Source organism: Cajanus cajan, chromosome 1 (genome assembly GCF_000230855.2).
Source record: "Cajanus cajan strain Asha chromosome 1, NIPB_CcT2T_4, whole genome shotgun sequence".
Lineage (NCBI taxonomy): Eukaryota > Viridiplantae > Streptophyta > Magnoliopsida > Fabales > Fabaceae > Cajanus > Cajanus cajan.
The window spans coordinates 89,198,633-89,315,052 of NC_138517.1; the positions used below are offsets into that span (position 1 = coordinate 89,198,633).

Here is a 116,420-nt window from a genome sequence, read left to right on the forward strand (position 1 = left end):
ATAGCTGTCTAGTGTTGCTGACGTATATCTAGAACGTAATTCCAAAGGTGGATGTTAGAGCTTGTTCGAGTCAAGCTCCGAAACTCCGCAAGAGACAATTTTCTTAAGCCAAACCTAAATTCTTGCATAATAAACATATTTATAAGGCGCGTTGTACGTAACTATATATCCTATTCTAGTGCCGTAAGATAAAACAATAATTCAAATAACTAATTGATAATCCTAATATTAGGTTAACTAAAAATAAGATAACATAACCAACTAAAGATATGTTTGTTGCTTGTTAATTGTTAAAACAAAAATTGTTGCCCATAATAGTGCACCTTTAATCATTGACTCCATTGTCTTATCTTCTTGCATCGTAACAGCGGGTATCAATTATACAGCACCATAGCCCCCAAAATAACTAAAAGACAATAGACAACTTCTTCCACACATATTAATATAATATTTAATGTCAAAATATAATATTTGTATAAATATTCAAATAGATAATTGTTTTCATGTGACACAAATTTCTTATTGAATTCTGGTATTTTAAAAATTAGTATATAAAACATGTTTTAAAAAATAAATTTTTAATTAAAAAAGTAATATAAAAGTTTTTTGTTGAGATTAATTATATATATATATATATATGTATGTATATATATAATTAATAAAAAAAATTAAATTAAATACACACATACACACACACACACACACACACACATATATATATATATATATATATATATATATAGTTTTAAATTACTACAATAAATTCATTTTACATAATATGACATAAAAAAATATTATTATAAATACAATATATGTAAAGTATAAGTTTATTTGACATATACTTATCAAATTTTGTTAAAATTGAACAACAACTTGAAGGTAATTAAAGTGTTCATATTTTAGTATATTTTAAAATATATATATTACGTCAATTTTGTTTTATGAGAATGAAGCATCAAATCATCTTAGATTAATATAAAATTTGACATATATGATCTAAGAGATATGAACTTTCAATCTAACGGTTGAATTTTTAAAATTCACATTTAATATAAAATTATTGAGCGGTGTAACACTTAGTAAAAGTTATACTGGTGTCGTTTGAACCCTCCTATATATATATATATATAGTTTTAAATTACTACAATAAATTCATTTTACATAATATGACATAAAAAAATATTATTATAAATACAATATGTGTAAAGTATAAGTTTATTTGACATATGTTTATATATAATTTTAGTATTAATTTTGACTGAGATTCAACAACATATATTATGTATCACTATAATTTATATTTATACCTTTTAACAATTATGAGAATATAATTGTAACTAAAAGTAGATCTGAAAAAATATTTTAATAGAGTATTTGATGCTATTAATATATTATTTATATAAATTAAATTTTCAGATATAGTATGGCACAATTTTTTATTTAATTAATATTTTATTAAAATTAATTTATAAATTATATTTTAAAAATTTAAAGTCAAAAGGAAATAATAACTAATGCACATTTAAAGTTATGAATTTAATATTTGATTATATAAGCATAAAAATATTTTTTAACTATATTATGACACAAACTTCTTATTTGATTGAGTTTTAATTTTAAAAAATTTGATTATAAAACATGTTTTAAAAAAGTTAACACGGTGGCCAAAAATCTAAATATTTAAATATATGTATTGACATTATACATATACATATATATATATATATATAAGTAAATAATATATTATAATCGTATATATATATATATATAAGTAAATAAATATTAATATAATATTTATTGCTATTAATATATTATTTATAAAATATATATATATATATATATATATATATATATATATATAATCGTATATAGTATGACACAATATTTTTATTTATTGATATTTTATTAAACTTATTTTACAAAACATATTTCAAAAATAAAAATTCAAATGTACAAAATTTGATAAATATATAAGGAATTAAGCTTGAAAATAAGTATTAATTAATGCATATTTAAAACTATTAATGTAATATCTATATAAGTATACTAAAAAATAAAATTATACTTTTGATCCTTTATCTTATTTTTTAAATTTATTTTAGTTCTTTATCCATTAAAATGTTCATTTTGATCATTTATCTTTTATATTTGAATTAATTTGGTCTTTTTAAAACAACAATAAATTTTAATTTTGCACCACAGTTTTAAATTAATTTTTGACTAATTCGAGATATGAAACTTGTAATAATATATTAAACTATATAAAAAATTATAAAATTCAATTGACGTTGAAATTCATAAGAATTATAACATAATGAAAAATCTTGTGAAAAATATGTCTCATAAACAACTAAAAAATAGTATGAAATCATAGTTTTTTAATTTTTAATTATTTTTTGAACTTATTTTTATGAAAATTTCACCATGTCTATAATTTTTTTTGAATTCTAGTTGCATCAACAATTTTTATATAAATAAATCTAATGAGATGAATTTCAAATCTTAAATCAGTTAAAAGATAATAAAAAAAATCATGTCTTAAAATTAAAAACAATCATTGTTTCAAAAGAAATAAAAGATCATAATAAATATTTTAAGAGATAAAGGACCAAAATGAATATAATAAATAAGATAAAGGACAAAAATAGAATTTAGCAAAAAAAAAACAGCATGTATGACACAAATTTATTTTTTGATTGATTTTTTAATATTTCATTTATTACCGGGGAAAATTTTTTTAAAAAATGGTTTATAAAATTTACATATATATATATATATATATATATATTAACACAGAGACAAATTTGAAAATAAATACTACTAATATTAATATTAATATATATATACTTATATATAATGCTATTAATATGTTATATATACAAATATATCAATAAAAAAAATTCATGTATATAATGTAAAATTATTTACGTTAACCATGTATCAAAATTAAATTTATAAAATGTTATTTAATGACGACTTACTATTAATTTGATTTGAATTAGCACTTTGAAACGATTCTTAGTTAAATTTTATTTATTTTTTGATCGAGCCATACAACACCGGTGCAAATAAATATATATATTAAAAAAAATAGCGCTTGATTTTATTTATCTATAGTTGATGAGATCCGAATAACTATTGCAAACATTTTTCTCTAAACTTTGTAATTAATTTGTTGTAGTACTTAAGGGACTTGAATTTGATCGGTATGAGATAGATAGATAGATAGTCTCGATGATCGACGATCAATGATTGCAATAAAAAGTGGCAGGCATCCCTCGCCGGCGGCGGCGGCGGCGGAGGCGGCTTTCCCCTAACGCCGTGTAAGGAAAGGTAAGTTGAAAGAAAAACTTACAGCTAGAGCGTAGAAGTTGAAACCAACACATGCGCAATAATATTTGTTGCATCATCACGAACTTGTATTGTATCGTTCGTGTTTCACAGCCTTCAATCAAGGCGTGGAACGTGTTCCTGAATTAATAAACTAGAAAAACTGCCGACAACAAATTAGGTTTAGGTACAATGCAACGTTTCTTTGTATTTTCTATTGTATGGATGTGCATGTACATCATACATTAATTGGCTGTTCTATTCCACTATAATCCGGATATTTTCACTGCAAGAGACGTATTTTTCATGAGATTGAGTGATCTTCAATATTCCTTGATGCTTTCTACTAATTGGCCATTTGTTGCATGATTACGAATTGTTTTTTTTTTTTTGGTTAATTTACAAATTGTGTCTTTTTATTAGTAAAATGCTAAATAGAAAATGATATTGCTATTTGATTGGAGCTAATGAACTATTAAAAATCCTTAATTAGATCAAAAATTAATATTTATTTAGTAATTAGTTGAAACATAATAATTCTTAATTTAACTTAAAATTTTATTTGTCGAATTAAAGATAAGTAAGAATCAGCTATAAGAATTTCACATTTAACACTAAAGAATATCTTTGAATATGTATGTCCACAAAAATAAAATTTTAACAAAAGCAAAAGTGTTGGATGCAAGTTCAAAGAGGAATTTGAATAGTTTACAAATTAATTTCTTTAACTAGTCATAATAAGCAATATCTTTAAAATTAGAGTGATTATTAAACTGAGTCCAAATACTTATTTAAAATTTAATAATTTAATCATAATTAAATTATGATAGGATTGTCAATATTAATAAAATAATAAATGAATAATATATAAAATATAATAATAAAAGATATCTTAAGTTAATAATATTACAAATTAAAAACATGAATATAAATCATGGTATATCTTGAAAATTTTAAAATTATATAATTATTTATCCATTTAAAATAATGAAATGAATTCAAACTTGAGAATCAAAATTAAAAAAAAAAAAAAAAAAAAAAAAAAAAAAAGTGATACTTAAAGATCTAAAGTGCATGTAAGTCAATAATTCTTTTACACAGAAGATCTCAGAAAACTTAAATAGTAAAGAATTAATGAATTTATTAAACATTTCTTAATGATTCCCCTTTAAACTTTAGGAACCGAAAAGTAAAAAAAAAATAATTCTAGACTATTCTATCATTATTATAATTTTGATTTTGGTAAATAAAAATAATAATAAAAAAAAGAGTCAACCCCACCCAAAGTGGTGAGCTCAACATAAATAAGATGACAGACTTGTGGTATTCGTGTTATTTTACATATGTCCTGTTAATGAATACAGACAATGGTCAAAATATTTAATACATTTATTAAATATTTTTATCATGTTAAAAGAAGTATTAAATATTTCTTTTTTACTTTATAATTATAATAAATTTTTATGTTTATAGTAAATGCCTTTTTTACTGTTCATGATATCCTTATCGTTTGAGATTATTACATAATATCAATTTGTCTCTTTTTTTTAATGTACAACTCTCGACATTTAAATATAAGTAAAATTAATTAATTAATTAATACAATTTATCAAGAAAATAAGTTAATATTATCTAATTTTCTTAATGAGTAATTTAGGGAATAAATTTGGTATTAGAATATTAAACCATTCGAATTTATTCCTGTTTACAATGGTGAGCTGTCATTTGAAAGTTTGGAGTAACTTTCAATTGGAGGAGCAGCTGTTAATACTCTATGCATACAACCAATGTTTTATTACTATTATTCATTTATTTTAACGTTAAAATTAAATGCATCAATTTTCTGTCACTCTGTACTAAGTGATTAATTATCAAATACTCCCTCCGTGACATACACAAATATACCTCCTAGTTTTTTTTTTCCACACATAATAAATATATAAGATTATAAAATTAACTTTATTATTAATCTTATTAACTAAAAATGATATAGCATGTACGATAAGATGATCGTCGTTGACCTGAAATTTTTTCACATATAATTCAATGCGGAATTTTTGGTTAAATAAATGATCCCTAAGTATAAGTGATGGGTGGTGACCACTGCATCATCAAGATTGATTTGGATGAAGAATAATAATAAATTAATCCTAAAGAAATTTGTTGATTATGATAATGGAAAAATCATATTGTGAATATATATGAATATTACACGATGTGATTTGGCTTTAAGAGAGGAGACATGAGAATGAAATTAAGAAGCTAGTAGGGTCTTTGGCCAATATAGTTGCCAGGGGGAGAATAGTTACAAGTGACGAAAGTGCCTCCATTGTCACATTTAACTTTGGCACAACCAATGCGTGTGGAGTTTCTCCAAACAACCTGAGTGTAGTGTCCACACATCTGACCCTCAACACAAGAATTGGAATCGTAGTCATAATAGGGTTTCTCATCGACCCACAATTTCACTGCCTCTGCGCCACTTAGGTCACCAGTGCTCATAGCAAGATTCTCTCCGTATTTTCCACCGCCTCCCGAGTGGATCAGTTGGCAATCACCTTTGCGTTGATTAGCGTAGTTTTGAGCAAAAGCAGCGACGGTATCATCCCAACCCAAGTTTTCAACACCCACTTGTGCCCTTGCAGCGTTTTGTCCGTTCACGTAGTCTGCATGTGAGTCTTGAGCGTTGGCCATATGACCCACCATCACTATCCCCAACATGCAAAAGAGAGACAATGAAACCTTGCACAACCCCATTTTGATTAATATTGATTTCGACAATAATAGTAGAAGGGAGAGGGTGTTTGATGAAAAAGGTTGGAGATCTTGTGAGGTATTTATAGGGATCCTAGCATGCCTTCGTCAGAAACAATACCAGTACTCATGATGGGAAATTATAATTAACGGAAAGAATCCGATTTTTTTTTTCTTAAAAAAAATAAGTTATATTTATACTTATTATAAAAGAATCATCATTTTAATTTTCATTTTTTAGTGGACCATTATATCTCTTCTATATATAAAAAAAATTATATATTTTTTATTTGTATGTAACTATTAAAGATATGAAGTGTTTCAATTTTTTTAGTATGTTATAATTTGGATTTATATATTAAAAATAACATATATGTATTTACTGCAACTAAAAAAAATCGTATATTATTAATATTCATAATACTATTCATGAATTAATATATTATTATTGTTATATTTATAGATAAATTAATGATTATCAATAAGTTGTTAATCTCAATCTCAAATGTATTGAATTCGATCTTTTTAAATGAAGTTCGTCTGACTCTTATATATGAAAAATTGTGGTTAGAAAGTGAAATATCTCATGATAAATATTGTCTTAGATTATTTTACACAAATTAGTAAAAAATAATAAATATATAAATAATGTTTTTTAAAAAAATATACACTTATAATTAATTTTCTTTACCAATATAATACAACAATCATTTTTCACATGATATTATTACAAATGTAAATAAAAAAATTTAATACTATATTAAAAATTTAATATGATATTTATTTTGAAATAATTTTTTTCTTATCATACAATACTTAATCATTATGGGACGAAGAGAATAATTTATTAATTACTAATGAGTGTTCTAATAGTTATTAATTAATTATTTTGAAATAAAAATAAAGCTTTCAATATTTTGGATCTCAGATTACTTAAATGGTGAAAAAATTAGTGAATTTATTTAACATTTCTTAATGACACTCTTTTAAACTTTAGAAACCAAAAAACAAAAAAAAAAACCCTTAAATATGCGTTTTATAGTCTCTGTAAATAGTGTCTGGTCGTGTTTTAATTAATCCTTGTAGTTTTAATTGTAAATTTATTTTTAGATCCTTAACTTTTTATAATGTTATTTTTTTCAGTCTTAATCATTAATTCTAATTAATTTAGTGTTAAAATTGTTAGTAAAATAAAAAATATTAATTAAGATAATAAAGGTAACAAACTATAATTTTAATTAAGATAATTAAATTATTTTTATATACATAATTAAGTTATGTGATTTATTTATTATTTTATATAAATAAAATAATTATATATAATATTATTTTATAACTTATTTCTAATTTTATTTTTAATATATTATGAATAGTTTGTGTGTGTAATAAGTTTATATCTTTAAATGAATTAATTGATATTTTTTATATCTTTAATTTATTGTGAGTCTATTAATAAGTTTTTAATTTATCTTTTGAGAGTGAATATATTTATTGGACAATTATCACTATAAATCATACTTGTTATTTATAATTGTCATTTATATAATTTATTTCTATATATATTTTTAAAATAAAATTTAAAATTATGAGATTATTTTACTTGTCCTGTTAATGAATACAGACACCGGTCAGAATATTTAATACATTTATTAAATATTTTTACTATTTTAAAAGAAATATTGAATTTTTTTTTTTTACTTTTTGGTTATAATGAATATTTATCTTTATAGTAAATGCTTTTTAGTTTTTACTTTTCGTATCCTTATCGTTTGAGATTATTAAACAAAATCAATTTCTTTTATTTTATTTACTACTTGCTCCGAATTTAAATATTAAAAAAATTAATTAATTTATGTGTAATTAAAAATAATAATTAATATAATTTATTGTTGTTAATTTTAATTTAAATTAACTTTTTTTTATATCTTACTCTTCATTAGATTAATTGATATTAAGTAGTTGTTATATATATATATATATATATATATATATATATATATATATATATATATATATATATATATATATATATTAATTAACTGCTTCTGATTAAATAAGAGAAAATTACATTCTTCTTTTCCGAAATCAAAATATTATACTGCCTTCTCTCTCAGAAAAAATTACAGTCTATATCAAATTCTAACAAATAATATTTTACCTATTTTTAAATTTTTTTTTTGTTAAAATTATTTATACTTTCGTTACAAAAAAAAAAAGTTATTATCAAAAATTTCATTATAGTAACATCTCCCAAAGATTTAAATATTACAATATTCTCCCTCATCCCCCAAAGATTTAAATATTACAACTCTCTCTCTTCTTGCATTAAAATAAAAAGTTTTCTCCCTTAAATATGTTACACTGAATAATAATTTATCTTTTGATTTACATATTAAATTGTTATTTCAAAAATTATTAATTTTTCTAAAATTAATTATATATTTCAAAGAAATATTTTTCATTATTATTTTCACAAAACAGTTACCAAAATAAAAAATAATATATATATATATATATATATATAAAATAAAATCAAACACAAGTATTAAGAGTATTTAATCAACGTAATTAATGTAATATTTTTTAAAAAAGATTAAATAAAATAGCATTTCCATTATATAGGGTTAATAATATATTGAAGATAATATATAAGTATTGAAGTATTACTTAATTTATGTTATTATTAGTAAATATTTAAATAAAATTGTGTTTTATGATAAAGTATTATGTATTATATTTAATTAATATAATACTAAAATATGTATATTAAATATTTGTTTTTAAATAAATATGTTTATATTAAAAATCTATTACTAAATTGTAATGATCTGCTAATGGTTTCTATACTAAGCGACACAACTATTGGTAGTGAAAAATGATCATCTAATGACTTAGGATTGTAAGTATATTAATAGCTGAATATGTATCATAATATAAGACATATAATAGTACATTAACTACACAAGTATGTATACACAACATAGATATAGTAATTCAGGCATCTAGCCAAAAGTAAACTATACAACCTATGTTAATGGTCAAGTAACTTGTATACATCACTATACAATTTCTACTCAAAGGTAGCTTCAAATTGAACAACCAGCTCCAGCACCTCCTGGTGGTCTCGACTAACCTATCTTTACCTTACTTTTATATCAAATATGATAATCGCAGCCTAAAACACATGCATAAAAACACGTAATTAAGGGTAGGCTAAAATTAAAAAAAAACATGAATACAACGCAAAACATCAACAACATTAAGCATATCAACACATCTTTATTACATCTTCAACACTATCAACATATAGTATCATAATGCAACTAACACTATCAACACAAACAACTTACTATGTAGCAACCTAAGGTTAGCACAAGCAACACATATCATCTCATAATTCAACACCTCAACATGATTCATTTTAAATCAATATTTGATATAAACAATATAGTTTAAACAATGCATCATAAGCAAAACACAACAACTATATGCATCATCACATATTTCTACTAGGAAATATCTTATAAATTGGATATCAATCCACAATAACAAGCTAGATATCAATTCACAACGCAACAACTTGATTTCTTGGATATCGTCACTTAAATAATGGAGTGTAGTGATATTATTATGATAGAACAGTTGGGTATAGGCCTACCACAATATTAGCTAGCTTAACCAAGTTTTCTATGGGATTAGTTCACTAACTACTATCCAAATACTATGTCCTTTTGATAATTGATTAAGAACTAAGTTCTCGACTTCATATTTTACTCAATTTGGTCGTTTTATACACGTGTGTCTTAACTTTGCTACACGATATCAACTAAGTCCTAGGGAAGATTCAACATAGCAATATTGTTCAAGAGTCAACTTCCCAAGAAGAATTTTCAACAAAGTTGAACTCTTAGAATACCACAGCACAATATCCACATAAATAGAATAAATGCCTTTTAAAACAACTTATCCTCTATAGTCCTAGGTTGGTCATCACAACTCAACAACATCATACTTAAATGTCTAAAGCATTCATCATCTCAACAACACAAAAATGTCATGCATTTAGCAAATTCAACACAACCTACAACTCAACTCAACTTTCAACTAGCAACTCACAACATATTCCTCATCATACAACATATAAACTTTCAATATTGATTTCATTATCCTACAATGTTATCCACCCAATTCATTCATCATCATTAGTCATAAAACAACTCAAATAGAAAGTGTTGAACATACAACTCATTCATTAATTAGTAAGCAACCAACTCAATTAGAAAATAAAATATTTAATTAAGTGTTCACACTAAGCATGAAATTCCATACCAAGCATTAGACTTCTAAAGAGTCGTGTAAGAAAATTTTTAAGTTCCAACACTAATCGTAAAACCCACACTTAGTCTCAACCTTCTAGAGACACATTCAAATTCTCACGCTACTCATGAAACTCATGCTTACTCTCACAATATACTAGAAACTTCTACATACCTGAAGAACATCCCAACAACAATGAACCTATCCAATCTCCAAAATCCTTTCAACTTATGTAATAATACATAAATAAAAAATAATTATCATAAAATTTAGTACTTATATATATATATATATATGTGTGTGTTAATTACTCAATTTTAGTGTTTTTCAACACTAAATAACTTAACAACCACAACAACATTTAATTACAACCCATAGTGTTACATAAATAAAATATAATTATTATAAAATTTAATACTTATATATGTGTTAATTTATATTATATATATTATATAAGTATACATATATAATTTATTTATAATTTTTATTTTATTTATTATTTTAATAATTTAATTTAAATTTAATTATATATTTTACAAGTTTTTTTATCAAGTCAATGAATGACAACTAACTAGAAATATTTTAACATATATTTTACTTAAAAGTATATTTTAAAAACTTATAATGAATATTATTTAGTGATGATAAGTTAAATACTCTAAATTATATATTTTAATATAATAGAAGAGTAATAATATATTATTTATAGAAGTGTAATTAATTTATTTAATATTTTAGAATATAAATAAAGGATGATGTAATACTTTAATATTTTAAAAAGCGTACACTTACATATAACGTTATATTAAATTCACTAAATTATGTATTTTAATATAATATAAAAATGATAATATAATATTCTCATTACTCATGTTGAGAATAACGTAATTAATTACTCAATAATTAACTCTACTTTTAACATATACACAAGTTTAAAGTTAGATAGAATTTAGACGCTTCGATCTGTGACTATTCCCTGTTTGGAGCAGTTTCAAAATATGTAACTTTCAATCGGAGAAGCAGCCGTTAATGCTTGCATACAATCAATATTTTATTTATTATTATTCATTTATTTGAAGCATTGATTATTACTAATTTGTTTGAAACGTTAAAATTAAATGCATCAAATTTCTGCCACTTCTTTTTTACACATTGATAGTAATCTTTTGATAAAAAAAATATAATAATAACTACATATAAGAAAATAATAATTTTATTATCAATTTTTTAACTAAAATAGTGTAAGACTAACTTTCTTAAAAACAATGGAGAGTCGCATAATAAGTACCAATGGAGTGTAGCTTGATTGACTGATGCATATGAAGACGACAGTATATTTGAAAATTTTTGCATTTGATAAAGATGAAATACAAAATTCTTTACTAAATAGATGATTTCTATAATGTGTATAAGTGTTGATTGCTAATTACTATATCAATAAAGTTTTACCGAATTTGATTTTATGAATAAAAAATAATGAATTAACACTTAAGAAATTTCTTGAGAATTATAATGGAAATGCATATCATATATTCTATATATATGAATATTAGAGATTGCGATTTGCAATGAAAGAAGCTAGTAGGGTCTTTCACGTATATAGTTGCCAGGGGGAGAATAGTTGCAAGTGATGAAAGTGCCTCCATTATCACATCTTACTTTGGCACATCCAATGCGTACAGAGTTTCTCCAAACAACCTGAGTGTAATGCAGACACTGCTGACCGTAAACACAAGAGTTAGAATAGTAGTCATAGTAGGGTTTCTCATCGACCCACATTTTCACTGCCTCTACGCCACTTAGGTCACCAGTGCTCATAGCAATATTCTCTCCGTATTTTCCACCGCCACCCGAGTGGATCAGTTGGCAATCACCTTTGCGTTGCCGTTGATTAGCGTAGTTTTGTGCAAAAGCTGCGACGGTATCATCCCAACCCAAGTTTTCAACAACCACTTGTGCCCTTGCAACGTTGTGTGCATTCACGTAGTCTTCTTCTGAGTCTTGGGCGTAGGCCACATGACCAACCATCACTAACCCCAACACATAAAATAGAGACAATGAAACCTTGCACAACCCCATTTTGATTAATATTGATTTTCAAAATAATAGTAGAAGGGAGGTTTTTGATTAATAAGGTTGGAGATCTTGAGAGGTATTTATAGGGAACCTAATTAGCATGTTTTTTTTTTAGTATATGAAAGGTTCGTGCGAAAGAATAGTGGTGATGAAAAATTATATAATTCGTCACATACTTAACTTAATGCTACTTTCATTTCAATTCATAAAATCAAACTTAAAAAGACTCGATTTATATGATCTCATATATTAATTATTTCTAAACTAATATTTTTAATTGAAGTATATGTTCACTTAATTTAATAAAATATATTAATCACAAACTTTATAAAAAAGTATATATTCTAATTAATTAGGAGAAATATATGTATTAATTAAAAAAATTATGTACTCTAAATTAGTTAAATGATACACGATTATTAATTAAGAAAGAGATAAATTATATGAGTATTAATTAAGAAAGAAAAATAATATAAGTGTAATTTTAGAATATATATATATATATATATATATAATACAGATTTATTATTATCAATTAAATTAACTATTTTTTTTAATATTAGTGAATTAGATAATTATACCTTATATATAAGAAGGACTTTTTAATTTCATGTTGTGTTTATATACACAAACATTAATCTTTTAATTTTGAATTTGAATAAAAAAATTAAAATAAATTTTCTAAAGATTTTGAATGAAGAATTAAAATTAAATAAATATAGTTAAATAGTGAAAATTAAATTTAGAAGATATTAATATACTAATAATAGAAGATATTGTCTTTTCGATCTACATGTTTTATGAACTATTTTGTTTTTATAACTATACATGTAAGTTATTGTTTCTTTCTTTTATTTAGATTTTTTTTATAATAATGTTATTAATATAAACAGATTTCATTAATGACTAATCTTTTAATTATCTTTAATAGAGTCTTTCTTTTTAATTACATTTTTTTTTCATAAGATTCAAATGCGAAACTTTAATTAAGGGGTCATACCACTAAGGCAAACAATTTTTTGATTTTTTTTTCTCTCTCTCTTAATATTTCACAATATATTTATCACATTCTTTTAAATAATCTCTAACTATATTATTACTTTTTTATTTTATTTTTATTTTAAAAAAATAGAGAACCACATAGTGCTTCTTTTTTTTTTAATCTTATAGCATTAATAATATTATTGTATTAATTTTTCAATATATTATTAATTCTAATAATGTATAAATTTTCATTTAATAATAATAAATATATGTACAATTTTGATACTCATTAAATATATGTGTATTATAATTGTTATTTATATATTTAATAAAAATGTTAGATCGTTGATTTATGTATATTGTGTGATATTTTAAAATGTTAATTTAATTGTGAGATTATTTTGTTTTTAAATTTAATTTTAAACTATCTATGAAAATCATTGTTTAACTAATTATTGATTTTTAAAGTCTAATTAATTTTGATTTTAATGAGATATAATAAAAATTATTGTAGTTTTAATTACTTTTTATATATTAACATCTTAATTTTAAATTAATTGTTTTTAATAAATGTATTTAATAGATTGCTCCAATGATCACTCCTTGCATTGTATAACTGAGCACAAAAGGAGTTAGATATGTATTAAGCTGTGTTTTTTTCCTCTGCCTTCTCCTTTTGTTTTCTCTTTTTTAATTAAAAACTTGTCATATTTGCTTCGTCATACTTGCATGGAGTTTGAAGTTAAGTACTTTAAGACATTATATTGCATACTCAATTTTTTTTTTTCGTGTTCTCATCAACATATACATGAACAATATGTGTAGCACTTCACCCTAATATATAAGAGGTATATGTGGAAATGAGTTATTATTAGTGCGGCAGATTTGAAAATTTTCTTTAATGAGGACCAAGAAATAGTCTTTAGAAGAAAAATATTATAAGCCTTTACTTAATACACAATTTCAAGAAATACATTTGTATAATTGTCTAATTGTGTTACCAACTAAATCTTAATATTTATGTGTTCAGTATCGAGAATGAGAGAAAGTAATGGGATAAAGTGATTAAATAAATACCATTTTTTATACAATGTTTTACCTTTATTAAAAAAAGTGTCATGGGGTAACACATATTTTTATGGGAAAAAAGTTTTTTTGTGAACATATATAATAAAATAAAATAAATAAATCTTGTGGAGACAATTGTCCCCGTAGATGTTAACGCGTATTGCACCGGGTGTTACCTCCTTAGTAAAAAAATAAAGACAAAAAATTTCATTAACCTAATACTTGAGTGTTATTTTTGAGTTAAAGGTGGAAATTTACATCCAATCATTAAAATTTTGACCATTATTTATTATTTTTACATGTCATTTTATTATATTATATTATATTTATTCTAATTATAAGTAATAAATTTAATTTTTCTTCAATTATATTAACTTTTAAAGTTATCCAAAAATACTTTTTTTATACTCTTACTTAATTGTTAATCCTATTTCTTATATAATTACTTATAACTAGCATTAAATGCAACAATCATTTAAAATAAAGGGTATCTTTAAAATAAAAATTAAATTTATGCTATAATTAATTACAAACAATCAACTTAATTTTTTTTTATCTTGATTATTTATCCTATGTTATTTATAATTAGGATCAGAGGTAATATTTTTTTTTACTATATTATATCTTATTACTATATATCAACATTTGCATTATTTATCATTAGTGGATAAGACATTTTATGTCTCTATTTATTTTTTGTAAAAAAAGTAAAAATTTTGAAAATAATTGTATATCAACAATGTAAAAAAAGATGAAAGTCAATAAATAAAAAAAGATAAAAATATAAAGAGATAAAAGAGAGAGAGAGAATTATATGAATAGTAACCAATAGAAATGTAACAATGATAATTACTTACAAAAGTTAAAAGACTAAAATATAAAAACAAAAATTTAGATAAAATTTAATAAGCTTTTTTTTATGAAAACTTTGAAGGATTAAACAATTTCATTAAAAATAAAGATTAAAAGTGGTTGAAAGAAAAAAATATCTCTTTTATTTAATATTATAGATGTCAAGTGTCAATATTACATTAAAAAAATATTTAATTTTTAGTAAATAATTACTAAATAAACTAAAATCACAACTCAAATTACAATTATAAAATACACACGAGTAAAAGTTGAACTACAATTATAAAATTGTCATGCTTAAAAGATAAAAAAAAAGTGCATTAAAGTCAATAATTAATTATTAAGGAGTGTTTTAATAGTATTATTAATTATTTTGAAATAAAAATTATTGGATATGTTACATATGAGAGTAGTTAAAACGGTGAAAAAGAATTAATAAATATATTTAACATTATTCCATTTTTTTTATTTTTGGTTCGTCCCTGAAATATTCAGAGTCGATAAAATTTAACACAGCTACATTTACAAGATAAAATATGAACCCTTAACTTTACTTAAATATTGATGGATCCCCAATATGGAGTTTACATTATTCCCTTTAAACTTTAGAAACCGAAAAGTAAAATAACATCCTAGACTTTTACGTGCATGCATAAGAAAAGTCAAACGCACCCGACACTCCTGTAACAGATACCTTCAAAAGCAGACTAAATGGGATCCAATACTTAAAAATACTTTTTTTTGAATGCCCTTAAGTCTTGCACGTACCACAAATTAAGCAGTAAATTTTGCCTATTAACCTCAGTGGAGCCCACCGTTTTTCTTCGCGCGCGCAATAATCAGGTATTGGATTAATGATTAATGCACTTTTCTATCAGCTCTATTATACGGAGAAAAAATTGATTTTTGACGTATTAAAAAAATATTTATTTATATTAAATTTTTCTAATCTTATAATTTTTTTAACAATTATCTTATATGTAAAAAAATAGTATAACTAAATTTTAAACCTTAAACCCTAGAAAAAAAATAATACAATTGAAAAATTATATGTTAAATAAAGAATATCGTTAAATAAGATAAAAATTATTGAAATTTATTTATATTTAAGAATAAAAAAATATGAGTGTATTTTTTTTCTTACAATAAAAAAATAAAATATACAATTAGGATTGTTATTATTTATTTATTTTGTATGTGTAAAAAAAATTATGATAATGACATTGTGGAGTGACACAAATCATTTAAAATCTAATCTGAATTAGTATTCTTCATAATAGTAAAATCTTATATCAAATTAAACATTAGTGAATTTTAATTAATTATTAAATACATAATTATGTTTAATTTGAAAATCTTAAATATATCATTAACCTTTATCTGAATAATGTTGTGGATGTCATTCTCTATCCATCATTTTATAAATGTTGTGAGGCAATGTCATTCTCATTCATTTGTCAGCAGCCGGCAAAGAGAGCGAAAGCGAACATGTGTTGTTGCTTGCCACTAAACAACTGATCCGTGAACACATTTTGGCATCACTCTAAACTCCACCTGCTATGTGTCTACAACAACTTACAATACTATATTCATCTTACCATTTTTAAGGAATCAAATTCTATATTTTTAGACCTATATACTTTTTACCCATGATTGCATACTCCTCTGATTTCACAATTTCCCTTCATTAGCAACTTTTCTAACATACTCGTTCCTTTTAATTAAGATTATGGAGAATCCCTTATTATTAATCTGACATAAATAATTTGCATATGACAGATTTGATATCTTATTTTACATTTCCTGTTAATTAATACGCATTTATAAAATATTTTGATTATTTTAAAAGTAGTACTCAATGTTTTCTTTGCTTTCTTATAATAAATATTTATCTTTCTATTAAATACTTTTTTATTTTTTCTTGATCGCTGAATAACATTAATTTGTCTTATTTTTTTTATTTTTTTTATAACTATGGTATAGATACAAACTATCAATCATTTATTAATCTATGTTAAAAATTGTGAGTTCATGTATGACAGATATTTTCTTTCTAATATAATTTATTTTATACCTAAAGTTAGGATTACACCTTGAACATTTTATTTAAGAGATAGAAATTGTTACTATTCATGTCAATCAATATTGATTATCTCATTTTATTTACGACTCATTTCATAATTAAATATAAATAAAATTAGGTAATTAATTTATGCAATAATTTAAAATTAATTAATATCATTTAATTTTGTTAATCTGTTTTAAAAATTAACTTGTTTCCATTATTATTTTTATTGAAATTTGATATCAAGAATAAAAAGAACCGTTGAAATAAAATGAATCGCAAATAAATAAAAATATTTATAAATAATATTATTAATAAAATAAAATAAATTAAAATTAAATTATAATCGGAGAGAGGATTTATTTGGTTAAAAGTGGGTGGTTTTAGTTAACTAACTCTAATTTTGACTTTATCTATAGACATGCACTTACAATAGTTTGGTACTGTGGACTCTGTTAGTATTTGCATTTGGCTCAAATGTTACTAGCCGCACTTCACAGTTTCAACTTTCAACTGGGAAAGCAACCGTTAATGCTGTGTGCCTACAATCAATTTTTTATTTAATAAATATAATAATAATTTATTATCATTAATGTTTATAATTAGAAGTAATGGAAACATTAAGATTTAAAATAAAATAGAAAGTAACTCCAAGCGTGTAGTTCAGCGATAGGAGTTGATCCACGCTTAAACAAGGTCAGGAGTTTGAATCCTGTCTTGTGTATGCAGTTGCGTTAAATCTTGGGACCAGCTATCCCACCCTTTGAGGTGCCTCCAACGTAACGAGGAGATTAGTCACTGCTGTCGGCGGTTGATACTCCATGGACGAAAAAAAAAAAAAAAAAAAAAAAAAGTAACATTAATAGACACAGATGGTAGGAATCTAATAAGGTCGTTCCCCTTGGATGTTCCCGGGAGGCGAATAGCTGCAAATGAGAAAGACCCAGCCATTGTTACATTTGGCTTTAGCGCAGCCAAGATGAAGGGAATCGCGCCACACAATCTGAGTGTAGTGGAGGCACTCGTCGTGGACGCAAGCGTTGGAGTGGTAATCATAGTAAGGCTTCTCCGTCAGCCAGAACTTCACTGCGTCCGAACCCTTCATCTCGCCGTAGCCCTCAGCCAGGTTCTCTCCGAAGGGTCCCATGGAGTGTTCCAGGTTGCAGTCTGGGATTCTCTCGTTCGCGTACCTCTGAGCGTACGCTTCCAGGCTGTGGTTCCATGAGAGTGGGCCCACGCCAACCTCCGCACGGGCCTCGTTGTGGACCTTCAGAAACTCTTCCGCCCTGCTCTGGGCTACGGACACTCTTGCTCTTGTACACAGCAAGACCAAAGTGGAGAGGATCACATTCACATGCCATGGAGACATCATCTTTTCTCTTTTCTTTTTCTCAATCACTCACTCTGAGTCTGAACCACATCTACCTTAAGCTTTCTATTTATAGCCACATAATGTTTTTTAATCAATGCCTGCTGGTGGCAGCCACTCATCTTTCCCTCTTATCAAACTACAATTAAAATCATAAATACAACATCACACCTTCCTTATTATACTTATTATTAACTGTTTCAATATCTTTAAAGACTCGTATATGTTAGGAATCGAGATTAAAAATAATTTAATAATTTATTAAAACATATTTTCAAGAATAAAATTATGACGATTTAATAAATATTAAAATAGGATAATATTTTGAATGTGATAATCTTAATGATAAAAATAGATTTACAAATGTGACGATCCTAATGATCATAGATGATTTAAAGTTAGAAAAAAAAACTCAATGCAAAATATTAAAATTAGGAAAGTGATCCTTTTTGTTTTTAGTTTAATTTTTATATATAAAAATTATAATTTTCACCCATTAAAAATCACCTTAATATAACTCTAAAAATTAACTATTGCCAAATTCAACAATCTTATCATATTTGTACTTCACTATAAGCAATTATATTTTATCAAGTAGGACTAATATAAATAGGAATACTTTATCTTACTAATTAACATAATATTAACTCAACTTTAAAACTACTAGCTAGTTTTTTTTTGGATTAATTTACGTTTGATTAAATACATGACAATTTATGATGTTGAAAAAATTATTTATATTTTTTTATCAGTAGGAATATAATATCATATCACAATCACTAGTGCAAAAGAAATATTTTACGTTGGTTATTTTGAGATTTTTACGTCGCAAAAAAATTGACATTAATGCGAGAGACGTAAATTTACGTCGGTTGTGATGGTCGCCGTAAATTTACGTCGAACATTGCCAAGGTCTGACGTAAAATTGCAAAGGCACAAATTTAATGCATCTGGAACGGCCCGTTCTAATTGCAAAACGGGCCGTTCCAGATGTAGAAACGTGCTAAAAAAACTCTTTTACTCTCTTGTTTACAAATACACTGAGGCGTGCTATAGATCCTAGTTCGCTTACTAATCGCTTTCGAGGCCAGTCTTCAATGGCACAAAGCTTTAGTGGCATAGAATCGAATGCCTTAGTCGAATGATCGGACAGATGAAAGGAGAACTTTCTGGTGAGGCATCTGGATTTGATTCGGGTTTGGGTTGGTTAAAGCTTGAAAGGGAGTTGTGTTTTTTGAGGACTCAACTTTTCAAGCAAGAGTTGTCTTTGAAAGAATGAGAAGGAAGAGAGTGAATAGGGCACAGGAAATGAAGTCATCCAGGTTCGGAGCGGTAAGCATATATGCATTCTACTTTTTTACGTCGGATTTGGTAAGATCCGACGTAAAAAATAAAATCTGTCAAAAACTGGATACATCCGACGTAGATTTTAAATTTTACGTCGGATCCTACTAAGTCCGACATAAAAGAATTCAAAAAAATTACAAAAATATCACTGCATTTTTTTACGTCAGTTTTTTATATGTTCGACGATAAAGAGGTGACGTAAAAGACTAATTTTCCACTAGTGAATATTATAACCTCTAACTCACATCAAGCTAAAGTCCTTTGTTTAAAAAAAATATTTATATCGTTAATATATCCGAAATAATTTTTTTATTTAAAAAATTGGTATTTAAAATTGAGTTTAATTTTAATAATACTAGAGTAAGATTTTAACACTATCAATCAATTAATAACTACCTTACCATATGTTGATCAAAGTTGAATTGTGCTGAGATATCTTCTAATGGTGTCTTTTGTTTGTGTATTGTTAATAGAAAGAAAAAAAAATTGAAAGAAGAATTCGTTAAAATGGACCGGTTAAATTTTCTAACAACTATTAGTCATCGATAAAATTTATAAATATTTTATAAAATAATATAATGACTAAAAAATTAATAATCACCTTAAATATAATTATTAAATAATTATTTTAGATGATTACCACACATTTTATCCGTGATTAAATATCATCAATACATTACAACTATATATTCTTAAAAAGTAATTACTATTGGTCCTAAAATAAGTAATTAATATAGGACCCAATTAATTCAAGTCAAATATATTTACTTTAAGAAAAAAAATCCAATACATTTTTTCCAACTCAGGTAATTTTTTATTTTAGGAATGAAAAATCTTGAAAATATCTTAACTTTATTTTATTATTTTAAAAAAATTAAAGTAAGTAAATGTGGTGTAAATGTTACCTTAGATTAAAAATATACACTATCAAATCTGTTAATTCGTGTAAAATTAGATAATAAAAAAAAGTTATAAGAAAATATCTCAAATATATATATATAGTCATACAAATTTATTGACAAAGATTAACCATCAATAAAATTAATCATATTTCATAGTATGCATATGATTGTAAAAAAAATATATATATATAACCAGCAAAAGTTGGTCCGATAAAAACAAAGTTATATTCCATAAAAAATTGTGGCTAGTGGGAGAATCTCGTTAAAAGGTAATCTAACCGTGCTCTTTGAGTTTTGGAGATCTATATATCCTAACTCTGGTAAAACCCCCAAACCCAATTGACCAAAAACATTCCCTTACCAGAAGAAAAAAACATACCCATATGATCTTCTCAATACTTTAATTCGATGAAAGCGATAAAAGAAAAATAAATCAGCTGAAAAAGTAAAAGGATAAATTAAACACAGAACACAAACAAAATGCGCATGAGATTCTGTTATGGTGGCCATAAGTGAAAGTACAATTAAAAATGTTATATTTTAATGCTCACTAATACCCTAGTTATCCCCTTATCTGGATTCCACTGTTTCTGATTCTTTTACTAATAATTAATTATTTAGATAGCATTATTTATTGTATTAAGATTTAATTTTACGTAAAGTCTTCTTTGGGGGAAAGCAATATTATAAATTATAATTTCTCCTAATTATTTTTTTTATAATAATCTTATTTATTATTAATTTAAGAAAGATTTAAATGTGTAAATGCTCTTATGATATTGAATTTCTTAATGGAATATTAAAAGAATTATTTAAAAATGTGTTTTATAAATGTAAAATTATGATATAAAATGAGAAAAAGATATAAGAAAAAAGTATAATCGTAATATACTAATATTTTATTTTTAAAAATCATTTACTAAAAAAAAAAGAGCTTCTTGTGCATGCAAAATCTATATTTTGCAATTCTTCAATAATAATATATACTTTGCTTAGTTAATGAAATGAAAGAATAACAGTAAACATCATGTGACTAAGTCTCTCCGAATACTATTGAGTGTATGACTCAAACATATCTCTATCACGTATCACTACATGCAAGTAATTGCAATTGATATGTCACATGTTATGAATCTAACATTATGGGAAGAGGGACCCAATACTTCACATGTTTCTCCATCACTTGTGGCCATAAATTTCGGAAGCTTAAGATCATTTTGTATAGACGTGGAAATTTGGTGCCAATATGTGACAAGGTCGCGTGAACTTAGTTTCGATCCTATTTTCTTTTTTTGAGGCATTATGTTATTATGTTGTATTTCATTGATCGATTGGAGTGTATGCAAACAAGAACAAATAAGAAAATGATGTAGATTATCAATCATTGTCTCTTACAATTATTCTCGAACATTTTCTGACTGTTTTTATTAACTTCCTTATAATAACTACTTTTTATCAATTAATTATAAGGATGCAGGTATCAATATCACATATTTTATAGTTGTCATATATAGTATATTTACACAACAACTCTTAGAATAGTGGATTAAGCCTAACTCAATCCTACAAAACCGGCTTTGTAAGGTGAGGGTTGTTTTCCACTTATATACTATTCAATTGCCTAATCTCTAGTCGATGTGGGACTTGGGTTTTTCCCAATACACCCCCTCACGTCCAACACTATCAGGCTTGGTACGTGGATAAATGGTGGGTGGCCCTTTTTAATGATCTAGGATTGGCGGGACTTGGGTTTTTCCCAATACACCCCCTCACACCTATGAGGCATGCATCAATGGTGGGTGCCCCATTTTTAAAGTAGATCTAAATGACTCTGATACCATCTTAGAATAGTGGATTAAGCCTAACTCAACCCTACAAAACCGGCTTTGTAAGGTGAGGGTTGTTTTCCACTTATATACTATTCAATTGCCTAATCTCTAGTCGATGTGGGACTTGGGTTTTTCCCAATAACAACTCAATATATATTATATAATAAGAATAAGAATATAAAGCGTACAAGTTTTCTCAATTTTTTTAAAATAATAAGTTATTTAAAAGATTTAAAAATAATTTTTTAATAAAATTTTATTAGTGAAAGTGAAACTAAACTCAAATCTTTAAATAAAATCTTAATTTCAAATTGTTAACGTATAAATTATGATTAAGAAAGAAGATTTTACTAAAAGTGATAAATTAGATTCCCTATAAAAAATAGTTATCAACAAATATAATAATTTATAATTAAATAACAATATAATATTTTTTACCCACAACTACTGATGTATTTGTTTTATGCAAAACACGAATTCTAATGTTCCATACAATGAAAAAGATACCTTGCATAGTTTTTTTAATCAACAAAACTTGATGACATAGTCCAAGTTCCTACAAAGTGTGACATAAGCAAATTTTTATATTTTATGTAGTCCAAAGTTTGATTAGTTTTTAACTTTTTGTTAGAAAATATTGTTTAGAAAAATGTGAAAACTTTTACTATAAAATTGAAGCGACTAGGAAAAGTTTAACGAAGTTAACGGATTAAATTTCGCCGCAAAGATGGACCAGAGTCACAAGATGATGAGGGGAAAGGATCAAACACACAGAAGGAGCCATGAATAAAAGATCGGAAATTTTCATGCAAAAGCAAAGATTTAAGTAGTTTAACTATGCACTTAATATCTAATTTTTATAAGCTTTACTTTTATTTCACAAATTTTATTTAAATAAACAACAAATATTAAAAATAAAAAAGTATGATATATATATATATATATATTAAAAAAATATTTTTAATTATGGAGAATAAAAGTTTAAATTCATGGCACGATAAGGGCTAATTAAATATTTAAGTATTTATCAAGTTATTAGTTTAAATGAAATTAAACTAAATCACCATAAAGAGTATCTCCAATTTGAATATTGTGAATAAAAAAAAATTAAAGATGATCAATAAGAGAAATTAGTTCGTTGACAAAATTAGTAAATATTTTACACTAATAACAATATTATAAAATAATATTTTAATTATTTAACTGTCTTTTCTTTTTTATGTGAAAATCTATATTATTGTTGAATTTTAATTTAAATAAACTTACAATATAATATAAAAGTGTAATATCAAAAAAAGTTAAATTTAAGTTAAATATCACATGATTCAATGGTTGAATCAGTTAAATTTAAATTATCAAAAAAGTTATTAAAAATATAAGATTTGATATAAATGTTTAGACTTATACCTTGTGTCAACAGATGCTAACTATATATGTGTGTGTGTGAGAGAGAGAGAGAGAGAGAAATTCCCTTATTTTAAAAGTAAACTAAAATAAGTAAACTTACCTAAACTTAGTTCACTCAATATTTATGTTCTAAATCAAATTTTAATAATATAATCGTTGAATTAAAAGTTTTTAATACATATATCAAGTTTGTAAATTTTTTAAAAAAATTGAAAACTATTTAATACTCTATTTTATTAATTCAAATTGATGAATAAACATAAAAATATTTTATACATTGATTTAAATTAATTAAACAAAGTATTAAATAATTTTTAAAAATTTTAAAAATTTATAATCTTGATTTATACATTAAGAATTCAACAAAAGAATCATTAAAAATTGATTTAGAACATGAATAATGAGTGAAATAAGTTTAAATAAATTTATTTTTAAAATAAATAAATTTCTCCTCTTATTTATATATATATATATATCAAAATTATAATGACACTAAAGTTTAAACTTAAAAACCATATGCATATTACTCGGACTTCCTACTTCTAAGTCAACCCTAGTAATTATAATCATTTGTTTATATAACAAATTTATTAATTTTCATAACTATTTTAATTGACATTCGCGTGATTTATGATTGATTAATAGTGTAATTTTTTTACACTTATATATATATATATATATGCACAAAGTTGACAAACTAAATCCAAATTGTGAAAATTGTTTACATAGTGCGTAATTATACAAGAACAACTGCAGTACTGCACTCATTGCTCTATGTTCACAAGCGGAAAACGTTAGAAGACACTCTACAGTTGGCAATGGCGATTGGCATGACAATTGCCCAGAGTAGGAAATAACTTGATGAATGAAAAATATTATAGCAATAAAGTAAATGTAATTCTGAAAATTTTGTTGAAAAAAGGCTTCAACAAATACGGTTCTCCCGTCATATACCATACAAGAAAAAAAAAACAAAACTACTGCTTTAAAAAGCCATAAAATGTGTCAAATTTGTAAGTATTCTAAATGGTAAATACTTTACCAAAGAAACAAAGAGCAGTTGTGAAAGCAAAACATGTGGAACACTATCAAGACAAAAATAGTTTACAATATTGTCAATAAAATACATAATAGTTGAATCTAAAATATGTCATCACGATGGAACTATAATTTCAACAGTTTGTATGGAACTTTACCCTTCGGGTGCTCAAGATGCCTATCTCATCAGCAAGGCTTCTAACCATTAAATAATTTAAATGGAGTATGAAAACAAGACGGTGAAAGTTTCAAGGGTATGATTTGAGGTGAAAAACTTGGCATGCTGGCTTGTATGCCTTCTTGGCTGAAGCCTGTTCAAACTTCTTTCCAGCAGTTTCATTTTCTTCTAAACTTGTCTGAAGGAAAAACCTTATCCACCAAGATGAGCTGCGCAATTTGGCCTTCATAAAAATAACATCAAAAAGGAGAAGCTGAATTAATGACATTATTTTGGGTAATACCTAACACTATTCAATTATAACTTCCCCTTGTTACCATGACATGTGCAATGTGCTTAGTTCTTTGTCAATATTTTTTCCGAGTTTTGCTACACACATTATTATTTGTCAAAAAAGCATCAAATTCAATAAAAGAACAGTCACTTACTGGACGACCAAATTTGGCTACTTCTCCACCTCTAGCTCTCTGCTGACCTGGATAACCTATTCACGAAAATGAGAAATCAGGAGAAAGAAATCACAAGCGAATTAATACTTAATTTTCTATCACATCCAACATGAGTTGTGGTCTTGTGGATGATAAAAGTAGAAGAGCATGATTTCTAGACAGTCCAGAACTGATGAAGATCATCAGTTTATCTTGACTGGAATTGCCTAGGTCTCGGAGAATATAGCCCTAAGCAGCCAAATACATATGCCCAAGAGAAAGCCAGTTTTATACCAAGTTCCAACGTGCAAAATCATAAACTGAAAGTATAGAAGCTTCAATGTACCTGAGAAGATAACAACACCATCAGCAGATACCCTCACCAACTCTGGCAGGGTTTTATTCAAGTATCTTGGAGATAAGTAATCCAATGCATCTGACACAATGACCAGAGAAAATGACTTTGCCCGATAGGGTAGAGGAAACTTTAAATCAGCCACACGCACAATGCCCTTGCGCACAAGACTTTTACACTTTGCACCAACATCATCTAACTCATACGGTTCTATTCCCCAAGCCTCAGTATCCTCTTCATTAAACAAACTAGATACCACAGAACAAGAGTCAGGGCCAACATGCAAAACCTTGTGCATGCTGTCTCCATATGCTTTCTTCAAAATGGGCAATGCCTGAAGGACTTCCAATGAGCATGATGCACCAGCTGCATATACACTAGAGCTGTTTGAACTTTGAAAAGCTAAAATGCTAAGAATTGTTTAAAATTTGAATCAACAGTTCTATATTATGTAAGAATATGTACGGACTTACATTACAAAAAAGATGTTAATAGTGTCAAACATACAAAATATGATGCAGTATCACCCAGTTCTCAGTAAGAGTATATACAACAGCCATACACAAAGATACAATATCATCAAGTAGCCAATTCTTTATCTGCTCATATTTTAGGACAATAGTAAGCCCCTATTTGGTTTCTGCATTTTCTGTTTTCAAAGCTGTACAGATAATATAAGCACAATCAATATAACTATTATAGTCAATGAGATTTGAAAGCAGGAGTAGAAAAAATTATTAGTTTCACAACACAGATTTTAAATGAATACAAATTTAAGGAACTGATAATTGAACATGTTCTGCAAAACCAAACACACCATAAACCTGCATAGTTATTAATAAATTGAAGATTTGAAGGGAAAATAATATGCATAATCCTATCTATACATGTTTGTCAACAATGATAATCATGTGTTCAAAAAGAAAAATGTGCATGCCAGTGGGAGACTTACCAATGAATTAAAAAATAAAAGAAGACACACATAGCTATTAACCAAATTTAAAGGTAATAAAACATTTTATTGATATTTTACCAAAGTTTAATATAAACAATCTCTTAAGCTGTCTTGCATGGGAAATCTTCTTTAGGCGTAACATTTTTAAATAACAAAAAAAAAAAGATAGTTTTATTTACCTTCAAGTTTGCTTACATCCTTGATATCATTGCTAGCTCCACCTGCCATGTGACCAAACAAATCAAAGTCCATATCAGTATCAATGGAATTTTATAGCAAGTGCAAGTTCACAAACAGAATGTCTTCATTGATAGTTTATGCAGTGATGTATGCCACATTCCTTTGTATTTTACATAAATAAATATTTTCTGGCTAAAGTTGACAAATTGAGAATGATTAAATGATCAATGACAGGTTGACTATGATCTATGAGGCTAGGACAATATGTATTGATCAAGCTGCCGATGACTAGTATTTGTTTGGTTTACCGTGAAGAATAACTTACATTAAAGATCTTTACTGCATTTTACAAGGTGACAGAGGAATCAACACATTTCCTGAATGAATCTGGCTAATTTACCAAATGTGGTGGATATAAATTAAAGAGAGAAATTAGCCAAGCTCCAAAGAGGATTTGTGTTCACTCTTCTAAACTGGACTACTATGTGCCTTGCTTATGGGCAGTGTATAGTTAAAACAGAGGGACTTTAGCCACCTCAAAATGCTAAAGTTTACCAAGAATCTTTAAATCTTTTCTTTTAAAGTACGGCCTCCACAAAACTCTAGAATTTTCTGCCTCTAGCTCTGCTACTGCTTATGAGCATGTTATTTTATCACTCCTCATGGTATAGCCTGAGGCCACAGTTGCTATACATATACATACATTTGTATTCCTGATTTTTCTTCAGTTAAAATGTTACATTGACCATATTCATTTTGGGTACTCCACTGTGCTATTCGGCTGTTCCCTGCCCATAGGATTCTTCTCTTAATGAACAAAAGTCTGGATTCAAACTTTAAAAACTCATGGAAGTTGTAAAGTATTTAGCCATTTAGGTCTAAAAGATCGTATCCAAAGTCAAAAGTTCACTCTGGTTGGTATTTGAAACAACATTTGGAGGGTGACAAATTCAAAATCCTTTTTTGCTTTGATTGAAGATTCTTTCTTTATGAGGATTCCAGAATTCAAGTGAAGAGATTAGTTACAAAATACGAACCTGAACTGCTGTAACAATAACCAATGAGGAGGATTGCACCCTGAAAATTTGTAAATTTCAATTTATTAAACACAATATTAGCAGCAAGCAGTGACGTATATACTGGACAAAGTAAATTGAGAAAACTGTATATTGAGTTAGGAACAAGGGGAAAAACATGTTGAAAATATCACAACTGCAGGATCTGCTTGGTGCACACATGGTACATCAAACAGACAGTAAGAAATATTGCACACATTAAATCAAATGATATCAGACTATTTCCGTATTGATCTACATAATTCAAAGAAAACATACCACGATAACAAGCCCAATAGATAGTAGGGGAGAGTTTTGAGATTTAGACTGGATAGATGCCACAAACGGTAAACCTCCACCATCAGCTAACCGCCGTGCAGGATTTACTGGCCTCCTTGACATGATAATGGCAATGTATGAGCCTTCAGCCCTATCACAAGTTTCGGCAACATGCTAAGTTGTGGTGTTTCAAATAAATAAAATGATTTCTGGTGCCTAAGCTGTATGACTGTAATGTAAGTGTCTTCTGCCAAAGTTGTCTTTCAAGAGATAAATTTCTCTTAAAGGCAAGGCTGCCCATTTAACATTTGTTGAGAAGTAAATAAAAAGAACAGCTTAACAACTGCTGCACATAGCATGGTCGGTTGTTCATACAAGACACTACATTCTATACTTTGAAGTAGGAACCAGAATCCTGTGCTATTTATAAGAATATTCAAATTAAGTCAAAAACTGTTCTTTCAAGAGTTTCAAGTTCAACCAAGAGAATTAGCATAAGAAAAAAGTATATTTTTATTAATAAGAAGAAAACTAAGGAAAGAATAGTCTACAAGCTCAAGTACAAATACACAACATCTGCTTCAAAAGTCGGCATAAAAACAATGGATCCAAAGGAAATACACACCAAAAAAGGGGGCTAACCTATAATCGAGTAGAAAGAGGAAACAGATCGAATTGAATAAGTGATAATATAGCTCTGAAGTAAGTAAAGCAAGAATTAAATGCAATGGTTTAGTACATGAGAAGCAAATTGGGGAAAGCACGGAGAATAGGAGTTACCTTAGCTAAGAATGGTGATGAGAATGAAAGAAAGATCCCTTCAGTCACCACTCAGATCTGTGCAGTGTGCTCTTGCTCTGAGCTGTGACTGATGAGAGAGACGCGCATAGCGGTGGATTTCGATTTGGATTCATGCATTAATATATTCTCTCTCTTTCTCTTTCTTTCTTTCTTTCTTTCTTTTTTTTTTTCATTTTATTTTTCTTCTCATTATTTTTTCCACTATTATTAGTTATCACTGCGGGTGGGTATATGGACTTGAGTCCGTGGACCGGTCTGTAAGTTCGCGGACTTCACGGATAACGGACCCAATTCTTTTAATCCGTATAATCATACGAACTTTTTAGGTCCGACCCATTTAGTCCGCGGATTTTGCGGATTTAATCCGCGAGCCCGCGGATTACCCGTTTAAATGTGGACTCAAATTTTATTATTGAAGATGCTTGATTATATTTGATAGATGTAATTGGACTTACAAATATTTTATGTTTGTTTTTAAGATATTAATTAAGACTTTGATGTTTTAAGGTATTTAGAAATTTATAATGTGTAAACTTTGTTATTTAAGACTTTGATTTATTATTTACAATGTTTGATGTTATTATTAGAAGTATATTTATATCATTTTATATGTTTTTTTTCCTCATGTTTCCATAGTTAAATAAAGGAAAAGAAATTCAAAATCTGAGTCAATATTCATTTAAACAATTTAGATTTAATTGGACCCGCGGACTTATCCGTTTATCCGCGGGCTTCACGGGCCGGATACGGACTTGAAAATTTAAGTCCATTTATTTTGCGGACCGAATTTATCCGGCCCGTTAAAAATGTGGACTTCGCGGACCGGGCCTTAAACGGGCCGGACCGGTCCGCATACCCACCCCTAGTTATCACTACCGTGTTGGAGCGGTTACTTGTGCACTCGCTCACTGAGTTGGTTGACACGCACCGGCGTATGTTAGTTTCAGGGTAACCTATTCAAGCTATCATGCACCGCGGTATCGGTGGTACGAGGAATTCAGGAAAACATTTTACTTCTATTCAAGTTTTGTTACTCTGCTCGGAATTAATTTGTTGTTTTTACTTTTTAGGCAATGCTCATTCAGTTACTTTCATTAATTTTAAAAACGAGTAATTACTTTTTAAATTTAAGCTATCTCAAATTAATATTTATTATTATTTTCACTGAACGTGAATATTCACCACATGTTATACTCAAAAAATAAATTTTGATATATTCTTTGGGATATATTCACTCGCTAGTTATGTTTGATTAGAAACATTGGCATACATAATACATCTAAAAAGAAATTATATTATTACGACATCATTTTTAATGTTGGGATTATCTAGTATTTAGTGTATATATTGCTATTAACAACTTAACAATTTTTAGTGGTTTCTTCTTGATCATGTATTTTTTCTTGAAATATTATTTATGAAGATCAAGTTTAATTCTACTTATACAAATAATTTGTTGATTATTAAAATATTGGTTTGATAAAATATGTTTTGCTTTTATGAAATATCATATAAATATATAATTTTAATATTTTTGTTTTATTTTGTAATTTTGTTTTTGTAATTTTCAAATATGTCATATTTAATATAAGTTGTTGATCTTATTAACTTAGTGTTGATAAATTTAACGAGTTATATACGCCAGCAATGTATTATGTATATGTGAATATTTGAACAACGTGACAAGTATTGTAATTTGTATGTCATTTTAAGGATTTTTTTTTATCCTTGCAAAATTTTTAACATTTGATTTTAGATCTCTTAAAATTCAAAATAAAATTTAATCCTCATAAAATTCAGAGTTTGATTTTAGTATAATTGAAAAAATGATTCACCTCAACCTGCTTTTAACTTGTCTTAAGTGGGGTAAGGTAGATTAACTCAACAGTGAAAGTGGTTTGAAAACACACATTCCACTCATTAATTAGAAGTGACTTGAGAAGTTAACCCGCAAAAAATTTGCCAGAAAATAGAGAAATTCATGTTTCATCTATCTTTGTTTTAGAGGCATATAAGAAGAACTATAACTTTTTTTATTCTTAAATAAGAAATTCAAATAATTTAATAATATAGTTTAAATAAAAAAATATTAATTAATGGTTTAAATTTTATACAAATCAGTGGATATGATTATTTATTTGCTAGCTAGTGAGCACGTAAACTACTTGGGTTGAGATTGTTTGAGTTTAATCAATTTTTATTTTTATTTTATTTTTAAGTATATTTATATTAAATATTTAGAGATAGTTTTGTTACATACTGCAATTTTATCGGTTTGAGTAGAATTATCTTTCATGAAAGATATGTAATCATGTTAATATGCATGTGATTTGTAAAATAAGATTTTTTTTTCGGCTAAATATTTTTTTAGTCTTTACATTTTTTATTTACTTTATTTTTAGTTTCTATAATTTGAAATAAAATTTTTACTCATTATATTTATTTTTTTAATCTTTTTTTATCCTATAATAATTAAAATAGATTTTTTAATCTATATATTTGTAATTTTTTAGACATTTTACTCTTTATCGATATATTATTTTTGTAACATATATTTTTTTATGTTGATGTTATTGAGGTATTAATTCAATTTTATATATTTAATATCAAATTTATTTTGTTAAAGTTATTTTAAATTGTTTTTTAATATTTTTTATCTTTTTTATATTTTTACTTGTAACATTTATTATTGAGACACATTTTTTTATTATCACAAAATTAAAGATCTATATTATGTCAACACAAATCACATAACTTTACAAAAAAAACTTAATGATAAAAACTAAAATAATTAAAAAAATTACAAGCATAAGAATTAAAAATATTGAAAAAGATACTTATAAAGACTAAAATAATTTATTTTAAACTATAAAGACTAAAAAGTAATGAAAATGAAATATAAAGAAAAAAATATTTTAACCATTTTTCTATTAATAAATAGGGTTGACTAATTAACTAGGTCTATATAATAAAAATAAAAATAAAACTAAAAAGTTAGTTGAAAGCTGAAATTAATAGAAAGAGAGAGAAAAAAAAAACTAGTGTAAGACAATGTTGTATTAATTTGAAGAGCATTATGTTGAGAATGAATAAGAAAAGCAAGAAATTTAACGACGAAAAATAAAAATTAGTATTGCTCGTAGCAAGATGAACAATAAGAAGAGCGGGAGCTAATAAAGAATATATGTAATGTCGTATAGAAACCAAAAAAATTGGTCTTAAAAATCAATTAGTTTCTCATATATTAATGTACAATACATCATGAGTTATAACGGGTCAAGAATGCTTGAGCTTTAAACAATAAGTTTCTTACGTATATTTGTAAAATTCTCAATGAACTTTACCTACAAATAAAATAAATTACCAAATAAACAAATCACCTAAAAAGACAAGGATATTACAAAATAGTCAACAAGAGTAATGTAATTTCATGTCATCCTCTGAAAAAAAAAAATATTTTTGAATTTTTAATTAAACACAATCATAGAGTTCCGAATTCAAGTGGCTTTCGGATTTAAGACAGAATAGGTAAAGAAAGACATTAAAGTTAAACACACAGAGAACAAAAATAGAAGTCCTACCTTTGCGTCACTAAGGGAAAAAAATTGACTCTTCAAAATTGGAAGGGTCATCCAACAAAATACATTACTTAAAAGGGTTAAATAAGCTGCAGCAAATACTCTGTTTTGTTGTATTATACGTCATATGTGTGTATATAAAGAAAAATTAACTTATGTTATTATTAGTTATCCTAACTTTTACACTATTTAATATTTTTATTAAATAACTTTATTTCAAAATTTATTACTGGATTACACTTTTTCATCATACAAATTATACTTATCAAATCTTATATTAATCCAAAACTATTTAATACTCTATAAATATATTTTAAAGTTGAGATAATATATATTTTTAAAATTTATAAAAATAATAATCATTTGATTATGTTTTTATAATTGTTTAATTTTGGTAAAAAATTTGAAATTTTAATTACGATAAATATGGTTATAGTTCAATGATTAAATAAATAAAAACACATTTTATATGTTTAATATATATTTCAATTAAAGATTCAAATATAAAGGATAAAAAACTAAATAATATTTTAATAGATAAAAAACCAAAATAAATTATAAAATAAAATAAAATAACAAAAATATAATTTAACTTTTTTTTTAAAAAGAGGAAGTTAAGTTCTCGATAATGAAGTTCAATTACCGACGTTAATGGTTAAAATTGTAATAAGATACAACTATGTATAACAAAATTTAAAAGTTATTAAAAATAAAAATGAAATTCATTTAAATTTTATTTTTGTGTTAAAAAATTTGTATGATAAAAAACATAGCGACACTAGTAACCGCACAGAACATTTTGCTTGTCCGCAATGCTTACTAATTACTATGTGTGTATTTGCTATATATAGAAATACACATTTCAATTATTTAATTGAGTAAAAAAAAGTGAATATACTTGTTTGTTATAAAAAAATAAATTTAAATTAGTATGAATGATTAAAATTAATATATATATATATATATATATATATATATATATGTGTGTGTTATATGAAAATTTTGTTTAATAATTTCTTATCATAGAAAAATGAACATAATGATTATAAATTATCAAATTTTATTTGAATAAAGAATATTAAGAGGTAACTTATTTATTTTAAGTAACCATATAATCAGTAATAAACTTTTAATTTTTATTCTAAGAATTAAATCTACAATTTTCGTGTTGTTAATTGAATAACAAATGTTGTGATCATGTTTAAATGTCCCTATACATGTATGTATATGGACAAGATGGATAAATGGAACCTGGTTATGAACATTTCTTGTCCGGCCAAAGCAACCTTAATAGGTAAAATTATAGATTTATAGCGGATTTCATTTGTGAATTGTGACTTTAATTAACTTTATAATCCTTATATTTATAAATATATACGGTGATTCAAATGTAACTATAAATGTAACATAAGTTGTCAATTAAATAATTTTATTAAAGAAGTAGAATCGAGTTACATCATTTCTAACATAATTTTTACTCGTTAGACTCCTCTAACTTAACCATGTCTTACATCCATGTAAACATAATCATCGTAATCCAAACATAAAAAAATATGTAAGGGTAAACTAGTGAACAATAGAATAATTATACAAGTATAGAAGTAATACAACTATACAACAAACACCAACATGTAAATTGCACAACCTACACCTTATGGTCTACAACTTAACATCACAACCAAATACCTCAACAAGTCATTCAACACCTGAAAAGGTAATTAACAATATAAGATAATTTCATATTTCACCACATCAATGTCACTTCAACAATAAAATCAATAAAGCATATGAACAACACCACAACTAATACATAATATGCAAAGTGCCTCAACTACACGCATTGTTACGTATTTACTTACGAAGATCTTTTACAACAAAAATGAATAGTCTAAGTGACTTGATGTTATCAAGCCAATATAATCTTTTTACACTTGCTAGATCATAAAAACAAATAGGGATACCAATCCCAGACAATATAATTTCGTAGATGTCACCACTTAATCTATGAAATCTAATATTATTGTCAAGGTAGAAGTACTTAGGTATGATCTTACCATGACATTAACCTACAAAACTAAGCTCCTTATGAGATTAGTTCATCAACTACCCTCTAAATACTACACCCTTCCAGAACTTAGTTAGGGACTCATCAATCTTGTGTCTTACTCGATTAGTCACTTTATACATGTATGCTTCAACTTTACCTCCATACAAATCAACATTAGTCACTTATAGCCGATATGTCTCGACCTAGCCCACATACCACATCAATTAAGGTCCTAAAGGAAACTTAAATATCCATTTCAAGAGTTAACTACTTAATAAGGGGTTTCAATAATTAGACTCGTAGAGCATCGCACCAATATCCTCACAATGAAATATCCAACTTTCAGAAACACCCTCTCCTTTGGTCTTAAGTTGATCAACATAACATGCTTAAATGCCCAAAACATTCTCAACATTAATTAATGTCTCAATAGTTCAATAGTTAACCAACATATCATGCTTAAATGCCTAAAGCATTCTCAACATTAACATCTCACTAGTTTAACAGTCAAACATATCATGCCTAAATGCCTAAAACATTCTCAGCATTACACCTTAACAATTCCATAATTATTCATCTACATGCATCATCCTAAATCAATGAATATAGAAGTAACAACATCAAACAACACACAACATGCAATAAATTCATCTAATTTATTCATGTTCACCATTTCATCCACTAGACAACAAGTTTTTACAAGGTAATCCACACCCGATGCCATACATATTGCGTTCGACACCATTGAGACAAGAAGCTCTCTATCTCACTTACACACGACGCCATTCAACCCGAGCCCAATGTGGATGAGATTAAAGATTCCCGAGGAACATCATGCTTGGCATGGCTAAACCCACGCTCAACCCCATTTCAAGCAAAAACAATTCTCTCTCTTCATGTATAGTGTCACTCTATTGGCACTCAAGATCATTATGAAGAGCACTTTGTCTTGGGCACCTCATAACTTGGGATCTAGCATCACCAAGTCAGAGGTGATTCTTTCACTTCACGTTTGACATGATCAAGTTATAGACTTTTCTTTCTCCTCACACTTAGTATCACCAATCTTACACCTAACATGTGTGAGAAAGAAGACCCCCTAATTTGAGCCATGCCCAATGCTATGAAGGCATGCCTGATGCGATGATAAGTTTTACACTTAGCAGATTCTTAAATTGGCTTGAAACCACGTGAAACTCAGACAATACAAACATGCAACAATATCTTACGTGTATATATATATATATATATATATATATATTCACCATCAACAACTCAATCCACACCAATATAACAACATGCAATAATATACAAACAAGAATCATCAAGATCACCTCAACATACTTCACCTATCCAAAACTCACCAAAAACATGAATTTCATCACTCAATCCTCAACATAGCCGCAACATAGATGTAATTCAACAACATACAACAAAAAATTAACTAAGAATCCAATTCTAACTTCCCTTACCTCAAAATCTAAGAGAAATAGAAAAAAAGGAAGATGAATAACTTTGAGTTCCTTCGAGAAAATTTTGCATGACTTAACATTTTTTATTCACGATTCTAGTGGCCTAAATTGACAATCATAGCTAATTAATATATCTTGGAAAAGAACCACTCTCTTAAGAGTTTAGAAATGTAGAGAAAACTTACCGGTTCTAAAACGTTTTTCTCTAAATAAAAACACTCTAAAATATTACAATACACAATTATTGATAAAAAAAATAATTAATAAAAAATACGGTATTACCGGAACATATATCAAGAGGGATGATATAACAATAAAGTTGTCCTTCTTTTATTGAAAAAATTGTATAAAAAATTGAAACTCGTGCAATTAATGCAGATTAGTTAGGTTTTGAGCGTTTGGTTTGACGATTTAAAATATTTTAGTTTAATTTTGAACAATCCTATAAAGAATCACTTCAAACTTTATACGCATGATTCAAGCTCCGCTTTAATATTTACTTTAAAATAATCAAAAAATATAACTTTCAAAAAATAATCTTTAGAAGTTATTATTATAATATATACTTAACTATTTTTAGAAAAAAAAATTATAAGTTTGCCCATATAAAGTTTTTTATGCTGCAGAATATATATTATCCATCAATTAAAATTATTCTTAAATAGTTATTATAAAGTAAAATATTTTTTTTATCTGTTTATAAAAGTAATATATATATATTCGCATATCAGAGTTAGACAAGAGAATAAGTCAATCTATGATTGATTGAAGTATCTGACAATTATTGATCGATTGCAATGTAATAATAATAATAATAACGAGTCGTGAATTTTAGACACTTTAATCGTTAGATAGTTCAGTAATACTTATAAAATAAAATAAAATCAAACTGTTTCATCATCAAATATTGATTTAAAATTTCAATTAGCAAAGAAAAAATTTTAAAAAAAATATCACGAGAGCGTTTTTGTTTGTATCTCAGTTTCTAAATATCTTTTCAGTCTTATAATAATTTATATTTAGGAAAACTGTAAATATGTATTGGAGATTGTTTTCTGTAATTAAAGTCAACTTCCCCAGTACAAATTTGACCATTTTAGAATATCATCTGATTTTTTTTTTCTTTATTAAGAACCCTGATTGATAAAAACATTTGTGTTAAAATAAAAAAAAGATTGGTAAAACTATTTTTCTATTTTAATCCCCCTTGTATCCCGTCTGATTCAGGTAAGCAAGTCATGTTTCCTAATATTTGAGTTATTTAAAATTTATGTAATTATTATTATTATAAACAGTTTTTAAAGTTAATCATCTATATACTGTCAGCGTAAAATTTTTTAAACTAGCAATCAATCATATATTTTAAATTATTTTTATTTTATTAAATAAGTAACTGACATAATACCATTAAAAAATATGATTCATTGTCAGTAAAACTTTTACGATGACAATATATAAGTGCTTAACTCCAGTTTTTACAAGGCTACGATAAAATTGTACTGCAATGAAATTGAGACTGGTTATAGTTTCTAGAGTATAAGATAGCCGTTATACCGTAGGAGAACATTGATCTACTTATATCTACTTCCTTCCTGTTCTGTGGTTCTCTTTTATCTTTTCTCCAACAAGTAGTGGCACGAGGATGAGGAACATTTATTTACCAAAAGGGAACAGAATAAGAATCAGAATGAAGAACAGTTATCGTAGTTGCATGAGTAGTAAAGGGCATTATCCGACGCAAAAACACATGGCACCTTTACTAAAGGACCAAGTTGTGGTGGGTCCCTCCCTCTCTTCGCAAGCCCAAGCTATATTATCGATGACGATCATCTCTCACCGACCTAAACAAATAGAAACTTGTTATTGTTATACCATAGATTTGCCAACGTTGTCTTCATTCAGGAATAGCCACTCTTAAACAAACCGAACACTCCTCCTCCTTCTATCAAATTCCATTTATTAAATAAAAAAACATCTTTTCAACATATTTCGTATACCCTTTCTAGCAATGGATGTCTTGGACCTCCGGTGCCTCTAGCTATAGGATTGAAAAACAAGAACATTGATCAACCACAGCAACGTACGAGTGGAAGACATGGCGGTGGAGTATGAGTGTTGTGAAACTCAGTTTTTCATTCGTTTACTTATAATTTTGCTGCTTGTGTTGTTTGCTGGATTGATGTCAGGGCTCACTTTAGGACTCATGTCCTTGAGTCTTGTTGATCTTGAGGTTCTAGCTAAGTCTGGCACCCGTCAGGATCGCAAGCATGCTGGTAATTTCTCTTCATGTCTTGGTGAATCTATCATAATGTAACATAAGGTCCTCAGATTTTTGTTTAAGAAGTTTGAAACATCTACTAAGGTTAGAGTTAAGCATTCTGATTCTACCTTAGTTTTACCTGAGTTACTTTTTTCATGGGAAAAATATGCTAATTATTTATGTAGCAGTTTCTTTTTGAATTCTGAACTGAATTAAGGTCGCTTTAGTTAGCTTTCTTTTAGTTTCACCTACCTCAGTATTTAGTTTTTGACATCATGAATAAATCTCTACAAAGTACAAACCTATCACAGGCATATCTGGACCAGGTTCCCACGATCCGTACCATTGATTTTAGGACCACAAAACAGAAAAGGAAATAAGAATCTCAGTTCTTTCGGTGTCTTTTTTTTTAAACACTTGTTTTGGAAACAATTTTCAAAAAACTTTAATAGATTATAAATGAACAATTGATTATTTAGTAGTGTTTAATTCTTTTAAAGTAACAGTTTTGGAAAGTAAAAAGTGAGAAAGAAATCAAACAGCATAAATTAAGGGCACTCAATCATATTTTGTAAGAAAATAACCTGAATTAAATTTCTCCTACAAGTTAAAAAGCATTAGTTAAATCAGTTTTTAGAGAAGTTAAACAAGAAAGATTCTATAAATTGGCTTATACATAAATTACTTTTAATAACTTGATTCAAATAAGACTTAAGTTGTGAGCTGCTCTTATACAGTGTGTTATTCCTAATATGAGACTGAGAGAGCATTGTCACTGCAGAAATAGGAATAAAATTAAAATACATGTTATACAGTTATTGAATCTCAAGTTGTTTGAACTTATTTTTTGTCATTACAGCGAAGATATTGCCGGTTGTCAGAAATCAACATTTGTTGCTCTGCACCCTTCTAATTTGCAATGCTGCAGCCATGGAGGTACAACTAAAATTATTAGTGTGTATTTAATCAAATGATTATACTTTATACCAAATATTAGATATGATTATTGCTTATGTCAGGCACTTCCTATCTTTCTTGATAGTCTTGTTGTTGCGTGGGGTGCTGTCCTCATTTCAGTAACATTAATTCTTCTGTTTGGTGAGGTGAGTCACTTCTTTTTTTTCCTTGTACGTTGAATAAATACATGTATATCACAAGTTAAAAACAAATGAATATCTTTGCAATTGGTTACTCTGCTTGCACTTGCAGTGCAAAATTTTTCTGATATCTGTTTACTTTTTTTTGTGAAGATTATACCCCAATCAATTTGTTCTCGCTATGGTTTAGCAATTGGGGCAACAGTGGCTCCAGTTGTCCGTGTTCTTGTATGGATATGTTTTCCTGTTGCTTATCCAATTAGCAAGGTGACACAATAAACAGAAGTTTTGTTAATATAGTTTTTTAGTTTTATTTGAGTAAACATGGACCCAATTTAATTCATTAATACTCGTTTTCTTTTCCTTCTTGCTGTTTTTTTTTTTTTTTTTTTTTTGTTGCATTTATTGGTGTTCCAGTTATTGGACTATTTGCTGGGGCATCGACATGCAGCCCTTTTCCGCAGAGCTGAGTTGAAAACACTCGTAAATCTGCATGGCAATGAGGTTTGTATGAGATCTATATGATGTTTTGGATTGAAACAAAGGCATAGATCTAGACTTTTTAAATATGTTTATTCGTTGGGTTTAATGGTTATGTACTATAATATAAAAAATTAAAAAAAAATACGCTGTCAACTGATAAAAAGTCATCATTTTTATAATTTTTAAGGTAATTATTGAACTTATCATTTGCAGTAGTTTGTAACTGGATATCAGTATAAAATTACTTTATATCGATAACAAAAAGACTTGTTTTCTGATATGGTTATTTATTTAGATTCCTTCACTTGGACACTCTTGCTTCCTTACGTTGTTTCTGTTTCATGATGAATTGTGTTATATTAGGCTGGAAAAGGTGGAGAATTGACACATGATGAAACTACAATCATTGCTGGAGCACTTGAACTCACCGAGAAGACAGCAAGTGATGCCATGACTCCCATTACTGAAATATTTTCTATTGATGTTAATTCAAAGCTTGATAGGTAATTAAGGATTCAATGTAATTCAAAAAACTACATAACGCAAACTAGCTTTTGTACTTTGTACAACATTTTGTCATCAAATTGAGTGGTTATTATTAAGCAGGGAGTTGATGAATCTAATATTGGAGAAAGGGCATAGCAGAGTCCCTGTCTATTACGAGCAGCCTACAAATATTATTGGACTTATCCTGGTACGTCTACAATCTGTTATTTTTCTTTAATCCTTCAATATTAATATATTATATCCAACAGTTCATAATGGTTCTATCTGGTTAGGATTGTTTTAGGTGCAGAATATTTGTAATCTATACCAATATTAAACAGTCATTTTCCTTTATGTGAAAACTTGTAAAACCAGAGTTCTACACCAATTTCTTTGAGTGCCATATGTTACTTTCTTTCGTAGAAGATTATTACTGATGTTAATAATTTTGTTTGTTTGACCGAAACTATGTTGCTAGGTTTTGACATGTGACATTTTACCATTACTTGGGAGTCATACTAAGTTTTTAATTTTTATTTCCTTTTCCTTTGATCTACATATTTTTCTAGCGCTTACTCTATATCATTTGTTTTTCTGCATATGATTGTACATTACATGTGCTTTAACTTTAAGCATGCAAACTTCATGCTTTCAGGTCAAGAATTTATTGACAATTGACCCAGAAGAAGAAGTACCTGTGAAAACTGTGACCATACGCAGAATTCCAAGGTAATTTGCTTATTTTTGCGAGTTTTATGAAGGGTTTTTCATGAATTGGATTTTAAAAAATCTAAATCAAATCAAATCAAACCGATTTTGTTTAACCAAATCACTTTTATAAAGAGAATTGGTTCATTTTTTTTATAAAAAAACATGGATTGAATTTTTTTAAAAATTGAATGGATTGGATGTAATTTGATTATTCAATTTTTATTTATGTATAGATCGATTTTCATAAAATTGAACCCAACTGAAACACTATGTGAAAACACATTGATTAACCAAATCATTTTTACAAAGTAAATCACTTTTTTTTTATCTTTTCAAAATAGATGAAATTTAATAATTTGAATCGTATGGGCTTTTACCAATTCAGATCCATTTGATTTTTTTTCTTCACACTTCTAGTTTTATGTTATGGATGATATAGTATAATATAACCACTGAAATTAATGTCATTATATTAGCATAGATTCTTGTCTAAAAACTACATATATTAACAGGGTTCCAGAAACTATGCCACTTTATGATATTTTGAATGAGTTCCAGAAGGGCCACAGCCACATGGCTGTTGTTGTGAGACACTGTGACAAGACAGGGCAGCAATCTTCCAACGATAATGCCGATGGTAAGCATATGCTAAAATCAAATTAAGTGCTCCCTGTCTCTCTATTCTAATGCCTGTGAAATGGACCCAGTGAGAGATGTGAAGTTGGATATTGATGGGGAGAAGACTCCCCAAGAGAATAAGTTGAAAACTAAGAGGTCACTCCAAAAGTGGAAAAGCTTTCCAAACACAAATAATTCCAACAGGGGTAGTTCCAGGAGCAGAAAATGGTCAAGAAATATGGACTCAGATATTTTGGAAATAGATTTTAATTCACTTCCAATGCTGCCCGAAAAAGAAGAAGCTGTTGGAATAATTACGATGGAAGATGTTATCGAAGAGCTTCTACAGGTACTACAGATTAAGGTCATCATTATGAACAATGTTATTTGATTTTGAAATCTTGTATTCACATCAATATTTCTGTGCAGGAGGAGATCTTTGATGAGACGGATTATCATTTTGAACACTCATGATATATCATGCACCTCACCAATTAGTCTTCCACAAATTATCTTGGTGTTTAGATTGGTAGATACATAATTATATAGATAACTGTAGAGGGATTGGAACGTGACAAACCCACTATCCATGGGAGGATCTAATTTTGTTAATACGTTCCCATCAAATTTTATTTTTCTTTATTTTGCTTATGTTATGTACATCAACATCAGTATTTTGTTGTAATAAGGCAGTGGAGCACGCCATTGCCAACCATGCAGTATGGACCGACATTTACGTATATACATACATAGGGTGCTTGAATTGATTGCGTATGGATAAAACATATGGGCACATTCTCCATAATAATTGAAGATATAATTATGGTTATGTTGACTTTATTGCATTTGTTTTCTCCTTTTATTTTTGTTAGTAAGGGCCTCTTACATCACGGCATTTTGCGGAAAATGATGTTTTCAATTACTTGTAACTTGTTATTACATTAAATACCAAGATATTGACTGAATATAATATTTATATTATAATGTGTTTGTGAAAAATTATATTATATTAATTTGTATCGATCGAAAAATAAATTAACTTATTTATAATAAAAAGATTCATTTATTATTTTTGAGAAAGATAAAATAAAGTCATATACTCATATTGCGAAGGAACAAAGGTAGAAGGCCCATAAGCCCAACAACAGCAGGACACGGACAACATAGGCCCAGAATCAAGAAAGACGTAGAAAAAAACAAAACATGCCTCTTTCTTAGAAAAACACGTAGCGTCTTTGGAGTTTGAACAAGTATTGGTGCGCGCGATAACATTCATATATTTAACCGAAGGGAAACAGAATAAGAATCAAGAAATGCGATTCGAGAGAGCAATTGTTGTACTTGCATCAGCATTAACCAAAAAACACATGATATTGATAGGTTCCTTAGGTGGGTGTGGGTCCCTACACCCTACTCTTCCCTTCGATTTAGCTACATTATCGATGCACACATTTGGCAACAACAAACAACAATACTGAGGAGTGGTTTGAATGGCTGTGAAGTATGAATGTTGTAATGTGGAGTTTTGGAAACGCATACTGATAATTCAGGTGCTTGTTATGTTCGCTGGTTTCATGTCAGGACTCACTTTAGGACTCATGTCATTGAGTCTCGTTGATCTTGAGGTCCTCGCTAAGTCTGGCACTCCTAGAGATCGTCATCATGCTTGTAATTTTCATATCACTTCCTCTCTAACTTCTTTACAACTTTAAAAGTGTGTTTGAATAAATTTTCTCTGCAGAAAGTAGGAAGTAACTTATAAGCTAAAATTAGATTATGTATAAATTAGGTTATGATGAGTGGTAAATAAGTTTTTGAAAAAGTTTATATAAGAGAATTTTTATAAATTAGTTTATGTATAAGTTAATTTTGGTTTATGAAAAAACTTATTTTATTTTTTCCTACCTATTTTCCTCTTCTATATGAATGATTATGAAGAAATTTATCCAAAGAAACTATAAGTCATGCATTGAGCTTAGGTTTGAAAGCATTCAACGTTCTCTTTAGATAAGTTTCTCGATGAATACTTACAAATGAAGAAAATAAGAATATAAAATGAACTTCGCTATGGTTGTTTACAAATTAGAAGTTTAAGTCATGTATTGAACTTAGAGACTTAGAGTTGAGAGCATTCTAACCTATTTTGATTTTTACCATAGGAAACAAGGATTCCGTGCTGTCACTTTTCCATACATTCAGCAATTCTGAATCAGTATATAATGATCAAACGACTTGTATTTTATCTGAATAAATCGGACCTCAGACATATATTTGAGATATGAGTTATCTTATCTTTAATACAGTTATTGAATCTCCGGTTGTCTGAACTTGTTTTTTTTTTTTTTTTTGTCATTACAGCGAAGATATTGCCTGTTGTCAGAAATCAACATTTATTGCTTTGCACCCTCCTAATTTGCAATGCAATAGCCATGGAGGTACAACTGAAATCATGTATTAATGTGTACTTCATCACCGGATATACCGAAATATCCGGCTAAAATCGGATAATGCACTAATGGTGTGGTTTTTATCAGGCACTTCCAGTTTTCCTTGATAGTCTGGTCGTTTGGTGGGGTGCCATCCTAATATCGGTGACATTAATTCTTCTGTTTGGTGAGGTGAGAAAGTTGTTTTTCCTTTTTCTTATAAATATGTTATCAGATGCAATGCATACATATGTAACATATCACAGGTTAAAAACTGAGGACACCATGGCCATTTTGACACAATGTGATTGGGGAAGTCAGAAACCAATCTTCAACCATGATTCATTCATCAGTAAAAATAATTCAGATCGAGAGTAGTAGTTAATGTTAGTAAATCAGACTTGCTACTTGCTATTCTTTGTTTTCCAAACTTTGTAATGATACATTTAGTAGTGATGAAGGTCCTAACTCCCGAGTCCTAACCCTGTTGGATTGCTTTTGTATAGCACACGTTTACTTAATACTTCACAGCAATATCTTGGCATTCAGCTACTCGGCTTCTCTGACATCTGTTTACTTTTTTGTGAAGATTATACCCCAGTCAATTTGTTCTCGGCATGGTTTAGCAATTGGTGCAACAGTGGCTCCAGTTGTCCGTGTTCTTGTATGGATCTGTTTTCCTGTTGCTTATCCAATTAGTAAGGTGACATACATTAAGTCAAATATTTATTCATGCTTTTTTAGTTTTACTTGAGTAACCTGGACCAAATTTAATTTGTTATTCCTTGATTTTCTTTTCCTTCTTGACTTTTTATACCTTTATTTGGTATTCCAGCTGTTGGACTTTTTGCTAGGGCATCGACATGAAGCCCTTTTCCACCGAGCTGAGTTGAAAACACTTGTAAACCTGCATGGCCATGAGGTCTGTATCAGAGCTACATGATTCTTTGGATTGAAACAAAGGCATGAATCTATAATTCATGAGTTTGTCTGTTCATTTACTCTTGAAATTGAAGACTTGTTTTCAGTGCTTTTAATTTATTTCATCAGTATGCTTCAGTTCACGAGCTTTTCTTTTCCAATGTGAATAATGTCACCAACGGTTATTTTATTTAGACTTCCTTTGCACACTAATGCTTCCTTATGTCGTGCACTAAGGATTTAATCCAACGATAAGTGAGACCTAAAATAAATTTAGAGTTTTTTTTTCTTTAAATAAGAAAGATATATGTTAAATTTTCTTTACTAACATATGAGGCCATTTTGTTAATATATATATATATATATATATATATATATATATATAACCTTTCTAATTTATAAAACTAATAATAAATAATTTTTTGTTCGTGAGCCTAAAACCTAAGTTTTAGTAACCTTACCTTTGGGTTGACCCTGCTAATGAAGTATTGTGTTAGGCTGGAAAAGGTGGGGAACTGACACATCATGAAACAACAATCATTGCTGGAGCATTGGAACTTGCTGAGAAAATAGCCAGTGATGCCATGACTCACATAACCGAAACATTTTGTATTGATATTAATTCAAAGCTTGATAGGTAAGGACGTAAGGTGTCTCACAAAATTATTAATGTGAGCTAGCTTTTGTATTTTATACAATTTTCTGTCATCAAGGACTTCTACTTTCTGTTAAGCAGGGATCTGATGAACCTAATATTGAAGAATGGGCATAGCAGAGTCCCTGTCTATCATGATCAGTCTTCAAATATTATTGGACTTATCCTGGTATACAGTGTTATTTTTCTTTAATGCTTGAATCTTTAAAAGACATCTTCCATTGTGTGAAAACATAAAACCACATACAGTTTTACATCAATTTCTTTGATTGAGATCCAACTTGTCAACTTTCTTCCCAAGAGGATTATTAGTTTATTACAGATGTTAATTGTGTTTATCTGTTTGACCAAAACTATCGAGCTAGAACTTCACTTACCCTCTGGCATCATTTTTCACAAATTTAGTTAATATATCAGGAAACTTAAATTGAAATTCAGCCTTGACATATGGCATTGCCATTACTTGCAGTCATACCAAGTTCAACGAATACTTAAATACGTAATGTTACATAAAAAGATATCTATGAGCATCCACCTAAACTATTTTATCTTAAACTTTCGGAGGTTTGATGCTTGACATAAATCAAAGTCTTTATGACACACCCATTCTTGTGGAAGTTGAATTCCAATTCAATAAGCCCTTTCTTTGATGAATATAAAGAGAGCTCAAAAGCATCAGTGTTCTAATTAACTTTGCTGGCTAATAAGACTTAGTTTACCTAACTGTAATATTATTAATAGGTATCTTGTCAAAAGGATTGATTTTCAGTGAGGTTGGTTCTCTAGTTTTTCTATACGGTTCATCTGAAATTCTGCTGCTAATGTTAAACACATATATCAGTAAATTTTGTAGAGTGAGATTGGTAATTAAGCATTTACACTCCTTATTTTCAGGTCAAGAATTTATTGACAATTGACCTAGAGAATGAAGCACCCGTGAAAAGTGTGACCATACGCAGAATTCCAAGGTATTGTATGTTTCCCAAGTTTTATGTTATGGACGATACAGTATAATATAACCAGCGAAATTAATGGTATTGTATTAGCATACATTCATATCTAAAAATTACATATGTTAACACTTAACAGGGTACCAGAAACGATGCCACTGTACGATATTTTGAATGAGTTTCAGAAGGGCCATAGCCACATGGCTGTTGTTATCAGACATTGTGACAAGACAGGGCAGCAATCTTCCAACAATAATTCCTATGGTAAGCACATGCTATAATCAAGTTAAACTATGCTGACATTTTATTTAGATTCTCTTTAAAACTGAAAACTTCTTTCACATCAAAATACCGCTCCATGTCTCATATAATAATGCATGCGAAATAGAGTCAGCAAGAGATGTGAAGGTGGATATTGATGGTGAGAACACACCCCGACAGGAAAAATTGAAAACCAAGATGTCATTCCATTTATGGAAAAGTTTTCAAAACGCAAATAACTGTAAGAGGGGTGGTTCTCAGAGCAGAAAATGGTCAAAGAATATGTACTCTGATATTTTGGAAATAGATGAAAATTCAATTCCAAAGCTGCCCGAAAAAGAAGAAGCTGTTGGCATAATTACTATGGAAGATGTCATTGAAGAGCTTCTACAGGTACTAAATTAAGGTCACATTATGAACAATTTTATTTGCTCTAGAAATCTTGTGTTGACATCAATATTTCCGTGCAGGGGGAGATCTTTGATGAGACGGATCATCATTTTGAACACTCGTGACAATTATCTTTCATGTACTTGTGATGGTGTTTAGATTCATAGATGATTAGATTAGATAACCAGAGTAGCTGTTTGGGATCTTGAATGTGATAGGCTGCTTGTATGTATTGTGTATGCAACTCTATACACGACTCGTGTACATGTTTAAGAGAGTTTATATTATACAAAGAAACGTTAAGATAACTCATGATTTATGAAATTAAATATTTTATAGGTTATACACTAATTCAACAACTGAATACATGGATTAACTAGATTAACTAGTGGAGACTTAATCAATAGTCTTGAATTTAAATCCTAAATATATAAATATACAATTAGTAGTCTTAATCAACACGAAGAGAATTATTTCATCTGGTTTATGAAAAAATCACAAATGATAAGACAATAAATATTAGAGGACAATATAAAACTTTTTTATTCATAATGAAATTACCGATGCGTTGATTTTTGGTATGCACTCTGAATTAAACTAGCATGTTTGTATTATTATTATTATTATTATTATTCTTTTTCATTTTCTAAGCTTTCTTTTATTTGGAATCTTTGTTCCTTTAATTTGGACTGATTTTAATTTTTCCAACCTTTTGTTTGAGTCAATTAAGTAAAATTGGTCCAGATTATATACCAGAAGTCCAGATTATATTCCCTAAAGGCTAAAACAGAGACAATGTATATTGTTGCAAGCGATTGGAGTATAATCTCTGCATATGCGGCCCCTTAACTATGCTATTTACTACTATCATTTAAGTAATTAATATTAGCAAATAATCTATTGGTAAATTGGTATTGAAAGGCCTAATCAAACACCGGCTAAACCTCGATATGTCCATCAACAATGGAGGCCATTTTGTCAGGTCTCGGATAGCCTCGTAGGACTTTTGAATATAGTTGTGCGTTATCTACCGTTGCCACTACCAATACGGTTAAACAAATGTGCCAACATTGAATTTTTTACATGCTACATAGATTTTGGTTTGTCAATGTGGGAAAATCCCATGACTCGTGATGGAATGGAGATAAGATATGCCAAAGTTGAAGTGGATGGTGCTGTAATTATAAAGTGGGTGAAGAGGGGAAGATAATAAGATATGGGAGAAGAAAATCTCCTTGATATTGCTCAAAAGTCAAAACAAGTTAATGAGGGTAAAAACTCAAGGTAAGCAATTGATAGTAAAGATTAAGAAATCCAATCAAGTGCAAATGACTAAACCCTTAGCTGATGCTTCAAGTATTGGATAGTTGTTCAAGTAAATTTTAAGTGGGCAAATAATCAGCTTAAATATTGAGATGATAAGTTGGGCAAATATTAATATCAGGGGCTTCTACTGCCATAGGCATACCATACAGATGTTCTCCCAATGATACAAGTCAATTGAATATTAATATTTGTTTTTGCATCCAATGACCATAAGAACAGAAATTGATATCTCGCCTTTGATGTTACAGAAAATTATCTGTGCAGAGTACAAACATGAGTTTCATCCAATTTGCCTGTAACCACTGGTTATAACCTTCATCTGAGAATATCATGTTACAGAAAAGCCTCAGTGATGATGTTTACTTTTTTTCTCCTCCCTTTTCTTTTTCTTATGCTTGGATTTATCTTTCGACCTGCGCTTCTTAGAATTATCTTTGTCCGAGCTTCTAGAGTGAGACTTTTTACTCTTTTTCCGCCTTTCTTCATGAAGCTCCTCCTCAGAAGAAGAATCATTTGATCTCAATGACAGAGGCCTCTCTGGACCGTAAATAATATGACGTTCCCTTACAGGACTAGTACTAGGCTCTCCATCTGAATGAGGAAGGTAAGGTCCAGTCTCATCCATCCTTGGACCAACAGCACCTCTGCCTCGCTTGGTCCTGCACCAAAATTGATTTTCTTGTTTTAAAACAATTAGAGAGCTAGAGAGACACTATAAGAAGGTATGCATGCACATAAAACAACAAAGAGCGTAATGATAAGAGAGATATTATACCTTGAGTGTAGAAACTCCTCAAGCTCTTCATCCTTTAAACCTTCCACACCATGCTCATATTCTCTTTCACTCGAGCATGAAGTATAGGCACTGCTGCTTTTATCCACCACTACAGCATGCCTTCCCGGGCTTCTTGATGAGTTACCAGCCCTATGGCTTCTGTCACCATTGCTTTTATCCTTTGATGTGTCTTTAACCCGTTTATCCACCTCATATTCTCTTTTACTTGAGCACGAATCAGAGGTTCTAGTGCTACTACCAGCATGTCTTCCTGTGCCTCTTGATGGGTTTTCATTTCTATGGCTTCTGTCCCTACTGCTTTTATCTATTGACTTCTCTTTAACCCGTTTATCTAGTTCGAGTTCTTTTTGCCACAACCGCCACATCTCATTCACTTCCACAGCTCGATTTGCTGGTAGAAAATATCAAAAGATATTCAATATAATTAATATAGATAAACTATCAGCTAAACATATAGACATCATATTTGTTGGACAATATTCACGAACAGAGGCGGAGGAGAATGGGATATTTGCCTGTCACAAAACTCGGAAATGAAGTTAAATTTCAATATTCTACTTGGGTAAAGTAGTCATGAGCTTCATTTATATATAAAGGGTTTTTCTAATGTGTTCCTTTAGGATACATTAAGGAATTAGAATAGAAACTACTAAACTAAAAGTAAAAACATTTAATATCTTGGAAATTTACAAGGCATTCAATAGTTTCTTTAAGTAATAAGAATAGTTCAGCAAAAACAAAAAAAAAATGTTTCTTAATGTAATGTGACCTTTTCACACATTGACAAGGATTTAACTCTTCAAAGGGGATGTACTTTAGAGGAAAAAAATGCAAAGTATAGATGTGCATGTATTATATCAAAGTATAGAGTGGATTTTAACAACTTCATAGTTTGTAATTGTTATAGATGTGCATGTATTATATCAAAATGTCAATCAATGATTTTCTAATTGTTGAAATTATAGGACTTCAGGTATATAGGGAGGAAAAGGAAACAGAGACTAAATACTCTAGAATTGGTATTACGTGATATATTATAATGTGATATAAAACATCACTAACCTTCATACTAGATCACAATCTTAAGTTCCTAGTTACACTAGTGCCAAGAAAATGACCCTAAAACTGCTACAGTGGGATAACATATAGCAGGATGATTGCTATACTGAAGAGATAATTGCAGTTAAAAAGTTTATTTTACACATATATAAATATTTAATATTAATAAATTACCCACATGTGCAAACAACAGAAGTCAAGAATCACAAAAGAATAAATCACAACAGAGACTTCTTAAAACACAGAGACCTTAGCAAAACACAAAGACTTCTCAGGAAATATAAAACACAACAGGTGAGGCTATCTACCTTCATAACACAAAAACATTAAGAAAAGAAAAAACAGAGAAAACACAACAAAGCGATGCTTTTAAAAAGAAAAAAGTGACCTATGTGATCAGTGACTAGTAAGGATGTGAACAGAACAGGGACCAAAGGAGAGTTGTTATGTGATGCATTGTGTGAACTGAAGCATGGCCAGAAACAGTGTCACAAGGCTGTGGGTTGACCAAAGCACCACTGGAGAGTAGGGTCAGTGGCCGTAAAGCGATAAAACAAGACTTCATAGTATTTTAGAAAAATAAAGAATATTTATTATAAATAAAAAAATTTACTCCCTTCCTTTTTCCTTCCAAAACTCAACTTCCAGACAAACCCTAAAGATCTCTAAAATATCTGCATATCCAATTCCCAAATAAGCCATGAGTACCCACTAGCAACAGTAAGTTGTTTCCCTTGTTGCTACTTCCTAACCACCCCCACCGCTCAAATTAAAAGTTGAATAAGAATTGTTTCAAACACATTGGTACACGTAGCATTCACAAGAAAAGACCAATTCATAGACAGGACCATTAACACAATCAGGAAAAGATCAAACAGTGAAACAGTAATATAAACACTATTTCCTAACCCCAACACAAATGACAAAACTTTCTCAAAAGCAGTCACAAAACATAAGATAATATGGATCTATCTATAACAAGTGAATGAAAACTAACCTTGTTGTACTCCACGTACAGTAGCAGTGAGGAAGCGTGAATTCGGCCGATGCCGTACATTAGGCTTACGAAGATAAGCCAAAACACCTTCCCTTTCAGACTGCCGCCGTAATTCTGCTGCTTCCCTCATAAGCAGAGCAGCTAATCTGTTTTCGGTCTCCAAATCCATTTGAGTGGCTGACCAAATTACCCAAAAGAGAGAACAACAGGAATGAGATTTTAATAGAATGACTAGAATAACAAAAGCAATGAAACAACCCAAGATGCTGTGCAGTTTTGTATTGGGACTTGGGAAGGGGAAACACGAAAGCAACCAACTAAGCAAGCAAAAGGCCAAAAACAAGTATGATTTCACGTATTACAGACATTGCTAAGTTCCCAAGGCCAACTCAATGCAAAGCATTAATCAAATCAAACAGCCTAAAATCTTCTAGTTACATTGCAAGTTTACAACCGCAAGCACCTGAGTCTTTTTTATTCAACAGCTTGTTCTTGTTCAGTGAAAAACCCTGCAAACAAAAAAACCCTCTCCATTTCAAATTGAATTCGAAGTTCCTAATCCCAAAGCGGGTTTAGGGCAAAAAAAGTAGCACTCAAATTATCATTAACGTTGGATCCCTAAAACGCAGAAAGAAAAAAAAACAATTTTGTCTGTCTCGCCACATTGGGGAACCAAGATGATCGCACAAAACGTGAACTAAAGCAAAGCATCTACATAACAACGGATTTCAATACAAAATAAAGGTGTATGGTTGCAGCAGAAAGTACCAATTAATGGGTCAAAGAGGCTTGAATTGCACAGTCAATAAGATAGTTCCTTCTTAAGGGCTTCCGTTGAGGCGGTGGCGGTGGCGGATTCCGATAAGTGACGGTGGTGCCGCTGGTGCTGGTGCTGGCGAACCCTGTCTTTGCGTTCGCGATTGAGGGAGAAAGGCGATGTATAATTAAAATTTATAATAATACATATCTTAATATGTAAATTGTATTTTAAATTTACAATGAATAAATAAATTATGATTTAAGATTATTCTTAAGTATGATATCTTATTAAATGATTTAAATTTAATTTAGAAATAGAAAAAAAATATTTTTAAGGTTTTTCAAATTATTTTCAAAGAAAATGAAACTATAAATGTAATATATTCAGATTTAGTATAAACATTAAAAAAAATGAAAAAAATCTCAGACATTTTAAGAAAGTAACATAGTAAGAAATTCAGCTCAATTAATTCGGTAAGGTGTGTCAGTTTTGTTATATGTAAAATTTTGATTCTACTTGATAAAAATGGATATTCCTACGGCAAAGGTGGTAACCAATTAATAAGAGTGGATATTTATTTTTATATAAGAGAATAGTATTTCACAAAAATATGCACTATTAATCTTTTCATACATTTAAATCTCAACTTTAAATATTAAAGATTATTAATACAACTGGGTTAGTATTTTTATTTTATAAAAGATTGGAGTTTGATTTTCAATTTAAACATAAAATCATAATTAAAAATATTATTTTACTCTTGTAAAGACCAATTCAGTAAGTTCACTGTTATTTCTCCTTCTTAAAAAAACTCTGAAGTTTAAATTTATGTCATGATTTTGAATCTAAATATATGATTTAGACATTCATAATGTCATGCTTTGACTTAAATATATCATTTAAATATTTCCTAGAACAAACATAATACAAGTATACTATCTCAACCTGTTAATTTTGTACACATTTAAAGATCTAAACTCAATATCATTCAAATCTATAATTTGTTAATTTTGTACAACTTAATTTGTGGAAGAAAAAAATAAAGTATTAAATAGCATAAATATTTTTTACTTATAAGAATTACAATGATTATATCAAGATTTAAATTTAGAATCTTATGTATATTGTCTTAAGTCTCATCATTAAACCAATTCTATTAGTTCTCAAGTAGTATAACTATAACTGTTTCTTATTTGATAAAAAGAACATAGGACAGTCGAAAGGAAACGAAAATATGGATGAAACAAATGTAAATACATTGCATGTAATAAGTTATTATTCTATAACTTAAGTATTTGCTTTTTATTATTCTTCTTGTGCTGGAAGTATATCAAACGCACCTTAAACTCTGGTTAAGACTGGTATATTGTAGTTCACAAGTCTTCACTTTCTATTGCGTCTAAGTTGAGTATTACTTTCCCATGACTTGTTGTCCCATAACTTTTTCTCCACTTCAAATCACAAGTCCAGTTATTTCCTCCCTAACTTACTCAATACTCATATTTCCGGCTAAACGACTAATTTGGTGTAGTTTTACAAACTAATTACCAAAATGGGGTTGTTTTGAAACATATTACACCTTTGGGGTACTTTTAAGGGGTGTCGCTATGGGTCATAGCGCCACCCGTGACACGTGGACTTTTTGAGTTTGAATATAAGCCATGAAAGCCATATTATGTGAGTCGCTGTAGCTGCTGGAGACCTCTAAAGAGGCGCTATAGCCCATAGCGCCTCATCCTAGCTTAAATTACAACCGTTGTAGCCTATAACACAACCTTTATATAAATAATATATAATAAAAAAAATTATTATAAATATTAAAAAAAAAAATTTATAAAAATGTCTGATAAAAAACAGAAAAAGAATTTAAAATTTAAAAAATATAAACAGAAAAAATAAAGTATATAACATGAAATAAACTTAAAAACGAAAAAAAAATATAAAATATGAGGCGCTATGGCTTCCAGCGCCTCGTATTTAAGAAAAATACTTAGTATTTTATAAATATAAAAATTAAAAAATAATTTGTTTAAAAAAGTCTGATAAAAAAGAGAAAAAAGAACTGATATTTTAGAAAATATAAAGTTAAAAAAATACAGTAATATAAAATGAAATAAAATTTAAAAGGAAAAATAAATAAAAAAAAATGAGACGCTATGGCTGGCAGCGCCTCATAGGCGTTAGGACTCATAGCGCCTCAACTAGTATTTTTTTTTAACTTTATAATATTTTTTAAATTTATTTAATGATAAAAAAAAATTTTAAAAAATGTCTGATAAAAAACCAAAAAAGAATAAAGATTTATACAAATTTTAGTTTTTAAAAATAGGCATTAGAACGTGAATGAAAATTTAAAAGGGAAAAAAATATATATAACATGAGGCGCTATGGCTTGCAGCGCCTCTTTGGCGTTACAGCTCATAGCGCCTCAAATGGCGTTTTTTGTGTAAATGTTTAAAACATTTTATAAATTTATAATATGCAAAAAAAAAAAAAATTTAAATGTCTGATAGAAAAGAAAAAAAAATTGACATTTATACAAATTTTAGTTATTAAAAATAAGTAATAGAACGTGAATGAAAATTGAAAAGGAAAAAAAAATAAATATAAAATGAGGCGCTATGGCTTGCAGCGCCTCTTAGGCGTTACAGCTCATAGCGCCTCAAATGGCGTTTTTTGTGTAAATGTTTATAATATTTTATAAATTTATAATATGCAAAAAAAATTTTTTTAAAATGTCTGATAGAAAAGAAAAAAAAAATGACATTTATACAAATTTTAGTTATTAAAAATAAGTAATAGAACGTGAATGAAAATTTAAAAGGAAAAACAAATAAATATAAAATGAGGCGCTATGGCTTGCAGCGCCTCTTAGGCGTTACAGCTCATAGCGCCTCCTGTTACCGCAATTTTGACCAATGACGTAGTGACACGTGGCCATGGGCGCGTTTGAGGCGCTGTGGTTCAAAGCGCCTCAAATTTTCACCGCAGATTTGGCCAATGAGAGGCTGACACGTGGCGCTGCCGTTAAGATAATTAATTTTTTACCCTTATAAAATGCAGATGGTCCCCCCCCCCTCCCCCACTTTTACCTTCGTTTTGTCCTCCTTCTCCGGGTAAGTTTTTGTTTATTTTCTACTTCAGTTTTTTAAATTTTGTTTTATTAAAAATTTATTTTATTTATATTACGTTTTGATTAATAATAATTTATACTTTTTAATTAGATTATTGTTGATTTGGATTGCTGGATTGTTGGTGCTCGTGAGTTTCTGCATTTGAGGTAATTTTTTTTTAAGTTGTTTTTTTTATAAATATTTTAAAGTCGCTATAGAATATTTGAAGTTCAAAAATATTGACTTAATAATTGTTAATTAAAATTTAGTTTTTTATTTTGTTTCTGTGTTATTTATGCAATGTGTTCAATTTTTTGATTTATCTGTTAAGTTAATTAAAATAAATTTAATTATTAGTTATATTAATTAATTATCTGTTATGTGAATTGATTTATCTGTTATTTAATTAATTTATTTATGTGTTATGTTAATTGATTTAATTTATTGCAGTATAATTGATATTAATTAAAATAATTAATATATTTAATTTTTAAAATTATAAAATGATTTCTGTGTGATTTTTATTTATTTAAATAAATAAGTATTTTATTTATATTTGAAATTGCTTAAATTTATTTCTGTTTAATTTAAATTATTTTCGTAAATAAATATATTTAAAATATAAATTGGTATAATTTATTTCTGTGTAATTTATATTTATTAAAAAGTTAATTTTAATTTTTAAAATGATTTAATTTATTTGTGTGTGATTCATTTTTTATTCATAAGTTAATTTATTTAATTTAATTCTGTGTTAATTTTATTTAATTAGAAAATAAGTTTATTTAAATTTTAAATTAATTTAATTTAATTGTGTGTTGTATTTATTTATGGTAAAAAATAAAAATTATTTATATTTATATTTTAAATTGCTTTAAGAACCTTTTTGAAGATACTTTTTTATAACTGTTATGTTATTTATTTTTTTCAGATTATTGTTAGTTAATTTGAATTTATTGGTGGATTTCGTCATCTCAGATATTACCAGGTATTTATCATTTTTAGTTTGAATATTTATTTTTCTTTTAAAATTAAGTAGTCGGTATAGGTTTTATGAAATTATTAGTTTAATTGATTAATTATTGACATTTATTTGAAAATTATATATGATGTTAGTGTGTTATTATTTATTATTTTGGTTTAATAATGTCAATGAAATTTAAAAAATAAATGATATGTGTTAAAATTATTAGTTTGATTACATTTTGTTATAGATGGCATCATCATCATCATCTTCTACGGGCATGCGTGTGACATGTGGACCAGTCGACGATGATTTATTGTCGTTGCAACATATGCATGTGTCGCAACATGTTTGGAACAGAGATGAAGACAGGAGACTAGTAGCACGACGTGCTGCTCCATCTCGTACTGGAATTACAGGAATTCCACAACAAATAATTCCGTTGCTAGATCAAGCTGGTTTCGGCTGGATCGCGCGTTTGAGTTACATCAAAGTGAGTCCTGGTTTGCTAACAGCCTTGGTAGAGCGTTGGAGACCAGAGACACATACATTTCACATGCCATTCGGAGAGTGCACAATTACTCTTCAAGATGTGGGCATGCTTGTTGGTCTACCGGTTGATGGTGAACCGATAGTATCTCGAGGCGATCCAAATATATTGGAAATAGGTAATTATAAGTTGACTTTAAATTATTCGTAAATTTATAGTATATTCATATAATATTAATAATAGTTAATTCTTTTGTTTGATTTTATGCAGCTCAGGAGCTGTTAGGGGTTGTTCCACCACAGACTGAAATAAAAGGACATCGCGTTAGGCTATCTTGGTTGGCAGCAATGTTTGGGGACATTCCTGATGACATAGAGGATGTAGATGTCTTGGCTCGTTATGCTAGAGCCTGGATATTACGTTATCTAGGAGGACTGCTTTTTCCTGATAGATCTTCAGCGTATGTGTCCTTTCGATGGTTGCTATTTCTGCGCGATTTAGATATTATTAGGACTTATGCATGGGGTGCAGCTGTGCTTGGATATTTGTATCGGAATTTATGCACCTCAACCGATTACAAAACCCCAAGTTGTGGTGGATTTACCCTTTTGTTACAGCTATGGGCATGGGAACGATTCCCAACCATTATGTCTTCACCATTTCCACCTATTCCTCCAGCCAGTCCAATTGGTTTAAGGTACGAGCAAATTTGGAACTTTATATTTTGACAATTAATCAGTTTTTAAAATATTAATTAATTATTTACAATATGTTTTTTCAGGTGGTCAAACACAGGGACTAAAATAAGTATGAGCGATGATATCAAATATTATCGCAAATACTTTGAGCGTACTACTAGGAAATCGGTAAGTAATTAACGTTTTGTAGTTTTAAATATAACTTTATCAATATTAATTGTATTTTAATTTTCTAATTAAAAGGTTTATTTTACAGATAATTTGGCAGCCATATCCCCCTGCTGAACAGATGCCTGCTGACTGCACACAGGGGATGCAGATTTGGGGTTCTGTAGTTCCCTTACTCTGTTTGTGTATTTGTGAATGGCATCAGCCAGATAGGGTGATGAGACAATTTGGTTGCCAACAACCAATTCCACATCCTCCAATGACTCCTACAAATGTGCATGCGTTGACCCTACGCGGCAAGGTAGACGATGACTGGGCTACAATTTTAATGCCAGCATTACAGCATTGGGGTCATCGATATGCATATCACTTCACACCTACGCCTCCACAGGTCGGACTATTAGGTCCGAATTCAGAATATATGAGATGGTACCGAAGGAAAGGGAAGCCGCACGTTGATCCAGATGAAGTTAAAGAGTCAGTTCTGGTATGTGCCGTTTGGTAATTATATTTTAATACAGTATTTTGTCTAAATATAAAGTTCGAATGACATTTTTTGTATATGTAGGGAGATGTAGTTGAATGTCTGGCATACTTGACTTCCCCTGTTGGCAGTCATGACTTTTCATTGGAGGCAGTGACAGAGCAAACTAAACGATTTTTATCCGTATCTGATGACTATGTCGCCCGTGTCGTTGAGGCAGCTGAGGAAGCACCCCCCCCTTCGGAGTCATATGAGATGGGGACATTCAATGTTCCTCAATCGTCTAGGGAGGCAGCAGGATTAGGACGACGAAGAACGCCAATTGAGGCTGTGGACCACATATACCCTGCGATGCCAGACAGATCTGAAGGGATTTATTACGTTCCTTCACAGGATTCCACTTATCCTTCCGTCTCCCAGAACACATATTGGTACCATCCACCGCGCCCACCAGGATTTGAGACATCGGTTCCGATGACGACGACTGATATTTGTCAAACACTTGGTTTGGAGGAGTCGCCCACAGGATCACCTGAGCACAGGCCCGCACCATCACCCGAGCCTTTCATTTCGTCAGAAATGATGGCTATATTTGGGCAATCTCCATTTGCAACTCCACAACCAAGTGGGACACAGGATTACACGCAGCACAGTCAGCAAGCCCCTTATCATATTCCATATGATGATGCTTATATCAGTCATACTTATACATCAGGTAATATAAAATTAAATTCATTTGGTCTTTTATTTGATTGTTTTATTTATTATTAATAATGTTAATTTGTCTTTTAAATTTGATGTTACAGGGGTTGATTTGCGACCACAGTTTTCTGCCGAGGCTAGTCAACCACCATCGGAGCCACATGAAGTAAATGTTCGTAGAAATCCTCAAAGGGCAGCAAGGGAGAGACGACGACGGTGCATTCTCACTCCTGGTACTGTTAGAGGTGTAGGTCATCATCAAGACGAACATGAGCAGGATGAGGAGGATGATGAATAGACATTGTATATTTATGAACTATTTCATTAACTTTATAAAATTCTAATCATGCAAACAAAATTTCTACATTATTCATCACGGTTACATATTCTCGGACAATTGCGCCTGTTGTGACCTTCTTGTTTACATATACCACATTTTTGTCTTCGCGTTGAGCTTTCAACCCAGTCCATTTCGTTTCTAATTCTGGTTGATTTTGGTCGGCCTTTCCCACGCACAGATGTTGGATCTGGGACAAGTATCCAGTCGTCATCACTTGGAGGGATTAAGTCTTCATTTCCGATTGGTTCCCAAACACCAGAATAGGCTTTTAAAACATAATCAGTTGTATAAACTGGATCTATAAACTGGTAGTAATCAATGCTAACGACACCAGATGCAGCTATAACATGAGAACAAGGATAGTGAAATGCTGTAAACTTGCCGCATTGACAGTATCGTTCGTTTAGATTAACTACCCATTTCTTTCCCCCTGTTTGTCTTACTGGATCAAATGCCTCTTCAACCTCAAATTTTGAAGCTTGAATGTCATATCTACAAACTTGGTGGGAACAAGCCTCTTCTTGATTTTTTTGCAAAGCCTCAACCAATTTAGAAACAAAAACTTTCCCTGATGAAACTTCAGATAAAGCACGACTACCACGAGTACTGAAATACTCAGCGCACCTGGTATAAGTCGATCGCACTAATGCAGTGATAGGCAGATTTCTACAGTCCTTTAAAACTTTATTAACACATTCAGACAAATTTGTTGTCATGTGCCCGTATCTCCGACCATCTGCATCGTATGCCATGCTCCATTTTTCTTTTGATACTCCTGCTATCCACCTTTGAACATCAGGGCTAGATTGACAAAACTTTTCCAGATTACGATCAAAAATGTGTTTACATGGTGTATACCCTGCATACAAATTATGAATGGGGCACAATTAGAATAATCAAATTACGAATAATTTTAAATAATTTTCCTTACCTAACTTCACAAGTTGTTGTTTTAGCTTGCCATCCTTGAATCGAGTATTAAAATTACTTGCAATGTGCCTAATGCAGTACTTGTGGTATGCATTTGGCGGTCTCCAACCAAGTGCCTCGTTGTCAATGGCCGATTTAATGCTACGATGGCGATCAGAAATTAAGCATATTCCTTGTTTATTTGTAACATGTAGCCGCAAATGAGCCAAAAACCACGACCACGCAAGTAATGTTTCTCCTTCCACCACTGCAAATGCCAGAGGAAGAACATTGTTATTACCATCCTGTGTTGTGGCAATAAGCAGTGTGCCTCGATACTTCCCATACAGATGAGTGCCATCAACTTGTATCAGGGGTTTACAATAATCAAATGCATCACAACACGGCTTGAATGTCCAAAATAACCTGTGAAACTGACGATAACCACGGTGACAACGATTACCAACGAAAAACTCATCATGACACAGATCATAAAAGGATCCAGGTGCAATTTCCTTCATGTATTTAAGCCACCGGGGTAAAAAAGCATAAGATTCTTCCCAATCACCAAATATTTTAACAATTGCTTTTTGTTTAGCCATCCAAGCCTTCCTATATGATATCTTAAACCCAGTTTGAGATGTTATTCTTTCTTGGATAAGGCTAATCTTGATTGCTGGATCTTGGTTAACCATTCCTACATATTAAATATTCAAAATCAATGATATAAATTATTATTAATATAATATTATAAGTTGCAGTTGAGAACTTACCTTGTATAAATGATGCAATTAGCTCAGAATCTAACTTATTATGATCTTGTGACAAAGACATGTTCAAACATGTATGACGTCCACCCCATTGAGTCACTTTCCACTTGTCAGATTTCTTTGACTCAATAGCTCTCATGTACCATGGACATCCATCATGCGCATTTGGACATCTAACAACCCACTTTGTCGTTTTCGATTCAACAACATAAAAACTCTGATGCATTCTCATTGCATTTTGCTTTACTGCATTTTTTACTGCATCTTTATTCTCAAACTCTAATCCAACATATAAATCTTCGCCAATAGACCAATTATTAGCCACATCCATCCCTGGGATTTCTTCTTCATCGGGATGACTCCAATTGATATTAGTGTAGTGAGGTAAATTACCCCAAAATTGACTTCCAACTAATTTAATCATAGTAAATATTTTAAATTCAATAATGTAAATTTAAACAATATTTTTTAAACAAATAACACAAATTGTTAACAAATTTAATTTTTAAATGTTACCTTCAGTAGATGGATACATTGAAATAGGTTCAACCATTGGACTTTCAATAATAGCATCTGACTCCACGTCACTATCAGATACTTCACAATTATCGATTTCATCTTCATTTGATTCATCATTGCTTTCATATGACAATGAAACATGATAGTCTTCATCATCTTCGTCATCTTCATCTTCGTCTCTTGTCATCACCGGTGATCGTTCAATTGACAAATTTTCTAACGAAATTGTTGAAGATTCTAAGTTACCTATTTCAGCATGTAATTCCATTATTGCCATTACATTCTGACTCATAAAAGCTTCTATCATGCATTGTACATCATCATCGTCACTCAATTCCAATGAAGAATATCTGTTCTCATCATGCTGTGAAACAACAAATCTGTAAGTTACAGATAATATAACTTGATTTGACTTAAGATTAAATTTGTTGTGAATCCTTCTCTTTAATATATCCAAAGTTAAACCTCGTTTAATATACATCCCTTTTTTTGGTCCCTCAAATGTTACACCTTCTGCACTTTCATACATCCTTCCAGTGTAAATATAAGCTATAATTTGATCCATGATATCTGCAGAAAAAATCAATTATTAGTACAACACATACAATTTAAATAACAAAAAATTTCAATCATAAATAACAATTTAAAACTTAACTTCACGGGAGTAAAGAACCAACCTGACTGATTTACTGAAAAAATAACAAATACCGTAACAAAATACTATGGCAGAGATAGAGTTGAGATATTGACGTGATTTTTCAGAATGGGGGTATATATAGTGTACAAGTCGCTGTGGGTCACAGCGCCTGTAATAAAAATATATGTAATATTTTTTAATTATAATATTTGCTTAAAAATTTATAAAAAAATATTAGATAAAAGAAAAAAAAAGGTTTCAAAGAAGAAAAAATGTACATTTAAAAAAATAAGTATTATAATGTAAAAAATAATTGAAAAAAAAAAAAATGGGGCGCTGTGAGTCACAGCGCCACTACATGGGGCGCTGTGAGTCACAGTGCCACTTGCCCCCTCTGCATCAGATCATGTAAAAAAAAATTTTAACCGAAAAAAATAAAAAACGTGGGGCGCTGTTAGCCACAGCGCCACTTAGGTGCTGGGCGACAGCCCCTGCAAAACAAATAATGTTAAAAAATTATTTACAAAACGAAAAAAAAAAAAAAAAAATGGGGCGCTGTGAGCCACAGCGCCACTCAGGCGTGCTGGGCCACAGCGCCTCTTGAGCAAATAATGTAAAAAATAATTTAATAAAGAAAAAAAATATATATAAAAAGGGGGTGCTGTGAGCCACAGCGCCACTCAGGCGTGCTGAGCCACAGCGCCTCTTGAGCAAAATAATTTAATAAAGAAAAAAAAATATATAAAAAGGGGGCGCTGTGAGCCACAGCGCCACTCAGGCGTGCTGGGCCACAGCGCCTCTTGAGCAAATAATGTAAAAAATAATTTAATAAAGAAATAAAAAATATATAAAAAGGGGGCGCTGTGAGCCACAGCGCCACTTTTGCGTGATGGGCAAGCCTACAGCGACACTGGTCCAGCCCAATCGAGCCTAAAAAAAAAAATTGCCACGTGTCATTGGTGTCGCTATGGCCCATAGCGACACCGTACAAAACAGCCCCAAAGGTGTAATATGTTTCAAAACAACCCCATTTTAGTAATTAGTTTGTAAAACTACACCAAATTAGTCGTTTAGCCCATATTTCCGGCCACTAACTTTTTCTAGTTCATTTTTTAACTAAAAATTCTGTTTTATTTAATGAAAAAATATTCATAATGAAATTTTTCATTGTGTTTAGAATATTATTTTAATAAAAAGGATATGAAAAAAAAAATGTGACCATTGCATTTATCACACTATTCATTCTACTCAGTGCCATCTTAAATTTTACATTATTTTATTTGCCGTTTCAAGTGATAAGGCATACATCAATGATATACTAATCTGAAATTATTAGGTAGTTGAAGCATGATACTGTATGTTACGTTAAACATGGATCACGTACGATACAACTTTTTCCCAAATACACTAAAATTCATTTTTGTTGGATTAATCACTGTTACAAAGAAACATATTCATGCCTTTTCCTTCCAAGATGTGTATTTAGTATGCGAATTGGTAGGAGGTGTTCTGTAATTTGCTGGCATATTTACCGGGAAGAACATCTGTCTAAATATTAATTCCTTCAGCCTTGATGATAATGGGAAAAATGATAGCAGAAGCAACCTGAAATGTTAAGAACAAAATTGATTCAAAATCATAATTAAATTTAATTGCACCATTAGCTAATATCTGGGAGTAACTCTTGTATGACCACAATATTTACGTACTCAATTAATCAAAACTTGAAGGTACATTAAAACAATAAAACAAAAAGTCCTTACTACAAGTATTTTTATATTATAGTAAGCTTTAATTGTCTTTCAAAACTCTACTCAGGCAGATAACGTTGCAGCAAAGATAGTGAAACACTCATGGAAATCAATCTTGCACCAATCCACATGCATTTTGGAGAAGGAAGCTTAATGGATGAGGATTTAGACCAGAGGTCCAATATCTCATGTGAAAACACCTCCAGAGACTTAAATAATCAAAACATGCTTGCCACATTTCCTCACTAACTGGGTCATGGAGATGCACAAAACACCTGGTATAATGCCCCAGCTAATGTGTTTATATTGTAGATATATGCCACTGGATGCATACACAAACAATTAATATGACATAGGCTAAAACAAATGTTTAAAAGAGCTTAAGCAATTACGTCATTTCTTCGTAAGTAGTGTTGATACGAGAGAACAATTTTAACTTGCGGAAAAACTTCTATTTATTTTTTCTTCTTACTTATATGAAGGAATTTATCTGAACAGATATTAGTTGTTTTGGGTTTTTTATGTTAAACCTTGCGCAGGGTGTAGAATGATTCAAGATGTACCTGTCTGAAGGGCACACTAGGGATCTTCTCGTATTTTGAAGGCCGAACGAGAATTCCGATGGAATATTCCGGTGAGGGGAAGGGCACCTGCAAAAGGTACTCCGACGCTCAAGTCAGGACAAACACAGATATCGATAGTAATTAATGAACAGTGATGTTACCTCGTAATGTGAGTTATTTATACTGGCATTTATGGGCCCTGACTGCCCTGGACCCTGTGACAGGATTATCATATTAGGTAATACGTCTCTAATCGATTTATTGGTGTGATTAACACTTAACTCTTGATTAGGGGTAATCTTTAACTCTTGATTAATGATCTGAGTTTAGTCTTCAGTGGCCGATTAGCCGTCGGCTACCTGGTTCGGCCATTTAGGTGCCGATTGGATATCGGCCACCTGGTTCGACCGTTCAGGTGCCGATTGGGCCTCGGTCACATGGTGGCCGAATGGCCTTACTAGTACACAAGATATTTGCAAAAGGCATGTTTCGATTAAAGATTGCTATCTATGTTGCATGGATACATGTAGGGATGGCAAATATACCCGTACCCGCGGGTAATAACTGAACCCGTCCCGACTTTGACGGGGAATACCCGGTTTGACCGGGTACGGGTACGGGTAAAACTCGATATATTAAATCGGGTACGGGTACGAGTACATGTATGTACTTACCCGCCCCGTATCCGTACTCATACCCGTCCCCGTTCTCATTTTTAATTTAATATTCATTTTTAATTTAATTATATTAAAAAAATTTAATATTTTTTTATGTGTAATTATTTATTATAATATGAGATAAAGAAATAACTTAATTATAATTATAATATAATAAAAAAATAATTTAAAAATATCATTCTTTTTACAAAAAAAAAATAAAATTGGCGGGTACGGGTACGAGTACGGGTATACCCGATACTCAACGGGGACGGGAATGGGAATGAAAATCTATACCCGACGGGTATGGAGACGGGGATGGAGATGAGTTTAACTTGCGGGGACGGGGATGGGTATCATGAAACCCGTACCCGCCCTGCCTCATTGCCATTCCTAGATACATGTAGGACTACGAGATACACGACTTGTTAAAATCTACCCTACAGCTACGTTAATATAATATATATATATATATATATATATATATATAATATTATTATATAAACATAAATAAATTGTATAAAAAATGTATAAATAAATATAATTTGAAATATAAAAGAGATTAAATTATTTAATATGATAAAAGAATGTAAAATGTTCAACAATAAAAATTATAACACCTAAGCATGATTATAATATTATACTTTAACTATTTTAATCTCATCATTTCATTGTCCTTTATTAGTGAAAAAAATTGTTTTTAACTTTCATTTATCAAGAGAAAGAATAACAACTTTAAGAATGTGAGATTATTCAAATAATTTATATACATTTTTATGAATATTTCACATTTTTTTTTTCACCTTCTTTATAATTTTTACTTTTTCGTGAGATGAGACAAAGATTTATATGTATAAAAACTAAATTTATAGTCATGTGTATGACTTGTGGATAAGTATTGAGTTTTGGAAGTAAATATGATTAATAAAAAATTTAATTACTTTATTGAAAAATATAATTTTTATTTATTGAATTGGGATATGAACTAGATAGGTACTTCTAGACTCTTTATCTTAGTCAAGGTGGGTATGGATGATGTTGCATCAGGTGTGGACAAGATAAAGAGCTCTTTATCTTAATGATGTTAAGCGTTCAGTGAGTGACGCGAGCATGAGTTACATGATCTAAAGTTGTTGTTCAAATTGTTTTAATAGTTGAATGTTGATGAATGACTTGTATGGATGATGCATGATAGAAAACCTATGTGAGGTAAGTTGTGAGTTAATAGAATATAGAGTTGTAAAGCAGCACGTGTTGAGTTGTTTAAAGTTGTCACATTTTTAAGATGTTAGGCATGTGGTTGAGATACATGTCCTATTTAAGATACATAAAAATTAGAAAAAAATAAGTGATGACTTTGAAAATTAAATACCCCATCATACAAATATAAGATGCGGTGCTCCGAGAGTTCAAGTGTTGAAAAACCTTCAGTATGTGAATTGACTGTTGAATGGTAAGTTGTACGTTGTCTCCTCTAAGTTTTATGTGGTATTTGTGTGTGGGCAAGTCAAGGTACACATGTATACAACAACCAGTTGAGTAAAGTACTAAATTAGGGACTTAGTCCCTTACCTAGTATTAGAAGAGCATAATACTAGAAGGGTAGTTAGTAGGCTAATCTCATAGGTGGCTAAGTGATGCAAACTAATGTCATTGTCATGGTAGACTTATATCCAAACTGTTCTATCCTAATAGTAATACTAAACTTTATAATTTAAGTGGCAAACCTGAGAAATCAAATTGAGTTGTTAGCTGACCTAGTTGAAATAGGTCACACGTTGTGATTCAGTAGGGTCTAGTCACTTAAATTGCTCACCTTATGTTATAGGAGATCTTCATAATTGATATACGTAACGATGTATTAGATGTATTAAATGTGTTGTTGTGTTGAATGTACTGAAGTTGATTATGTTATTATTCTAAGATTGTTACCATGTTGTGAGTTGTTGTATTTTAATGTGGTGGTGTGGTTTATGTGTTAATTGTGTTGTACTGCTAAAAGATACTTAATTTTGATTATATGTTGAATTTTTTCACAAGCTTACCTTGTATTTTTCTTGTGGTGAAAATTATAATGATTATACTTAGCATAAGAGTAGGACATGATTAACAAAATGACTAATGCAATTGGTGGTGAGTCATGCTGAAGATGGCTAGTTTTTGTTGATGGCTACTTTGATGTAGTTAGGTCTTAAATAAACATTGATCGTTGTTGAGGTTTATTTTGCACTTAATACTATATTTTGTATATAACATGTATCTACATGATATTAGTTACCAATAAACCTTAAGTCTAATGTATGTAATTTAGTTTTTGGCTATGCAGTAAGTATAGTTGAAGAGTGTAAGTAACACTCTCTGTAATGCTCTTCCGAACACTCCATTTTATTGGTTAAGATTTGTCGGAAATCACATATTTTGTGTATCCCACATTTTATTTAATGAGTATCTCTTGATTTAGTAGTAGAACTTAATAACCTTTATGATTTTCAATCAATAATTAATATTTTGGTAGTAAAGTGTGTTAGAGTAAATGTCACAAGCATTTCTCTTGTGCAATTATTAGAGATTCTATGTAATTATTATAGGTAAAATAAGAAAGATAAAAGGTTTAAATATGTTTTTAATATCTTAAATTTAGAGTAAATTTGTTTTTAGTCTTTCAAATTTAAAACAATTATTTTTAGTTCCTATATTTTTCAAAAATATTGTTTGTCTCTTGAGACATCAATAACATATCTAAAAGTGACAAATAAAATGACAGAATGAGTTAGTTATATAATATCAGTTGAGTTTAATATAATATATTCATTAATAAAAACAATAATAAATAAATTTTATGCAACAATATTTGACAAATTTTTTAACAAAATTTGAGTATGAGAACTACAATAAAATTTTTTGAAATTACAAAAACTAAAAATAACAATTTTGAATTTAAGGAATCAAAATAATTTTTTCTAAAATTAAAGTATTAAAAATATATTTAAATTGAGATTAAAATAGACACAAAGTGTGATTATTTCCTTATAAATTATTAGCATAGATGAAGTGTATGTATGATTTCATATTAAACATCCACGTTCAACAGCAAAATCACATCATTGATGGAGAAACTATCTCAAGTAGTTTCATTTTGGAGAGGAGAACCAAATCAAAGATGCAGTAAATAATCAACATTGAAGGTGCATAAGACTCAAACAAATGGGCTACAAGTGGGCTTTTGGGCCATAGAGGGTTCAGATCGAATCCAATCCAATGACGGAAAGAAAAAAGCGCAATGACGAAAACACCCCTTCCATGCCGTTTCCCTCTTACCAGGCTGTCGGAATCGTAACGGCTAGTTACTACCGAAGATTTCGTTTTAAAAATGTCTTCTTACGTTATCACAATACGACATCGCCTGCGCGACCAAAGCAAAAAACAAAAACAAAAGCAACACGCTCCGCTCCTAAGAAAAGAGGTTATGGCGGAAACTCGGTGTTTGCCAATAATCGAAGAAGAAGAAATAGAAGTAGACGATGACTTCTACGAGAACATGGAAGCGCCCAAGTTCGTGGACCTCACCGCACCCGATTCTCGCCGCCCCGACGATGACCGACACTGGTTCTGCTTCCGCGTTGGTATTTTTCCCTTCGTAGTTCACACATTTCACATCTTCTTTCAAGTCTTCGCTCTTTTTCAGCTTCGTTATATGAATTATGTGACATTTTCCAATAGGATGTGACCAAAAGCACGAGCAAGAATTGGACTCGGAGGCTATTTACAACAACTTTGTTCTTCGGGTGCGCTTTACTTTTTTTCTTCAACTCGGTTTCACTCTCTCCCCTTATGGACATGAATATGATGACACGTGGATGTTGGATTTCAGGTTATGGCTGCTAGAAGTCCCAATGTACGACTCAGAAAAGCTTTGAATAGAAGAGAAGCAAGGTAACTAGTATTAGCACTCACTTTAGATTAATGATGTTTATTTTTTAATTGTGGTACCATGTAAGACCTTTTTATGGCAAGAAGTGAATGTTTTAAATTGTAGTTACACTCTTTCCTTTTCATCCTTGATATTGTAGGAAATTGAGAACAAATATGATTAATGCGGTTGCAATTACAGTTGTGAACCGTTTTTTAGAACCTTCAAGAACAATTTCTGTGATCATTGTTGAAGGTTATTTTAAAACTTTCGCGAACACTGAGCTATTTAAGTTTGACCCTGTTTGTTGTTTGCATAAACTTCATCTTAAGCACTTAAGAAAAAAACATAAGAAGAAAAATGAAATATACTATTTTATAAGCTTACGCATATACTAAAATTGGCTTTTTGGGAAGTTAAGTGAGACAAATTTCTCCAAAAGTTTGTATTTGATGTTAAACGAGTAGTTTTATTCATTTATTTTATTTTATTTTTTATTGAGTGCACTTTTGTTGTTTCTCAGTGCAAATTTGAAGTGTCCCCAAACAGCTCCTGCAAAGTCAAGGGTGTCAAGGATGAACTATATTTCCTCGCTGTCACACAAGATGACCGACAACAATGTGAGAAAGAAACCCCTTCCCAAGGTTGCAGCAACCCCGAATGCTAGGGTGAAACAACCACCTTCGGTGACCAAGGCCTTGACTACTCCGAGGAATCATCAGAAGAAGATTTCCAACGTGGAACAATTTAGAAGTGTTCAGAGCAAGAAAGCCTTGACTGTCGGTGTGCCTAAGAGCAAAGTGGTGGCTAAGGCTCTTGTTTTTCACTCACCTAAGAAGGTGGTGAAGATCAAGAGTTCTATAGAATTGAAAACACCAATGAGAGCACTGTGTTCAGCAATGAAGAAGCTTGAACTCAATGGAGTGAAGAAGAATGGAGAAGGAAGTAGCAACTTGTCAGTGACTAACTCCAAAAAGCAATTGAAGGGGCGAGAGGTTAAAAGCCGTGTGTTTGATTCCTTGTATTCTAATAATCGCAAGGAACCGGAAACTAACACTGCGACAAGTTTGAAAGAGAAGAAAGTGAAAAAAGAAGGCATGCAGAAACGCCAGGTTACTGTGAATAGTGAGAATGACTCTAGTGATATGGAGATGGATGAGAAATCAAGGTGTGCCTCACTAGAAAGATGCCATGAATCAACTTCAGGAAATGGGAGTGAACTTTCTCTTGGAGATGAAAAATCCCAAGAAGCAACAAGAGGAGAGAGTTCAGTTCTAGTTTTGAAAGAAGCTTCTAGAGATGACATTACCTTACTGTCTAGTTGCAAAAATGAAGAGAACAAGAGTACAGAAAGGAGTGAAAATGAAGAGAGTGGGAAATCAGTTTCAGATAAGGGAAAAGTTTCGTCAGTCAGGAAGAGAAAGGCTGAAGAAAATTCATTGGCTTCTGATGACAAAGAAAATGAGACGCAATTCATTGAGAATGTTGACAGGGAAAATGCTTCAGCCCCTCATGAAAACATGTAAGGAATTTGATTTCTCTCAAAATGTCTGTCTGTCCTGTGTTCGTTAAACCTCATGAAATCAATAATTTGTTGGTGGCTGCAGAGTGACGAATACTAATAATGATAACCGGCAAAAGGCTATGCTTGGGAGCAACCATGAGGATTCAAGAAAAACACATAAGGTTTGGTCTACTTTAGATTAATGTTACATTCAGTCCCACCTGCTTCAATGATTTCACTATAATATTTATTCTTTTTTTCCTCTTGAAACAGAAATCTACATCGACCTCAACTGTTTCTCAAGTAATAAAGTACAGAAAATTAAAGACCACAAATCCTAAGCCGTTTAAGTTGAGAACTGATGTAAGTAAGGGATCAAGGATCCTGTTTTAGATGGTTTATTTGCTTTAGAAACAAGTTGTTTTAATTAAGTGTAAGATTCTTGTTATTTCTTTTTATGCTGCAGGAAAGGGGAATTCTTAAAGAAGCTAACCTGGATAGAAAAATTCCCTCGCCTTTGAAAGAAACCACAGTTAAAGGTAGTGGCAAGGCTATGAGGAAACATCACAATGCAAACCGAGTGAGTTCAGTTCCATTGTGAACCTCAATTTTTACTTCTATTTATTGGCATCGAATATCTAACATTTTGCTATTTTACTTTCAGAAAAGTGAAACTTGTTCCACAAAAAGTGAACAAGACACTGATAATTATAGCAGCTGTGATGAGAAAACAAACCAAACAACACAAGAAAACCAATCTGTAAGTTCACTATCACCTATAAATATTGCTCCTTAAAGTGCATTTTAGAGACAGTGGCTAAAACTTCCCAAAACGTTATGTAGGGGAGCATTCAAAGTGACAACTCCAACTGCAAGGTGCAACGCAAATTATCTGCTACAACACCTCATAGAAATCCTCCTTGTTCTAAACTTCAGAAACCGGTTGATGAGAAAGACACTCTAAAAAGAAAATCCCAAATGATGCAGCCTAAAATTATAAGGCCTCGAAGGTAAGTAATAATCAGATTGTCACAAACATATTGTCTTTGCATTGAGTATCTTTGATTATAATGGAAATGTCTATTTTGCAGTGCCTTGGCAAGGAAGAAGGAAAAAGTTGTCATTGCAACAAAACTTAGTGTTATTATTGAAAAGCCAAAAGAAGCAGCAAAGACAGGTTCATCACCACTTACAAGTAAAACTACGGGTTCCACTCATAATAGGCCTTGCTCACGGGGAAGGAGGGCCTTAACTGTTCCCAAGGAACCAAAATTTCAGAGTCTACATGTGCCAAAGGGATGCACCACAAGGAAACTCACTTAGGAGCTCTATTGTTTAATTTCATTTTTATTTTTTATTATTTTTTTAAGGGGGCCGGGAGGACGGTTGTTCAATATCATCATTGAATTTTTAGCGGCTTTGGTAAAATCGATCATGTATAATAAGGTGTGTTGTTGTATGTAACTTGCTAGTTTTGTCTAGACTGTATTGGCTTCTGTTTGATTTGATTATTTTTTTATTTGTAAATGTATAATTTGGTTAACGTGGCATTTTTACTATGACAATGAAGAGAACTTTTTGATTTGTATTTGTATGCATGAAATTTGGTTATTGTAGCGTGTTTTTTTTATTAAGAGAACTTTGTAAGTGCTTGTTTGAACCATTTTAGTAATGTGGATCAGATACTTTCTCATCACATCTCTAAAATACACAAACACTTTCATTAAAACAATCATGAAGAGTTTACCCAAAAAAAAAAACGTTTACAAAAAAATAATCATGAAGAGAACTTTTTAAGCACATGTTTGAAATCAATTTAGTAAGGTGGATCAAATACTCACCACACATAATTATGACAATCATGAATAAAACTTTTTAAGCGCATCTTTGAAACCAATTTAGTGGATCAAATTCTCTCACCACATCTAAAATATGCAACAATAGCTTCCATTAGATGTATATCTGTTTCAATTGAATGCAAAAGCAAACATGCCGCGAATCATTTGTACTACTAGACTTTATCGGCTTAAGTTTTAATTTGTGTAATAAGATGATTGCTTTTTGGTGTACAACATTATTTGGTACTAAATTTATTTATTGGATAATCATGCGAGTTAAGAGATTAAGAAAAATTAGAAAAACTGAGCAAAACTTATTGCAAGCAATAAATATGGTTTAACCTGGTGTTTTTATTATGACAATGAAGAAGACAAGCTTTGAGTTTACATGGGTATATATAGTCAGTCTATTGAAATGCATGACCACTTGCAATATTTTGCTTGTAAGACAACAAACTGGTCATAGATAAATGTTGGACCATTTGATTTTAGTCTGTCGCCCAAGTGCAGCCGTTTTTCTTCTTTGCTGGTCCACTCACTTCAGTCCCCTTTGTTCTTGATTATGTTTTTTAATTTCTCGTTTGCAGCCACAAGTTCAGCAGTTATGCCTGGTTCATTGGCTGAATGTCCTGCATCTGGAACAACCTGTTTCAACGTATGATTCAGTAACTTGACCAAGTTTTGGCCTAGATCATCCGGAAAAACTTTTTTTTGTTTAACTGCTTGTATGAATTTCTTGATAAGAAGAACCAAAATTGTAGAAAATGAGACTTTAAAGATTATCATAGATAATTATCATATCATGCAGAAAAAAACAAGCGTAAGCAAGACAAATGATCAAAAGCAATATTCTAGTCTCACCTTAAAATCTGCCTCTGGCCAAGCTTTATGAAGATCCCAGGCTGACATCATAGGACAGCAAACATCATATCTTCCCTACAAAGTTAAGATTGAAGAACATTAGAGTTTATATTGCAAAGGATGCACTACAAAGTTATTTACCTGCACGATTGTGGTGTTGATATGCCTTATTTTATCAATTCTGTCCAACAGGAATGAATCAGAGGGGAAGAATCCCTTATTCACAAAATAGTGGTTTTCAATCCTTGCAAATGCCTGATGGAAAAATATAAGTATTTGTCATCACTCATCAATGCAACTTAAAGAATCTCAATCATATACAATCATAAAATCAATGCAACTTTAAAGATAAAATCATAAATCAAATCCTAAATTAAGGGAAAATATTATATACTTGTTTTATGTATGCATTCTTTTCTTTATTTAAGTAAACTGTACTTGACTTGGGATTGTCTAACTTTACAAATTTTAATATGACAGACTACAAGTTCAAAATGGCTAAAAAAAGATGGTACTTGAAGGGCTCTGAACAAATAAGCATTAAGATATAGAAGCACGGTGCTCAGGCTCAGGATACAAAACAACCCGTTTGGCCACTTCTTTTCCTCATTTTAGAGATCAAAGATTTAACTATTTCTCTATAAGGGAGAAAAGATTTTCCACAAACAATAACAGAATTCAAGAACACCCCCCAAAAAATACCAATATCTAAATGCAACGGAGATTTGTACAGTCTGTGCACTTCAAATTTTAGAAAACACAAAAGTAACCATATAACTGTCATATATTATCTTATAACAATTCCATTTGAATCAAAGTTTTGCACAAGCAATGCCATATCATTCTCAACCATACAGCAAAATTGACAGATTTTGGGAATTTAAGCATTACAAATTCTGGAACTTACACAATATATTGTTATAGAATTTCAAAAGTGATTATCAAACATTTTCCGGCCAAAATTCATGTTAGTCTTCACTTGTTGAGCTTACCAATGAAAAGTAATCATCATCCCCTTTTTTGATATTATCTTCATTTGGAAGAAGATGAGCAGTCATCATTTCCCATTTGGTCCATGCTCTAGCAGCTGCATACTAAGAACAAAGACATTGGTAAGTGAACAACAGAAATTCTGAACTCATTCATAAATCATATTTAAAAAAGTGCTCTTTTAGAAAAGGGTTGATCTCTTTTGCAAGGATAACAACCAAAGTAAAAAATATCTTGGCAGGATATAGACAAAGGGAAATGAAAAGAAAAATTCAGGACTTCCACTTTTTTTACAATTAATAAAGAGACTAATCCCTCAACCCCCTTAGTTAAATAGAAAACCCCATGTGTAAAATGGCACTCAACTTCTCAATATACACAAGAAAATATTATAGATAACCCAGTCAGGCAACAAACTCATAGATAAGCTCGTTCTTCCTGATTTCAGAAAGGAGGCTTAGTTGGTATGGTTGATGATAGACTTCTATACTGGTTCAACTATCTTCAACTCTGTGTACTAAATTCTAAGAATCGGGACAAAAAGATGGAACAGTAGCTCTGAAACCAAACTAATATTTGTTATGATTATGGGTGGAAAAGGTAAAAGGAAAGCTGAGAAAACCAGACAGACACTAACCTGAGTGTTGATATCATCAGAATTTAATCTCTTCTTATAGGCATCAATGAAGCATCCTCTCTCACTTTCTGGAATGAGATCTCTAAAGGGCTCCCAAGCTGACATGAGACAAAACACACAAATATTAACCACTTAAAAGTCAGAATTTTAATGAGCAGAAAGTCAGATATCACAATCAAATCAAATATGAGATTATGTAAAGCTACAATGAAAAACACCTAATTAAAAAAATATAAAATAAAATCAAGCGATCATAAATATTGCTTCTCATTTCATTCCCATTGGAAACAATTTTAGTTCCCACATGCAAAAAAACATCCATAACCAAAAGCTGAGATAAAATTCCATGTATCAAATAAGCCAAAACCTCTTCAAGTCATCAAAAGGAAACCTGATTATGTATGTATGGAAAATGTTCAAACTGAATTCACCAGAAAAACAGATAAAAGGACAGTTTTATACCATCAGGAAATATAGCAGCAGCGCCACCCTCATAAAACCAATCAATCTCTTTCTTCCTTAAGAGGAAAATTCCCCTAAGGATCATGCCAGTAACCTTGTAACAAAATGATCGAATATTTTAAAAAGTGAACAACAACATATCATGGAAAAAAGAGAGTAAGAGACATTATTTTGATATAGTAAAAAATAAACTAATCAAATAAGAAACAAAGTTATACACCTTGTCTGGATGAGATTGGCTGTATGCAAGGGCAAGTGTGCTTCCCCATGATCCACCAAATACCTGCATATTATATGGAGCAAAAGCTCATATCCTATCATATAAGAATCAGAATACGTATAATGGTAAACACAATCAGTGGTGAAAAATGACCTGCCATTCTGGAATCTCCAAGTGTTCTCTTAGCTTTTCAATGTCATCAATGAGGTCCCACGTGGTGTTTTGCTCTAAGCAAGCATGGGGTGTGCTTTTCCCTGCACCTCGCTGATAAAGAGAATAATTATCATTTCACAAAAGCTAGGGAGACCATTATTGAATTCCAGTTCAGAAACTAACCTGATCGAATAGAATGATTCGGTAAAAGTCGGGATCAAAAAATCTCCGGTTGCTTGGGGAAGTTCCCCCTCCAGGGCCCCCATGAATGAAGACAACCGGCTGCCAGAAAAATGCTTAGGAAATGATGAATCATTTTTTTTCTTTATTTAAATTTTCCCCTCTTAAAAAAGTTAAATAAATTCAAATAACCAAAGCTTCTATGCATAGAATCTAGATTACATAAAGGAAGAAAAATGCTTAGATCCAACCACACATGCATGTATAACTACAACAGGCAAAACCTACCGTCAGACCACAATGACTTCCAATTTTCCTTTTCCTCTTTTTGACTTTCTATTCTATATTACATGGTAATGGAATTGGATATATTTTACCAAGCTCTTAGGATTATTAAGGAACCCACAAATATCTCACAAATTCCCAATAACACAAAGGTTAATGTGAACATGAACTACAGAGAGTGGAAGTTGATTACATGAGGCTAAAAGGATCAATTTAACATTACAGTTCATTCAGTTGCATCAATAAACAATCTACATAGAACCACTAAAAAATAACCCGTTGCCTCCCATTCCAGTCTTGATCAACCAACATACAAATATAAAGCCTATTGCATAGCTTAAAAACTTAGAAAAGTAAAAGAGATATAAAAACCAAAAATTGAAGCCATTGTGGGGGGTGATTGACAATTGGTACTCACATGGCCACTGGGGTTTCCCGATTGCTCCCAGTAGATTGTGTGAAGATCTGAAACCTTCAAAAAACCAGTACCATAGGGTTCTATTTGCGGGTAAAGATTTGTGTTCAGTTCCGGGAATTCCTTTTGTGAAGCCATCAAATAACTATTATCAATGCTTTGCACACGAAAAACTAAACTCCTTGTTCCTGCGCGTCACACCAAGAACACAAATTTTAGAAGACCCTTGTTAGATGAATGAAACAAGTGAGGCACTAATTCATAAACTAAATAAAGAAAGACAAAAAAGTGTAGAGAGAGAGAGAGAGAGAGAACCTGAAGAAATGGTTTGGGTTTGGTGATGAGAGAATGAAAGTGAGATGGGAAGTTTGATAAATAGGGAAGGCAAAGGCAAGGAATAGAGGGTGTTTGGAATAAAACGCAACTTCATTCTTGTGTTGTGTGGGTTATCATTATCAAACTTCTCTGTGACAGTTATTATCACTTTCCAATCGCCACTTGGCATCTCACTCAAATTCTGTCATCCAATACTTGTTCTGTTGTTCATCTCCTCCTGTCTTTTCTTTCTTACAAATTAGTTTCGATTCGATGCAAACAAGGCAATTATGCTTTTCATAATGCCTCTTTATTATTTGTCAATCACTCTTCCTTTTTTGAGATGCTCGTAATCAAGTATTTAAGGCCTACATATTTTTTTTAATCTTAAATTTATATTAAATTATCTCTCATCTCTCAAATTTAATAATGATTGTTTTAATTGTGTAATATAAAAGTAGTTCATTTATAGTATTTAATTTGCCATCTTTTAGTGCACGATAAGGATTAATAAGTTGATTATTTTTTTAATAAAGAAGAATAAAAAAAATTGTTTTATAGTTGAGGCACTAACTTAGAATATACTATAATCAAAGTCATGTAATTGGTTTCACTAGGAGACAAACTAATTGTATTAAGTTTTTAGTCACCATATTTTTTATTTGATTCTTACTTGTATTGAGAGTCTTATTCTCAATAAAATAGTATGTCTTTTTCTCTCTATCTCATTATTTATTGTATTTTAATTTTGTCTTTCTCTATCTTGGTTTGTAGAATTATTGTATACATATCATTATTTTTCGGAATTATACAAATTAATAGAGCAAATTAGTCTGCTAACACAAAATAATTCACAATGAATTACTATTATATTCAAACAAAAATACCAAATAAATAAATAATATTCACACCCTAATTAAACAGCATGATGCAAAATGGGAAGAAACGAGAAATGAAAAGGTGAAGGTGAGCTTGAGGTTTTTTTTTTGAGTGGACCGGGCAAAACACCCTAGACCAACAAACTAATTATAAATAAATTGAGAGGTTATTACAATGCCATCCTCCATAAGGAGGTTCAAAGCAAAAATAGGAATAGATAAAAATAAAAAAAAACCAAAAACCAAAAACAAAAAACAACAACAACATTCTGATTGTAAGTATAACGCATGTTTTAACATGATTAAAAAAAAAAAAATCTCAAACTCTTGGCTGAGGAAGGTAATCTCTGACACTAACTCATGAAATTGAATATCCTTTGAACAATCATTTGTGACCATTATCATCCCATGAACGATGGTCATAACTTTGCCTCCAAACTAGAACAGAAAGCTATTGTTCTACTATAGAATTGAACAAATTCATCCTTATAATCACGAACAACTTCAACACATGTAGTTACAGTTGTTGTATGAAACACAATCCCATCACTATTTAGTTTACCAAAATTTGTTGGTGGAGGGCGCCAATAAACGGATCACGGTGAGGTAGTAACCATATTATATATAGATCATTTAGATTTAAATTCATCGATATTAATTGGTTTGAGTTGATTCAAGTTTTTTTTTAAGAAAAAAAATATGATAATTTGAACGGAAATGATTTAATTATATTTGAATAGATTTAGAGGTTGACAAATCTATCAATAAAATAATAAAAATTGACAATAAAAGATAAACAAAATAGAAATAATAATAAAATGAAATAAAACTAATGAATAATCTTTAAAGTAATAATTACAGAAGTACATGATATTAAAAAAAAACTAAAATACTTCTAAAATAATACTACTTCCATTCTTATTTATAAAATTCAACTTTAAATAATTATTTATTTATTTTTATATAAGATTCAATTCATGTTATCTTATATATTTATTATTTTTAAACTAGAATACTCATAATTAAAATATGTTATCTTATTTTTTATAAAATGAATTAATTACAAAAAATTTTAAAGAACATATATTTTATTTGGCCAGAAGAAAAATGAATATTAATTAAAAATAATAATAGAAGACATGCACTCTTATTAGTTAAAGATACATGAATATTAATTAAGAAAGAAAAGTAATATAAAAATAATTTTAAAAACATATATATATGTATATATAATTTATTATTATCAAATAAATTAACCACTTTTCTTAATTACGATGAATTAGGTAATTCAATTCTATATATATAAGTTTCGATTTGTTTAGGCTTTCGTATGCCTGGATTGATTTGATACCTGAATCAATATAATCGGGTTTGTAATTTTAAAAGGTTTAATATATTGTTTAATTTTGAATTTTTTTATAATTTTTAGTTATATTTTTAAATTAAAAAATTTATAATCAAATCAATCATATTTTTATATTTTTGTAATTTAACCTTTAAAGTTAGAAATTCATTTATTATTTGTAAAATCTCATAAGACATTTCTTACATTTTTATATTAGGATAACTATGCGGTAATTTAGTCCTTAAGTATGATATGTGTTTTTTTTTTTTTGAAAATTTTATTCGAGTCAGCTAAAATTAGTTTCATATTAATATTTTACTTTAACGTTAATCCAGTTATGGGCTTTTCTGTTTTTGGAGTCCATCAGCTCCTGCATTTGAATAGAACATTGTAAATGGGCTCCCACTGTCAAATTTGAAGCCCTCACACTTGACTATTGTTTTGATTTCTGCTGATGATAATGGCAGCAGCTCTCAACAATTGTTACACAGCTTCGCTTTATTTTCAACCAACATGGATTCAGAAAACTAGTAAAGGAGGGAACAAAATTGAACAAATTATAACATTCATGATCATATTAATAAATTGGTTAGCATTTTGTTTATTACACTACAATTATTTGATTTAAGTAAAATTTAAAAATATAAATTAATATATATATATATATATATATAATATAAAATAAACTATATATGTAATTTTTTTTCTATCCTACTAATGTCTTAAGACTTTATCTTAAACTAATCTGATTAGATCTAAAAATTAGTAAAATCTGATCAAAAATTATTTTTTTAATAATTGAATTCAAGAATTCAAATACTGTCCAAGGATTCTATACATATAAATTAATTTAACATGAAAAAGTTTTAAAAGTAGTTATTAATACAGTTTAACATTTTTAATAAAATATAAGAATAAGTGCTAAATATTTAATGATAAAATTAATAATCATAGATTATTATATTGTAACGCCGGTGATCATTGATTTGGGTACTCATGGTACAAAGCAACAAGCTAATCAACAGAGAAAATATAATTCGATTTGAAAGAGAAATTCATTACCATTACACATATACTACAAAGCTAAACCTCTTTTGGTTTATCTCTAGCAGATGGTTCATATCATACATGAGCATTTTTATTTTTTAACAAAATTTCAGGGGATGAGTGGTAATCCCATTCCAACTGCAAGACATAGAAGCATTGATATGTACTAATGACTAATATTCATCACTCTTTCTGTGAGGCTTAGCAAAGAGAAACACTCAAATGTTTGCTGTTGAGAGAAAAATTGTCCATTCTTTGGAGCAACTTACTCTTAAGCATCAATGGTCACAATGATTTTGGGTGTGGAACAAGGGTCTGCTTCTTCCAGCATTTGAACCAACATTCTCATTGACGGTCTTGAAGCTGGAATTTTGGCCGTGCATAATGTTGCAATTCTCAACACCTTCATGGCATCCTCTTTGAAATGTTTTGCAATGGTTGGATCCACCAATTCAAGAGCATCTTCTCTGTTCCTAATTTTGCTGCACACCCAATACACAATGTCATGGTTCTCTCCAAATTCTGGCTCCATTGGCCTCTTCCCAGTTACCAACTCCATCAGCACTACCCCAAAGCTGTAAACATCACTCTTCTCTGTCACCTTACAAGTGTAGGCATACTCTGTCATAACAAAAATCAACATCATCAATCTTCTAGCACAATATGCCAACAAATGAAAATCCTATAAACATGTATAACAGACTAATTATTTTAACAATACTTATACTAAGCTCAATCACCAAAGTACTTGTACATGATCTTATTTTTAAGTGTACATTTTTGTTTCATTAAAAACATTAACCTAGGAAGTTTAGCACAAGTGCATGGAGTCGAAACTGGAGTCGCATATTTGATATGGGTAGGATCACTATAGACATCAAAGCTCTTCTTCGGAGTATTTAGCATTAAAGCTCTTCTTCCGAGTATTTAGCATAGTAGCATATTTAAAACTCGAACTAAAAATCACTAATTAAGTTAGAACAATGTCTTACCAATCGATTCATGTGCTCATTGGTACTGGACTTTACCCCTAAAATGAGTCTGGAAAAAAAGCATTAAACTAAGGTGATTTAAAGCTTACCAGGAGGTATGTATCCAAGTGTTCCAGCAATGACATTGGTCCAATTGCCTGCTCCTCCATGCAGAATCTTGGCAAGGCCAAAATCAGCAATTCTTGGCTTCCATTCCTCATCCAGCAATATGTTACTTGATTTGACATCCCTATGTATAACAGGTCTATCACACCCATGGTGAAGGTACTCCAATCCTCTAGCAGCACCCAATGCAATGTCATACCTAACCACCCACCCCATCTCAGACTTCTTCTTGCAGGTGTGCAACCTGTCCCACAAGCTCCCATTTGGCATGAACTCATACACAAGCAAACTGCTATCTTCACTTGTGATGCTACAATACAGCTTCACCACGTTCACATGCCTTATAGAGCTAAGAGTGGCCACTTCTGCATCATACTCAGGTGACCTTGAACTCCTCCTTAGTATAGCTGAGGTGCTCCTACAACTTTCCCTCTCACTTGGATTTGAAGTCCATATGTGTTTCACTGCAAATTCTACCCCATTTTTAAGCACAACCCTATAGACATTCCCGGATCCTCCTTTTCCAATCAAATTCTCACCCTTGATCCCATCAACGATTTCATTCTCATTGAAGTTTAGCACATGGTACTGCTTCACTTCCCAGGAAGTAGTCTTGAGTGGCTTCTCAAACTTGTTCTGCCTCAGTTTTGTGAAGACAAAACATGCTCCAAGCAGAACCATTACAACAGCAATGAAACAGACTACTATGTTTCTGAGACTCCTGGAGCTTCTAGATTCCACTGAACATGATCTGAAACCTTTCAAAGTCTGGCTGCATAAGCCAGGGTTTCCCATAAATCCATCTTTGAAGGCTGAAATAGCTAGTGATTCTGGTATGGAACCAAGCAACTGGTTGTTTGATAAATCAAGAAGGCTAAGTTTCAGAGATGATAAACTAGTTGGAATTTCACCAGAAAACCTGTTTGAGGACAAGTTCAATGAATTGAGGGTTGGAAGAGAACCAATACTAGATGGTATAGTCCCAGAAAGAGAGTTACCAGCAAGGTTTATCTCATTAAGAGAAGTACAAGAACCAATGGAATCTGGTACAATACCAGAGAGTTTGTTCCCATTCAAATTAAGACTAGTTAGTTTCTTCAAGTTGCCAATGTTTTCTGGGAGGTTCCCAGAAATTTGATTTGAACTTAGCTGAATTGACACCAGTGAAGATGCTTCTGAGATTTCCAATGGTAACACACCTGAGAACTTATTGTTAGATAACAATAATTGATCCAGAGATTTTGCTTTGACAATATCAGATGTCACTGGACCTTCTAGCTGGTTCATTGCAAGATCAAGTAGTTTCAGATTTGGCATGCCCCATATGCCTGAAGGAACTACACCCGAAAGTGAATTCCTACTGAGGCGAAAACGAGCCAAAGATGTGCAATTTGCATATGTTTCTGGTATAGTTCCAGTAAAGGTGTTGTTCAAGAGCGCTAGTTCATCAATTTGGTTGTTCTTGCACAAGTGAGGTGGTATAGGACCAGAAAGAGAATTGTCTGAAACATCAAGGTATGTCATGCCTAGCCATGATCCTAGCTTCTGAGGGAGAGGACCGGAGAGATTGTTACCATAAAGAGAAAGTTCTGTGAGATTTTTGAAATCTCCAAGCTCCTTTGGAATTTCACCTGAGAACTTGTTCCAAAAAAGCTGAAGGGATGCAAGGTTTGTCAAGGACCTCACCTCAGAAAGATCACCTTCAAGCTGATTACTAGAAGCATCAAAGTTAACAAGACTAGTAAGGTTGCCAAATCCAACAGGGAGTTTCCCACTCAAATAGTTATCATACAACTCAAGCTGCCACAGCTTTTGAAGCTTTCCGATATCAGCTGGAATCTCGCCAGACAAATGGTTGTCAGAAAGCTCGAGATTCTGAAGCTGAGTGAGATTCCCTATCCCCAAAGGAATATTCCCAGTGATGCTGCAGTTTGTGAGGTAAAGCCAATACAACTTTTCAAGCCTTAAGACCTCCAAAGGGAAAGGAGATTCCTCCAACAGGTTATCTCCAAGACTCAGGAACTCAAGACTTGTTAAATTCCCCAATGATTTCCATGGAAATGCACCAGAAACTCCACTAGAGTTTAAATTCAAGGACTCCAGCTTGTGCAAAGGTGACAAATCAGGCACTGCACCAGTGAAGAAATTCATGCCCAAATCCAAGTGCTTCAAGTTGGTGCACTTCCTCAACCCCTCACTGATGCTGCCATGCAAGTGGTTGGACCCCAAAGATATCTTCTCCAGCGATTGAAGCTCGCAGAGCGAATCAAAAGGAACAGTGCCCTCAAGTTGTTGCTGCGCAAGGTTGATTTCTGAGACAAAACCTTTGGAATTGCATGAAATCCCGGTGAATTGGCAGGGAGAGTTTGCTTGAGTCCATGAAGTGAAAACGTTTGCATTGGAACTTTGGATAGAGGACTTGAACTTCATGAGTGGTTGAAGCTCATCTGAGAGGGAGGGAGCAACGAGGCAGAGGAATAACAGAGTGGTGAGAATAATGGGCGGTGAGCCGTGCCGGAAAATATCTCCGGCGAACATGCCGGCGGTGATGGGGGTTGTTAGAGTTGGGTGAGTGGGTGGGAATGGAATGGAGGGTCGGTTGTAATGTTGAAATTTGGGTTTGGTTTCACACAGAAAATGATCCACGTGCATGCAACAACAGAATCATGGGCATGTATGGACAAACAAGGTTTCAACATTGACGGTGCTTGCTTATTAGTTGTGTCTCGCTTGGAACTTGGAACACTTCACTTTGTCACATTTTAGTTACGCCTCAATTTGCATCATTTCTCCTACACTTGTTAATACATATGCCCCCACCTCAAATACAAATTTCTACCAACGTAATGTGGGACAAAATTTATATTTGTTTTGAGAAAAAAAAAAAAAAATTGAGCACATTTTATTATATTAAACAGATAAGTGATTGATCAAAATGTTTACCAAAATGAGGAAAAGACATGTACCATAATAAAAGAGACCGTTTGTAGAGAAGAAAAAGTTGTTACATTTTAGTTAGGCAATTGTAGTGTCAAGTAAGTAAAATGCATTATATATAAAGTATTTTAAGGTAGCAAAGTCCTTTGTAGAAAAATTGGGTTGGCGCAATAGGGTAAACTTTACTAGAGTGTGAAAAATTGAACTGGGTCAAGGTGACCCAGAACAATTGTTCCAACTCTCAAATCATTGTTACTTGGAAGAAATAACACTGGTTTAAGCATTACAAAATCAATATAACCCACACTAGCTTATAGCAGTGAAATAGTATTTCAATTTAATATTTTTCTTTTCATTTTAAGCTTACAAATTTTCTCATTTAACGTATATTTTTAATGTCACAATGTTAATTTTTATGATAGTTTTTTTTTAATATTATACTGTTTATTTAAAAAAGTTTTAACAAAATATTTAATTGTTAAAAATAAAGAAAATATGTAAAGCAGAAATGGAAGTGTAGCCGCCGAAGTTGACCATCCTTTGGGTCCATTTCATTTCATATTAGATCGGTCAATTCCATTGCAACCATCACATCATAAAAAGGAACATCATTTCGGGGAAGGTTCAATATTTTTGTTTAATTACTCATGTAATTTTATAATTATAAGAAATTTATTTTTTTATTATCTACTTTTTTTTCTTTTAGTCTTTACATAAACATTTCTAGCTTTCATTTAATTCTTTCGTTAAAATTTTTTTTAACACCATTAATGATAAATACATGATATTGACACATTGTTAATAAGAGTGACATACATTGTATATTATATTTTAGTTTTTATTTTAAACATTTTTATATTTTAGTCCTTATATTTGAATAATTTTTATCTTTTTAATTTTTATATTTAGAAATTATTATTTTTTCTTATACAAACACTTATTTTTATTTATTTAAGTTCCTATCAATATTTCTTATTTCTCCCTCCTCTTTCTAATCTTTTCTTCATGTTTCCTTTTCTCTTTTTACCGATCAACACCAATTTTGTTATTTTACATTGTAAATTTTGTTCATTCTAAATCATCTTACATGAATTAATTTTTATTAATCCTAAACTAAATTAGTCTTAAGGTTGTAAAATTCACATGTGTTACTTGATCAAGATAAAGTAGTCGACAAGTAACAACTTATTATTCCTTAAAGTGAGAGGACTTACTACATCATTTTAATCTTCTTGTATACAATATTTAGAAACATGAAAATTTGCATTTAAATCATTTTCTATATCACATAACTACCATGTATGAGAGCCTAATCGTGTCTGAGGTAGTAATGTGTAACAAAAGCATTTTCATTTTCAAGTTACTAACATTTTAACAACCATCGATTTGTTTTTTTTTTTTTTTTTTTTTGCAATTTTACACTTTTAGTTTTAATTTCAATTTTGTAGTAGTGCTAGAGAACCTAGAGATAATAGAATTGCATTACAAAATAAAAAGAAAAGAAAAAATAGGAGAGAGACTAAAACATTCTTTTATTCTCATATAAATACTAAAATGAGTAGTTTGCAAGTGAAGAAACTAAAAATAGAGGTCGCAAAGCATAAAAATGTAAAAATAATAAAAGTATAAAAACTAAAACATAAAATGTAACACATATCAATATCATGTCAATAACACTTTAATATCACGTTATCTACAGTTAACAATGTTAAATTCTTTTTTTTTATATAATGGAATGAATCAAAAGAGAAGTTCAAGTGTTTGTATAAAAAATATTAAAAAAAATTATGGTTTTTAATTTTATGTATTGGAACTAAAATATATTTTTAAAAACTAATTAAATCTAATTTTTTTAAAACTTTATTTACAGCTGTTTGAAAACTTTTGAGCTATAAACTATATTTTATGTATTATATATATATATAAAGGTTATTTTTATAATTAAATTTGCTTAAATACTTTCGCAAAACACTTGTGACATAAAATAATTTCAAATAAACTCTTTCAAACTAGATGAAGTGGCTAGATCATATATAAACAGTATTTTGGTAGAAAATCAAAATTCAACTGCTTTGCCACCGTAATTTAGAAAGAAAGAAGAAAAAAAAAACACTTTTTCTAAAATATCTAGTTAGAAAAAGTAATTATTGAAGAAGAAAGTGGAAAGCAATGAAAGATACGTTTATCTAATTTAAACTATTCATTGACTAACTATATAATTTTGCATATAAGGACAATAGCAAGCAACAATTTACCCATGATATAGTAACTTTCAGATATTAGGTTAAATACTTAAATATATATCTTTTTCATATATGGTGGAGTGTGGAGAAGTAGATATGCGTATGCCTATTGCCTACCATCTTTGAAGTTTGAATTATATGCCCATCGTCGATTATTAGTTTAAACTCGTGTTCTCATCCTACCATTTTGTCTACGCTCATGTTAACATCACATTTTCAGACTTTATCCATCCAAATAAGTTTTTTAATTTTACACAATTTTTACACAAGTTCCACATTTTACTTGTTATAAATTATTAAAATGACCAGTCTGTTAGAATAATAGCAATGCCAAGTGAATTATTCATGTTCTTTTTAACTCCTAAAACCCTATGTTAAATAAAAAATTTAACAGCTCTTTAATTATATATATATATATATATATATATATATATATATATATATATATATATAATTGATTAGAAGAACATGTAAACAAGTTTTATACATAAAAACAAATTAATCCCTTCAAATAATATAATCGATTCATATGAATTCAACCAAATAACATGTCGAGTATAATTTCATGTCCATGTTTATTTAATTGTTTCTTTCAAGCACTGTTCGCGGATTTGCTTGATTTGAGTTTAAGTAAATCTGTTAACGGGTTGAGTATATTTTTTTTTTCTTAATCTGAACCAAATCAATATGATATTTATTGGGTTTGATTCAATTCAAGTCATATCTAATGAATTTTTTTATAAGTAATAATTTAAAAAAATAAATAGATTTTTAATATTAATTAAATTGATAGATTTATAATAGAATTTCTCTTAATTTATTTAATATACTTAAGAATCTTAAATACATGTGTAAAAATTATATATTCAATATATTGTAATATTGATCTTTTAAGAATTAAAAAAAATGAAAATATTTATGTATTATAACACAAAAGAAATTCAAATTTATAAAAATGATACATACGTATTAATTATTAACCAAATAAAAATAACAATATATTATATATAAATTAATTGATCTTATTTAAATTTTAAATGTGTAAATTTAATATTCGAACCAATCAACATCAAATTTAATTGATTTAAGTCAAGTTGAATCTAAATAAAAATAAATAAATAATTTAATTAATTCAGTTTAAATTAATAAATTTATTGGATTGATTCACCCCTATTTCTTCCATTGATGTAATGTTCAGGCGTCAACGGCAACAGGAGAAAAATATATTAATTAGAAAGAAGTTATACACTTACATATTTAATTTATTTGTGTACGTAAGACAATCATGAGTAAATATATAAACTAAGTTACATTGACATAAATGGTAAAAGATGGAAGAGTTAACTCATCCTCTTTAAGGAATGCATGTTTGATTCTCCTTCACATTATTAAAATTTTGTTTGATGGACAATTTTTTTTACGAGATTTTTTTTGACACAAAAGAGTTAGTTGAATAATTATGTTTTATGATTGATTAAATTACTTACACTTCAAATCTGTACAATAATTCTCTATGTGTGACAGTCTCAATGTGTCTCATTAGTGTTTTGCAAGAAATATTAAAGTGCTTCCTATTCTACCACTTTTGGTTCTGAAAAAACAAAATATACAAAAATTAATAAATTCAACTACAATTGTAATTGAATGATAAAAAATTATATAAATGTAAAAAAAAAAAATATATATATATATATATATATGCGTAAAGTAGGTCTGTAATTATGGTTAAAAGTACAAATCAAGTTAATTTAATATTTAAAAAATAATACTAATATGCGTAAAGTATGGCAGTAATTACGATTAAAAGTGCCAATTAAATTTTTTCAGGCTAAATTGTTTGTTGGCCAACAAAACTTGAGTTGAATTAATTTAATTATGAGCTGAAAATTCATTAACCCAGTTGAATTCATTGTAGTATATATGTAGACTGCAAGCTAAAACAGGCATCTCATTAGTACTTTTTTTTTTTAAATTTATTTATCCAAAACAATATTTCAGAACTACCTATACTTTAATAATTAACATGTATATAATATTTATATAAAATTATATATTTATTATCATATTGTATTCTTTCATTAACATATTATATATCAATAATATATTAAATTTGACGAAATTCACTGCATTACAAGTTTCTTGGATTCAATTAAATCTTCATTTTTTATTTTTTAAATGAACATCTAACAATATAATTAATATATATATATATAATCAACAAATAATGGTCTAAAATAATAAATAATAATAATAATAATAATAATAATAATAATAATAATAATAATAATCTAGCTTGCCCATAATAATATTTCATTAAGCTGAACTAAACAAACTTAAGGTCGAAACTCCAATTGGCGAATTCAATTCAACCGACACCCCATGCAATGTATTATTGATTGGGTCAACTCTAATTCGTCAATTTCCACACCCCTCATAATGATGTTTGCATGCATGAAAAAAAGAGGAAACTACCAATTTAATTTTTCAGCTATATATTTTTCTATTTTTCAAGTGATCCTTGAGAAATATTTAATATCATGCAAAATAATTTTTAAAATATTAAAAAACTATAAATTGGTCGCTAAATTTTATTAAAATGTATTAAGTTAGGACTAAAATGATTGATACTCAATAATTGGAGAATTGTTAAAATAATTTTGTCATCTTAAAAATTAGTCAATATAGAAAAAAAATGATGAAAAGTCTGGATATTGAGACCGTAGTCAAACTCCACTGAGGTTGTAGGACCATTTGTCCAATAAAGCCTCTGCCTGAGTGCCAATCTAAAATCTCGATTTTCTTTTATTTAGTTGTCTTTTATGAAAAAAATAATAATAATAAATACATTCACAATTTTTGGGTGTATTTATTTCACTTTTTTAAAATGGCTCTAGAAAATAAAATTTCTGTTTATTTTGATGAACTACCTTTAACAGCTTTAAAAAATAACTCGAGTTATAATAACTTTTTAAATAAAGTATTTTTAATTTAAAACTCTAAAATAACGAGTAACTCTCTTATGCAATCTTAAAATCACTTAAAAGAAATTAAACTAAGGTCACACTTAAGAGCCTCCAATAACACCTGAATAAAAGTTCAAACTAAATGTCAGGGACTCCTATTTAGAAGAGTCACCTTCCAAAAATAAATGTATGTCACTTGAGCTGTGAGCACACGGTATTCTTTAGTAAAAGGCGAAAGAATAGTTCGCTTTGTGCTCAAAGCATGACTCCATGAGGTACACAATTACTTGGTATACTGATATAGGTTGTACGAAGGTTTAGAGTTTCTTACTTTTATCCATGTGGGACTTGGGTGCTTGACTCACCTGCATTTATGTGAACTATGAACTAATAAATAATAAGACTTAATGGTGCAGCATTTAACTCCCTTTTCTTTGTTTTTATATTATCGCAGCAAATGATTATAACTAAAAATGTATTAATAAGATTTATATTTTATACGCTAGCTCCAACTCTTTGGTATTTGATTTTGTCCCTTAAATATATAACTTAAGTACGTTTCATTAGGGATACTGACAAGTTCATATACTACTCAAGTACATTTAGAATTTAAATTAAATTAAAAAAAAAACTAAAGAGAATAATATATGTTTTATCATTCTATTTTATTCCCTTAAAAAAATCATTCTATTTTATTAAATATGAATAAATTTAAAAAGATAAGAATAAGGCTTTTAACAATGAGATAGAAATTACAAAAATAAGTTAAGTCCGTTATCTTTTATTGATCTATGGTATGCCAAAAATTAAAATTTAACGATCAAATTTAAATTAAGATCAATGAAGATTAGAACAATCTTAGAATATAATTTATCTAAAAACAAAAATATCCTCATTTAAACTTGAACTAATTAAAATTAAGAGTGCTTAAAATGATTAAAAAAAATTATAGATAATTTTAAATACTCATGTTAGAAAAGTCATATGACTAAGGCAAATTTTAAAAATACTATTAAATTTGTAATGTGAGAATATAAGTGCTCAAATTATGAATTGTGTTTGGTTTATGTGTATGCAGGCTTCCAGGGGCACTCATAGCTTTGAGAATGCAGTCCCTTGCATGGAATGACTAGGAATTAGGGACTCGTGATTAAAAAATAAGTGTCGCAAGTTGTAACCCTGGAATGTTGCAAGGGAAAACACTCCATATCCAACCAGATGAATAAAAAATCAATGCCTAATGTACAACAATCATTTAGATAACAAAACAAAAGCATTTCAGAAAGCAATCAAATAAAGGTAAACAACTACAGAACAGATGGGTTTCAAGTAACACCGAAAAGTGTACCTGAGGCCTTAGCAAATTCTTGGTCCACACAATGAAAGATACAAAATTAACCATCACTCAACAGGAAAATATATCTCAAACTGGAAGAGACTTTATGTAGGACTTTAAAATCCAATTTTTTTTGAACTAAAAAGTCACTATTGGCATTAAAGTCCAAGAAAGTTAATAAATTAAAAACATGTAGCCATAATAAAAGTATAAAACTACCTTTCAAATCCAAAACAAACTAACTCATCCAAAATATCACATCCCATAAAATTGTGGGATAGAAAGTAAAATTGTGTGATAGAAAGAAAAATTGGAGTGCAATGGTAATTTTCCACCCGGGTCACTGTTGATTCATTTTATGTTTGAAAATTAGAATTAGAATTTGACAAATATTTGAACAGTGGAGGAAGGACAGTCGTGACCACAAACCAGAAAAGTTAAGAAGCTCTGTTAAAACGATTTACAAGAACAGCGTATCAAAATTGCAAACTTGAAATTAGGGACCTTCTATTAGAAAGTCACCTTCCAAAAACATGAGTATGTCATTCGAACTATGAGCACACGGTATTCTTTAGTAAAAGGCGAAAGAATAATTCGCTTGTGCTCACAGCATGACTCTATGTATCAAATGTATCCCAGTCTATTGAAATATGTTATAGGAAAATTTGAAGCTTCTGTTTTTGATCAGTGTGGGACTAATTGTGCTTGACTCACGTGCAAGTATATGAATCATGAACTAATACCAAAGCAGTGGTAATTTTTCTTAGGTCATTGCAGCAATTGAGTCCCTTTTCTATGTTTTTTACATTACCGATGCAAATGATCATCAACTAAAACTGCATAGTAAAATTTATATGTTAACTCCAACTCTTTGGTATTGATTTCCCCCCTCTAATATAGGGTCACTATTTTAAGTATTTAGGTTTCGGTTTATATTTCAATTTGATACTAGAACTTGAACTACGTTTCAGTAGGAGCACCAGCAAGCTCTTAGTGAGAAAGGTAAGCCCCTTAAAATAAATTAGTACTACGAAAATATCCTGGTTCACCCCAAAAAGGAAAAAGAAACATGTTTAGATGTACTTATTTGGGGAATTCTCTAGTCTTTTTTGGTGCATCTGAAATTCTGAATATTCTAGAGAAGAAATAACTTCTAATAAGGGCAAAGTTCATGGCATTTACAAGACACTGTGAATAACATCAGCTGGCACCAAGGGAGTTCAAATGATCATAAAGATGAACAGAATAGAAACATGTTGTTCAGGAAAGTAAGAGGTTGTCCAATTCTCCCAGGCCCACCAACACCCAAGATAGCAACCTTGGATTCAGAGGAGTAACCTTCTGCTCGCATAGGAAAAAGATTCTTTAAAAGTGAAGGAAATACAACGCAATGTTGTAAATCCTATGTGGAGAAACTAACTGCAAAATAGCATTATGTAGAAGATGCTACCTTTTCCCGCCAAGCAATAAATGATGTCACCAGTGACTGTTGATGTTATATATTAGAGAAAGCAAAGGAAGCAGCCTTCCTCATCATGGGTAGACCTAGCAATTCATTTACGGGTTTTAACCTTGGATACAAATTCTAAAACAATATTAATATTAATTATGGGGATGGATGGCAAGCTAAATTTATTACGAGAAAAACGTTTAAAAAAATTGCTTTCGTATCAATTGGTTTATTGATTGAACTGGTAGGCAGGTGATTGAAAACTAGTATGTTTCTGCTTGAATACCAAATTGAACATGTGAATTGCCGCATACAACACCACAAAATCCAAGCTTGTAACAGGGCACACAGAAACAAAGGCAAAAAGAGACCAAAAAGAACTTATTCAGCGTGTTTGTATAAAATGTATTAAATGTTTTTTCTAATTGAAATAAAAGAACAAAAAAAGTGAGGAAAAAAAATGAAACTTTAAACAAAGAAAGATTAAAAGAGGAACAGAGCCTAAAATGGAATGAGGGAGAGAATCACCAACCAGATGTTTTTGCTATATGAAAAGAATATGACGAAATCATACAAAAATTGGATCTGAATAGCATCGGTACAGAATATATTTAATAATTCAATGTCTATTAATTCTGAAAATCCTGCTAAATTTGACTGTAGGAGAACTTATGATGACAATTTGCAAAGGAATTGCCCAGGTGACACCCCAATGCAATTGCCAATTACCAACTTTATTAGCAATCCAGTGAATTCCACTCAAACACTTTTATATTCAAACTGCCTTTAGTTCAAAATACATAAAATTAAAAAAAATTGCAATAAGTCCAACACTCTCTCTAAGATTTTTTTTTTTTTGTTAGAGTGGTTAATTTGTATAGGGTAAGAAGCAAATCCATGATGGAAAAATAAAACAAATTCCTCATTACTTACAATTTTACATCTGTTGTGTATATACCAAAATGAAAAACAAGATTGTTCCCTCTTCACTGTGCTATAATTGCATATCTTCCTGTAAAGCATACAAAATGAACCAATCCCCTTCCCTTTCCACACATTATAAGTAGAAGGGGTTAGGCGGAGGGTGAACCACGGGTGTCTTCGACATGGACACATTCCCAGAGAGCATTTCCGGCGCCACATTATCCACCGCGATAACAGGCTGCACCGGCATCACCTTCTCCGGTATAACCTTATCCCCATCAACCTTTGCCAGCACCTCAAAGTGCGTGGTCACCGTCTCAGGCTTAGTCCTCCACACAGGGAAGTAACCATCCAATTCCCCTTCCTTAATCCTCTTCTCCGCCTGAAAACCAATCTTCACGTACGTCTGAGCAGAAACATCAGCCTTCAGCAACCTGAACGAACCCTTCTTATCAGCCTTAGCCCCCAACACAGTATGCAAAAGCTTCTCAAACCCTAACAAGTTCGCATTCGACCCATTAAGCGAAGCCAGAGGCCACAATGTAGTAAACTGAGTCGGCGTGAGAACCGTGGGAGCTTCACTTTCTATATCAACGCTAGGAATCTCCTCAACCGCTTTGGTTTTAGAAGGCGACGACAATTCCACGAGCCCAGGCGCGAGACGTTTGAGCTTTAAAGAGGTTGAAGTGGAGGAAGGTGCTGCTGTGAGCGATGTGGGACCAACGATTCGCAGGGAGAGGATCGGAGAAGCCTGGGTTCTAGAAGCATGGCGAAGATGCTCGGCAAGGGTTAAGAGACCGTTAGCGAAACCGTTCTGTGTTCGGTTCAACGGAAGAGGGAAATCAAGCGGTTGACGGAGACTAACGGACCTCGCTCCTTTCACCGTGACCGCCGCTCCCTCCGCCAAAACCACTTTCTTCAACACACCAGCTTCCACGTCATGCTGGAAACAGAATCACACCAACGTTAATAACGGCCTCAAACAAATTAGGAAATTATAATCACTAATCAGCAATGTGCAATGGGCAATGGTTTATGGTTTAGGGCTTACAGGGAGAGAGAGTCTCATGTCGTTGGCATCATGGATCCAGAGTTCCATGGGCCCGGCGAGCATGAAGGGAGCCAAAACGGGAAGGCGGTTTTCCGAAGGCTGCTTCTTGACCAAGCCGGTTTGGGCCTGGGCCCGGAAAATTGGAAGGTCGACGTAGTCCCAGCGTTTGACGTCTTCGAGGAGCTTGAAGGGAATAACCTGGTGATCGATCTCGAGGTCGAATTGGTACTCCACGGAATGTCCTACTTCAGCATCTCGAGGATCGAACCCCGTAATCTTGACTTCATCCTCTGTGTTGAACCCTAATCCTTTCACAATCGCGTCCTTCAGGTCCTGCAAGCAAAACGTCAAATTAGGAACCTAGGCAATGGTTTTTTAAATAATAATAAAAAGAAAATTGAAAAAAGACGTACGGAGATGGCCTTGGGGTAGGGGGTGTCGGAAGCGAGACAGGAGTGGAGGAGAAGGAACGCGATTCCGAGGCGGAGCATGGTGTGAGGCGAAGAGAAGGAGAAAGACGGAATTGGCTTCACAATGATGATGATGAAGATGATGATAGAGTTGGAATGTGTTTGGAGGAGAAAATATAGTGGTTTGGTTTTGGGGATGGAAGGTTCTGGGGTGATGACGTGGACCAATAAGGATGGAGAAAGTTATTTCGGGAGAATGTGATTGGGTGGCGGTTCGTGGACCTCCAATGCTTCCTTTTCCCACTTTTTCCAATTTTATCTGTGGCTTCTAAGCTTCTTCATATTACACGCCTTGGATCTAGGCAACGAAATTGCACCCCCAACGACGTCGTTTTCTCTTGCTAATCTCTTTTCGCAAAAACAAAAAATTTTAAAGTTGGCGTCGCCCGGACTCGAACCGGAGACCTTCAGTGTGTTAGACTGACGTGATAACCAACTACACCACGACACCTTGTTGCTAATGATGTTGAATAAAATAATAAAGATAATGAAATTTTAATCTTTATCTTCTTCCCAAAAAAATGTTGTTTTTTAGTTTATCTATGAGCTAATCATCCTTACACTGTTAGTGTAAAACTTTTTACACTAGCAACCAATCATATCTTTTAAAATTATTTATTTTATTATTATTTCATTAAATAAATAATTAAAAAATATGATTAGTTGTCAGTGTAAAAAAATTTTACACTGACGATATATAAATGATTAACTATTTATCTATACTATTAATATCTATAATAATAGATAAAGTTAATATCAAACTTTGGTGTACACATTTTATTTTTCTTTTTTACCCTGTGTTTATTATAAGAAAAATACATTATTTTAAAACAAAAAATAGGTAAACGAGAATTAATCAAAATCAGAAGTTGTGAGTGGTTGAAACAAAGCACAATAGAACTAGCGTGGACAAGTAAAAACACAAATCTATCATCTTTAACAATCTTATAATTGTCAAATTACTATGTTACCATGGTTTACATTCATTATAGGTGTTATAAATGCTAAACACATAATTCGTCTTTTGTCATTGTTGTTTCACGATCATTGAATCCTTTAAATACGCATAAACATTAGCTAAAGGTATTATAAACTATTTTGGTTGTCATAAACACCGGTTGGTATGTGAAACATACATAACACTTTTCACTTTCTTAAGGGTGATGGTTCAGTATTTGGAGTTATTCGAGAAACTGTGGTGCTATAATATGAAACTTCCATAGCATTTTCCACTTTCTTAAGGGTAGTGGTTCAACATTTGAAGTTACTCAATATATTATTGTGCTATAATTAATTGGTAACTTTTCATTCTTTTTGTTGTTTTTTTTTTGCTCTGCTTTTATTTGAGATTTTTGTTTTGTATAAGGTTTGTATTATCTAAATATATAAAAACAAGATATAATAACTCATTTATAACGTTAATCAATTAACATTTTCAACACCAAAAAAAAAAAAAACAACACCAAAAAAAATCAATTAACATTTTAATTACTGTAGTTTGTTTAAGTGTTACATTTTGTTATGCATGATAAGAGAAGGCTGTTTTTTTTTTGTTGAAAATGTTTCTATCGAAAAAAAAATAACTAAAAGCATTTTCTTTTGTTAATGGTCGTTATTTTTTTTTTGTTTGACATAATTGTTTAAATTTTTATGTAGAAGATTTATTAATCTACGCAATTTTTTTTCCTTTTGAAAAAGTGATTTTCTATCATATAATAACATTTTTTTAATAATTATGAATATTTTCAAAGTTAAATAAAATATATAAAAAAATTAATTTATAAAAAAAAACGCATAATTAATGTAAGTAAAATATATAATCTACTAAATATAAATTAAAATACATAAATATACATTTTTGTTTTAAAGAATTCATATATTTTAATTTTTAATTCGTGATTGGATGAGAAGATGCAGAGTCAATATTATGATATAAAAAAATTGTTATTAATAAAATTAATAAATATTTTGTATTTAAAATATATTTACAAAATAAATAATACTAAAATGTATAATGCTGTAGTGGGAGTAAATTAAGAGAATTAGTTTTTTTATCAGTTTGAAAGTAATTATTATCTTATCTCGATATATTTAAAAAAAATAAAAATAAAAAAAAATATTATTATAATGACTAATGAGTTAGTCTACAATCTCATATTCACTTTAGTCAATTTTTTTTTAAATCAAATCTCATAAGATGTGTCTTTTTTATTCATAGATAATCATTAAAAGAAATTGTTATTTCACATTCATTCAAGTGTTGCTTCTTTTCATTTTATAGTATTTATGGATTTAACTTATTATTTGATGACAATATACAAAAGTTAAAATTTATTTTATATATCTTTTATTTATTATTAAATTAAAATTAAAGAAGATCTTTCAATCATATGAAGAGATTAAGAGAAAATATTTAAACATGTATTTTGAGAAACATGTAAGTGATAAAATATTTATTTATTATTATAAAACTTTATTATCATTATTTTTACATTATTTTGTTATATTTTAATTATATTTATACCTAGAAATTGTATACTACGAGAATATTGCTTTTATGTGAGAATAAAAATGTGTAATCTCACCCCTTAATTTGAAATAACAACTTTGTTTAAAAGATTACACATAAAACTATCACGCATTTTTGTTATCATATTATCTTTATTATTATTATTATTATTATTATTAATATTATTATAATTATTGAAATTATCATTATTGTTATTGCTATCACCTTCATTGTCATCACTATTACAAATAAAATGATAATAACAACAATAATAATAATAATAATAATAATAATGATAACAATAGTAATATTGTCAATAATAATAATAGTGGCAGTGACAACAATAGTAGTAATCATAATGGTTCCATAGTAATTAGATTGTATCAAAACAAGTTAATTTTGTTATTTTTTATAACATCAAGTTAATTTTATTATACATTTAATTGATGATAAAATTAAGGTTATATTAGTCAGATATGATTGTATATTTATACCTATATATAAAGGGATAAGAGATTATAACCACTTTTTTGTCTTTATATTTTTTAAATGATTTGACTCTTAAATTTTTAAATAATAAAAAAAAATATTAAAAATTAATTATTCTTATCAAATTTGAGACTTTAAAATTTAAGGATCAATTTTACAACATAAATTGATTTAACGAATGTTGATAATTCTTAATTATTTTTAGTAAGTAAAATATAAAAGTCCAAAGTATCTGGAAATCATTAATAATTGTTATAAAATAAAAGTGATTTTACGTTTCCTTGCGACAATCGCCAACACTTTTTGATTACTTACAATAAGCCCATTTACAAGTGATTTTATTTATGAACCAGGCCGGTAGTGTCGTTTTACTGTGTGCCGCTTTAGGAAATACATGAATTCTAATTACTGCTCTTCGAAACATGAACCCTCTTCCTTTGGCACGATAAAAAAAAATGTTAATCATCTATATACTTTCAATATATTTTTTTTTTACATTAACAATTATTCATATTTTTTAATAATGTCATATCAGTTACTTATTTAATAAAATAAAAATAAAAAAAATTATTTTAAAAATATAATTAATTATCAATATAAAAAAATTTACACTAACAGGTGATTAATTAAAAAAAATGGTCACAATTGATAATAAAATATTTTTAGTCAAATAACTATACCATAATAAGGCTGCAATCTTTTGTGGGGACTAAGATTATAAAGAAATCCCGACAACGATTGAACGTAAATTATTAAAACAAAAGATATAGATACATATCTAATGAAGACAAAAAACTTTAGCAATATTTTAACTTGGCATTGCAAGTTTTCTGGGTTGTCTATATCAAGTTGTTAATTGTATATCCTCTTGACCAGGTTATCTGACATTGTCGAATGCCAACTCCTCTTCATTTCATCCATTTTATTTAAACAAACATTATATATAAGCCAATAAATATTATCCATGTGATATTATATATTATATATAATAAACATGATTCCTTCTCTTTGAAGCCATTGATAAATTAATAACTTATTTTATATTCACGCCAAAAAATAAAATTATGTATTATTTCTATCTGTATCTCTCTCATGACTTACAAATAATAGAGCCACCCGAATGGGAAAAAAAAAAAACAAAAGTAATGGCGAACAATCCAAATTGCTAATTCAGATGTAAAGCACTAATTAAAATTCAAATTAAGAAGGATCAGTTTGTATTTTTCGAAAGCAGCATCTTAATTAAAATTCCTAGTCAACGATATTAGTGCATTTTTTTTTCTGGTTACACGTTGGGTGGATTAAGTAAGCGCGGATTCTACATTTAAAGATATCCTTCGATATCCAATGGTGGTTGAAATGGAAGCCATCATTAAGAAAACATTTTGATTAGGGGTTTAAGGTAAAGCATATTCAAAATCAGGTAGAAAAAAAAATTATACTTTTGGTCTCACTATTCATTTTTAATTATTTAATTTGGTCTATTATTTTTAAACAATTTAATTTTATCCTCTATTTTTTTTAAAAATATTTAACGTTATCATTATATTCAAATTAAAATTAACAAGATTAATGAAATCTTATGAAAGAATAACATTAAACATCATTTAGAAATTAGATGATTAAATTAAATTATTTAAAATATTTATTTTGATCCCACTATTTTTAAGATGTTCAATTTAGTTCTCTAATTTTTTTTAAAAAATGTCAAATTTGTTCTTTCACTTAATTTCATTAATATCAATTTAGATGGAAAAATAACATTGAACATTTTTTTAAAATTAAGGTATCAAATTGAACATTTTAAAAATAATAGAACTAAATTAAATCTTACAAATATATAAAAAGATTAAAAATATAATTTAGAAAATAATAAAACTTCTGTATGATCAAGCATAAGGATAATATAAACACATTAAATAAAAAATTCCAAGTCATTTAAATTTTATTGTGGAAATATCTTACGAAAGGTTTTAAATTTTGTAAACACTGTGCAAGTATCAAAATGACAATTGGAAAAAAAGGAAAGAGAAAGAGAGAATATTATAGTATTTGAACTAAATCATAATTCAAGTTAAGGACCTTGAAAACTCAATATCCGTGTTTTATTTGAATCAAACATGTATGTTTTGTGGGATTTTACTTTTGTGTCAAACCTTCCCAGATAGCTGTAGACACGAACGTCTATTAAAGTCTCATAGTAGTAGTGCATAAGTACGATCGAGAATATTTTTTTGTGTAAATAGATTCACTTCTTTCTGGTACAAACATGTGAATGAACTCGTAGTAGATGCTGGAAATTTTCCATAATCTATATATAACTCGTTGGAATTAACTGAAAGTTGAGGCCATGCAATATGCGTTATAAGACATGTACATATACGATGTAAAAAGATATAGTTATTCCATCACTACCAAACTTTTACATTAAAAGCATATAATGCTTCAAATAACAAGTAACTCAAGAACACTTGAACAAAAAATTAACAAGTCCCTCAACAAAGGCCAGTTTGTCAGGATTTAGGTATGAAATAGATGGAAAACAGGTGCAGTTGAAGTTTTCAACTTCCTGCCAAAAAATGCCTAACAAACTCTTGAAACAGGAGGGTGACAATATAACACTGTCAACAAGTTGACCATGCAAAAAAGAAAATATCACTAGAAAAACCCTCCTGCAAAATGAACCATGGAGCAAACAAGGTTGGTGTAAATGGTTTAATTAAGATGGAAGACATGGCTGGCCTTGGAAACAGAAATATTATTGAAGAACTTAAACTTGATAATATGAACTGCTATATATATATATATATATTGATTGCACTCCTATTCTTCATGAACCTTTCATAGTGAAGTAAACATTAGACTTCTTCACACGAAATATGAAAAAGCTGAGCGTAAACTTCTCACAAGATCCTTCACTGTCATGCAAAATTCCGTATCCATCTGCAAATTGCAGAAATAATTCCCTTATTGAAAGAAAACCATATTTTAATGGAACAAAATGATGAAAAGCAAAACTTGATGCATATCATATCAATTGAGCATTTTGTGTCATACGCGAACACTTTTTTTTCCTTAATTATTTGATCGAACCACTTTAGATGTTACCGCTGTATTGGAACTTAGTTCTAAATAGAGATTTGAACAGATAGAGTTTTAAATGCAGAAATTACCTGAGCAATAATGGTTATATCAAGGATGAAACTTCCAAATGTCATGGCACTGCTATTGATGACTTTCAGATGCTGTTTCTCAATTTCGCTGATTGTTTTATCTATGACGCCTTTGTTCTTCTCACAGTGTATTCTTATGAGGACATTTCTTTCACAAAATCGTGCTTCAATTTCAGGTAGTGCCTCATCAACTGTACCTCCAGTGTCTGAAGAAGAAGAATCTTCAGCTTCACTAGATAGCAGAGATTTCTTCACAATTACCACAGATTCCACAGTTCTCTTCCTGTTCTGTTCCTCCTCAAGAGCACTCACTTTCTCTTGCATTTGCTTCAAGTACTTGATAGCTTCTCCAAGAACAGAAGCTTTGTCCATCTGTTAGAAGGGAATTAAGAGAGAGAGAGAGAGAGAGAGACTTTAAAGATGGTTTCAGGTTGAAAGAATCATAACCTAATCAAGCAAGTAGCAACAGGATTGACAAAAATTAATGACAACTACAAGAGCAACAAAAACTATTACTATTATACTAGCATGTTAATATTATATTTAATTCAAAAACTTAATGCTGTCTTTCATTCAAAAGGTTTCTGATACTTTTGAGTTTTGATGAAATACCAAACCAAGATATATATTACAATCTTCTATAGTTTCTTATGAGGCTAGGATGAAAGATGTTTAGACAAGATGAAGCACGAAGAAATCAATATTATACACCTAATTAATTGGATGTCTTCATAAACTAATGTTCAGTCCAATGAGCACAGATTAGTCTTTATTTGTTAATTTTTGAATAACACACCAACCATGTCTAGCTATAAAACAAAAACTTATGTTTAGCTAGTTTTTTGTCTAGAAACTCCAACATATGTTTAACACATAGCTTTATGATAGACAGAAGGTATAAACTCAATATCATCATGACAAAAAGGGCACTAACAACATTTTTTGGTACCTTCTTTAGGCCAGGAACAAGAGCAGATAGAGCAATGAACCGTTGGCTGAGTTTCTCTCTCCGCTTCCTCTCAGCAATTATGTGATCTTGAGGTTGAGAAAGTTTAGGACGTGTCTCAATATTTTTGGCCTCTTGGGAAGCCTTGAAGACATAGTTTTGATTCCCCAAGGTTCCTTGAGAGATCAACATGTCAGCAAGAGTGCTGTTATTGATTTTAGGACACACCATCTCCACCTTAGGCTTCACTACTCCCAATTCACTTGTGTAATTCGAGTTAACAAACGAAAGAAGATTTGAGCATGAAGCAAATTGTGTGTCCGAGATCTGTTGACTTTTGTTGTGATTCCAGTTGTTGTTTCTGAGCTGTTTTGCAGGTCTTTCATTTCCAGTTGGTGATGTTTCCATGGATGTTTTGGGGTTGAAGTTTGAGTTATCAGATAACGAGTGCTTTTGCAAAATATCTTCAAAAGCAGCACATGTATCAATAGAGTTTAACTGCCACTGATGGAGAAAGTTAGGATCCTCTATTACCCCCTGCAAAATCAGAAAAACATTATACCCTTTAGTCAGGAAGAATAAAGTATATATCCATGTTTCACTCATTTTTATTACATATTGGCCTTGTTTCCCAACCAAATGTATAATCAGTCACTGTCAAAGTAATTAATGATCCACATCAACTTTCATAGTATAAATTTATTATTATTAGTTCCAAGAATAACGTATTTACAAGAGATATGTATCTTACCAGTTCAGGTAACCCTCTGATCGATGAAATGTCCATATGAAAGCTCCTCATGCAAGAAAAAACAGCTGAAGATAATATCCTGGAAGAGAAGTCAGAAGTTGATTAGTTTTGGTACTTTAATTTCATGTAGCTAATAGTAATGTTTAGAATGCTACGCACTCAAACTACAACATCCCATATGTACATGCACTAAAATCAAATTATATCTCAACTGAAGTGTGAGAATAATTCTTCAAAACTTGCATTCATATACTATAAAGATCTTAAAAATAGTGTTCTAAGATGGAAAAGAATTAACTTACGTACAAATCAATACATGTGACAGGTTTGAATCATGCTGGTGTAATTCCTTATTTTGTATATTGTACCTCACTGTATTCCAACACAGAAAACAGTTGCACTGTGATGTTCACGGGTTGTTGATGTGAATTGGCTGATACAGAAGAATAGAAGGCTATTTTCAACCGAGGACAGTAGACACATCCCATTTTATATTATAGAGCCTCCTTCATGCTGACAAATAAATACCTCCACCGCTTGTTGTTTTGTGGACTTTGGCGGTGTTCTTCACCAACTAGACATTGAAATTTTGATTATATGGGTTTGCAAATCAAATTAAGGATAGTTAGTTCCTCAACTTGTGGTCCCTCGCCACGTCTCAAACCTCAAAAGGTTATTTCCCTAACTCATTTTTACCCTTCATTTTTTTCCAAGTTACTTTCTTAGATCCTTCCTACTCATGATCTCTCGTTCTCTGGGTCAAAGATCATTTCAAAAGCAAAACAAATAAGCAAGATCTTCTGAGACAACCCATTAGCATTTAAGTCGATGCTTGCAATCAATTACTAGTTGGTAAGTTGTCATTTTCCAAATATGAATGAAAAGGTGGGTTATAAAGAACAGTTTTAAACATATTTTATTTATTTTTATTTTGGTAAAATACAAGAGAGTTTCCATTGACTAGAGAAATTCTTAGCCAATTGGGAGAGGGCTTGTGTGGAAGGAGAAAAAGGTTAAGGTTGAGTGATAGTGTGGGGCCTTGGAACCGGCTTATTAAAGAGTCCACACAATAATTTAAAGGATATTCAAAAAATGTAGAGATTATAGTTTTGTCTTTTGCTAAGGACTAAGGAGTGTGAACGAAGTTAACCAATAATTAGAGAAATAAATAGTAGTGGTTTTGTGATGAAAGGGTATAAAATAATTGTGGTAGTGAGAATTAATTTTGAAATAATTCTCTAATTGAGTTGACGCCAATCCTAGAAACTCGGAGCCAGAGTGGTTACAGTGGGAATGGTTGAGTCCAGTTTAGGACATGGTGGCTTAGAAATAATAGTGCAGGAAGTTGAAGTTGAATTATTAACGCCACAGTACTTTTTCTAGAAACCCTGCAACGCATTACGTGGACTTATTACTCTCGCTTTCGCATCCGGCGGTTCCCACCTCTTGCAAGCCAAAAGCAATTGAAAATGATACCTTCTTAATTAATTTCAAAGTCATAATTAAAAAAAGGCATTCCAAGTCTATACCAAAAAAATTTGTTAAATTAGAATAATTTTTATTATTCATCATTTTTCATAGAAATTATTTTTAATTATTTTTCTTAAAAGATTTTTGCCTTTAATATATTTTTAATACTTATAAAATATATGATCATGTTTTTATTTTGGTTTTCGTAATTTTTTTATATTTTTTATTCTTTTAAAATTTATAATTATTATTTTTAGTTTTTATGATTAAATTTGACTACTTATATTTTATTAAAAAATTAAGTGATCTTGAATGCTATCCACAATGGTTAGTGATATCATATTAATATGTAACACTTTTAAAATAGTTCATAAATTCTTGAAATAATTATTATTTATATATCTTAAAAATATTAGAGATTAAAAATAGTGATTTTAGATTTTTATTTTATTTTACAAGAATCAAAAATATTTTATTATGATAAAAAAAAATTAAAAATTTTAGAAGATGAAAAATAAAGAAAAAAATTTCCATGCACCAAAATCAAAAAGACTAAAAGTATATTTAAATCAAGGTTATTTTAGAATCTCTTATCTTCAATAATATATCATTTTCAATTTTTAAATTAAATTAAATATTTAAAAAAAATTATCAATAATAATCTTCTAGGTTAAAATGTTTATTATAAAATAAAAATGAATTCTATGGTTAAAAACAATTATTTATTTCAAATTTAATATAAAGAGAAGAATGATCAAATTACTCTGGAAGTAACTTTTAAAAAAATTAGTCTACTTGATAACTCATTGTTTATCTTGAACAATTTAACTGTTTAATTAAAAAATTTAAATGTATAGATCAAATTTATAAATTTTAAAAATAATTTAAAATTATTTAATACTTCATTTTATTAATTTAAATTAAAAGATAATCATAAAAATATTTTATACGTTGATTTGAATCTATATAATAAAGCATTATATGATTTTCAATTTTTTAAAATTTTGTTGACTTGATTTACATATTTAGAATTTTTAATTTAACAATTAAATTGTTAAAATTCAACATATATCATGAATTATTGAGTATGTTTATATATATATATATATATACTAAAAGCTTATGAATTTTTAAATTTATTTAATCATAATAACTAGTATTTTAACATGTGCAATACACATGTTAAATGTTTATTATATATAATTAAAATTTATAGTAGATTATATATATATATATATATATATATATATATATATATATATTATGTTTAAATATATAAATAATATTTAAAATTTGTGAGATAGATATTTTTAAATATATAAATTATATTTTAGTTTTATGATGAATAATTCATACTTTATCTTTTGTCAAAAAAGTTCATATCTTATCACAATTTTTTTATTAATAATTATTTTAAAATATTAATATTTAATTTATAAATAATTATAATAAATAAAAATTGAATTAAAAAAGTTAAAAGAACTCCTAGAAACTTTCATCGAAAGAGAGAAATATGTGAGAAATAGAAGAAAAATAATATTATAAAGTTGTTTGATTTGAATGAATGGAGAGAAAAAAAAATTGTTACAAAAATACAGTTTTTATCCTTTTAAATTACCTACATATTATCCAGAAGTTTTTTTTCTTCTTTTTTATTCGATTAAATTCATTTTTTTTTATTTGAATAAACCAAACTATAATTCAATATTTCAACCAAATAAATGATTTGGTGGAATGTTGTTAATCAATGTGTGGCTATATTTGAATAAAGCATATCATATATATTTGAATACAAGATACATGATGACATTCAAATCTTTATCCGAATGAATGTGTGATTGTATTCAAATAAACACACATATTTAAATAAAACATATCACATATTTGAATACAAGACATGTCATTCGAATAAAATCATGCTGCAATCAAATAAATAGCATGGTCATTCGAATACAAGACCCACACATTTGAATACAACGTTCAAGCCTCATGCATACACATTCAAATAAAAACACTGCAGAACTTGCAAGCTCATATATTCGAATAAAATAACTTACTTTGTTTCATATTCAGACGAGATAGAAGTATTGACTGGGGATAAAAGTGTAACAAATTAAACCTTTATTTCGACTATTTTCACTCAATTTTGAGAATAAATTTTACAAATAACTCACATCTAAATTTTTCATCTAACAAAAATCATATTAACCAAACGAGTTTTATTGTGTTATTGACTTATTTCCTCTCTCTTATCTATATTTGTTCATTATTTAATATGCAATTTAGATAAAAATAAATGAATCTTCTTTTTATATTACTTAATCATGTGTGAATTTTGTTTCCCTTTTCATCTCTTTTTATATATTGAATATGGACTCATCAAAATTAAATAGTCTAATTGTTTTTTTTTTGTTGTCTTTATTTGTTTACATTACCCAAAAAAAAAATACAACAAGGTACAATTTACACACTCTTGAATCTTTTTGAGCTAGTTTGTGTAGAATAGAATAAAAATATATAATCTAATCAAAGTGGAGGTTGAAGACAACTTTAAATCTTCTGGATCCAGAAATCAGGGATAATTAATAACTAATGCCATCGAATCAAATCCCGTGCAAATTCCACCACACGCAAATCGCCAAAAACATGCCTACCATTATAAGATAAAATTGATTTTGAATGAAAATTAATTTTGATTAAAATTGATTTAAAATTTTTGTATATTTGATTTTTTATTTTAAAAACAAGTTAATTATAAAATTTATCATTTTTATCTAACTTATAATTTATCTAAAATTCTTTAATTCAAAATTAATTTAAGATCCAAAATTAATTATTCAACGAAAAATTAAATGTGTAAATATTTACTTGAAATCATGTTAGTGGTATTCTAATATAATTATAAGAAATTTAATCTAAAGTTTGAATCCTAAATATGTGTACTAGTAAGGCCATTCGGCCACCTGGTTCGGCCACTCGGCCACCTGATAGCCGACACCCAATCGGCACCTGAATGACCGAACCAGGTGGCCGAATGCCGTTCGGCTACCAGGTGATCTATGAACTCAGATTCCTACTAATAGAGGTAAAAATGTACCTGTCTAAAAGATACACCAATAATCCTTTCGTATTCTGAGGGCCGAACGAGCGCTCCGAACCAATATTCTGGTGTGGGGGAGGTACCTGCAAAAGGCACTCCGACGCTCAAGTCAGGACAAAGCGCAGATATCGATAGCAATTAATGAACAGTGACCTTACCTCGTGACAAGAGCTATTTATACTGACATTTATGGGCCCGGACTTCCATGGGAAGGATTATTGGTATATCCTTTAGACGGGTACAATATGAAATTGTGTTAAATACATAAAGAAATTTTTGTGTCATAATCATTTTATTAAACTCAATCATGATTATTTCTAGTGAAAGATGTATATAGTCCAGGAAAAAATAAAAAATGCCGAATATTGGTTACTAGTTTTATTTCATTCAACTCATTGCTACCAAATTTCATCTAATGGCTTCCGAGTTTCTATGATATCCAAGTACCGATCTTAAGTTTAAACTCTAGTGTTATTTAATGGTGTGTTTGGATGAGGAATTTTACAAATTTAAAGAATTTTAAATTCTTAGTATTTGAATTACTTTGATTTCAATTTCTATCATTCTTAAAATATTTTGTTTGGATAAGTCAATTCAAATTTTTCAAATTTTAAATTGTTGGGTTGGATATGATAATTTGATTCTACCATAATAAAATTGATTTTAAAAATATATTTATATGTTGAGATTTTTAAATTAAATTTTATAAAAATAAATATTAGCTAATTTTTAAATATTTAATAATTTTAAAAATTAATATTAGAATAATATTTAATAACTTTAAAAATATTTTTGAATATTCAATAATTAAAACTTGAAGAGATAAGAGATAAGATAAAATATATAAGTGAAATAAGAAGAAAAAAAATTATGAGAAATTTCAAATTCTTGCTTTTTTGGGAGAATTTGAAATTTTACTATTTTAAAGAATATCACAAATGCATGAATTTCAAATTCCTTATAAATTCTCCATCCAAACAAGATATTTCACCTCAAAAAATTTGAAATTCTTCAAATAAATGAATTACTTCATTTAAATTCTTCAAATAAAGGTGTTTGAATTGGATCAATTTGATGAATTTGACAATTTGAAACTAAACAAATTAAATTGATTTGATTTTTTTTATTTGGGCCAACCCGAATCAAAATCAATTAAACTTGATGTTAATTGACTTGAATATTAAATTTATACATTTAAAATTTAAATTAATTTGATTCAAACCAATTAATTCATATATTATTAATTTTTATTTGATTAACAATTAATATATATGTATCATTTTGATTATTTTGAAGATATTTTTGTGTTATAATATGTAAAAAAAATTATTCATTTTTTAAATACTTAAAAGAAATAAAGAAAAACTATTGTAATATATTAAATGTTATTTTCCCACACTATATTTGAAACTTCAATAGGTTAAGGAAAAAAAATTAATAGCAACTATATTGTGTAACACCCAGTTTTTAAAAAGATGGCATTTTCGTAATTATTGATGGCATTTTCGTAATTTTAATAAAGGAATAAGGGTATTTCTGGGTGTCGGAACGGGCCGTTCCAAATGCAGAACGGGCCGTTCTAAAAGAAGGAATATGCTTGTTTTTAAAGACCCGGAACGGGCCGTTCTGGTATGGAGAACGGGCGTTCTGGAAGCAGTACGGGGCGTTCTGCTGAGATTGAGAACGGGCCGTTCTGGTTTCAGAACGGGCCGTTCTGCTTTTTGGGAACGGGCGTTCCGATTTGGAACGGGCCGTTCCAGTTGAAAAATTTTCCCATGTTTGAAGAATCCGGAACGGGCCGTTCCGAAATCAGTACGGGCCGTTCCGGGTGCGTCAAATTGCCTATAAATAGGGCTAAGGGAGGGTGAAAATTTTATACTGAGCAAGAAGTGAAAATCTTAGAGAGAGAAAGAGGAGAGAGAGAAAGAGGAGAGAGAGAGAGAAAGAAAGAAAGAAAGAAAGAGAGGGAAGAAAGAGAGAATCCAGAGGAGGAGGCCCTGCCCAAGTTCCAGCTCCTGCTTATCCAGGTAAGGGGGGGAGTGAGAACCTCGCTCAGGGGTGTGGGGATAATTGTTGGATAGTTTATTTGTCGGATTGGCCCCCAATCCCTTGCCGTTGTGCTGTCTTATTTTCTATTTGCTCTACTTTATTCCTTGTTGGAAATAATAAATAATTATGTAATCTCAATCCCTTGCCGTTGTTCTGTTTGATTTTCTATTTACTTTACTTTGTTCTTTGTTGAAGGTGTCGTTGTTCTGTTTGATTTTCTATTTACTCTACTTTGTTTTTGTTGAAGGTGCCGTTGTTCTGTCCGATTTTCTATTTATTTTACTTTGTTCTTTGTTGAAGTAATAAATGAATATGGAATTAATGTTAATAATAAATGAGTTTTAATATGAAAAAGAATGCTCTCTGTGAATACCTATGCGGACCTTATGAGGAGTATTGATGACATGACCATGTGAAATATGGACAAATGACATGAGACCTAAGAATGAACTATTGAGACAAACTATGATTATGAGACTATGACAAATGAGGACATGATGTATTAAATGAAATTCTGTAATAAGTTAAATGTTGAGTCCATGAGATTATGAATGTATGACATGCATCATATGCATATATTACTCCAAGTGTGCCGCTGAGGCCGCATACCCACGATGTAACATGCTAATAAGGTGTACCGTATGGTCACCCACGATGTAATATGCTAATAAGGTGTACCGTATGGTCACCCACGATGTAATAAGGTGTACCTTATGGTCACCCACGATGTAAGATGCTAACAAGGTGTACCTTAGGGTCACCAACGATGTAACATGCTAACAAGGTGTACCTTAGGGTCACCAGTGATGTAACCAGGTGTACCTTAGGGTCACCAACGATGAATTGTGAAACTTCCTTATGGCGCCACATGCATGCATTTATGAGTCGAGTCCATGATATCATTGCATGATAAATGAGTATATATGTGATATTGATGATGTATGTGTATTGTTTATATGTGACTTATATTTGTTGTGTGTGTGTGGGTGCTATCTAACCTTTATTTCTGCACCTGAAACTGAGTGAGATGTTTCTCACTCCCTTGTTGTTTTTGTATATGTTTAAATTATGTTGCAGGTAATCAGCATCATGAGGATGTTGGTAATGAGGCTTAAGGCTTCAGTTGGGCGTGCTCTGATAGGATGTGACATCGGGCATAGCTAGGCTTGTTTTTTTTGGGATGTTATTATTTTAAAAGTTTTAATTTTCTCTTCCTTTGTAATTTTGAACGTTCTTGAGAAAAGACCAAAATGTATATCTTTGTCATACTATTTTATTACATGATTTGAAAGTGATATATTAATTCCTAACTAGGAGGCACTGCCACCTTTACTGGAGTTAATATATATTCTCCTTTGTATGATTTCTTGAGCTTAATACTTATCTTTGATTTTTTTTTATGATTGATGAGTTGAGAATGTGAATCTTCTACCTTATGAGATTTGAAGCAGTTGTTTTATACATGAAAGATGTTATTAAACTATGAAAGATTTTATTTACTCAAAAAGAAAAAGAAATTATTGTTTACATTTATTGTGTATTAACGTTGGGGTAGAGGGTGTCACATTTAGTGGTATCAGAGCAGGTCGATCTAATCGACCGTGAGTTATGTACTTATCATGATTTTGTTGTGTACTCTGACAGTGTTTTGTTTGTTGTATACTTTGATTATGCTTTTCTTTGATAATGATGAAGATAATGTTCTCCTTGTGCTGATATTGTAGAGTTTGATATTGTGAAGTTATTTTGTAATTAGAGGAATGATAGTCATGATAGTGTTAGCTAATACCATTATGACTGCTCTTCTTCATTCTTATGATTGCTTATTTGTTTGATACTTCTTGCTTACGTAAGAAGTAGTGGTAGACGAAATATCGTGCTGATATTATAAAAACTATTGAGGCCTTAGATTTGGGTAAGACATTGATTTACTTTAAGTGTATTAAGAATTTACGATTGGTGAAATTTTTGAAAGCTATAGTTGTAGCAATTGAATCCAAAGATGATGTATGAATTGGAATTTTGGTATTCTTAAGGAGAGATTAAAGTGTTGATAATTTTTAGAGTTTGATGATTGCATGTGAATTTATTTTCTAAGCCTGAATATGTGAGTTATCTGGTTTAGAATTGTAGTGGGAAACTTTGATATGAATTTCAGGTGGAAAGAAGTAAGTTTGGAAGGATTGAGGTATTTTTGTGGTTTTAGATGTTGATACACTATTGTTGTCTGGAGTAGGAGATATTTTGTTGTGACAGTACAAGTGCTATACTGACAAAATTAGAATTTTTGTTAGTCTTCAGGAAAGTGGTAGCCTTGGATGTTATCTTTCTAATGGAATTGGAATCAGGTAAAACGGAGGTCTAGAACTCCAGTATAGCTGCTTTGGTGATCAAAGGTCTAGTTGTAAGCACTGAATATATTTGTTGTGATTTTTGAAGTTTTCTTTAGCTAAGAAGATGATTTTTTTTAAAAAAATCTCATGTCTCACTAAGAGTTGTAGCTTATTCACTTAGTGATAGGTTGAGATCACGTGGATGAGTAGATCTCTCTATCTGTCGTTTTCTTTGATAGTTGTTGAAAAGAGAAGTTAGGCTGTATAATAATGTTTTCGGGTTAGTAGGCAATGCAAGGATAAGAATTGACTTTGTTAAAATGTTTTGAGGTGTTTTCGTGTAAATTAAGAGGTTGTTTAAGGTTATATGATGCTATGTGGTAAAGATTGTTCATGTACATGCTTATGGATGATATATATGAAGGTTTAAAGTAGGTATTCTAATATGATTTAATATGCATGTACGTTGATATGTGGATAAATGACCTTAGGGATCAAATGGGGAATGTTGTATGGTTAGTGAGATTGATCTTAGGGTGTGATATGATCATATTGTAGTTGAAGGTGAAGATATATCCAAGACGGTTGTATGTTAAGTTATTTAAGTATTACTATTTTATTTTATTTTATTTTATTATATGAGATAAGTTTTCTAGTTCCTGTAAATTTTAGTTGAGGTAAACATGGATCTGTCTTAGGTAGAAGTTGTGTTTAAGCGGAAAGATATCTAAGCAAGTTAGAGAGGATAAAGGTTTTAGGAGGTTATCTTATTATTATTATTGGAGATTTGTTGAAGGAATTGTTAAGATAGCATTGTCCTTAACTACATTTATTAGGAGGAGTATTGCCTTTATGTGTGATAGTAAGTATGAGAGTAGTTTCAACTCTTAAAGGCAAGAATGAATAGTGTTAATATTATTGGATTTTAGTAAACTTTTTGTGTATATAGTAATACTTATAAGATGAATTTGGATGCATTGTAGATGTAAGAGGATTGGTAGTGGCTTATGGTTCTAGGCAATTAAAAATTTATGAGAGGAATTACCTTACCCATGACCTTGAGTTAGCGGTTTTAATATTTATACTAAGATTTGGAGACATTACCTATATGATTCTAAGCTTAAGGTATTTAGTGATCTAAAGAGCTTTAAATATCTATTGACCAAAAGAGATAGTTGGAATTCCTTAAGAAATAAGATTTTGATCTTATTGGTTATTTGGCCAAAGCCATTATGGTAACCAATGTTTTTGAGTAGGAAACCTTTATATTTATCTTCCTTTATGATTAGAGAAATGGATCTTTGGACTCAAATTAGGAATTTAAGTTTGACTTATGAGAATACTCATAGTAGTGTGAAACTAGGTATGACTTGAGTAACAATTGGATCCTTGAAAGAAATTGGAAAAGCACAATTAGTTGATTCATTTTTGGTGATAAGATATGAGACTACAGGATAAGGTGATGGATAAGAGTTTGACTTGGAGGTAGATGGAATGGTGAAATTAGAGATCTGGTATGTGTACCTAGTGAACTTATGCTTAAGTGTTTGATCTTTGGAAAGGTTATGGAAAGGCTCACAAAAGTTAAACTAATATGGTGACAAATGTCCTGAGTAGGATGAGCATTTATCTATCATTTTGATGATGTAAGGGTCGAGTTTGATTAAGGAGATTAGAAACTTAAGCGTGATGTGTGAGCTCACCCTTAGGAACATTGAATTGAATATGTTGAAAGGATTAATAATGAGATTAGAAGCTCAGGGGTTAGAGCCTTTCCTAGTAAACCAAGTGGAAAAGATTAGTAGGAGTATGAGTAACATTTTCTAAATAGAAATTGATGTTGTTTTGAGAATAAATTTGGATGCTTAGTAATCTTGAATTAAGAAAGATGATTTTAGAGAAAGGACATAAGAATACTCTTTTATTTAGGAGCTACTAAGACATATCAGAGTAGCGCAGCGGAAGTGTAGTGACCTAAGGTGAAGAGAAAAGAAATCATATACTCGTGTTTGGTATGCAAGAAGTCTTTAGAAATTTTGTAGCAATTAGACTTCTCATTTTGGAAGTGAGATGGTGAATGGATAGACTTTAATTGTAGGTTTGTCTGAGACGTTTAAGAGATTGATTATAATTGTGTTTTAGTGGATAGGCTTACCAGATTTGCTTGTCTTATCCTTAGAAATCCTTGGATGAAATTGATAGAGTTGTATATCGATAAGATAGTGAAGTTGCATAAGAATTAGAAGTTAAGAAGCGAAGAGTCTTCCATTACAAAAATTTCGGGGACGAAATTTCTAAAAGGAGGGGAGAATTGTAACACCCAGTTTTTAAAAAGATGGCATTTTCGTAATTATTGATGGCATTTTCGTAATTTTAATAAAGGAATAAGGGTATTTCTAGGTGTCGGAACGGGCCGTTCCAAATGCAGAACAGGCCGTTCCAAAAGAAGGAATATGCTTGTTTTTAAAGACCCAGAACGGGCCTGGAACGGGCCGTTCTGGTATGGAGAACGGGCCGTTCTGGAAGCAGTACGGGGCGTTCTGCTGAGATTGAGAACGGGCCGTTCTGGTTTCAGAACGGGCCGTTCTGCTTTTTGGGAACGGGCGTTCCGATTTGGAACGGGCCGTTCCAGTTGAAAAATTTGCCCATGTTTGAAGAATCCGGAACGGGCCGTTCCGAAATCAGTACGGGCCGTTCCGGGTGCGTCAGATTGCCTATAAATAGGGCCAACGGGGGGTGAAAATTTTATACTGAGCAAGAAGTGATAATCTTAGAGAGAGAAAGAGGAGAGAGAGAAAGAGGAGAGAGAGAAAGAGGAGAGAGAGAGAGAGAAAGAAAGAAAGAAAGAAAGAGAGGGAAGAAAGAGAGAATCCAGAGGAGGAGGCCCTGCCCAAGTTCCAGCTCCTGCTTATCCAGGTAAGGGGGGGAGTGAGAACCTCGCTCAGGGGTGTGGGGATAATTGTTGGATAGTTTATTTGTCGGATTGGCCCCCAATCCCTTGCCGTTGTGCTGTCTTATTTTCTATTTGCTCTACTTTATTCCTTGTTGGAAATAATAAATAATTATGTAATCTCAATCCCTTGCCGTTGTTCTGTTTGATTTTCTATTTACTTTACTTTGTTCTTTGTTGAAGGTGTCGTTGTTCTGTCCGATTTTCTATTTATTCTACTTTGTTCTTTGTTGAAGTAATAAATGAATATGGAATTAATGTTAATAATAAATGAGTTTTAATATGAAAAAGAATGCTCTCTGTGAATACCTATGCGGACCTTATGAGGAGTATTGATGACATGACCATGTGAAATATGGACAAATGACATGAGACCTAAGAATGAACTATTGAGACAAACTATGATTATGAGACTATGACAAATGAGGACATGATGTATTAAATGAAATTCTGTAATAAGTTAAATGTTGAGTCCATGAGATTATGAATGTATGACATGCATCATATGCATATATTACTCCAGGTGTGCCGCTGAGGCCGCATACCCACGATGTAACATGCTAATAAGGTGTACCGTATGGTCACCCACGATGTAATATGCTAATAAGGTGTACCGTATGGTCACCCACGATGTAATAAGGTGTACCTTATGGTCACCCACGATGTAAGATGCTAACAAGGTGTACCTTAGGGTCACCAACGATGTAACATGCTAACAAGGTGTACCTTAGGGTCACCAGTGATGTAACCAGGTGTACCTTAGGGTCACCAACGATGAATTGTGAAACTTCCTTATGGCGCCACATGCATGCATTTATGAGTCGAGTCCATGATATCATTGCATGATAAATGAGTATATATGTGATATTGATGATGTATGTGTATTGTTTATATGTGACTTATATTTGTTGTGTGTGTGTGGGTGCTATTTAACCTTTATTTCTGCACCTGAAACTGAGTGAGATGTTTCTCACTCCCTTGTTGTTTTTGTATATGTTTAAATTATGTTGCAGGTAATCAGCATCATGAGGATGTTGGTAATGAGGCTTAAGGCTTCAGTTGGGCGTGCTCTGATAGGATGTGACATCGGGCATAGCTAGGCTTGTTTTTTTTGGGATGTTATTATTTTAAAAGTTTTAATTTTCTCTTCCTTTGTAATTTTGAACGTTCTTGAGAAAAGACCAAAATGTATATCTTTGTCATACTATTTTATTACATGATTTGAAAGTGATATATTAATTCCTAACTAGGAGGCACTGTCACCTTTACTGGAATTAATATATATTCTCCTTTGTATGATTTCTTGAGCTTAATACTTATCTTTGATTTTTTTTATGATTGATGAGTTGAGAATGTGAATCTTCTACCTTATGAGATTTGAAGCAGTTGTTTTATACATGAAAGATGTTATTAAACTATGAAAGATTTTATTTACTCAAAAAGAAAAAGAAATTATTGTTTACATTTATTGTGTATTAACGTTGGGATAGATGGTGTCACATATTGCAAATTT

At 30.1% G+C, this 116,420-nt stretch overlaps 15 protein-coding genes and 3 non-coding genes across 22 annotated transcripts in view; 4 read left to right on the top strand and 14 right to left on the bottom strand.

Annotated features, from left to right (window-relative positions):
• LOC109814102 (pathogenesis-related protein 1) overlaps nucleotides 1-12 on the bottom strand; it is an 881-nt gene extending 869 nt beyond the window's left edge. The window contains exon 1 of the mRNA XM_020378450.3: nucleotides 1-12. This exon is cut by the window's left edge and continues 869 nt beyond it. The gene's annotated coding sequence lies outside the window, so the exon portion shown is untranslated.
• Nucleotides 13-5,470: 5,458 nt separating this feature from the next.
• On the bottom strand, nucleotides 5,471-6,180 carry LOC109814092 (pathogenesis-related protein 1-like). The gene has a single exon (XM_020378439.3). The coding sequence runs from the start codon at nucleotides 6,085-6,087 to the stop codon at nucleotides 5,593-5,595; it is 495 nt and encodes a 164-aa protein (XP_020234028.1). The 5' UTR covers nucleotides 6,088-6,180; the 3' UTR covers nucleotides 5,471-5,592.
• Nucleotides 6,181-11,729: 5,549 nt separating this feature from the next.
• Nucleotides 11,730-12,812, bottom strand: LOC109814106 (pathogenesis-related protein 1-like). The gene has a single exon (XM_020378453.2). It carries the CDS (start codon nucleotides 12,478-12,480, stop codon nucleotides 11,980-11,982), a length of 501 nt encoding a protein of 166 aa, XP_020234042.1. The 5' UTR covers nucleotides 12,481-12,812; the 3' UTR covers nucleotides 11,730-11,979.
• A 5,173-nt stretch (nucleotides 12,813-17,985) lies between these two features.
• LOC109814107 (basic form of pathogenesis-related protein 1) lies at nucleotides 17,986-18,877 on the bottom strand. Its single transcript, XM_020378454.3, has one exon. The coding sequence runs from the start codon at nucleotides 18,816-18,818 to the stop codon at nucleotides 18,330-18,332; it is 489 nt and encodes a 162-aa protein (XP_020234043.2). The 5' UTR covers nucleotides 18,819-18,877; the 3' UTR covers nucleotides 17,986-18,329.
• A 6,483-nt stretch (nucleotides 18,878-25,360) lies between these two features.
• LOC109814069 (putative pectin methylesterase CGR3) lies at nucleotides 25,361-29,708 on the bottom strand. The gene is made up of 7 exons (XM_083067236.1): nucleotides 29,549-29,708; nucleotides 28,769-28,919; nucleotides 28,472-28,511; nucleotides 27,434-27,475; nucleotides 26,291-26,665; nucleotides 25,945-26,000; nucleotides 25,361-25,739 (listed from the first exon to the last, which is right to left on the bottom strand). Exons 2-7 carry the CDS (start codon nucleotides 28,889-28,891, stop codon nucleotides 25,587-25,589), a joined length of 789 nt encoding a protein of 262 aa, XP_082923362.1. The 5' UTR covers nucleotides 28,892-28,919; nucleotides 29,549-29,708; the 3' UTR covers nucleotides 25,361-25,586.
• An 8,730-nt stretch (nucleotides 29,709-38,438) lies between these two features.
• Nucleotides 38,439-43,161, top strand: LOC109814078 (DUF21 domain-containing protein At2g14520). Of its 2 annotated transcripts, none has more exons than XM_020378419.3 (11): nucleotides 38,439-38,939; nucleotides 39,786-39,862; nucleotides 39,946-40,029; nucleotides 40,177-40,290; nucleotides 40,441-40,527; nucleotides 40,870-41,009; nucleotides 41,113-41,200; nucleotides 41,648-41,721; nucleotides 42,216-42,340; nucleotides 42,411-42,670; nucleotides 42,751-43,161. In XM_020378419.3, the coding sequence occupies exons 1-11, from the start codon at nucleotides 38,762-38,764 to the stop codon at nucleotides 42,793-42,795; spliced, it is 1,272 nt and encodes a 423-aa protein (XP_020234008.1). In that variant the 5' UTR covers nucleotides 38,439-38,761; the 3' UTR covers nucleotides 42,796-43,161. The 2 variants fall into 2 exon arrangements, with proteins under 2 accessions (XP_020234008.1, XP_029130336.1); XM_029274503.2 differs by having other exon boundaries at nucleotides 38,797-38,939; nucleotides 39,969-40,029.
• Nucleotides 43,162-43,292: 131 nt separating this feature from the next.
• LOC109814098 (DUF21 domain-containing protein At2g14520-like) lies at nucleotides 43,293-48,568 on the top strand. Its single transcript, XM_020378446.3, has 11 exons — nucleotides 43,293-43,989; nucleotides 44,680-44,756; nucleotides 44,856-44,939; nucleotides 45,337-45,450; nucleotides 45,583-45,669; nucleotides 46,166-46,305; nucleotides 46,405-46,492; nucleotides 47,218-47,291; nucleotides 47,413-47,537; nucleotides 47,662-47,927; nucleotides 48,005-48,568. The coding sequence occupies exons 1-11, from the start codon at nucleotides 43,812-43,814 to the stop codon at nucleotides 48,047-48,049; spliced, it is 1,278 nt and encodes a 425-aa protein (XP_020234035.2). The 5' UTR covers nucleotides 43,293-43,811; the 3' UTR covers nucleotides 48,050-48,568.
• Nucleotides 48,569-49,304: 736 nt separating this feature from the next.
• Nucleotides 49,305-53,042, bottom strand: LOC109814074 (G patch domain protein). Of its 2 annotated transcripts, XM_020378414.3 has the most exons (5): nucleotides 52,871-53,042; nucleotides 52,566-52,611; nucleotides 52,103-52,279; nucleotides 50,026-50,437; nucleotides 49,305-49,909 (listed from the first exon to the last, which is right to left on the bottom strand). In XM_020378414.3, the coding sequence occupies exons 3-5, from the start codon at nucleotides 52,269-52,271 to the stop codon at nucleotides 49,597-49,599; spliced, it is 894 nt and encodes a 297-aa protein (XP_020234003.2). In that variant the 5' UTR covers nucleotides 52,272-52,279; nucleotides 52,566-52,611; nucleotides 52,871-53,042; the 3' UTR covers nucleotides 49,305-49,596. The 2 variants fall into 2 exon arrangements, with proteins under 2 accessions (XP_020234003.2, XP_020234004.2); XM_020378415.3 differs by lacking the exon at nucleotides 52,566-52,611.
• A 2,356-nt stretch (nucleotides 53,043-55,398) lies between these two features.
• LOC145953313 (serine/threonine-protein phosphatase 7 long form homolog) lies at nucleotides 55,399-58,999 on the top strand. Its single transcript, XM_083067256.1, has 5 exons — nucleotides 55,399-56,142; nucleotides 56,907-56,963; nucleotides 57,190-58,126; nucleotides 58,211-58,295; nucleotides 58,384-58,999. The coding sequence occupies exons 3-5, from the start codon at nucleotides 57,777-57,779 to the stop codon at nucleotides 58,798-58,800; spliced, it is 852 nt and encodes a 283-aa protein (XP_082923382.1). The 5' UTR covers nucleotides 55,399-56,142; nucleotides 56,907-56,963; nucleotides 57,190-57,776; the 3' UTR covers nucleotides 58,801-58,999.
• Nucleotides 59,000-59,847: 848 nt separating this feature from the next.
• On the bottom strand, nucleotides 59,848-61,831 carry LOC145956128 (uncharacterized). Its single transcript, XM_083071694.1, has 3 exons — nucleotides 61,504-61,831; nucleotides 60,753-61,427; nucleotides 59,848-60,680 (listed from the first exon to the last, which is right to left on the bottom strand). The coding sequence occupies exons 1-3, from the start codon at nucleotides 61,829-61,831 to the stop codon at nucleotides 59,848-59,850; spliced, it is 1,836 nt and encodes a 611-aa protein (XP_082927820.1).
• A 7,176-nt stretch (nucleotides 61,832-69,007) lies between these two features.
• Nucleotides 69,008-72,628, top strand: LOC109814084 (neurofilament heavy protein). Its single transcript, XM_020378427.3, has 10 exons — nucleotides 69,008-69,249; nucleotides 69,347-69,411; nucleotides 69,498-69,559; nucleotides 70,060-71,058; nucleotides 71,144-71,222; nucleotides 71,314-71,403; nucleotides 71,507-71,620; nucleotides 71,705-71,800; nucleotides 71,884-72,050; nucleotides 72,132-72,628. Exons 1-10 carry the CDS (start codon nucleotides 69,093-69,095, stop codon nucleotides 72,361-72,363), a joined length of 2,061 nt encoding a protein of 686 aa, XP_020234016.2. The 5' UTR covers nucleotides 69,008-69,092; the 3' UTR covers nucleotides 72,364-72,628.
• Nucleotides 72,629-73,209: 581 nt separating this feature from the next.
• Nucleotides 73,210-77,644, bottom strand: PIP (proline iminopeptidase). Its single transcript, XM_020378449.3, has 11 exons — nucleotides 77,397-77,644; nucleotides 77,085-77,269; nucleotides 76,385-76,483; nucleotides 76,202-76,312; nucleotides 76,049-76,111; nucleotides 75,829-75,922; nucleotides 75,367-75,464; nucleotides 74,732-74,833; nucleotides 73,881-73,994; nucleotides 73,740-73,814; nucleotides 73,210-73,523 (listed from the first exon to the last, which is right to left on the bottom strand). The coding sequence occupies exons 1-11, from the start codon at nucleotides 77,584-77,586 to the stop codon at nucleotides 73,419-73,421; spliced, it is 1,236 nt and encodes a 411-aa protein (XP_020234038.1). The 5' UTR covers nucleotides 77,587-77,644; the 3' UTR covers nucleotides 73,210-73,418.
• A 2,993-nt stretch (nucleotides 77,645-80,637) lies between these two features.
• LOC109814095 (receptor-like protein kinase 7) lies at nucleotides 80,638-84,573 on the bottom strand. The gene is made up of 2 exons (XM_020378442.3): nucleotides 81,748-84,573; nucleotides 80,638-81,287 (listed from the first exon to the last, which is right to left on the bottom strand). Exons 1-2 carry the CDS (start codon nucleotides 84,413-84,415, stop codon nucleotides 80,938-80,940), a joined length of 3,018 nt encoding a protein of 1,005 aa, XP_020234031.2. The 5' UTR covers nucleotides 84,416-84,573; the 3' UTR covers nucleotides 80,638-80,937.
• Nucleotides 84,574-90,056: 5,483 nt separating this feature from the next.
• Nucleotides 90,057-90,175, bottom strand: LOC114916887 (U5 spliceosomal RNA). Its single transcript, XR_003805533.2, has one exon. It is a non-coding gene; the product is annotated as a U5 spliceosomal RNA (small nuclear RNA).
• Nucleotides 90,176-91,742: 1,567 nt separating this feature from the next.
• On the bottom strand, nucleotides 91,743-91,860 carry LOC114916888 (U5 spliceosomal RNA). Its single transcript, XR_003805534.1, has one exon. It is a non-coding gene; the product is annotated as a U5 spliceosomal RNA (small nuclear RNA).
• Nucleotides 91,861-93,590: 1,730 nt separating this feature from the next.
• Nucleotides 93,591-95,240, bottom strand: TIN1 (tunicamycin induced protein). Its single transcript, XM_020378418.3, has 3 exons — nucleotides 95,081-95,240; nucleotides 94,668-95,000; nucleotides 93,591-94,559 (listed from the first exon to the last, which is right to left on the bottom strand). Exons 1-3 carry the CDS (start codon nucleotides 95,156-95,158, stop codon nucleotides 93,750-93,752), a joined length of 1,221 nt encoding a protein of 406 aa, XP_020234007.2. The 5' UTR covers nucleotides 95,159-95,240; the 3' UTR covers nucleotides 93,591-93,749.
• Nucleotides 95,241-95,514: 274 nt separating this feature from the next.
• TRNAV-AAC (transfer RNA valine (anticodon AAC)) lies at nucleotides 95,515-95,588 on the bottom strand. The gene has a single exon. It is a non-coding gene; the product is annotated as a tRNA-Val (tRNA).
• A 4,847-nt stretch (nucleotides 95,589-100,435) lies between these two features.
• LOC109814109 (transcription factor bHLH25) lies at nucleotides 100,436-103,735 on the bottom strand. Of its 3 annotated transcripts, none has more exons than XM_020378458.3 (5): nucleotides 103,312-103,735; nucleotides 103,006-103,084; nucleotides 102,258-102,791; nucleotides 101,309-101,680; nucleotides 100,436-101,078 (listed from the first exon to the last, which is right to left on the bottom strand). In XM_020378458.3, the coding sequence occupies exons 2-5, from the start codon at nucleotides 103,054-103,056 to the stop codon at nucleotides 101,004-101,006; spliced, it is 1,032 nt and encodes a 343-aa protein (XP_020234047.1). In that variant the 5' UTR covers nucleotides 103,057-103,084; nucleotides 103,312-103,735; the 3' UTR covers nucleotides 100,436-101,003. The 3 variants fall into 3 exon arrangements, with proteins under 3 accessions (XP_020234047.1, XP_020234046.1, XP_029130338.1); XM_020378457.3 differs by having other exon boundaries at nucleotides 103,308-103,735; XM_029274505.2 differs by lacking the exon at nucleotides 103,312-103,735 and adding an exon at nucleotides 103,165-103,293.
• Between the last annotated feature and the right edge of the window lie 12,685 nt (nucleotides 103,736-116,420).

Bases quoted from the DNA above. Each gene is read 5' to 3' on its own strand.
- LOC109814107 (XM_020378454.3), bottom strand. From the start codon at position 18,818: ATGATGTCTCCATGGCATGTGAATGTGATCCTCTCCACTTTGGTCTTG.
- LOC109814095 (XM_020378442.3), bottom strand. From the start codon at position 84,415: ATGCACGTGGATCATTTTCTGTGTGAAACCAAACCCAAATTTCAACAT. The intron at 81,288-81,747 runs GTAAGCTTTAAA...TTGTTATGACAG, and splicing joins ACTTGGATACATACCTCCTG to AGTATGCCTACACTTGTAAG.
- LOC109814092 (XM_020378439.3), bottom strand. From the start codon at position 6,087: ATGGGGTTGTGCAAGGTTTCATTGTCTCTCTTTTGCATGTTGGGGATA.
- TIN1 (XM_020378418.3), bottom strand. From the start codon at position 95,158: ATGCTCCGCCTCGGAATCGCGTTCCTTCTCCTCCACTCCTGTCTCGCT. The intron at 95,001-95,080 runs GTACGTCTTTTT...TTTTGCTTGCAG, and splicing joins CCTACCCCAAGGCCATCTCC to GACCTGAAGGACGCGATTGT. The intron at 94,560-94,667 runs GTAAGCCCTAAA...TTCTGTTTCCAG, and splicing joins ACATGAGACTCTCTCTCCCT to CATGACGTGGAAGCTGGTGT.
- LOC145956128 (XM_083071694.1), bottom strand. From the start codon at position 61,831: ATGGATGTGGCTAATAATTGGTCTATTGGCGAAGATTTATATGTTGGA. The intron at 61,428-61,503 runs GTAAGTTCTCAA...TTTAATATGTAG, and splicing joins AATTGCATCATTTATACAAG to GAATGGTTAACCAAGATCCA. The intron at 60,681-60,752 runs GTAAGGAAAATT...ATTTGTATGCAG, and splicing joins ACAACAACTTGTGAAGTTAG to GGTATACACCATGTAAACAC.
- LOC109814074 (XM_020378415.3), bottom strand. From the start codon at position 52,271: ATGGATTTGGAGACCGAAAACAGATTAGCTGCTCTGCTTATGAGGGAA. The intron at 50,438-52,102 runs GTTAGTTTTCAT...ATTTTCTACCAG, and splicing joins TGTACGTGGAGTACAACAAG to CAAATCGAGCTGTGGAAGTG. The intron at 49,910-50,025 runs GTATAATATCTC...ATTTTGGTGCAG, and splicing joins GAGGAGTTTCTACACTCAAG to GACCAAGCGAGGCAGAGGTG.
- LOC109814106 (XM_020378453.2), bottom strand. From the start codon at position 12,480: ATGGGGTTGTGCAAGGTTTCATTGTCTCTATTTTATGTGTTGGGGTTA.
- LOC145953313 (XM_083067256.1), top strand. From the start codon at position 57,777: ATGTTTGGGGACATTCCTGATGACATAGAGGATGTAGATGTCTTGGCT. The intron at 58,127-58,210 runs GTACGAGCAAAT...ATGTTTTTTCAG, and splicing joins GCCAGTCCAATTGGTTTAAG to GTGGTCAAACACAGGGACTA. The intron at 58,296-58,383 runs GTAAGTAATTAA...TTTATTTTACAG, and splicing joins AGCGTACTACTAGGAAATCG to ATAATTTGGCAGCCATATCC.
- LOC109814084 (XM_020378427.3), top strand. From the start codon at position 69,093: ATGGCGGAAACTCGGTGTTTGCCAATAATCGAAGAAGAAGAAATAGAA. The intron at 71,404-71,506 runs GTAAGTAAGGGA...TTTATGCTGCAG, and splicing joins CGTTTAAGTTGAGAACTGAT to GAAAGGGGAATTCTTAAAGA. The intron at 71,801-71,883 runs GTAAGTTCACTA...AACGTTATGTAG, and splicing joins CAACACAAGAAAACCAATCT to GGGAGCATTCAAAGTGACAA.
- LOC109814098 (XM_020378446.3), top strand. From the start codon at position 43,812: ATGGCTGTGAAGTATGAATGTTGTAATGTGGAGTTTTGGAAACGCATA. The intron at 45,451-45,582 runs GTGACATACATT...TTGGTATTCCAG, and splicing joins TTGCTTATCCAATTAGTAAG to CTGTTGGACTTTTTGCTAGG. The intron at 45,670-46,165 runs GTCTGTATCAGA...GTATTGTGTTAG, and splicing joins TAAACCTGCATGGCCATGAG to GCTGGAAAAGGTGGGGAACT.
- LOC109814078 (XM_020378419.3), top strand. From the start codon at position 38,762: ATGGCGGTGGAGTATGAGTGTTGTGAAACTCAGTTTTTCATTCGTTTA. The intron at 40,030-40,176 runs GTGAGTCACTTC...TTTTTTGTGAAG, and splicing joins TAATTCTTCTGTTTGGTGAG to ATTATACCCCAATCAATTTG. The intron at 41,010-41,112 runs GTAATTAAGGAT...ATTATTAAGCAG, and splicing joins GTTAATTCAAAGCTTGATAG to GGAGTTGATGAATCTAATAT.
- LOC109814109 (XM_020378458.3), bottom strand. From the start codon at position 103,056: ATGAGGAGCTTTCATATGGACATTTCATCGATCAGAGGGTTACCTGAA. The intron at 101,681-102,257 runs GTACCAAAAAAT...CCCTTCTAACAG, and splicing joins TTGTTCCTGGCCTAAAGAAG to ATGGACAAAGCTTCTGTTCT. The intron at 101,079-101,308 runs GTAATTTCTGCA...TGCAATTTGCAG, and splicing joins ATATAACCATTATTGCTCAG to ATGGATACGGAATTTTGCAT.
- PIP (XM_020378449.3), bottom strand. From the start codon at position 77,586: ATGCCAAGTGGCGATTGGAAAGTGATAATAACTGTCACAGAGAAGTTT. The intron at 75,923-76,048 runs GTGTATAACTTT...TTTTGTTACAAG, and splicing joins GCCAATCTCATCCAGACAAG to GTTACTGGCATGATCCTTAG. The intron at 73,524-73,739 runs GTGAGACTAGAA...ACGTTGAAACAG, and splicing joins GGCCAGAGGCAGATTTTAAG to GTTGTTCCAGATGCAGGACA.
- LOC109814069 (XM_083067236.1), bottom strand. From the start codon at position 28,891: ATGTCAAGGAGGCCAGTAAATCCTGCACGGCGGTTAGCTGATGGTGGA. The intron at 26,666-27,433 runs GTAAATAAAACT...GTGTATATGCAG, and splicing joins GGATGTAAGCAAACTTGAAG to CTGGTGCATCATGCTCATTG. The intron at 25,740-25,944 runs GTAAGTGACTGT...ATTTTTATGAAG, and splicing joins TAGCCAAATTTGGTCGTCCA to GCCAAATTGCGCAGCTCATC.